This window comes from Dipteris shenzhenensis, chromosome 22, assembly GCF_047967505.1.
Source record: "Dipteris shenzhenensis isolate YYH24624 ecotype China chromosome 22, Dip_SZ_1.0, whole genome shotgun sequence".
In the NCBI taxonomy this organism is placed as follows: Eukaryota; Viridiplantae; Streptophyta; class Polypodiopsida; order Gleicheniales; family Dipteridaceae; genus Dipteris; species Dipteris shenzhenensis.
The window spans coordinates 45,575,710-45,719,888 of NC_141617.1; the positions used below are offsets into that span (position 1 = coordinate 45,575,710).

The 144,179-nt window shown below is 42.1% G+C and overlaps 1 protein-coding gene across 1 annotated transcript; it reads right to left on the reverse strand.

Annotated features, from left to right (window-relative positions):
• Positions 1-39,924: 39,924 nt before the first annotated feature.
• On the reverse strand, positions 39,925-117,802 carry LOC147888170 (MADS-box transcription factor 23-like). Its single transcript, XM_087393798.1, has 8 exons — positions 117,731-117,802; positions 117,123-117,319; positions 43,844-43,922; positions 42,032-42,084; positions 41,699-41,798; positions 41,465-41,506; positions 40,490-40,617; positions 39,925-40,236 (listed from the first exon to the last, which is right to left on the reverse strand). The coding sequence occupies exons 2-8, from the start codon at positions 117,302-117,304 to the stop codon at positions 40,140-40,142; spliced, it is 681 nt and encodes a 226-aa protein (XP_087249924.1). The 5' UTR covers positions 117,305-117,319; positions 117,731-117,802; the 3' UTR covers positions 39,925-40,139.
• Positions 117,803-144,179: the final 26,377 nt, after the last annotated feature.

Sequence of the window (144,179 nt, forward strand, 5' to 3'; positions counted from 1 at the left end):
GGAGCAGGGAGCACATAGGTATGGGAAGGGCTCTCATTCAACACTTTGTGGATAATAGCACAGAGCATATGCCTCACAAGAGTAGAACCATGCAGGATGGTTCTAGAGAGACACAGCAAGTGATACCTGAAGTGTATAAGAAGATAGACGTCCTACGTGAGGTCAACACTTCACTTAATCAACGTGGTTATCAGAGCCTATCCACATCCACATTTGGTAGGATTTGGAAATCAGACTTAAAAAATGTAGCCCTTGCTAAAACAAGCGAATTCTCTAAATGTAGCTTGTGCAGCCAAATCAAGGCTCAATTGGCAGCCACAAAAAGTCAAGATGAGTGCAATTCGCTGATGGAAGAGAGAAAGATGCATATGATACAGCAACAAAGTTGTAGGAACTTATACTATGCATGGCGTAGGTACTCCGAGATGGATCCAAAAAAGTATGTATGCATAATCCATGATAAGATGGACCAAAAAAAGACGGCAATTCCAAGACTTCGGGTGAGGTCCAAGGACACCGATTCTGCATGGCAATTACAGGTTTCACTCATTGGAATGATTACCCATGGGCATGGAAACGGTCATTATGACACTTCACCCTCAATGGTTTGTGGCCATCTGATCCCAACCTGACGATTGGATCGCTCTCAATTTTTTTGCGCAACCTCGAGAGGATGGATATGCATGAACTTGGAGACCTTGCTACCAATGGGATTCCTAGAAGCAATGCTCGCCTTTTGAATACTCTATGTTCAAGAAACGCTTTGGACTCCCATTACAGTTCTAAAGGTGCACATGTTTCCACAAGTGGAGCTAGCTTGTCTGAAAATGTAGATGTCATGATCACAAATGCAAGTCTAGAAACTGTATCGGAAAGTGACCCGAAGTCTGTCACGGAGGCCATGACAACTTCCATTGCAAGGGCTACAGACACATGTGTGAATTTTTTTCCATCAAATACAAGAGAAAACCCACCCTCTTTAGAGGGGAGTGTTGCTATTGAGCCACCATTCCAAAAGTTGCCAGAGAACTTGCTACTCCAACTAGATAATTGTGGGTCTGAGAACAAAAATAGATACTTGTTTGCATACCTTTCTCTTCTTGTAGCAAGGGGCATTTTCAAGACAGTTCAATTGGGCTTCTTGATGGTAGGGCACACACATGAGGACATTGATGCAATGTTCAGCAGGTTTTCTGAGAGCTTGCGAGTGGGACAAACATTCACTTTCCCGCATCTGATGGATACATTCAGAAAATGTACATCATCTTCACCGGCACCATTTGTTCTTACACGGGTTCCTAACTTCAAGGATTATGTAGATGGCTACCTATGTGATGGGCAAGAAATGCTAGTTGGACATGCAAAGCCATTACAATTTCGATTTTACATGCAAGGTGACATACCAATGATGCAGTACAAGGTGCATCCAAAATCCCCGAACTGGATGCCCATTGAAGGGGGAATTGAGCTATGGAAGAAAGATAGTGAGGGTCGATCATTGTTGCCAACAGGTTGTCCGGATATACTGCCAATGGCTGCATTTGTGAGAGATCACTTGCAAGTAATATCAGGGATAAAGGATTACATTAAGTTTTGGGAGAAATGTGCAAGTGGAAAGAATGCATCCTATGAGTCCTACATTAGGCCAGTGATAGACTATTGGAAAACCATGATTGGTGAGCTCGAACAAGAAAACATCTCAGAGATAGGAGTGTACAGAGAGTTTTGGCCAAGAACACAATCTCCTAATGAGGAGGATGATATAGATGCCTGCATTAATGATTTCCAAGGCTATGAGGAATGGAATGATCACTATTGTGGGCCTCTAAAAGGTAAGCCGAGGGAAGAGTTTAGACCAATGGTGGATGTTAAGCAAGGTGACTTCGTCTTGGTGAGGCCATCAGATCCTATATACCCCATATGGCTTGGGGTTGCCATATCAAGTGCCGAGATGGATGCTGCTTCTCCTAATTTCAAGAAATTATTAATTCAGTATTGGGCACCATCAGTTAAGAGAAAGGGGCTCAGTGATGCAGATGCCTATGTTGATTGCTGGAACAAGTATTGGGCAGAGAATAGGTTGGATCCACAGGTATGGGAGTGTATTGATGCAATTGTCTGGTCATGGACATCAAAATCCATAAATAGACCCAAGAAGATCAAGATTCCACAGAGCGTATGTATCAAAGCACAGGAGAGCTTGCTTGGTATCAGAGCATAGAAAATGGTGTCGAATTTCTCCCTCTTAATCTCCCAAACTTCCATTGTAAGGTGTGTTCTCATGTGATGTTTCTCAATTGTTGTTATCTTGTCAATGGGTATTTGCATATTATTAATATGATAATTTTCTGAAGCTGACCTTCACCAACAACTGCTTTGTTTCTAGTGGAACTCACTATGCATGGTGTTTGTTAACACCACCAACTGGTGTTTATTAACACCTCAAGTAAAATATACATGTTGTCCCTAGACGGTGTTTATTAACACCACCAAATACATGATTTTCAAACTCTGCCACAAATGCTTTGTTCCGGTTTTTATACGCAATGAACTGTTTCACAACCAATGAAGTTTTTCATAATCATTGGAATTCCAAATATTAGCTTATTCAATATTGGTAAAATTCCCACAATCAACGGAAATTTTCCCAAATTTAATGAAGCCTTTCCCAATTTTAATGAAATCCACCCAATTTTGAAATTCCCAAAATGCAACTTTCGTCCCACTTTATCTAATACTGTGTTTAAAGAAAAAAACCACAATAGAAAAATATACACTTAGGCCTGTGTTGCGGAAGATCTTTTGGATAGTCTCGCAAGACAAGTTCTTTATGCATGTACACATGCTGAATCAAATCTTCTTTCACTGATATCTTCCCTCTGGTGATTTTAAAATCTCGTACTCTTCCCTTTCATGACGCCAAGAAAATGTTTTTTGTCTTCTTCCATGCTCCTTTCGAAACACTAAACCTTTCCCAAGTTCCTTCCGTTTTGACTGTACTTGAATTCTCTACCGAAGAAATAGAAGAAGCAGGTCGACAGGGTAAGGATGTGTGGTATAATTCTGCCTTCATAGCATTATCATCCACAGAGCGTCTTCCACAAGGACGGCCATGGTTTTTATTCACCATGGAGATTTTATGAATCTGTAACAATAGCAAAGTAATGTAAATAAGATAACAAATTGAAGTTTCAAGAAAGAGAAATTGGGCAGACAAACAGTTGACAAGAAACATCTTACTCTACGCCAAACAGGATCAAGGGAGCAGTTTTGGAAAAGAAGAGGCTGTTGCACAATGAGGCAATGGTGTAGAATGGTAGACCCTTCGAAGGAAAGGCGGCACAACATTTCAAAGTTCAAAGGAAGGTGGAAGCGGGAAGGCCCTTGTCAGATAAAATGTCAGTTTAGATTCTATCTTCTTGTCCAAAGATCTTGTGAGAATAAAAAACCAATCTCCACATTAATGTAGCACGCTTGTACCTACATAACGTATTGTTTCTTTTTCTATTTTCTCTTATTTTCATGAATTTTCAACGTTACGTTGGCCCTCTATTGATTGGTTGAGAGCTTATTTTTCCAAACCGTAAAAGGCCCCAAAATGAGCTCCCTTTTTTCCTAATGAGTGGAAGCTTATCCGATGATGCGCCAATGCCCGGGAGCACAAAGTGGCTTACGGAGAGGTTATACTATCATTGCACTCATTGCAAGCGAGAAATACGACATCAAGCTCGTATTATCATGTGCCACTTGCGGATGTATGGGGAGGAGCCCGAACCAGTACCCATCATTGGTGTTGCACGTGTTGATGGACTATTGGTAAGTCAAAGCTATTTAAGTTTACAGTCTTATTGGATACCAAGAAATACAAGATCTTATATTTACACGAAATCTTAAAACATGATGAGGAGGCTAACGAGGGTACGCATATACCTTCACACTTTGAGCAAGACTATAGTCTCCCGAATGATGACGAGGGTATGGTCGACATGATGGATTCTATTTTTAGGGGCACTACATCCCATGTACATGTGATGTCAGAGTTTGAGGTCAAAATGTGAGAGTTGCAATCAACACAATTGTACGAGGGTGCTAGGATATCTAAACTATGTGCTTGTCTCTTAATCTTGAATCTGCAAGTAAAGTAAACTATGGGTGGTCGGATACAAGTGTCTCAGCCTTAATGAGGTTAGCTCTTGCATTAATTTGACTCATTATTTGGATATTGTTTGTTTTGAGAATCATCATTTGGATAGTGTATACTGAATCATCATTGTTTGAAGCCTATGTATGTTTGAATTGTCATAGGTTGCTCCAGAAGATGTTGCCTGCACCAAATACCATGCCCGCATCAAGAGATGAAGCAAAAAAGATGCTAACAACGGTGGGTATGGATTATGATACCATCCATGCTTGCCGTAATGATTGTATTCTCTTTTGTCGTGAGCATAGAGATTTGGCTAGTTGTCCAAAGTGTGGGGAACAACTATATAGAGATGACTTGTAGGGTGAGCCGATACCGGTAAAGGTCTTGAGACACTTTCCCATCATTGCAAGAATACAACACATGTTCCGATGCAAATCCATAGTAGAGTTGATGACATGGCATGCATCTCATCAGTCCAACAATGACACATTGAGGATTCCCATAGATTGTGCAGCTTGGAAGCACATAGATAATCAGTGGCCGGACTTTGCGAGGGAGCCACGCAACTTACATCTTGGGCTTGCCATGGACGGCGTGAATCCTTTCGGGTTACGCTCGACATCTTGGTCAACATGGACCATAGTCGTGGTGAATTACAATATCCCACCATGGCTAACAATAAAAAAGGGACACCTGATGCTTGCACTACTTGTGCCAGGAAAGTACAAGGCAAAAAATATGGACGTGTACATGGCACCTTTGATAGAGGAGTTATAGATATTATGGAGAGGAGTGCAGGTCTTTGATATTTCCAGAGCTCCTAGACATACCAATGATATTTTGGTCAGGGGTATCTTGATGTGGACCATGCACGATTACCCAGGATATGGAGAGTGCACAGGTACGTGGTTGTGTCTCTACATGTATAATGAGGGATTATGCTTTTATGACTCTCTTTCACATGCATGTCTTATACTAACACATTCATGCACGCATGCAAGACTTGTTACAAGTGGGTACCATGCTTGTCCTGTTTGTGGATTGGGTTTGAAATCACGTGCATGCTACTCCAACCATATGAGGAAAAATGTTTATGAAGGTCATGCTCGATACCTTCCGCTTGACCATCTCGCAGGTGGAGGTCAGCTTGATCCACCACCATCATATTTGAAGGCAAGTGACTGGATTCAAGCTTAGAGGGCGAATGGAGAGGAACCTCCTCTTGGTATGAAGAGGCTATCGATCTTTCACGAGCTTTTTTTATTGGGGTCAGTTACAAATCAATCATCTCTTGGATCCCATGCATATCTTCAAGAATGTGGGGGCTACTATTTGGGCACACTTGGTTGGTTCCAAAGACTCGAGAGGAGTGCGAGAAGACTTGCGTGCTATGAATAGGATGTCTCATTTGTGGCCCCAAGTGCATGCTTTGGGAAAAGTTGTCCTCCCAAAAGCAACGTGGATCCTCTCTACGAGGGAGGAGGCAGCGATCAAGGCAGACATTACCTCTTTTCAAACACCGATAGGGTACATGCATTGCTTGAAAGGAGCATTTTCAAAGGACAATAAGCTTAGTGGGCTCAAGTCCCATGATTAGCACAAGGTCTTACAGGTATTCTAAGTAGAATTAGTGTACCGATAATCGTGATGCATTAGCGTAATTATGATTATGTTATATTGTTGACATGACTTCTTTGTTGCTTTGATAGTTCATCCTCCCAATTACAATGAAAGGGTGCTTACAAGAAGATGTTAGAAATGCTATATTCAAGATCTGTGGTATTGTGAGGTATGCTTACTATCAAATCGCATTGATTGCATTTTCTTCAATTTAAGCTAATTAATTTGTAGACTGATTATGAAAATATCTTACATGGACATGTGAAATAGGTGGATATCTTAAAAAGAGATCTCCATATCGAGCATCAAGAAGGCTAGGGTGCAATCCATCGAAGCCGTATGCTTGCTTGAGAAGCACTTTCCCTCGAGCATTATGAAAACTCAAGTCCACTTGCTTATGCACATAGTTGATGAGGTGGCTATTGCAGGTACCGTTCATAGTCGATGGATGTTTTTTCTCGAGCGGTTTATGAAAACTTTAAAGGGATTTGTAAGACAAAGAGCAAGACCAGAAGCAAGCATGGTAGAGGGATGGCTTGTGCAAGAGTCATTAGTATATATCACAGAGTTTCTTGCATCCACGGATCCCGATATGCCGCAAGCTTGGCATAACAAAGATGATGATCGCATCATTGGCGAGGTTCCCCAAGGAAAAGGGATTGAAAGAAAGATGAGCGAAGAGCAAATGGAGAAATTCAATAAGTTTTATATCCTCAATAGCCGTGAGATGCAGAAGTGGATTGAGAGGTATGAAGTGGCCAAAGCAGAAAGAATAAATGCAAGGATGAGATTCAAAGTAATGTACAAGCGATCGCAACCATATCCACGGGATCTGGCTCTTCTCCCCACTCACATGTCACTTAATTGCACAACAAGACAAAGCACACACAGGTGCGCACACAGATGCGTTTACTAAACTAAAAAAGAAACTTACGGGCACATCTATTTGTGCGTCTATTTTTGCATCTACAGACTCGCATCTAACAGTGCATCTATATAGCAGACAGATGCGTGTACAGATGCGCATCTAGACGCGTAAATAGAGGCTCTGCTAAAAATTTTAAAAAATAGATAGACACATCGTTAAACGCGTGTATAGATGCGTTTATAGACTCACAAATAGACGCTTCTCAAACAGACAGACACGTATATAGACGCATTTATAGACACACTGATAGACGCGCTACATAATTTTTTTTAAAAAATTTACAGAATGCTGTGTATGTTGTGTATGCTATATAGTTACAAGAATCCCATTTCCACATTGTGTAATTCAATTCTTACAGCCAACCGCATTTTAATTACAATTCCAAATAAAACATTACAACTCCAAAACCCAATAAAATTGAAAGCTCAAAAAGTGCTTGTATGCACATATAGCATGAAGCTAAGCCACGTCATGTGGCTTCAAGTACAAAAAATAAGAGAAGTGTATATACAAGAGGCACGAAGCCAAGCCAGTGGCTTTAAGTACAAAAAAGAGTAGCTAGCACTACTTCTATGACTAATCCTTGCTCCCTTCCATGCTCCCTTCTATGCTCCCTTCTACGCTCCCTTCTCCGCCTCCTTCCTCGTCTTCTTGTGCAGGGACCTATAAACAAGGGACAACATATATCAATGTATGAAAAATCTTCAGTAATCAACCCGTCATGATAGAAGTGCTTCCATGTATCTCCTCTACGATGGTGGCAGTGGTAGGCTATCTCGATAGGAGTAGGGTATCTACCCACGATATCAAGCTGCAAGATGACACAATTTGCGGAGGGGTTAGTACAAAGAAACAACCTCCTAATAAACTACATAAGCAATATAATTTGAGATTGATATTTACGAATTGGGCCTCCCATGATTCAACACCCCCTGCTCCAAAATGCACGCTTCCATATTGCTCCATCTGGATCCTTCGTGCCTCCACATGCTGCAGACTGGGGTCCTCCCTCACTGACTTCATTGCTTTCTTCCACTCACACTTGTGAGCGGTGTGGGATGGGCCCCTTGGTGGTTGACCTCCCTTGAGCCTGGCAAGCTTTGCTAGTGCCTGCCTCTTAAGTGAAGATCTTTTATTGCAAAGTATCATAACAATCTTTGACTTGACCCATTTATCTGTGAACTAATGATTGGGGGGGGTAGGATACCTAGAGCGAACAGCAGCAAGGGTCTCATCAACCAACCTCTTTGGCTGGTCTTTATAGTGGATAAAGCAATCTCTGTAATTGAAGCAATTACAGAGTGCATGAAGGCCATGATGTCCTTCCCCCGTGCATCCATCAAGATGCCTCCTGTGTGAGTGATGTCATAGAATATCGTACCATCACCCGGAGGCACATCTAAATCATCTAAATCATCATCGTCCCCACCACCACCCCTCCCAAAGCAGTATGCCATGCATCCCCCACCGCTCTCCCTGCTACTATGCCTGCTACCATGTCGTGTCGAGCTAGTACATTGGCCACTCGTAGCTGGAGACTACACAGGACTATGTGGACCACTCGTAGCTGGAGAACCGAGTCTCGACTGCACAGGAGTACGCTGATGGCTATGCGAGACAGAAGGACCTCCTGATGGCATGGGGGAAGGGGCATAAGACGGCATGGTGGAAGGGGCATAAGACGGCATGGGGGAAGGGGCATAAGACTGCATGGGAGAAGGGCCTCAGTTGTGTAGCCGGCTGGGCTATGCTGACTCTGCTGGGGTAATCTCAGCTGGTGTGGGGTGGTTTGGAGTCTGTAGTACCGACTCCTGGGGGGTGTTTAGAGTACCCGTCATATACCCATATAACTCCACAGGACTAGGAGGGTGCCCTAAAAGGTTATATAAGCCCTTAAAAATAGACTCTTAGAGATCAGGTGAGCCTGAAGAGCTTCATGGCCACATGATGAACTGGAAAAAAGAAAAAAAGATGATTACTGATGAGCTGAGAAGAAAGAGGAAAGGAAGAAAAGATTACTATCGGAGCGCATCTATAGACGTGTCTAAGAAGCGCGTCTATTTTTACGTATAACAGCGTGTCTATAGATGCGGTTGTCTATGTCTACAAATAGGCTAGATGCATGTTTAGACGCGCCTGTAGATGCGGTTTTAGACGCGCTTTGAGACGTGCCTATAGATGTGCTCTGACAGACAGACTTTTCTAAAAAGTAGAAAAGCACATGCGCCTGACACAAAAACGTAACACTGATACCAAAATCATGCATTTCTTGGATACAAGAAAGTACAAATCCAAAGAAAGCAAACTTCCAAAAAAGATCAACTGTAAAAAGACTTACCTTGGATAGAGGTATGGAAGCTTCTTCTCCTTTTTCAAAGTTGCTTCTCTTTCTTGTTCACCCTCTTCTCCTTTAAGCTTGTAAGTAAGTGTGTGTGCCTTCCTCTTAAGTGTAAGCTTGGAAGTAAGTGTGGGTGTGTTCTTCTTAAGCATCGAAACTATGGATCTGCTAATAGCAAAGCAAGCAAGCTACACGAAGTATAAGTAATGTGAAGAAAAGCAAAGCGAGCACGCTTAAAGCAGATTTAAAAACCGCGTCTATAGGTGCATCTAATAGTGCGTCTATACACACGTCTAAATACACAGAGCAGACATGATTTTAGATGCACTTGTAGAAACCCACCACAGAATAGACAGATGTGGTTTTAGACGCGCTTGTAGACGCGTACCACAGAACAGACAGACGTGGTTTTAGACATGCCTTTAGATGCGCCATAGAGTTTAAAACTAAATATTCGAAGAAAAGCAAAATTTTTTGGGTTGTTTGTTTGTAGGATGTCTTCATCTTCAACAAGTAGCTCCAGTGAGGATGAATCCCTCTGTATCCACCATCGCGAAATGTGGTTGGAGCAAAAAATCAAATGTATGTGTAATCGATGTCGAGGAAACATGTATCGTGCATGCAGGATTACACTCAATCACATCTCAAAGTATGGAGAATAGGATGCGACCGTAAACATGGTAAGTGTTAAAGAGTTAAGATTGATTGAGATACCTATGGGTGTTCATATGTTTGAGCTATGATCCCGTTTTAATTTGATACAGGATGCAGTGCCACACCTGCATATGTTGCCCTATGCTCGCCGTGACGAGGCGAAGCATCGACAATATGAGGTGGGATCTTCAAGAGGGATCGTTACGGATGCATGGAGTGATGGTGATAGTAGCCCTCTGCCATTACCTCATGAAGCCATGGAGGAGGAGGTGTTTGATGATATGGTGCGGGATTTATATGTCCATCAAGGGAGGGATGATAGCATGGAGCAGGATTATCTTTTTACTATAGCATCGACTCCATTGTTTGAGGGGTGCACATTCTCTGTTCTATGTGCCTCCCTTGAGTTACTAAACTTACAAACCATCTATGGATGGAGCAATGCAAGTTTGAATGCATTACTCAAGTAAGCTTTAAAGTCTATTTTGCAAACATGGTGAATTATGCTAGTGGGTCAATTACTCGAATGCTTTTCCTCATTTATGGTCTTCATGTGCAGGCTATTGTGTAAAATGCTTCCAAGGGAGAATAAATTACCGACCTCAAGAGATATGGCAAGGCAACATGTGACCTCTCTTGGAGGATTAGATTATAAGCACATCGATGCATGTGTCAATGATTGCATTTTGTTTCGTGGACTACATAAGGATGCAAGAGAGTGCCCTACTTATGGAGAGGCAAGATATAGAGTAGATCTCAAAACTTTGGACGTGCCTCGGAAGGTTCTGCAACATTTTCCCATAATCCCTTGCATCCAACATATGTTCAAGTGCAAATCCATTGCAGAGCTCATGTCATGGCATTCCTCCCATTGATCAACCGATGGCAAGTGGAGAACTCCCGCAGACTCTCTTGCATGGAAGCATATTGAAGACGCATGGCCAAGCTTCAAGGAAGAACCTAGGAGCTTGAGACTTGGATTGGGTATGGATGATGTGAACCCATTTGGTCTCAAAAGCACCTCTTATAGTGTATGGCCAGTGATATTAGTGAATTATAAGCTTCCACCCTCTATGGCTATTAAGAAAGGACATGTTATGCTGTCCCTTCTAATTCTAGGGAAACATAAAGTCAAAAATCCTGATGTTTATTTGGACCTTTGATTGACGAGCTAGAGATACTTTGGAGAGGTATCGAGGTGCATGATGTGAGCAGGCCTCCCTCGTCATGAGACTTCAACTGCAAAGCAGTCTTGATGTGGACGATGCATGACTTCCCAGGCTATGGCAAGTGTTCAGGTAAGCATTGCACTTCTAGTTATGAATAGGCAAAGGATGTGGCACCCTAAACCCACCTTCAACTCTTAATTGCATCTATTGTTCAAGTCTCACTACATCGGGTTACCATGCATGTCCTGTTTGTGGCCCTTCGCTAGTTGCCTCACAGGCAGACACATTAAATAAGGTTATCTATGAGAATCACCATCGATTTCTCCCACTTGATCATCCTAGATATGTTGCCCTTTGGAATGAAGTCCTCCCACAATCACTCACCGTGGGAGATTGGATGAGAATTTGGGATGGTTCCACGACTCCTCCACCACTTGGCATGAGTCGATAAGGGCTTGTAACTATTGTGTGCTATATTGGCTGGAAACAAAGATTGCCTGCTAACACTTTATTTTGTTTAGATACTCCATCTTTTATCGTTTACCATATTGGTCCCACCTTAAGATCAATCACCTGCTTGATCCCATGCATATCTTCAAGAATGTGGCATCTACCATTTGGGAGCATTTGAATGGGACATGAGATTCCGTAGGCATAAGGGAGGATCTACATACCACAAGGAGGATGCATGAAGCTTGGCCACAAGGGAGACCAAATGGGCATGTTTTTTTACCTCGTGCACTGTGGAGGTTATCAAAGCTAGAGATGGCGGCAGTGAAGCGCGCTATTACTACAATTCGTACTCCCACTGGATGCATGAGGTGTTTGAAGGGAGCCTTTAGAAAGAGCAAGAAAAGAGGTGTAGAGCAATTATATGGCTTGAAATCTCATGATTGGCACAAGATGCTCCAAGTAAGTATTTTATGTGCATAATATCTTTTTCCTTTCAAATTTGTGAGTGAATAATTATAAGCAACTAATCAACCACCTCCTCGTGGGTTCAGTTCATACTACCTACTAGCATTTCACGTAGTGCATCGAAGGATGTGAAAGATTGTATTTACAAGATGGGCGAGCTTGTGAGGTACTTTACATGATACAAAATATGATGCGTATCAATGCTCCATGCAAGGTGTTCATATTGCTAATATGGTGTACTTTTTCATTTCTAGGTATGTGAGCTCAAAGGAAATAGATCCCACCACACTTGAGAATGCTCGTTATGTCAGTGGAGGTGGTTTGTTTAGTGGAGGAGACATTTCCACATTCTATTCTCACAAGCCAACTACATCTTATAGTGCATTTGGTGGATGAGATTGCTATATGTATACGTGCACGATGGTTGTTCTTCCTCGAGCGCTTCATGAAGACCTTGAAGGGCTTTGTGAGACAAAATGCAAGACCTGAAGGTAGCATGGCTGAGGGTTGGTTGGTACAAGAGTCACTTGTATATATTTCTGAGTTTCTTGTTAATGTGGATAGCTCTCTCCCACGACTATGGAGAGATGATGAAGACCTAAGGATGACCTCTATTGTGCCTCAAGGGAAAGGATGCAACAAAGTAATAGACACGGAGTTGCATAATAGTATCAACCTCTATTGCATGCTTAATAGTGATGTGATGAAAAGATGGGTGACAAGATGCAAAGGCAAGAAGACAAGAATAAAGGGCCCTCTTTTGTACACACCACGGATCTCGTGTGCCATACCCTTAGTATCTAAGAGCACTTCCAAAGGATATTCATGTGGATTGGCTACTTGATGAAATGAAGAAAGCAGAGAAAGATGAGGGGATGCATATCACAATGGAAGAATGGGAGTATGCTAGGGGATGCATGAGCAAGGTCGGTATATAGAATGTTATGCATAAGTTAGGAGCTTTCAATGATTTAGATTGCTTATTTAATTGATTTTTTCTTGGTGTAGTGCACTATGTTAATGCTATATGATGTGAGGGTAAGCATTTTCGAACACAACGGATTGATGATAAGAGAAACACACAAGATTGTAGTGTCATTGCCAGCTTTGAGGGAGCCAATGGAGCCATGGATGATTATTGTGGCATAATCCAAGATATTATTAAGCTTGACTTTCGACGCTTCTTTGTGTATGTTTTGGATGTAAAGTGGCTTAAGGATGTGGTGGAAAGAGGCCCTAATGCAACAATCAAACACCATGCAAGTGGCTTTGTGACTATTGACTCCACAAAGTTTTGGCAAAGTAGGAAGGACACACTAGTACTACCGCAACAATGTGAACAGGTACTGTGCACACATATAAAAATACTCGCTTTTAAATATTTGATGCAAGGAAAATAACATGAATGTATTTGTGTTTGAAATGGTGGATAATAATGGATGGTGGCATGTCATACCTATTATGCCACATTCCAAAGTGATGTATAGTACATTTACTAATATGGAGCGTATGGAGGATGATCATGGCCATGGACGTGATGATGACCGTGATACGAGAGAGGAGGATGATCATGAGATAGGAGATACAGATATTGAGACCATTACCCGTGAGGACGACCATTAGTGATGCTAATTTCGATGAGCACATGAGTAGCACAAGTAGTAGTGGGTTGAATGTATTTGTAGATCTAAACACTTGTTTGGATTTTGAAGTAGATAGTTTGGCAAGGGTTGATCTCATTGAGGATGAGATTGAACCGTAGCCCATCATTAATATTGGCAAAACTATTTTACATATTGTCTCATTCTCCTCACCTCACTTAATTCTTGTCTATGTAGGCTTGCAAAAAAGCATTGATGTTTTTGTTAAAATTATGTGTTTTGTTAATCATGGGCAATGTTTGGAAAGCAATGATGTATACCAAAATCTCACTTTCTGTATTCTCTGTTTTGCGTCTAAATACGCATCTAAATATGCATCTAATTCCCAGTGTAAATGTGCTAATAGACGTGCTAATACACGTGCAAATAGACGCACTGATAAATGCAATGTTAGACGGGCCCGTATTTTCTCAGTGTAGACGTGCAAATAGACGTGTTGATACACGCGCAAATAGATGAGCTATTAGACACGCTATTAAACGCGCTCGTAATTTCTCTATTCAAGCAACGCCTATAGACACACCCACTATTTTGCGCGTCTATCAAGTGCATCTATAGTTGCCTTGTGTTGTGTTGGCTACAACTGGCTCTATGTAAAGCCGAACGCGATGGAGAGACAATAAACGAGCGCGAGTGAGAGTTATCATCTGGATGTATGGTGCATGTAAGTTTCTTACCTCTCGATGTAATTAAGTAATTATTTGTGGCAATATACGCTATAAAATAGATGCATCTTCATTGTTTTAATGATGCTCTTTTACAGTACAAAAAGTATAGTGCATTATGATCATATGGACGACATTTTTGCGTGGAATGCATCGATTCAAAGAGAGTCACATATGATTGTGGAGTCATGGCTAACTTCACACAAGATAGCCGAGCAAGTGCTTCGGAGACCAATCTTCTCTCCTCACAGTTGGATTATTGTGGAACCATACGTGACATCTATGAAGTTGATTTCAGACGATTTAGTATTTTCATTCTTGATGTAAAGAGGTTTAGAACTATTTACAACGGTCCCCATGCGACAGTGAGAAAAGATAGTAGCGGTTTCTTTGCAATAGACTCCACCAAACATTGGACCGATGAAAGTGATACTTTTGTTCTTCCCGAGCACTGTGAGTAGGTGCATACTAATGATTTAATTAATCAAAGCTTTCGTTTTTAAAGATCCATTGATACATGTACTTGAGCATAATTTCATATATATAATTGACGACATTTGGCATCCATCTTCAATATAGGTGGTTTTTTATCCGGATCCTTCTGATCCAAGATGGTGGTACATGATCTAAGTTGCACCACGAAGTAAGCAAATTTTTAAAGATAGAGATGTGGATATGGAGATGCCTATACCAATGCCGGATCCAATTGATCCCGATGAATCTAGCGAAGAAGATGATCACAATATGAGCCAAGAGGAAGATGCGCATAATGACCACTACTACACACGCATCCTATTGCGACGTTTACGTACCGACGATTAGCGCCCGCTTAGCGTTAATCATTGGTATAAAAATCGAGTTTCGTAAATCGTCGCTATATAGCGACTTTTGCCATGTACCGACGATTAGCGCCCGCTTAGCGTTAATCGTTGGTATAAAAATCGGGTTTCGTAAATCGTCGCTATATAGCGACTTTTGCCAAAAGTCGCTATATAGCGACTTTCTTAAAAGTCGCTATATAGCGACACTGAGACAAAATATTATAGCGACGTTTTTACAGAGAGGTTTTTTTTTTTTTTTAAAAGGCCTTAAAAATTAGTTTTTTCCAATGACAAATTTTTTTAAATATTCATACATGTTTGAGCTCATAAAGAATAAAAAAATGAGAGCATGTACATCAAGCCTTTGAAGCTCATATATTCATGTCCAAGTTTCGATGAGAAAAATCAAATAAGAGCATTTACATCAACTGTTTCATCTTGAGCCAAGTCTAAGGCGCCAAGCAAGTCTATCTTCAACTCTATACCGAGTTGATCTCCTATATCATCATCGTACTCTAGTATCATACGTTCACCTAAAAGTATTTGATCATCTTCTTCAATAAAGCTTAAGTGTGGTGATTGATCTTGATGATTGTTGTCTTCCTCGTCAATATCGTGATCTCCATCCTCCTCCCGTGTGATGTCATTATGCGCATCTTCCTCTTGCCTCATATGGTGATCTACATCTTCTTCGCTAGATTCATCAATTGGATCCGGCATTGGTAGTGGCATCTCCATATCCACATCTCGATCTTCAAAAATTTGCTTACTTTGTGGTGCAACTTGGATCACGTACCACCATCTTGGATCAAAACGATCCGGATGAAAAACCACCTATATTGAAGATGGGTGCCAAATGTCGTCAATTATATATATATCAATGGACTTTAAAAACGAAAGCTTCGACTAATTAAATCATTAGTATGCACCTGCTCACAGTGCTCGGGAAGAACAAAAGTATCACTTTCATCGGTCCAATGTTTGGTGGAGTCTATTGCAAAGAGACCGCTACTATCTTTTCTCACTGTCGCATGGGGACCGTTGTAAGTAGTTCTAAACCATTTTACATCAAGAATGAAAATAGTAAATCATCTGAAATCAATTTCATAGATGTCGCGTATGGTTCCACAATAATCCAACTGTGAGGAGAGAAGATTGGTATCCGAAGCACTTGCTCGGCTATCTTGTGTGAAGTTAGCCATGACTCCACAATCATACGTGACTCTCTTTGAATCGATGCGTTCCACGCGAAAATGTCGTCCATATGACCATAATGCACTGTACTTTTTGTACTGTAAAAGAGCATCATTAAAACAATGACGATGCACCTATTTTATAGCATATATTGCCACAAATAATTACTTAATTACGTCAAGAGATAAGAACTTACATGCACCATACATCCAGATGATAACTCCCACTCGCGCTCGTTTATTGTCTCTCTATCACGTTCGGCTTTACGTACAGCCAGTTGTAGCCAATCAAGTGACATGTGAGTAGGGAGAAGAGCCAGATCTCGTGGATATGGTTGTGATCGCATGTACATTACTCTGAATCTCGTCCTTGCATTTATTCTTTCTGCTTTGGCCACTTCATATCTCTCAATCCACTTCTGCATCTCAGGGCTATTGAGGATACAAAACTTATTGAATTTCTCCATTTGCTCTTCGCTCATCTTTCTTTCAATCCCTTTTCCTTGGGGGACCTCACCAATGATGCGATCATCATCCTTGTTGTGCCAAGCTTGCGGCATATCAGGATCCGTGGATGCAAGAAACTCTGTGATATATACTAATGACTCTTGCACAAGCCATCCCTCTGCCATGCTTGCTTCCGGTCTTGCTCTTTGTCTTACAAACCCCTTTAAAGTTTTCATAAACCGCTTGAGAAAAAACATCCATCGATTATGAACGGTACCTGCTATAGCCACCTCATCAACTATGTGCACAAGCAAGTGGACTTGAGTTGTCATAATGCTTGAGGGAAAGTGGTTCTCAAGCAAGCATACGGCTTCGATGGATTCCACCCTAGCCTTCTCGATGCTCGATATAGAGATCTCTTTTTGAGATATCCACCTATTTCACATGTCCATGCATATGTAAGATATTTGAGATATCCACCTATTTCACATGTCCATTAAGAAAATACATAATGCGATTTGATAGTAAGCATACCTCACAATACCACAGATCTTGAATATAGCATTTCTAACATCTTCTTGTAAGCACCCTTTTATTGTAATTGGAAGGATGAACTATCAAAGCAACAATGAAATCATGTCAAAAATATAACATAATAATAATTATGCTAACGCATCACTATTATCGGTACACTAATTCTACTTAGAATACCTGTAAGACCTTGTGCCAATCATGGGACTTGAGGGCACTAAGCTTATTGTCCTTTGAAAATGCTCCTTTCAAGCAACGCATGTACCCTATCGGTGTTTGAAAAGAGGCAATGTCTGCCTTGATCGCTGCCTCCTCCCTCGTAGAGAGGATCCACGTTGCTTTCGGGAGGACAACTTTTCCTGAAGCATGCACTTGGGGCCACAAACGAGACATCCTATTCATAGCACGCAAGTCTTCTCGCACTCCTCTCGAGTCCTTGGAACCAACCAAGTGTGCCCAAATGGTAGCCCCCACATTCTTGAAGATATGCATGGGATCCAAGAGATGATTGATTTGTAACTGACCCCAATAAGGAAGCTCGTGAAAGATCGATAGCCTCTTCATACCAGGAGGAGGTTCCTCTCCATTCGCCCTCCAAGCTTGAATCCAATCACTTGCTTTCAAATATGATGGTGGTGGATCAAGCTGACCTCCACGTGCGAGATGGTCGAGCGGAAGGTATCGAGCATGACCTTCATAAACATTTTTCCTCATATGTTTGGAGTAGCATGCAAGCGATTTCAGAGCGGGTCCACAAACAGGACAAGCATGGTACCCACTTGTAACAAGTCCTACACACGTGCATGAATATGTTAGTACAAGACATGCGTGCAAAAGAGAGTAAAAAAAGCATAATCCCTCATTGTACATGTAAAGACATAACCACGTACCTGCGCACTCCTGGGTAGTCATGCATGGTCCACATCAAGATACCCCTGACCAAAATATCATTGGTATGCTTAGGAGCTCTGGAAATATCAAAGACCTGCACTCCTCTCCATAATATATGTAACTCCTCTATCAAAGGTGCCATGTACACGTCCATGTTTTTTGCCTTGTACTTTCCTGGCACAAGTAGTGCAAGCATCAGGTGTCCCTTTTTTATTGTTAGCCATGGTGGGATATTGTAATTCACCACGACTATGGGCCATGTCGACCAAGATGTCGAGCGTAACTCGAAAGGATTCACGCCGTCCATGGCTAGCCCAAGATGTAAGTTGCGTGGCTCTCTCGCAAAGTCTGGCCACTGATTATCTATGTGCTTCCAAGCTGCACAATCTGCAGGAATCCTCAATGTGTGATCAGTGGACTGATGAGATGCATGCCATGTCATCAACTTCGCTATGGATTTGCATCGAAACATGTGTTGTATTCTTGCAATGATGGGAAAGTGTCTTAAGACCTTTACCGGTATCCGCTCACCCTGCAAGTCATTTCTATATCGTTGTTCCCCACACTTTGGACAACTAGCCAAATCTCCATGCTCATGACGAAAGAGAATACAATCATTAAGGCAAGCATGGATGGTATCATAATCCATACCCACCATTGTTAGCATCTTTTTCGCTTCATCTCTTGATGCGGGCATGGTATTTGGTGCAAGCAACATCTTCTGGAGCAACCTATGACAAACACACTATCCAAATGATGATTCTCAAAACAAACAATATCCAAATAATGAGTCAAATTAATGCAAGGGCTAACCTCATTAAGGCCGAGACACTTGTATCCGACCACCCATACTGTACTTGTAGATTCAAGATTGAGAGACAAGCACGTAGTTTAGACATCCTAGCACCCTCGTACAATTGTGTTGATTGCAACTCTCGCATTTTGACTGCAGACTCTGACATCACGTGTACGTGGGATGTAGTGCCCCTAAAAATGGAATCCATCATGTCGACCATACCCTCGTCGTCATCTGGGAGACTATAGTCTTGTTGAAAGTGAGAAGGTATATGTGTACCCTCGTCACCCTCCTCATCCTATCATAAGCTCATTCGTGTAAATATAAGATCTTCTATTTCCTGGTATACAATAAGATTGCGAACTTAAATAGCTTTGACTTACCGATAATCCATCAACATGTGCAACACCAACGGGGGGGTACTAGTTTCGGCTCCTCCCCATACATCCGCAAGTGGCGCATGATAATACGACGTTGATGTCGTACTTCTCGCTTGCAATGAGTGCAATGACAGTATAACCTCTCCGTAAGCCACTTTGTGCTCCCGGGCGTTGGATGAGCTTCCACTCGTCCCTTCCATCTACACTTATAAAATCACAACATAAGCATGAAGAGGAGATATTGACAATTATAAGCATAGCATGTTTGAGCTTCTCTTGAGGCCATATAAAAAGAATGACATCGCTATATAGTAAGGATTGAAACAAAAAATCCTATATAGTAAGGCTATATAGTAAGAGGAGATATTGACAATTATAAGCATAGCATGTTTGAGCTTCACTTGAGGCCATATAAAAAAAATGAACAGTAAGCGTCGCTATATAGCGACTCTCTGTTCCGTCGCTATATAGCGACGTTTTTAATTAAAAACGTCGCTATATAGCGACGAATAAGCGTCGCTATATAGCGACGCTGTGGGTTAAAACCCGAAACACCAAAACGCGCGGCGTTTTGCTCAATCCATCCCCTAATCTCTCAAGTAAGCAACCCAAAATCTCCTCCCACCTATTTTCGACGACCTCCCATCTATTCCAAGTAACCTCCCACTCTATTTTCCACTCCTCACCCTTCTCCTACCTCTTGTACTCCCTCTCTATCCTTTTCCCTCCTTGGTTTCCTGAAAGAAAGTTCTTCAAGAGGTGAGTTTGTTTCAACAATGTAGGTTGTTTGTTTGTTAGCTTTAGTTTTGTGAGTGTTTCTTCTTGTATTGCTAAACCTGTAAACTAGTTTTCATGCTTGATTTGAAAGGATTGAAACAAAAAACGAGATTTCAAGAAAGAAAGAAAGAAATCTCACCTCTTTTTTCTGTATTTCTCTTCCTTCTCTTTCTCCTTGTCTCCTCAATCTCCTCCTTTCCTTGTCTCCTCAATCTCCTCCCTTCAAGAAGTTGCTTTTGTAATCTCCTCTTTCCACTAACATCTTATTTGAAAAAATGGGTTGTTTTCTCTCTTTTGTAGGGCCAGTCCACTACACCGAGCGGGACATACTCTCTCTTTTGTAGGGCCAGTCCACTACACCGAGCGGGACATACTTTTACAGGTAAGTGCTTCCTCTTCTTTCCATTTATTATTTTTGTTATTTGCATTGGCCTGCAGCTAGCGCCTTAAGCGCTAGCTACAGTGATGGGCATAGGAACCCTCTCTTCCCCTCTCTCTCTTTCCTTCTTCCCCCTTCTCTTTTTCTCCTTCTTCCCCCTTCTCTTTTTTCCCTCTTCTCTTATTCTCTCTTTCCCCCTTCTCTCTTTTCCCCTCATCTCTTTTCCCTTCTCTCTTTCCTTTCCCTCTTATTCTCTATTTCCTTTCCCTCTTATTCTCTTATGCTTATGCTTCTCTCATTCCCCCTTCTCTATTTCTCCCTTCTCTCATTCGCATAAGCTCTTTTTCCGCATGAGCATGAGCTTATGCTTAAGTTTCCGCATAAGCTTATGCTTATGCGTGAGCTTATGCGGAAATAGAGAATGAGAGAAGCTTATGCTTCTCTCATTCTCTATTTCCGCATAAGCTCCTTCTCTTTTTATGCATAAGCATCTCCTTCTCTTTATGCGGAAATAGAGAATGAGAGAAGGTTATGCTCATGCATGAGCATGAGCTTATGCTTAAGTTTACGCATAAGCTTATGCTTATGCGTGAGCTTATGCGAAAATAGAGAATGAGAGAAGCTTATGCTTCTCTCATTCTCTATTTCCGCATAAGCTCCTTCTCTTTTTCCGCATAAGCTCCTCCTTCTCTTTTTATGCATAAGCTCCTTCTCTTTTTCCGCATGAGTTTACGCATAAGCTTATGCTTATGCATGAGCTTATGCGGAAATAGAGAATGAGAGAAGCTTATGCTTCTCTCATTCTCTATTTCCGCATAAGCTCCTTCTCTTTTTTCGCATAAGCTCCTCCTTCTCTTTTTATGCATAAGCTCCTTCTCTTTTTCCGCATGAGCTTATGCTTAAGTTTCCGCATAAGCTTATGCTTATGCATGAGCTTATGCGGAAATAGAGAATGAGAGAAGCTTATGCTTCTCTCATTCTCTATTTCCGCATAAGCTCCATCTCTTTTTCCGCATAAGCTCATGCTTATGCTCATGCATGAGCATGAGCTTATGCTTAAGTTTCCGCATAAGCTTATGCTTATGCGTGAGCTTATGCTTCTCTCATTCTCTATTTTCGCATAAGCTCCTTCTCTTTTTATGCATTAGCTCCTTCTCTTTTTCCGCATGAGCATGAGCTTATGCTTAAGTTTACGCATGAGCTTATGCTTATGCGTGAGCTTATGCGAAAATAGAGAATGAGAGAAGCTTATGCTTCTCTCATTCTCTATTTCTGCATAAGCTCCTTCTCTTTTTCCGCATAAGCTCCTCCTTCTCTTTTTATGCATAAGCTCCTTCTCTTTTTCCGCATGAGCATAAGCATGAGCTTATGCTTATGCTTATGCTTAAAGAGAAGGAGCTTATGCATAAAAAGAGAAGGAGGAGCTTATGCGGAAAAAGAGAAGGAGCTTATGCGGAAATAGAGAATGCTTAAGCATAAGCATAAGCATAAGCTCATGCTTATGCTCATGCATGAGCACGAGCTTATGCTTAAGTTTCCGCATAAGCTATGCTTATGCATGAGCTTATGCGAAAATAGAGAATGAGAGAAGCTTATGCGGAAATAGAGCTTATGCTTCTCTCATTCTCTATTTCCGCATAAGCTCCTTCTCTTTTTATGCATAAGCTCCTTCTCTTTTTCCGCATGAGCTTATGCTTATGCTTATGCGGAAACTTAAGCATAAGCATAAGCTCATGCTTATGCTCATGCATGAGCACGAGCTTATGCTTAAGTTTCCGCATAAGCTATGCTTATGCATGAGCTTATGCGGAAATAGAGAATGAGAGAAGCTTATTCTTCTCTCATTCTCTATTTCCGCATAAGCTCCTTCTCTTTTTATGCATAAGCTCCTTCTCTTTTTTCGCATGAGCATAAGCATGAGCTTATGCTTATGCTTATGCTTATGCTTATGCATAAGCATAAGCATAAGCTCATGCTTATGCTCATGCATGAGCACGAGCTTATGCTTAAGTTTCCGCATAAGCTATGCTTATGCATGAGCTTATGCGGAAATAGAGAATGAGAGAAGCTTATGCGGAAATAGAGAATGAGAGAAGCTTATGCTTCTCTCATTCTCTATTTCCGCATAAGCTCATTCTTTTTTTTCGCATAAGCTCCTTCTCTTCTTCCGCATAAGCTCCTTCTCTTTTTCCGCATGAGCATAAGCATGAGCTTATGCTTATGCTCATACATAAGCATCCGCATAAGCTCATGCTTATGCTCATACATGAGCATGAGCTTATGCATGAGCTTATGCGGAAATAGAGAATGAGAGAAGCTTATGCGGAAACTCATTCTCTATTTCCGCATAAGCTCCTTCTCTTTTTCCGCATGAGCTTATGCTTATGCTCATGAGTGAGCATGAGCTTATGCTCATGTTTCCGCATAAGCTCATGCTTATGCTTCTCTCATTCTCTATTTCCGCATAAGCTCCTTCTCTTTTTCCGCATGAGCATAAGCATGAGCTTATGCTTATGCTCGTACATAAGCATGAGCTTATGCTTATGCTCGTACATAAGCATCCGCATAAGCTCATGCTTATGCTCATACATGAGCATGAGCTTATGCATGAGCTTATGTGGAAATAGAGAATGAGAGAAGCTTATGCGGAAACTCATTCTCTATTTCCGCATAAGCTCCTTCTCTTTTTCCGCATGAGCTTATGCTTATGCTCATGAGTGAGCATGAGCTTATGCTCATGTTTCCGCATAAGCTCATGCTTATGCGTGAGCTTATGCGGAAATAGAGAATGAGAGAAGCATAAGCTCATTCTCTATTTCCGCATAAGCTCCTTCTCTATTTCCGATGCCTATGCTTAAGCATAAGCATAAGCATAAGCTCATGCTTATGCTCATGCATAAGCATGAGCTTATGCTTAAGTTTCCGCATAAGCTATGCTTATGCATGAGCTTATGCGGAAATAGAGAATGAGAGAAGCTTATAAGCTCATGCTTATGCGTGAGCTTATGCGGAAATAGAGAATGAGAGAAGCATAAGCTCATTCTCTATTTCCGCATAAGCTCCTTCTCTATTTCCGATGCCTATGCTTAAGCATAAGCATAAGCATAAGCTCATGCTTATGCTCATGCATAAGCATGAGCTTATGCTTAAGTTTCCGCATAAGCTATGCTTATGCATGAGCTTATGCGGAAATAGAGAATGAGAGAAGCTTATGCTTCTCTCATTCTCTATTTTTGCATAAGCTCCTTCTCTATTTCCGCATAAGCTCCTTCTCTATTTCCGATGCCTATGCTTAAGCATAAGCATAAGCATAAGCTCATGCTTATGCTCATGCATGAGCATGAGCTTATGCTTAAGTTTCCGCATAAGCTCATGCTTATGCGTGAGCTTATGCGGAAATAGAGAATGAGAGAAGCATAAGCTCATTCTCTATTTCCGCATAAGCTCATTCTCTATTTCCCACTCTATTTCCCCCTTCTCTCATTTCCCCCTTCTCTCCTTCTCTATTTTCCCTCATCTCTTTCCCCTTCTCTATTTCCCCCTTCTCTCATTCTCTATTTCCTCATTCTCATTCTTTTCTTTCCTTTCCATCTTCTTTCCCTCTTTCCTTTCCCTCTTCTTTCCTTTCCCTCTTCTTTCTTCTTGCCTATGCCTATGCCTATGAGAATGCTTATGTTTATTTTTTTGTTTTCTGTTTTCGTGTTTGTGTCTATGTTAGACATGGGATCACGTCGCTCATCCGACGAGTACGGATAGCCTCGCAGGAGGAGAGCTCACGATCTATATGCTCCAGAGGACTTTGATTCCTCTCAGGCGACTACCCCGAGGACTACCCCTGGTCTGACTCCTCTCGGTCCTAGCACTGCGACTACCCCTGGTCCGACCCCTCTTCCACGTAGCACTGCGACTACCTCTCGGGAACTCCTTTGCTAGCCACGCATGGCTTTGTCGGGACTCCCGACGAGTTTGTAGCGCAGATGAGCGATGAGGAGGCAGCGAGATTCTTCTCTCTGCTCTCTCAGAGGACCTCTGCAATTCCTTCCCCTACACCGACGGGTGGACGTACTACCCAGCCATCCCCTCGCGCCCCTTCGACCGCGGGATCATCACCTGCGCATGCCTCCCGCAAGGGAAGGAAGAGTAGGATGGGCGGCTCATGTTGTGCTGACTCAGGAGATGTAGACGAGTCAGCACACTCACGCTCCTTTAGGTCTCCACTTGGTCCGGAGACACAGTATCAGTCAGGTCCCTTTCCCTCTCCTACTCCCACTGCTACTCCTCGATCCGGAAGCGGTCGTGCAGCTTCCACTCCTTCAGACTCTACTACCGTCAGTCCCCCTTACTCATCAGGGGATCTCTCCTATCAAATCACATTTGCCGGAGAGATAATAGTAGATAAAAAGGGCAAAGCAGTGATGGCCGCCATGAGGAGGTTGATGAGTCATCACTTCAAGAGCAGCATAAATACCGATTGGCGGTATCAAGATGCCCAAAAGAAGCAGGCGGTGATCGATGAGTTAAAACAAAGATACCCTAATCCGCCAAATGTGGAGTTTAATGACAATTATATGCTCAAGCGCATGGGTTTGGTCCTAAAGCATCGTAGATCAATCTTGCGTACTTCCATTACAAAGGGGTTGGCTAAACCCAGCTGGGCAGACAAAGCTGATTGGAAGTACTTCAAGAAGCAACATAGGGACCATCCCGAAATGTTCAAGGGTCAGAGGAGGGCTGCGAAGAGACGGCTGGACATCGTAGGTACTTCGCACTTTGGTGCAGGCGGACGGTATGCATTCGAGGCAACCGTGGTAAGTCTACTTCTTCCCATTTAATGTATTGTTCTATTTGTTTTACTTACATATTACATGCACTTTAGCTAACTCTAACTCTCTTAAATTGGATCCACAGCAAGCTGCGATGGGTCGTCTTTCTACGGATGTAGAGACGCGGCGCGCATTTCGGATAGGAACAAAGCCGTGGTTCATTGAGCAAGAGGCAATGGGAGCGACAATCGATTGGGCTGAGGTGGCTGCTCGCACGGTATAAGTTTACTCCTACTTGTAATCTCACTTTTTAATTTAAGTTCCAATCTAATTTTCGATTTATATGGTTCACTCTTAGGGTCAAAGCTCAAGCGTCCCATCATCGGAGGCAAGCGATCAACAGGGGCAAGGATCGGACGCAGGTGCCGAGGACGAGGGAGAAGACGCAGGTGTCGAGGACCAAGGAACAGGCCAACAAGACGAAGATGATTCGGATTCGGATGAGTAGTGGTAGTAGCATTTTGTATATCCGCTCGTTTGAGCAATTTTGTATCGCCCTTTCACAGGGTAATTTTGTTACAAACACTGTTGTATATGTATATGCATTTTTCCCTCATCATTTCACAAGAACAATTTTGTATCACCCTGCAAGCAAGGGAAATTTTGTTATAAAAAACTTTCTTTTGTATTTACAAAAAAAAAAAAGGATTAGTGAGGCTAAACAGGGCCAAAAGGAAGCCCTGTTTAGCCCCACTAAACCTTTTTTTTTACTTCTGTTAATCGTCGCTATATAGCGACGTTTACCAGTGTCGCTATATAGCGACGATTAACAGTGTCGCTATATAGCGAAGTTTGCATCGTCGCTATATATAGCGACGATTAACAACGTCGCTATATAGCGACGGTTTATAGCGACGCTCCTTTTCCGACGCTTTTAGCAACTTTTATAGCGACCTTTGCGCCCGTGAAAAAAAAAATTTTAATGTAAAAAGCATCGGTATTTCCGTCGAAAAATGGCCTATGCCTTGTAGTGGACATCACACGGGAGGAAGATGGAAATCACAATATTGAGGAAGAAGACAACGATCATCAAGAATCACCACACTTTATTGAAGAAGATGATCAAGTACTTTTAGGTGAACATACAATGCTCAAATACGATGATGATATAGGAGATCAACTCGGTATAGAGTTGGAGATAGACTTGTTTGGCGCCTTAGACTTGGCTCAAGATGAAACAGTTGATGTAAATGCTCTTAATTGATTTTTTTTCATCTCAAACTTGGACATGAATATATGAGCTTCAAAGGCTTGATGTACATGCTCTCATATTTTTATTCTCTATGAGATCAAACATGTATGAAAATTTAAAAAAATTTATCATTGGAAAAAACTAACTTTTAAGGCCTATATGAGTAACAAAAACCTCTCTGGAAAACGTCGCCATAAAATAGTATATCAGTGTTGCTATATAGCAACACTTAAAAGTCGCTATATAGCAACTTTTGTAATAGTCGCTATATAATGACGTTTACCTAACGTTGCTATATAGCGACGCTTTATGGGATGCGCTTTTCATACTGATGATTAGCGCCCCACGCGTGCTAAACATCAGTATGTAAACATCGCAATAGGATCCGTGTGTAGTAGTGAGTCCTCCTTTCTGTTTCTAAAATCCGGCTCTTACATCTCCCAAAAACACCCACAGGGGAAGGGCATCTAATGCCGACATTAGGTAGAAGTTGGAAAGAGGGTGGTTATGCATGATGCTAATATTGAAGCTCTACGCCTGCCTTTTTGCTTCCATTTTCAATGCTTTAGATGATTCAACAAGATCGGCCAAAAAAATCCACACATCTGGTGCAAACGGTGCTAATAAATTCATATCATGCAGTTCCCAAACTTTGTTATCATATGCCAACAATTCAGCTTCCAATACCCGTGGAGGAAAATAAGGGTTAGTATATGTATTTGTAGAGCTCTTTTTTGGAGTGACTGTAGTAGACATGAGGACCCTTCTGGTAAAGAAAAGCATTTCAAGCCCAAACTATCCGGGGACAAAGGTCCCGCTGGGGGAGGAAGATTGGAATACATGAAGAGGTTCCTCATTGTTTCAGGAGACTTCTCTATAAATTCCACCAAAGCAATATTGTCTTCCTCCATTAATTGGTCCAAAGACAAAGATAACTGATTGATCACCTCCCAAATTTTCTCCATATTGCCCTTTCCAATCACTAAAACTTTGCACCAATCATTGATGGTGGACAGTTGCATAACCAGTAGTTTATTTGACTCAGGGTGCTCTTTGATTTCCTGCATGTCTATGGTAATGATTCTGTCATGGGCTCTTTTATTCAGCATAGTTATAATGGCCTGACATCCAAGTGATGGGGCAGGTAGCGGATCCACATACCCAAGAGCCATCAAATCCTTGTGCCACAAAGAGGCCTGCTAATTAAAGCCAAGTCCAACCATTAGTTATGAGATTTTTCTTACCTCACAATGGTTAGGCTAGTGTGTGTTTCAACCTACATTTCTACTACTCTTTTTCATGTCTCACTCCAACATCCTTGATACATTCAGAATTGTATAACTTTAATGACTTTGAATCATTCATTTCATTAGTTCATTGAACAACTTCAACTCTATTGTTTGTAATTGTAGGAATCACATCCCCTTTTTTTCTAGAATTCTCAAAAGTCCCTTAAATCCTAAGTCCTACTGTTCCCCACATAACTAGATCAGAGAATATTATAAATCATTATATTGGCATTACTGGAAGTAAAGATTCCGTAATATTAGCAATTGAATACCAGTTGGAAGGGGACTACAAGGTGTACCAATTTATTCATTAGTAGTCCTCCTTTTTTCCAAAAATCCCATACAATCAATTCTGATGGAAGGTGGTAAGATAACAATTACTATTCTGCCCAAAAACTTGCAAAATCATAGCAGTAGCTAGAGATCACTGAGTTGACTCAAAATTCCATGTTTATGGTATACCCATATAAAGGACAATCTACTCCCAAAATTCTCTGTATTATCCAAAAGTTGTAAACAAAATATCAACTAATATCATAGGATGAATATATGTCTCCATCCATTCCGCCAGTAGTACGTAGTGTGCCAGTGTCATCTTTAGAAAACGTCATTAGCAAATTTAGTTGAGAAGTGTGCCAACTCACCTGCATCCATCCACACAAAAGGTAAGTTAGAACTAGGACCTTTTAGAATGTGGGACTGCAGGCCTCCATGCCAGCACATAGTTGTTATCCTTGTCCCCCAACTTGAAATGCAATATTTTACGTTTTGGCACTTAAACCTTCATAAATAAACAGTAAATGGTAATGTCTTCCCTTAGTAAGTGGTCATAACCACCCTTGGTAGTAAAGGCTATCATTATTACGAGTGGTACATCGGTAGTACTCCAACAAACTCAAACATACATGAACATCCTTATTTTCAAAAACTTTTGTGAGTCTTTATCACTGTTAAAGGGTCTTAATAGTGTCAAATCCATATTAGTAAAGACCATATATAGTTTGGGGGTACAGCCAGGGACATTCAGCCACCCATGAACATGCATAACTTCGGTTCCAAAGACATTATTGCTGTTGTTAGGACCCGCTGATGTGATAGACAAACTATGCCTCCAATAAGCTACGCTAAGTGTTTATTGTGGGACTCATCCTCGACTACTTCCATTGCGAACTGTTTGTATGCAGCTACCAGTCTCACTTCAAAAGAACAGCCTATACTTAGTACATTATCTTCCTTCCTCATAGTTGGTGGAGGAGGTAGTTCATGGTACCGCTGCTAATACGTTCTCTCTTGTACTGGCTATATCCCTTTCGCTCCCCTCTTATGTCTTCGCCCACCTATCTATATAACAGCGAATAGTGTTGTATAGGGCTTATGCATATAAGTGGCGCTTCAGCCATGCTTCACACACCCATCCATTTATTTGGTCGATGTCCCCCATGAGCTCCGTGCTTAACAACTGAGCCACATACATTTTTCACGTACGAGCCTTCCTACGTACTGTCTTCCTACTTCCTAGTAATGGAGTCGTTATCTGAACTTTACATTCCTAGAAAAACAAAGATGTGAGCTCCATGGCTGGCGAGCCTGTCATTGCTGCGTTTACGTGAACTTGCTCCAGTGTTTAGCATTCAGAAATGCTATTACATAAGGAGGCGCACTCCGGGGTAGTCTGACCCTTATACTGTCTTCGTGACAGTTGCGCTATAGCATTTAGCAACCCACTGCTATCAATCGAGGAGCTCACTTGCCATTGATCAGTATATCATCGCTCTCCTCGCATGGTGCAGCAACATAAGATAATGCTGGATTGATACAAAACAACATCCCGACATATAGCATGTTGCTACTGCTTTTGTCCACGAGCTTCCAAGAGGTTCACTAGTCCCTCATCGCTCTATCTTTTCTCTCAAGTGCATGCACGTAACATTCAGCACACACAATACGCAGCATAATACAGTCCCGTGTCTAAATTCTCCACTCGTAATTGGGACGACGTAAGGGTGTCCTCCTTCACTAGTATATGTAAACACAGAGTACATGAACTAGAGACTACGGAGACGGTATGAGGAACGGGTAACCCAGTCATGACTTTCGAATGTAGAAATCGAGCCTACGCTGGCTTTTCAGAGGAGGGCTGATAACCCAACAGTGTATACCGGGATTCCATCTACCATGGGACAGATCCTATACATATCACGCGATTTTGAGGGAGGAACCCGCAGATGCATTAGGTCCCTCTAGCACTCCTTTTGATGTAGAACACAGCAGATCGCAAAGGATGAACCTATGTAGCTCTCCTTAAGCCTCTGGAGGAGCTCCCTGCTGCTATGAGGCTAGCATCTCACTGCTCCTCCACCACGACAAGGCCAAAGATAATCGAGCGGAAATGAGCTTCTGCTGGTCACGTATACAATGATAACGTCTTGGGAAGGAGTGTTTACAAGTGCGCATGGAGCAGCTCGCTGTGGCGGGATATCCCTTCATCGCTCCTCATTCCAGAAATGTATCATAGCGAACCGGAGGAGTAGACGTATCTCTACCACAGTAGATGGAAAAGATCACCGTTGTAAGTCAGTACATCCATGTTCCTCCATCAATACTATGCTAATGAACACGGTGCTGTCCAACTTGAAATCGTTACGCACTCATGACCCAAGTCGTGCATGGCATCCATTACGATAAGTTGTTCTTCACCTAAAACTACTCGAAAATACTTAGGCCGAGGAGCTCACTGCCTTACCAGTTTCCAATGTAAGAAGTTTTGAAAGTATAAGCCACATGTGCATATCAAGATCGATCAAGAGAATTCAAAAAAAAATAAAAGAAAAGAAAAATAAAAACAAAACAAAACAAAAAAAGGTCCCCAAGAGCCAAACAAATTGGTTAATGATACTATGCCACCCCATACCCATCGCACATGTCAGGCTGGTTCGACACCATCAGAGGCTGATCTTCAAGAAGTGTCGGAGTACATCAAGTTCTATTTAATGTCTAATGCCACTTGGAAAATATCAATGTCACCCATAGGTAGTATTTTTAATTCCATCAAACGTGACTCGACATCTTGAGTAAATGGATCTGTGACTTACAAGTTCTTTGGTCAATGACTACTGCGAACCATTTGGTGATTTGTAGGAATGCATACACGTTTACTATCTACTTTAATGATCATCTCTTCCGAACCCTGGTCCCCAATCATGGTGTACTTTTGCACTTTTTAACCAAGGTTATCCCAATAGTATTGGATAGGCATGCTGCTCGATTGCAATCACAATAAAACTAAGTGTATAATGGATACCACCTATAGAGATGACAACATCCTTGTACATACCATTTGGGTCAGTTGGCCATTGATCTGCCATGCACACCCAAAAAGGTGATGGTTTGAAGGACTTGAACTTCAACCTTTTAGCAATTTCTGTAGAAACAATGTTGACTCCTCTACAGTTATCACTCTCGATATAGTTTGTTTCTTAACTTTGATGGTGATCACCATACTTACTCATTGGCTATTGGAGGAGTGTCAGTAATAGGTACAATGGATAAAGAATGGGGTGTCCAAAAATGTCAAAACCTTCCACGGCATGAATTTGGCCATTTGCACACCCTCCAAATGGCCAAATTCACACCTTACCAGATTTTTGCATTTTTGGACACCCCATGACATCCCAATCAACTTTGCCTTCTGTGCCGCAGTCAAATTTCTTCTAGATTTGCCAAAAATGGTCATCAAAATTACCAAACTTGGTCCATAGTATTTTAGTATTTTATTGACTTGAAATATTCATAATATTTTCCTAAATTGAATTTAAAATAATATATATAAGAGTGATAGAACTAAATTGCATGGAATATGAAGAGAATAGTAAAATAGCTATAACTTTTGCACTATAACTACGATTGCAAAGCTTTTTAGTTTAAAATCAAGAGCATGAGTAGCTCTATGATATTTGACTAGAAAAATATGGTCTATAACCTTACTTTTCACCGAATGTTAAAATTCAATGTAGAAGACCCTTAAAAATCAATCACAAGTTGGGGGGGTCATAAATTTGTAATTACTTTGGATACAAATGAAGGAAAAGGGACAAGTTTGTATATAAAATGTTCACCTCTCTACACAACAAATTTGGAGGTGGTGTATTCAATACTCTGCAATTCAAAGTGGCATTGCCTTGAAAACTTTAGACATGAAACCACACAATAGAACCATCAAAATAAGATGCATCACTATTTTTAATGTCCTCCCAGTCATGAAGAAAAGCTATGCAAATGACAAAATGCCCAACCTAGAATTTATGGACAACTTGCACTAGTCAAACACATTGTTTAATGTTGCATGAGGGATAAAATGGAAGTAGAGATGAAGGACTCTAGCATTTCATTATCCATGACTAAAAGGTATTCCTATACATAACTTAGATAGAACCCATTGTCAGTAATATCTAAACCCTCACGAAGGGAAATGGACTTACCTATCAAAGATTCCAATAATACCACTCGTATGTTAAAGTAGGCTCTTGAAACCCACACTTGTAAACAAGACATAGAAATAATTACTTACAATGTGATGGTATCCTAGAAGCAAGGCATGTGGCCCTTGTCTTGTACACATGTTGCAACTTGGCAAGAGATCCTTCCTCTCCTTGAAGTTCAAGATGTGGCAAGACATCCTTCCTCTTGCAAAGCTTATGTGTACCCTTAGCAAAACCTTCCATGACTATCTAGTTACTCAAACTATAAGTTCAAGTCATCTAATCATCTAATCAATGGAGCTCGCATTTGATAATTCTATTACTTTGTTCTTGACCATGCCTCTAGAACACACTAGAGCTCACAATATTGCTAGCTTGTGTCACTTTGTTCCTGACCATGCCTCTAGAACACACTAGAGCTCAGAACATTGCTAGCTTGTGTCATTGTTCCTCACCATGCCTATTGGGAAAATAGTAGATGTGGGAGAGGAAAGAGCAGTTGTATCCTATATCAAAGGAGAAAACAAGGGGGGAAAGCACATATAGGAGGGAAACGAGTTGTTGTAGGAGAAGGCAAAGTAAGAGGGGACAAAGCAACTATTGGAGGAAAAAGAGCACCTACAGGAGAGGGTAGAGCAAGAGAGGGCGGATCAAGAGAGGAAAGAGCAGGCAGAGGTAGAGCATGAGGGGACAAAGCAAGAGGAGGTAGAGAAATAAGGGAAGAGCAAGAGAGAGCAGACCAAGTGTAGGAGGTGTTGCAACCCAAAATTTGAAAAATGGAGGAAGAGAACAATTAGAACAAAGTAGAGGAGAAGAGAAAGAAGGGGAAGACCTATAATAGGGTATAGGACAAAATAAATTTGTCCAAAAAGGCCCACAATGGAGGGAGAGGACAGTTGGACCAAAGCAGAGGAGGTAAGAAAGATGGGGTAGACCTGCAATACACTAAAGCAGAAGAGAAATTTTCCCAAAACCCAATTAGAGGAGATGAAACTTGCTCAAATAAAGGTATATCCAAGAGTAACTCATTGCACCAGCTGCCTTTAGGACCTATCCCAAGTTTGATGCAAGATCTTGTTAACATGGGTGGATGCAAGAATACACACTTTGAAAGAGGAAGCACATGCATACCAAATCTAAAAGTGGAACCACAAGTTCAAATGCATAAACACGCATCAACACACATCTCTCCAAAAGAGACTTACTCCTCACATGAATATAAAGGCAATCCAAAAACTTTAGCAAAAATAACCTCTTGGAAATCTCATTACCTCATAGAATCTCTTTCATTGGATGGCAATTATCACTAATCTTACTTAAATAAGCTACATATCGGAGTAGTTGACCAACCATATGCAAATCATAATGCTCTTGTTTTCAAAAAAAGTCTAGACTCCAAATACATAAAAACCCATCAATACAATCTCTCTAAAATAAAATAAGCACCTTTGTCATCTCATTCGCATGAAGATAAAGACAAGTTGTGCCATTAAGAGAATTGAAAGTGTATGCATGTGTGTTGGTAACTTGAAAAGTCATAAACATTGAGACAGGCTCATACACAGTAATTTCAATGTTCTAATGTAGATCAGAGCTTGGTTCCCAATCTAGAGTATTGGAGGTGCATTAGGTTTTCTCACAAATTGTCCTATGAGATGACAAGGGAGCTTCATGTCCATCTCGTATTTTAATTCGATTGGGAAACCCAATGCCCCTACAATACTCTAGAGTGGGAAACTCTCGCTTTCATCAGCATTTTAAATATTGAAATGTTCATTCATGAGCCTCTCATGTGCACAAATAACTAAGTAAAAACAACCTCTTAGAAATCTTGATACCTCTAATAATCCCCTTTGCATTCATTGCCTTGGTGTTGTAGTTGACGCTTAAACCAATGCACTAGATATCGGAGTGGTCAACCACTTTGACACTCACAATGAGCACTCTCTCTCTCTTATTATTTGTGACTCAATTGTGGTGCACCTTACCCAACACACTAAATGTAGAGGCTATGGACTAAAATCTTATCGAACCAAGATTGCTTATGGCTCTCATAAGCTTTCTATACATAGAAAATGAGCGGGAAAGCCAATCAAAACTACCATGGGTAAAAGTTCTTATACCACCAATTCAACACCATTTACCACCATTTTACAAAAAAAACACCATTAGTATATGGACTTATACCATCGTTTCATGGTACTTACCACCAGTACATTAACTACTTACGCTAGGATATTTATTTAGTTCACTGGTGGACTCATATTATTTCATGCATTTTGGGAATGAAATTGATATTTGTGAATAAAAAGTTAACACAAACATGAAAGCATTAACAAAATTCTCAGAGGCTTCATGTGGTTTTGGAATGAGGAGTGGGACCTTCGCACCAGGTGCACTCCCCTGTGTGACACGTGGCATGTTCTGGCATGGTTGTGTAGTGATTGGTCATGGTACCTCTCTAGATATCGGAGTGGTCAACCACTTTGACACTCACAATGAGCACTCTCTCTCTCTTATTATTTGTGACTCAATTGTGGTGCACCTTACCCAACACACTAAATGTAGAGGCTATGGACTAAAATCTTATCGAACCAAGATTGCTTATGGCTCTCATAAGCTTTCTATACATAGAAAATGAGCGGGAAAGCCAATCAAAACTACCATGGGTAAAAGTTCTTATACCACCAATTCAACACCATTTACCACCATTTTACAAAAAAAACACCATTAGTATATGGACTTATACCATCGTTTCATGGTACTTACCACCAGTACATTAACTACTTACGCTAGGATATTTATTTAGTTCACTGGTGGACTCATATTATTTCATGCATTTTGGGAATGAAATTGATATTTGTGAATAAAAAGTTAACACAAACATGAAAGCATTAACAAAATTCTCAGAGGCTTCATGTGGTTTTGGAATGAGGAGTGGGACCTTCGCACCAGGTGCACTCCCCTGTGTGACACGTGGCATGTTCTGGCATGGTTGTGTAGTGATTGGTCATGGTACCTCTCTATGTAAATTGTAGTTAGTTGGAAACTAATGGCATTGGTCTACAATAGGTGTGTGAAGCATGCTTTGATTGCATGTGCATGCATCCCATGCAATGGCGAGATGTGCTGACTTGTGCGTACGTTGACTCTGACTTGGTGGCGGGGTAGCTTTATGACAAGTTAAATGCATGCGCCCGGATGTGGTAGCCTATGTATGCAATAGCTATTCTGATTTAACATCCTATTCATGGCAAAAATGATTGTCGGTGGCTCTTCATGATTGGTCGCATGTTATGAGCTGGTGTGTGAGGTGGTTAGTCTTTTGTGGTTGGTGCTATTTAGTGAAGTCACGATGTCACACAAGGGAGTGCACTACATACAAGGGTCCCACTCCCCATCCCATAACCACATAGAGCCTCCTCATTTGCCAAAAGGTCTCAAGAGGTATATGAGGAGAGTCTTCACTTATGCCTTATATTCAAGGTCACTTAGGAACATGTGCTTATAGGACTACTCCCAAACCAAATTGCCACATGTCAACAAGCGACACCATGAGACCCTTAGCCTCAATTTTCTCCATAGTACACTTAGTCCAACGTACCAAGGGGAGTTGTTCGGACCACACGAGCCCCATATTTCAACACACCTCCTTAATCCTAACACATGCCACATTCAACCACTTCCAACAAGGACATCTTCATAGCTTTGCAACACATCTCTAAAATCTTTGAGTGACCCATTAATGCACCAGCCTTTCTATCCTCCTTCTTCTTTGCCATGCTTGAGCAACCAATCCATCAAGATATCAACATCCAAAGAACAATCATAATATAATATCAACTCTTGCTTCACCATGAGACCTTTGCCTGCATCATTTGAAGATGAAGTTGAACTAGATTCCACATGTGCCTCTTGCTTCTCAAGAGCTTCATTTTTCTTGATTTTATAGATTCCTTTTTTTGTTTGTAGCCATTCATCAGGTCTATTTGTAGATGATTCACCTCAACCTTTTCTCTCATCAAATGTGCAAGCTTTGATATGATCTCTTTAGCATATCTAAGCTCATTTTCTCTTTCAATTCATACATTATTATCTTATGCCATGGGTAATGTTTTGTTGTGAGGGGGTATACAATATTTTTGATAAATTAAGAGGTATGAGCTATTTAAAAGTATCCCTTATATTCGTGGACAAAGGAATAATTTTGGAAATGATAGTTTTGGCTTTATATGATTTAATAGAATGACATTAAATACTTTGGATGGGGAAGTGTGAGCCACCCATCTAGGAGGGGAGGGGTTGTACCTAGTTAGTGTCTCCATCTTTTAACTGCCTTTGGTTCTTCTAATCATTCGAGAGTAAGTAGTTTTGAGTCTCCTTTTTAGTGAGCAAGGGTGCAAGTTGCCTTGGAGGTTGAATCTAAGAGGAGAGTGTTAGTTAAACAAGAAGGTGTATGGAGTTCCGTCTTGGGGGAGCACACTTCAAGAGTGCCTCTTAAGTTATAGGGGAGTCTAAGAACAAATGAAATCAAATGAAGATCATACATCAATTATAAACTAGGTAAGATTGGGAAGAAAGATCAAAGATAGATATACTCATAGACTTTGAATGAATCTTCATAAATTCAGGGGTTTTTGAAAACATCAATATGGAGAACCTAAACACAAACAGAAGGATGAGGGTTTGGTAGAATAGCACACTACATCCACATGGAATGGGAAAAATAGCCAAGGTCATAAAAGAAACCCACTTAAGTAATACATGTGGTTAGAAATAATGGCAAGAGAGCTGAAGTATCCTCCATCCTAGTCCTTTGCAAACACTTTCTTCTTCCATCTCTCCACCCATGGATATATACCAAATCGTAGGAGATGTAGAGTCATGAATTAATAGTCTTAAAGAGTGGATTGTTGATTAATAAGCAAAGAGAGAGGTCAGAATTCGACAAGGCTCTCCACTAACATAGATGGAGAGAGAGGAATTCGATGCACAAAGGTGCACAAAGAGGGAGGAGACTCTGAAGATAGCAGAGAGCAAAAGAATGTTATGGAATATTATAAAAGCACGACAAGATCTATTCGACTTCTTTAGTAACCTTCTTTATCGTAGCACTCGGTATGGGTAATTTGATGCAGATGCTGAAGAAACAATAAGGGCCTCACAAAGAAATTATCAAGAAACAATGTGATTGTTTGAATTTCTTTCTTCATTTTGTAATTATATTGAGGATACAGACTTGGAGTCAGTGGAAGAGTGGGTTGTTGAGCAGATAAGAGAGACTAATGATCAAATCTTCTAGTCTTCATAAGATATCGACTAGCTTGTGACATGCTACTGTATAGAAGGTGTGTGTTGCCATCTCTTGATAGGTCTTCTTGTATTAGTTGCATGTGTCGCAGGATCAAAAGATGTGTGTGATGCTAAGAGATAGAATGTTAATTATGCACACCACTTTCCCCAAGGACTTTCCCTGAAGACTCTCTTCATACAAAAGTGACATGCTCCCCCACAAGATTAATGCAATCTAAGGCATCGTTTCCCAAAGGATTCACCCTTTTAGTGTAAGTGAAATGCTAGCAGTAAACACACAAGGGTACTTTCATCCTCCCAAAGAGCTATGAAAATTGTCTTCTTAAGCTGGAAACTAACATACGAAATTTTCTTTAGAGTGAAATGATGAGACACACTTACCTCTAACTCTTTCATTCATGGAATGAGGAGTTATCTCTTACATCGAGTCCAAGTTGAGCCTTATATATCTAATACTGGAAATCTAACAACATGGAGACAAGGGGACATAGTTTGTGCCTATAAGCAACATAGTCCTACACTATTGTCTATATAAAACACAAAAACCCTAAATAACATTGCCCTACATCCATAAAACTAGCATGATGACCATTAAAGATATTCAAGATTTTTCTTAGCCTCAAGGACTCCCACAACAAAGGTAGCGTTCAACAAAGTGATATCTCTAAGGTTGATTAGGATAGGGCATCACATTTGAATGCCCTCCCAAGAGTCTCCACATACCCTACAATTTTTGACAAGGTTTGTAGGAGTCTCCAAAAATGCTAAAATTATTTGGCAAAGTTTCTGTTGTACTCCATCCCTCTCCTAAAATACTTAATGTTAGGAGAGGTAAAAATTCATTGCTCCCTCTTATTATTGGATTTAAGTAGGTGGTGTATCATCCTTGTGAGTGCTTGCTAAATCATGAATGTTGCAAAGGAGGTGGCTAAGGTTTGGCAAGCTCTAGTTAGTAGCTCAACAAAGGGTCTTATAATGAGGAAAGGAACCAAAGACCAGGGCTAGAAAGGCAAGTATTGTCTATTTTGTAGAAAGGCCATGCAAGGCAAATCAAGTTTTGAAGACACTTTAAAAAGTATGCCAACTGTCCAATACTTGTGTAATGCATGGAGATATGAAAGAGCTTTTCACAAAAGGCAATATCGAAGGTGCAACCCATGGAAAGCTTAAGCAAGATAAGGCTATGTAAGGACTTATGGAGTGACCAACTCCCCATTCATAAATAAATGATCAACAAGACTTATGGAAGTAGCGAGTGCCTTATAGGGACTTTTAAGTAAGTTGCAACTTAAGCACTAAGCCCAAGGAGATGTCTAAAGCAAAGTAGAGTGTTGAATATCTAGATATCCATCTTTATGAAGGCTCATGAACTCTCATGAATGATTGAGTGGGAGCAGTACACTCCAGAGTAGCAGTTTCATATGAGAGTACCAACAAATTCTCACAAAAAGTCTAGCAAGCTAGGTATAATTAGAAAATATTTAGTGCCATAGGAACTAGGAGTGCTCAAAGCATGCAAGCTTGGGTAGCACCTAAATCAAAGAAGATATGACACCAAAAAAGATGCCCAAAATTATCGCACATGTAAGCATAAAGTAATTTTGCATCCAAAAATATTGCAAAAGTAACTTGTAGCCAAAGTATCGTGCTAAGTAGAGAAGCTAGAACTAAGTCTTATATCTACAAGCAACACATAAGTGAATAGAGAATGCAGTTCTATAAAAAAAGTGAAACAACTTGGGGAGGTATGATAAGCCAACAAAGAAATGACATGCAACTTCACAATTAGTTGTGATTTAAGGTTAGGAATATATTACACAAACATTCACAAGAGAGGCTCCACCATTAAGCAATGCAAGTTTACTTGCTTTCATAGAAGAGACTTGAAGAAGACGAGGTGTCAAAGAGAGATCAGAGTCACAAAAGTTACCTCACCAATAACTCTAATGCCACGATTTTTTAAATCATGGGACACGTGAGACCTTCAATCGTGAACAAGTCATCTTTCTCATTTCCATATTCAAAGCATTGCAATGCCTACTTCTTGATAATATTGGTTGCATTGTCAAATTTCAAGCCTAAAAGGTAAAATTTTCAACAATATTTAAAGTTGCGACATTTGATAAGTAGAGGTTTTTTACATGGCCCTCATCATATGTACAAGGACTTCTGTAAGACTCTTCAACCACAATTTAGATATTTCAAAGCAAAGACAAAAGTCAACCAAAATAAATCTCCTCAATCATGATTCCATAGAATGTTGGCTATGTCAATAACATAGTTAACAAATTTCACTTGTCCATTAATGTCACGGATCAAGCTTTGCAAATTGATTTAATTCAAATTGTGCTCTGTTGTGAAAAAAACCCCACTTATGAATCAAGATACGACATGAATTAAATGCCTTTGTATCACCTTGAGTTGCTTAACAAATACCTTTGAACATGCTATAATATAGATAGCAAAGACCATTAATTATGGGAAATGTAGAGTGAAAAGAATAAAAGTAGTGTTGTATGAAATCTTAGCTCCATTATGATAGTGTGTGCTAATGATACTACTTTTGGAAGGTACATGACATGATTGCCAAAATATACAAATGGTAGCCTTAACTCAATCGTAAATAATTACATATCAAATATAACAAGATAGCAAGCAAACAAGGTAACCTTTGTATTTCCAATATATACATGACCAAATCTTTCCTACATAGAGTCCAACTTGATAGCAAATCAAGTTAAGGATTCACTTGGCGATTCGTTGAGATCTTGGATCATGTTATATCTTCTTTTTGCAAGACGTTGACTAATTCCCCCACATAAGTTGAGCCTGTACATTCAAATTATGAAAATTCAATTCAAATGTGCATTCCACAAAGAATGGAATTTAAGAACAGATCATTTACTCCAATTTAAGGCCACACTTAGTTGTCCTAAAATATAAGGATTTCACTTCATTAGAATTGTTGAATAATTAAAAAAGAAATAAAGTATATTTTAATCCAATTGCATTGATAATATATTCAAGGTCTACTTAAATACCTTTGATAAAGAATGGGGTGGATGTTTTAGAAATAAAGCACCTGTCTTGCATGTTTTCACTATGCAATATGTTGAATTGATGCATATCTTCCAATTGGCCTTGGCAGTCCTTGATGATATCGGAGAGGAAACATGCGTTGTCCTTTGATGTTTGCCATACTTGTTTGACCTAAGCACACAAGCACATGTCAATTGAAGTCAATCATTTTTCCATAGTATAATATAAGAGTGGATACATCAAACAAATCATAGACTACTTATATCATCCCATGTGGCATTAATAAAGACTAGGGATGGCCATCAAATTCAATATCTAGTTAAAAACATCAAAAATATTTTTATTATGATAAGCCTCCCAAGAATTTGATTTCCTTAAGTCTCAATCTATGTCTTTAGTCTATCTAGATAAATCTAAATGTTATTATCTCTATATATATATATATATATATATATATATTACCTGTAACAATCACTGGCAAGGTTTTAAAGTTTAGCGCCATCATTCATAGTAAGGACTAACCAATATGATATCCCCAACAAGGATGTCAATACATCACTAGGTGCAAACCACTTTATAAGCATACTTATTATACCATACACAAATCAACAAATTTTAACACCAATGATCCATCCTATACATAGGTCTTTATATTCAAATTCTGTTAAAACATAACATTGAATGACTAAGATTAGCCTCGTACAAGAGGAGGAGGATAATTAATACTAAATATATTCAAATTTTGTTAAAACATAACATTGAATGACTAAGATTAGCCTCGTACAAGGAGGATAATTAATACTAAATATATTCAAATTTTGTTAAAACATAACATTGAATGACTAAGATTAGCCTCGTACAAGAGGAGGATAATTAATACTAAATATTTCATCATCTAAAATGATATACTTTTCTCAAAATCAAAATTCTAAGCAAAATAATATTTCAAACAAAAGCATAAGTTTTAAGAAATGTATGTGAAAGGTGTCAATGCCAGTGTGTTATATAAAGAGATTACCTTGTCATTCAAGCAATCAAGTTGATGAGATAGCCGTCCATGCTATTCAACCAACAACATAAGAGGCACACAATCAGGCACTTTTTCATTGATCATATGGAGATTCAGACTTCTTTTGTGTAGTACACAAATTCTCATCGCCTAACTTGCATTGTTACATGAACACATCTAAGAGCATGACAAATGAAGTAAATCTTGTTTATACATGCACAAGGTCTTAAGTATGAAGCTTACAAGATTTTCACATACGTTAGTCAATCCCACTTGTAATTCTTCTTCTAATGTCGCTAGCTCATGCAATGATAGACCATCAAGAGCCTCACCACAAAGATGCCTAAAAAAGAAGATTGTTAAGAATTGCAACTTGATAAGAGAATTCTTTGCAAGGAATATATATCCATGCAAACCCTACAATGGCACCAACAAGGTAAAAATGAATCTTGAGACACGAGTGCAATTTAATGCACATAAATAAGTCAATTAGAAAAACAAGAAATTCAACTTTCAAGACATTATTTTGAAAACCACCAAAATGCAAACTAAAGTTTTCCTAAGTTTGAGACGTACCTTTGCCTTAGTTGTAGCTCATGGATGCTCTTCTTTGTGTTAAGAACCTCATCCTAGAGTGAAAATAAGATAGAGCATCAATTTTCTTACAAACTAGCATCCTTGGGGTTTTCACACATTTGCAAGCTATGCCACTTAATACATACACCCCTCCTAGAACCACAACACAAGCAAATACATGTGCACACGAATACACATCTACGTGTGGATATATAAACCCAAAAACGCTTATATAAAACCATAGTACTCATGCAACGACACATACATTTACAAAATACCCAACTCCCTCCCCCACAACAAACAAGTGCATGCAATATGATGAGTGCAAAAGAATAATGTTTACGTAATATTTGTGTGTCTTTATCTAGACTCATATACCCTCATCTTTTATCATGGCATGTACTTGTTACATTTAAAGCTGTAATTAAAGTTGATCTTACACCTGATATGTTCTTGTACCACAAGTGGCGTGCTTGCCTTCAAGCCTCCTTGTGTATATATGTAGCTCACTCCTTATTGATTGGCTCATTTATACTCATGCCTATAACTTCAATCTCGTATTAGCTAAATCAACACCACACAAAGATCTCTCATGTAGATTTGGGCATACCTACAAAGATCTATGTTGTCATGTTTCAATATCTCTCACTAGAATGAAAAGTTTATTCAACCATGACAACAACACATCTCACTACTACTCACTATGGATTTGAGCATATAGACCTTCAAATATGCCATTATTTAGGAGCAAAGAAATATAAATTTTGCATGCACAATAGGGAAAAGAGATATACGAATGTGCGTATGTATGTATGCATGTTTATATATGTACGTATGTATGGGAGTATGTGTGTGTGTGTGTGAGCGTGCGCGCATGCATACTTATAGAACTCGGCTAGTTACCTCCACAATACACAAGAAACCTTTACATCAATAATCAGTTACCTTGTTGCCGATACTATGGCTCTATAAATGTCTAGATGGTGGCTTTTCTATTAAAGAAATGGCTAGGTAAAGTGAAGACCAATTTTCCTATACGACTCTATCAAAGAATCCATTGTGTGAACTTTCTACTTCTAAAAACGAACAAAAATAGTACAGTAAGTCTAACCTACATAAAGCATGCTACTATTATGAATATCGTAGAAAACATAGATTACTTGGGTGGTAGGACTGGGAGGTCGAGGATTGTGAAGAGGAAATAAGATGGGAATGGGAAAACTTGGTCCAATCCATATTCAAATGTATATCTATCCTATCCCCTACACGTGGCATCATTTGATGTGTGTAGGAGGTGGGGACAAGGACAAATGTCATCATTCCATGCTTTTCCAATCCTGAAAGGGGGATCCGATTCTGGCTCCCAAGCGAGGGTTGAGGATGGGAGAAAAAGTGGGTATTCTAGACCACTTGGTTAAAAGATGGGAGTACGCACACTAGGTTTCATTTGCAAAGGTCATATACCAGCTTTCAAGGCGCCTTCTCTAGCTATTATGTTCTCTTTCCTTCTCTGCCTCGACATAGAAGTTTCTTGATGTCCCAGAGACATGCAGACACACGAAGATCCAGCTGGGAACGCACATTACTGCTCATTTTCGGACAGAGCCTCCTGTTCTAAAAGCCCCGAAAAGGTCTTTCCGTATAAAATTCTTGTCCACTTCGGTCTGTCCCTTGATTGTCTATCTATGTATTGTGCAGGCAACAGGTCTAACTATGTGGACGCAAAAATGGTTACCAGGGCGGAACTAATTTCCATACTTCATAATTGAATGTTTCTGCGTATAGTACACTTTTGGATCGAACGCCACTAACCTCATTTTCATCGCTCGCTGCACTTGATGATATGGATTCCTTCTGACAATGATAGTACCTCTCCACGATCTCTGGCATGCTGCTCGCCCAAAAATGAAAATATGAAAACCAACAAATCTACCTGCCAGAACTAACAGGACATGAATTTAATAGCTTTTTGTTTGCAATAACTAACACAGGAAAATGATGAACTCGCCTGTCACTAAGGAATCTATGATATAAAGAGGCTTGTTGATCAACCATTCTTTCAAGTCAAGCAATGAGCTCTCTAAAAATGATCCCTTCCGAACCTTGCCTTTATTAGATTCTTATTTTGGGTCCGGGGGGTACGGACAATTTGTTTAAGGCAAATACTTTTTCAAGTAAAGCAATGAGCTATTTCAAAAGTCCAAAATTCATGAGGGATAGACACTAATGTCATTTCCAACACTCTTGATTGAGTTTCAGGCTACATCGGCTGGCAAACGCATCATCTCTCCTCATCCTATAGGTCTACCAAAGCCTGTTTGGCTCTACTGCAATTTGTTTTGTAGTGCCAGGTATGTGCGGCACACTTAACACTCCTAAGCAAAACAGCTAAGGAATAAAAGAACAAACCTCGCAGAAACAAAGTAGAACAAACAACTACTGGAATCGCAATATCCCAGACCTCTGGTGTTTTACGCAAGGCCAAGCACCTAGATTGGTACTGCCTCTTCCTCCAATTCCCCTCCCTTCCCCATCCTCTCTTTGCCCTTGGAAGGAAAAAAACAATAGAGGTTTAAAATGTTGTACTGCAGCATTTCTTTTACTGACGACCTGAAATTATTTCTTGTGTGAGCTTGAGCGAGTGAATGAGCTTGCGTGTGCCAAGTGGGAATAGTGTACCAGCATTTCATCGTCTGTCTAGTTCGGCTTTCTGTATGCCAATGCAAGACAAATCTATTTTTTCAGGCTGATTGAGTAACTAAATTGGATTTTTTTTTAAAACCAGTAACGCATACCCATATTCTTCATAATAGATAGCAGAATGGTGTCTCAGTTCCCATGATTATGGGAATGAAGTGCTCATAAGGTGACTGATGTCTTTTTTGCAAACCATACTAATAATGGTTTGTCAGTAGCATTAACAGAGAGTCACTTTTTTGGTACATGGAGAGAAGTGCAGACTGACCAGTAAAATCATTGATGAAGGATGCTAAATGATATGATTAATGAAAGTCTTGTCTCAACGAGCTTCTATAGATGCCTGATAAGTAGCATATATCCAGTTTGGGTGGTGGATGGGTTTAAGGAGATTTTGTCTTCCACATTTCAGCTGCCACTGCAACTAGAGATTACCTGTTATTTGCTATGCCCTGCCCTGATAACGTCAGTATAGCCTTGAACAATAGCATCCTGCACAGCATAGACGAAGGCATGCTCTAGGCTGCCTTGAACGATGCTCATTCTGCAGCCATAAAGCACTAACCGCTGCCTCCTCAAAGCCGAAGTTTATGTATGGAGAAACTATGAAGAAGATCGCAATACTAGGGTAGAATCAGACTTTTGGCTCAAGAGCAGTAATCAATCCTCGAAAGGGATATCGATGATGCTCCTGTTAGGTACCTTAGACATTGAAAAGCTTCCCTTTCTATGATTTAAACTTAATATTCTTGACTGCACCCAAAAGAAATTATTGTAGAAGAGAATTTTCAATATTTCGATTTATGTGTGTGTAGGGCTTGTTGGATGGAGGCAGATTTGGCTTCGAGAGATGAAATGTGGTGGACATCACTTTAATATGAAAATCAAGACCTTGTAAGAAAAAGAACAAAACCACGAATGTCGTAGATGTTGAAGGAATCCTTTGCACAATCACAATGCAACATTTCACTAAACTGGTTTCAGGGTTTCAGAGCCCTGAAATATGTACATATATACATACATATAGACACATTGTACATGAAACGATAAAATATTATATACATATATTGATATATAGTCCATGTCTTGGGCGTTGCAAGTCTAAAAAGTTTCCACATTCCAGCTCCCCTGAAACTCACTGTTATGTGGCTATGATCCTTTGTGGGTTGAACTTTCTCCTAGATAATTTGTTCATAACTCTAGTGTTAGAAATGACCCAACAGAGGGTATGCACAGCAGAAAGACTGATAGAATTGCCCAAGAGCTCACACAATGTGGTGTGGGGTGTGGAATCACAAACTTCTTAAACTTATGTGCATAGCATAGGTGTGCAAACTCATCAATAGACAATGAACCAGCCAGATAGAGGAACCACCAAAATAATATATTTCTGTCCAAAGCTATGGACACAATACAAAAGAGATAGAACCAAAGTCCCACCTATGGTGTGGTCCTCTGATCTTACCACAAGGTACTCCTCCTATCTACTGGCGATCTCTAGACTCGAGCCCACATGCTCCACCTCGAGCATTAAGTAGAATTTCCGTCCAGATCCCTTCCACCTTGCTGTCTTTGCACCAGCCTAGGTGGGCAGCACCCTCAGCTAAGTCTGCAGCTACTATATGCTCTCTTCTCCTTTAGTGATGAGGCCCAAGACAAGCTCCCTGGTGCTCCTTTCTGATGGGGCTTTTCTGCTGCTCCAAGTGATGAGTAATGGAGGCCCAAGTGCCCTTGTTATAAGCCCAAAGGGCCCTGAGAAATGGCCAACCCAGCAGGGGGATGAACCGACCCCCTCTGGCCGACTTGGTTAGCTGGCCCAACCCTAACCAGCTGACCTGTTGGTCGGCCTGGTTGGCTGGCTCAACCATCCCTATATAAGGCTTGCCAGGCCCTTTTGGGCTGCTGCTAGGCTGCCCTTTGCTGCCGCTGGAGACCCTATTGCAGGCTGTACACCTGCCCACAAACCCCCGACATGCTAGGCCATGTGCTCCTTCTTGATCTGCCCTCTGCAGGCTCTCTCCAGCCACGTGTGCATCTTCGTACTGGTCCGTACTGCTGCTGAGGTCAGCCGCCATGTGTCGCCATCATACAGCCACTCCTCGCCTCTGCTGTCTGGAGCTCCAAATCGCCACTGATCTGCTCCTGGACCTGCTTCTGCCAGTCATCTCTTCCATGGTGCTGATTCATACTCCCAGATGGCTCCAAGTACTTCTCTAGATGTGCTGCCCACATGACAGCCAATGATGCTGTCCATGTGGCAGCCCCTTTCTTTCTTTTCCTGTGAGGTACTGCCCACGTGGCAGCACCCTCTCCAAGTTCTCTCCTTTGGACATGTGCTGCCCTAGGTCTCCTTCCCCCCCACTCTCCTCATATGGGGGCTTACAGATGGGGAGGTGACCTTTCCAACATCTAGAGGCCTCTTTATTTCAACAAAACATTGGTATTCCATGGGCACTAACCATGTTGCATTGTTAGCAAACGCATACCTTGTCACTTCTCAAATTGAATTTATGTATTGGTCATTTTTAGGCATGTTCAATTGTTTCTCAGACTTGTTTAGGCTAGGAGGTCCATAGATGACTTATTTGGCTGAACATTCTAAACTTTAAAGATTTTATGTACAAGAATGAAAACCTATTGGTGTAGAAATTTTAACCTTGTGAATTTGTCAAACTTAAGTGTACAGCAGGTGGAAGCTTTTGCAATTTCTTATATCTCAAGATTACTCGATGTTCTTTTATTTTAGAAGTTGATAAGCACAAAAATGGCAATCACTCGAGCATGCTTTGTTCAGTATCATAAGAAAGCCCACATTAACTCAACAGGTTTGATATGGCTACATATGAGTGGTTACGTCCCAATTCTTAAGGTTCTCTTGTGCTTTTATTTCTCAAATTTGTAAGCTGATCATATTGCTATTCCAAAAGGGCCATAGTACATAGAAAGTAACCCCTCCCCCCAAAAAAAAAGAAAAAGAAGAAAAAAAAAAGAGCAACCTTCCAGGCTATTACCTTGGCTTTAGGTATGGTTATTGTTCTCAAATGTAAAATACAAAATCCAAAGTCGGGAGCTTCAAAGAGGATTTGTTAGTCAGTAGGTTTGTACTATCTTTTGATATCATATGGTCCTAGATACTCTTTGCTTTGATATATCTCCCCTTCTGTTTCGTAGTGTTCGTGTCGGTGTCATAATCTCTCTCTCTCTCTCTCTCTCTCTCTCTCTCTCTCTCTCTTTCTTGCAGGTTGCTACATACCTCACCATGAGTCACCCTTTTACAGTAGACACGGAGTGGACCCTAGTGCTGCGTTTGAAGCACTATATCTTGATGTGGCTGAACTCAGAGAAAAGGGCCAAGTCATAGTGATGGGAGACCTTAACGCAAGAATTGGTCAACTACAGTTTCAGCCCATTACGCATGATGAAATGGATAAAGAAGCAGTCACAGAAGCGGACATCATGTGGCAGAGAGGATCCGAGGACGACACCATCAACACACAAGGCAGAGCACTCCGATACATGATTAATGGGCTGCACATGCCAGTCTTGATGCAACTATTCCCTAACACCCACAAGATGACGTGTCTCTCAGCCAGTGGAGGACAGAGTGTGCTAGATTATGCCTTGGTACATGTGGATACTATACCCATTATCAAAAGCTTCAACATAGGGATGAAATATCGGGAATCGGACCATCTCCCAATATGGATGGATCTTGACATACACCTTGAACATAGGGAGCAGAAATTTTCAGCACATGCAGGAGGTTTCAAAGTAGACCCAGACAAACACCAAGTTTATGCAGAGACTTTGGATGCAAAGCTGAGAGCAATAACCAACCCCACATGGACAGCCTTGCAGGAAGCAATACTTGCCTCAGCCACGCAAACATTAGCAACTACAAGAAAAAAGAAACAGGTCAAAGGCCTACACACAAGAAATGGTATGACGAGGAATGCAAACAACTACGCCAAGAGCTGAAATACATACTGGATGCAGATAGGCATTAACAACTGGAGAAGACATACAATGCCCTCACAAGGAAAAAGAAAAGAAAATATATTTTGGAAAGAGAGAAATCTGATTTGGTCACTTTCATCAAAAATCCAAGAAAGGGCTGGAAACAAGTGAAAGGCAGACGGAAACAGGTCATAGGGGATATATCAGATGCAACCATGCTTAATTATGTTACCAAGTTGTACAATCATGCACTTGCTACTGAAATGGGGAAGGAGGATCTATCGGTCACATGCACTAGTCCTTTCACCTTCGAAGACATTGAAGTTGGACTAAAGAAGATGGCTAATGGCAAAGCATCAGATCACATGAAGATACAAGCGGAATTTGTGAAATGGACAGGAGACCGAGCAAGAACATGGCTCTCACACATCCTAACACATGCTCTACACCATGGTTTCCCTCAGGAACGGGAAGAAAATTGGGTCCAGCCTTTACACAAAGGTGGAGACAAAAATTCAGTCACAAATTACGGAACTATAATGGTCAGCTCTACATTGGCCAAGCTCTTCAGTACAGTGCTTGAAATGAAAATCAGCTCATGGGCAGAAGAGGCACAGAAAAGAGCCATCGGACAGGCAGGCTTTCGCAAGGAGCACAGGACAGCCGATCCCCTTATTACCTTAAGGGTCCTCATGGATGAATGCAGACTGAGAGGATGCACTCTATTTTGTTGTTTTGTGGATTTCAAGAAAGCATTTGACACAGTTCCAAGAGGAGGATTATGGAAGAGAATGCAAGAAATAGGAGTCCCTTTGGCCTTAAGGGTAGGCATCTCTCGCATCTATGAAAAGGTATTATGCCAACTCAAACAAACACAAGGTATGTCTGATGTATTTGAGAGCAATATGGGAGTGAAGCAAGGCTGCCCTCTATCGCCTACCTTGTTCGGAATATGCATTGACCAACTGGAAGAACTCATCAATGAATTTGCAGTAGAGAAAGGGTTGCAAGGACCGCAATTGGGGCTTTGGACAGTGCTATTGTTGTTATACGCAGATGATGTCGTTCTTTTTGCATACGATCTGGAATCTATGCACAAACTTTTACAAGTGCTTAAGACTTTTTGTAGGGAAAGCGGGCTGCAAGTAAATGTCGGAAAAACAAAGATGATGGCAGTCTGTACCAATCAGCCAGAACACTTGATGGACAGATCATTGAGTATGTCAGCACCTTCAAATACTTAGGGGTTGATATCCCGGCAGATCACAGATGGTGGCAATGTATACATAGAAGGATGGACACTGGTTGGGGGAAGTACTATCAGCTTGAGAATGATTGCAGGCACACCGACACTAGGAACTGGAAAATTCGAAATATATTGTTTGATGCATATGTAGTGCAAACAGTATTATATGGAGTGGAAGTAAGGGGAGGCAGCATTTCAGCCTCTACATGGAATGATATTGAGAAAATGCAAAAAGCTTTCCTAAGGAGACACCTTGGTGTCAAACCCACTACTCCATACTCCATACTTTTGTTGGAAACGGGAAGGAGACCGATTGAATTTCATGCATTGATCAGAGTTATGCAATACCTAATAGAGGTGCATCAAATGCAACCTGATAGGCTGCCTCATAAAGCATGGAATGCCAACACAAAGCTTCAAAAGGACTACAAAAGTAAGGTCATCTGCACAGGATGGGCAACCGACATAAGAAAATGGTTCAGCAAATGGAAAGTGGAAGCATATTTGATCATGCCGCCTGAAAAGGTCAACATGCAAGAGTTTCAACTCTCTTTACTGAGCACTTTGCGGAATCACTGGTTGACAAGTGAAAAGAGGGTAAAGCTGGAATATTACCAAGACAACATAAATCCCACATGTTGGTCTACATACATGTCCATACAGACTCATGCTCAGTCTTATATTAGCACACCTATCCCCCTTCTATATCGCAGAAACATCGCCAGGTTCCGTACCAGATCTCATACATTTGCCATTGAGCAGGGAGCTTGGATACACCAGCCTAGACATGCTAGAGTCTATACCCTTTGTGACATGCAGACAGTTGAGACGGAGGCACATGTAGCTCTACAGTGCCCCCGATATGCACATATCAGGGAGGACTACCAGCAGATACTGGGGGACTCCACTCAGTTGACATCAGTTCTCTCCACTGCCTCTCCGGCAGCATTGGGATCTTTTGTCACTCGTCTTTTTACCTGTCATCAGGAACTCATAGACTCCTGACCCCTCTCCTTTAGGAGACTCTTTTTACATTGTATCGAGACGGGTCCCATGGGTCATTTTTGGCCCCCCGAGGACGCTAATAAATTCTACTTCTACTTCTCTCTCTCTCTCTCTCTCTCTCTCTCTCACGCGCACACACACACACACACAGAGGAAGAAAGGACCTGCAAAATCCGCCCCACAGGGGAGGTACAAATATAGCAGCATGTACTAAGATGTAGAGCCTACGCACACATCAAAGAAGGTTATGGGGACAGCAGAGACAATTCGAAAAATTTGCTGGAGCAGCCAGCCAAAAAGCTGGGAATCTACTTAAAAGAGGTTTTGGAATATCACAACAAGGTGCTAGGACTAGCACACAAGCTAGCCCAACAAATATTTACTACATAGCAAGTGTATAATATTTTCTTTCACTGGATGTAAGGGTTCTCTAGTCTTTCTTTCTTTCTTTCTTTCTTTCTTTCTCTCTCTCTCTCTCTCTCTCCCCCCCCCTCCTCTTTTCGAATTTTATGCAATTTACTCGATTCTCGGTCAAGGGTGGCTATTATAAGCATTAGCCGGGCACTTTGCAAGGGTTCTCCTATTTTAATGATAGACAATTCAACCGTCAAGCAACAAGAGGAACACAGAAAGCGCATTGGAGCATAAGAGAAGGCCACCCTAGCCAACACAGGACTCTTACCACGAGGTGGAGTCTGACAGCATGACATGGGATTTGCAGCCTATGGGACCATGGGACAGTTAGCTGCCTTGAAAATATTGTCGTGGTTGGAGAGTGGGGCATGCCTTGGTTTGGTTGTACGAGATGCAAATGTAAATTTTTAATTTGAAACGTGGAAAACTAAGGCATGTGCCATACCTTTGAATAATATATGAGGTAAACTCAGTTTGGATGCCAAAGAAAAGCATGGGGAAAATTTGCAGTTGGGTGCTTGTTCACAAGACTTTGTATGGCAATGGGCACCAACTCAAGCAAGATGCACACAAGAGATATATAAATAATATCCATGGGTTGATACCATCCCTTGTTTTTACGAGACAAATGGTTTGATGGAAGTGTAGAGAAGCAAGACAGAAGGTGAAAAATCAGGATAACATCCACACAAGGGAGCCTTCCCATGCAACAAATGGTTGGACAGGGAGTGTAGAGAAGCAAGACAAAAGGTGCAAGATGCCGTGGACTTGGCTGAACTTGAATTGGATAGGCGAGAGATGAGAACCCCATGTGGAGGAAGAGATGGAATTACAAGGCAAAAATAGGAGTGATGAAGGCCAACCGAGTTGCCAGTGACCCGGCATCATTCTAAAGAGATACACAAATATGAACACAAGAAGACAAGGAGGCCATTAGTGTCGATGAGACGTTTATGCATGTAAAGCCAAATATTAATGATAAAGCTGCAAGTGTGCCTTTCTTCTCTGCAGATGATATCAGCCAAGGGCTTCATAAGCTAGCAAATCATACACATATAGGACCTAATTAATACCTAGCAAGCTTCTACTGAGATCATTTGCTGAAAGATATTAGACGAGGGTATCATGTACGACACAGAGACCAGATGCTCAAGACACTTACGAGATCAGGAGGCTTAGCCAAACTTTGCAAAGAGGGTGATCACTGATTTTTTCTAGTTGCATAGAATGGACCAGCTATCCCAAGGAGACAACACAATCATGACCAAAGCGATAGAGCCGCTAGTGTGTTGATGCACAGATGAGGATTGGAGGATCTTCCCTCCATGTTCGCTAGACTAGGGATACAATCAATGGGGGCACTGGCACTTGTATGACGGAGAGCTACAATGAGAAGGTTGACCAATGGCAGCGCAAGGAGAATAAGCTTGTAAGAAATGTTTTATATGCTCATAATTGTGGTGGCAATGCAAATGCCAACTATGGTGCTCATGGTTCAGCTCATACAGTGGAACCAAGACTAGGAAAGTTAGGCATCATGAGAACAAAGGAAGAAGGTAGATCAAGCTCGAAGATAGCAACGTAATGTACCCCAAGACAACTCTAGAAATACAAATCAATCTATCAGCGTTGAACATAACAATTACCTGTCATACTGGTGATTATTCAGCATGACATGTCTTTGGATGCAGAGCCAGTCCTATGTGATGAGCAGCCAACTCATGAAAAAGATGCACCTTATTTATTGTCGCCACAAATTGTGGCAAATGCTTTTTTAATAACAAGTTTTCTATACGATTCAATGGGCCAGCCCTATGTGAGGAGCAGCCAACTTATAATAAACATGCAACTCAGGATGGTGATATTTGTTCGCAGCCACGAGCCATGACGATTGATGATTCAGATGAGTATTTTATGTTGTCATTTAACGAACAGCCATGTTATGCCCATGATGCCCTTTTGGGATAGCCATCTGATGCTCTTTGAACGTGAAGAGCAGTCCACTACTGAGCAGCCACAACATTTGCAGGTGTATGATGATCATGGTGATGAAATCCTCAAAGCTTTTGATGAGGGTGAGCTTGCTTCTCAGGAACAATGTATGCATGAGCACCTCAGCAGATGAGAGTTGTTTACTCTTAGACACCACTACTTCATATCTATGATTTTCGGACAGCTAGCAAGCACATGACAGGTCATGGTTATTGGTTAATATCCCTAATCTATCTAGAAGTGGCGCATTGAAGTTTAATAATGCTGTAATCAAGGAGAATGTCACAATTCCATTGTAAGCTCATAGGAAAAAAATGTGAACTATTTGGAAAATGTAAAATATTTGCTAGGTCTTCAGCCTCATGTGATAATATGAGTGATGTAAACTTCACATAGCATAGATGTAGTATACATGGAGGGCTTTAGGCATTTGATGGAAAAGTGATGAAGAACGTACATGCATATTCCACATCCCAACAACAAACTAGGAACATTTGGCATAAAAGGATGGCTCACATCAATGCTAATAGCTTTTGCATAGTTAAAAAACTTAATATGATGGATGCCTCGGATCCAATGCAGCTACATATCTCTTTTTGTAAAATGTGTTTATGGGAGGATGCACGCCTCACCTTTCTAGAAGGATGAGCCAAAAAAGGTACAAAGCTTTCTGAATTTTGTGCACTTAGACTTGGTTGGGCCTATGAACACCTAAACATTTGTTAGCAAGAATATATCTTGAGTTTATAGATATTTCTCTAGAAAGGTTTGGCTGAGCAAGATCAAAGATCTTCTCTCAGTTCTTGAATTGAAGGCTCTTGTTGGGTGAAAAAGTGGCAGGAGGATCAAATTATCACGAAATGAAAAAAGGCGTGAGCACAAAAGTGTTCAATTCTAAAGGTTACAACAAACAAGACATCAAGCAACAATTCATTTCCACCTAACAATTCTTAACAAAATGTAGTAGTAGAAGGAAAGAAATGCCAAACATAATTTGGGCAGAGGCATTAAAAGCAGCACAAAACAGTACACCACAAGAAGCTTGGACAAAGGAGAGGCCAAGTGTAATTGTATTGCATTTGAGAGTCTTTTGTTGTATCTGTTATGCTTATGCTCCAAAACAGCTGAGAGAGATTGGACAACACGGCAAACAAATGCCTGTTTATTGTTGATACACTTAGCCAAGTAAAGGATAGAGGCTGTAACACCTTGAGTCCTACTAGACGGAGCCCCTTGGAGATTTGGCGAGGGGATATATATGGAACAACCACAAGGATTTGTGGAAGAGAGCAAAGAGGAAAGGATTTGCAAGCTTCAAAGTCACTTTATGAATTTAAGCAAGCAAGCAAATCATGGTTCATCAAGATAGATGCCTTCTTTCAAACATTTGACATCTAAAGTTTAAATCAATTCCAAATCTCTTTGTTTCACAAAAAGATGACAGCTTCATTTTTGTCGTTCTCTATGTGAATGATTTTATTATCTTTGCAGGCAATGAGTAGGCTCCCATAGGGCAATTCAAGATAGCATATGGAAAGAGTTTGAGATGACAACTTTGGGACAGCTGAATTTTTTCTCGGGCATGGAAATATGGCAGCACACTAATTGTATTTTTGTCAGACAGACAAAGAATGCGAAGGGCTTTTGGAAAGATGCAAGGCAGCAAAATCAAGTTCTACTCCTACGAAAATAAGATTGAAATTGAAACCTCTCAGTGCTCTCTCAAAGGGGAAGGGGAAGATTGCATTGCATATGATTGCGGAAAATTGCTTTATCTCATATATTTGCAAGACAGAATTGAAATGTACAATGTTGCTTGAGAAGAGATGAACACATGATTAAGGGCCAAGATGCCGCCCCCCCCCCCCCTCCCCCTTCCGATCTTTATTACAATGAGATACAAGACCAAGGTGTTGAAGTAAATCTCATCAACACCTTCCAAACTTCAGAACAAAGTGAAAGGACTTAGACTAAAGCAGAGCTATGTACAAGACATGGAAATGAAGCTCAAGGCTGAGCAGTGAGTCTATATACACAACATTGTCTCAATAGATGGCCTGCAATCCTGAGGGAAGATGCTTGCACAATTTACCACTGCTTCCACACATCAGTAACCTACCATTGGTAGAGTTTGCTTACAATAATACAGTACACAGCTCTATAGGGAAAGCCCCCTTTGAGGTCATCTATGGGAAGGTGATTCTGCCACCTATCCTGAGGACCAAAGACGAAATATTTGCAGCTGACTAGTTTGTGAGAGACCTCCAGACAGCTTACAGCCAAGTCCGGACAGCAATTGAAAGGTCTCAAGAGAAGCATAAAAGAGCTGCACATAAGCATAGGAGACAGTTAGATCTCAAGGAAGGGGATTGGGTACTTTTAAAGCTCGAGAAAGCTAGGCTCTGCAAATTCAAAGGCAAACAGAAAGTGTATGCAAAGTTATCTCCCGGGTATTATGGCCCTTTCAGGGTTAAAGAAAGAATAAATGAGGTTGCATACAGGTTAGCATTGCCAGAGCATTGGAGGATTCACAATGCATTCCACATGAGTCTTCTAAAGAAATTTCAGGGGCCAGAGCCTACAGAAGCAATATCAGAGGATCCACTAGAAGTGGATGAGCTGGAGGAGGTTCTTCAGCCAGAGCAGATCGTGTACCATACCGTACACAAAGGCCCTCAAGGCAAAGAATTTTACAGGTACCTTGTAAAATTTCAGAATTATACGGCATTGGATGCCAAGTGGATGGATGAAGACATGTTGTCCAATCATCCACAGCTTTTGGATGTTTACAAGAAAGCTTTTCAATTGAGGTCAACTGAATAGAAGCCGAGGGGATGTCACCACAATGTAAATATCCCAAGTCAAAGTACAGTTGACCATTTATTTGATCATAATTAAAGAGTTTTTCCATTTGGGTTAATTATGGTCAAAAGAGTTTTTCTATTGGTCAAAGAATTGACTACAGTCACAGATACTTGACTTCGGTCAAGTAAGCCTGATTTTGGTCAGGAAGACTTGGTTTATACCAAGAAGGTTAACTGCGGTTAACCAATATGTGCCAACTTCAATTGGAGAGACTTGACTATAATTAAGGCACCTTGACCCTTGGTCAAAGTCCCTTAATTATGATCAAGAGCGTTGACTTCGATCAACCAGAGAATAAATATATATTTTTATATTTGTTATGTGTGCACATGTGTTCAGTGGGGAGGCCCACCGTGACTAGAATTAGTCCACAGTGTGTTATTTGCATGCAAAGCGCTAACAATTAATGGATACCATGGTGGTGCGATTTAATTAATTGTTTCAGGTTAGTAGGAAGAGTTATTTTCCTAAGTGCAATGGAGTCTAACAAGAGCCTAGGAGGCGGTTCGCGTGACCAAGTGCTTCGAAGACTCTAGAGTTGCCCTTAGTGGCATGTAATTAGGAAAGTAATGTAGAAATTGACAAGTGGCTTGTTGCCAAGAAAGAGAGCCTAAGAGCTCCTGTAGTATGGATTCACGTTTTGGAAAAAATTATGTATGAGCAGCTCTATGCTGAACTGTGTATCCACTTTCTCTCAAGAAATAAAATACCTTCGAGGGGTTCCAGCCTGACATGTTGTCCTGGGCCCTAGCTGTCTGGGGAGAGAGAGAGAGAGAGAGAGAGAGAGAGAGAGCGCTTATGAGAGTGTTTTTGCAGTAGTTTATAAGTGAGAGGTTACATTGGTATCAGAATGCAGTCCCAAGGTTCAGACTGGGAAAAGTACCTACCATTGGTAGAGTTTGCTTACAATAATACAGTACACAGCTCTACAGGGAAAGCCCCCTTTGAGGTCATCTATGCGAAGGTGATTCTGCCACCTATCCTGAGGACCAAAGACAAAATATTTGCAGCTGACTAGTTTGTGAGAGACCTCCAGACAGCTTAGCGCCAAGTATGAACAGCAATTGAAAGGTCTCAACAGAAGCATAAAAGAGCTGCAGATAAGCATAGAAGACAGTTAGATCTCAAGGAAGGGGATTGGGTACTTTTAAAGTTCAAGAAAGCTAGGCTCCACAAATTCAAAGGCAAACATAAATTGTATGCAAAGTTATCTCCCAAGTATTATGGCCCTTTTAGGGTTACAGAAAGAATAAATGAGATTGCATATAGGTTAGCATTGGAGGATTCACAATGCATTCCATGTGAGTCTTCTAAAGAAATTTCAGGAGCCAGAGCCTTTAGAAGCACTATCAGAGGATCCACCAGAACTGGATGAGTTGGAGGAGGCTCTTCAGCCAGAGCAGATTGTGTACCATACCGTACGCAAAGGCCCTCAGGGCAAAGAATTTTACAGGTACCTTGTAAAATTTCAGAATTATACGGCATTGGATGCCAAGTGGATGGATGAAGACATGTTGTCCGATCATCCACAGCTTTTGGATGTTTACAAGGAAGCTTTTCAGTTGAGGTCAACTGAATAGAAGCCGAGGGGATGTCACCACAATTTAAATATCCTAAGTCAAAGTACAGTTGACCATTTATTTGATCATAATTAAAGAGTTTTTCCATCTGGGTTAATTATGGTGAAAAGAGTTTTTCTATTGGTCAAAGAATTGACTACGGTCACAGATACTTGACTTTGGTCAAGTAAGCCTGATTTCGGTCAGGAAGACTTGGTTTATACCAAGAAGGTTAACTGCGGTTAACCAAGATGTGCCAATTTCGGTTGAAGAGTTGTGCCAACTTCGGTTGGAGAGACTTGACTATAATTAAGGCGCCTCAACCCTTGGTCAAAGCCTTTTAATTATGATCAAGAGCCTTGACTTCGGTCAACCTGAGAATAAATATATATTTTTATATCTATTATGTGTGCACATGTGTTCAATGGGGACGCCCACTGTGACTAGAATTAGTCCACAGTGTGTTATTTACATGCAAAGCGCTAACAATTAATGGGTACCATGGTAGTGCGCTTTAATTAATTGTTGCAGGTACTAGGAAGAGTTATTTTCCTAAGCGCAATGGAGCCTAACAAGAGTCTAGGAGGCGGCGGTTCGCATGACCAAGTGCTTCGAAGACTCCAGAGTTGCCCTTAGTGGCATGTAATTAGAAAAGTAATGTAGAATTTGACAAGTGGCTTGTTGCCAAGAAAGAGAACCTAAGAGCTCATGTAGTATGGATTCACGTTTTGGAAAAAATTATGTATGAGCAGCTCTACGCTGAACTGTTTTTCCACTTTCTCTCAAGAAATAAAATACCTTCGGGGGGGTCCAGCCCGACATGTTGTCCTGGGCCCTAGCTGTCTATATATATATATATATATATATATATAGAGAGAGAGAGAGAGAGAGAGAGAGAGAGCTTATGAGAGTGTTTTTGCAGTAGTTTATAAGCGAGAGGTTACAGTTTGCAGGGGCTGCTGCTGCTGCAAAGGAAAGTTTGTTGCAGAGGGCTGGTGCTGCGGCAGAGGACTGTTGTTGCAGGGGCTGCTGCAGAGGTGCAGAAAGAGCCGCTTGTAGAGGTTGCAGGAGGAGCAGTTGCAGCAGGGATGCTGCAGAAGGAGCTGTAGGAGGAGATGCTGCTGGGACTGTGTGAGAAAGGAGCTGCAGAAGTAGGAAGAGCTGATGTGGGCTGCTGCAGAAGGAGAGGCTGCAGGAGAGTATGCACCAGTAAGAGGGGGAGAGAAATGTGTGCAAATGAGGGTGGAGTGTTTCTTTTATAGATTTAGGAGGAGGCAGCTTTAAAAACGTGGGAATCTGTGCCCAATTTGGCATGGCGGCTTGCTGCCTTGAAAATTGGTGGGAGTTCTTGTAGTGTCAAGTAGCCTCCACATGTCCCCACAGGCTGCCATGTGTCTCATGGGCTGCCGTGTGTCCATGCCACATTGTCAAGGCTGCCACCTCAGCCTGCCACCTCAGCATGCCACGTCAACATGTTACGCCAACATGACATGTAAGCATGCTACATGTCATTCTAAAATTGTGGACTAAGGTTATTTTAACCACTCTTTATTTGCCTATGTTACAATAGAGACACCCCACATGTCGACATGCGTTGACCACATGTTGACCATGTGTCCACTGTCAACACAGGTCAGCCACACGACACGAGAGGTTGACCACACCGGTTCATCTAGAAGTGCTATCCAAGGCGACCATGCGTCGACACATGTCGACATATGTCAACCACAGGTCAACCAGGAGTACCATGCCCAAGGTGATCTCATCGAGAGCTCCGCACATGGAGAGTGAGCTTAGCACATGGAGCAGTCAGGAGTATTTACAGTTACACAGTGGATCAGTGGTTGAGTTGGAGTATTTACACCACCCTGACTAGAAGAGGCTGGCTGGCGAGTCAAGGAGTCAAGCAGTCGCCGGAGCCATCAAGAGAGCCAGCGGCACAACGGCTATCCTCAACAACTAAGGAGATAGGAGGATGACCAATCGGGAGAAAGGGGAGAGATTCTTAGCGAGGAGGGGACCCTCCAAGGTAGGGGGATGAGGATGAAGGAGAAGGTGGAGAGCGGGGGGAGAGATTCGGCATTGAGCATTCGACGTTCGGCATTGGAGCGGGAGAAAGGAGAGTGTGAGAGATAGAGGTTGGAGCTACGAGCTCGCCAAGGAGAGAGTGTGGAGAAACCTTTGTGTATCCCTTTGTCTACTACGGGGATAGACCTATGTGTTCTTGTGACTTGTGACCTGTAGGTGCTGGTCCAGTGATATGTACTTTGGCCATCTTGGTCACTTTATCATTCTTCATGTCTCTTTCCGATATGGGGATTCTTCACTAGTGTATGACGATGTTTCTTCTTATGCTTATGTTGTGGAGTTCTCATGTGATTATCATTTAGCATAGTGCACTCGTACATCGTTGTTGACTGTAGTACAGCCTACGACACCCGCACACCACTCCACAGTGCACTCCGTGCGATCCACTGCATTAGAGCATTGCAACACTCATGCTTCTCATGCCAGCGGCATTTAGCCTCCGGTAACACCTCCGGAAGGATAGGAACCTCTCCCCTCAGACAGTTTATGGCGATCACAGTGGGACACTATTGGTGTTGAGAAGCAAGATGGAAGTGGAGTTCTAGGGTCCTAGAGGAGAGAGTTCTTATGCTGAGTAGTTCTGATACCCTTGAAGGAGCGAGTGAGAGAACTAGGAGGTACTTAAGAAGAGTGGAGAGGAGACTTCCGGCCGACCAAACTAGATACAAAAAGCATTACGTGAGACGGAAGTTCGCAAAGTCCTCAGGAAGAGCACAAAGTGAACCTATTGGAGTTGTAGCCAGAGCAATAACTTCATCGAGACTCTCATCGACTTTGGACCAACAAGATTGGTGGTGGTCAAATCCCAACTCCGGAAAAGAAGTACAAAGCGGGGAACGGGTGAAAGAAGAAAGTACTACGGACCAGGGCTCCTCAGACACGCATCAAGGTTAAGACAGCCCCTTAGCTCCTGTTGCAGCAATGTCTTCATCAGCAGCCACTTCAACGGGAGTAGTACCCACTTCAGCGCCGAACTTGATATCCAGTGGTCAAGGTGCCATTTCGTCTCCCATGCATAACCTTGGTCCTTCGAGTCTAGTTTGTCCATCCGTGACACCCGTGGGTTCACCTTTTGCTCGTGTCCTGTCCCTGCTGTTGCCATTATCTCTACCTAGAAGTTCAAAGGTCACCTACATGAGGATGCGGAAGCTCATGTGAGGAAGTTTCTCACAGCATGCAAAGCCAAGGGTGTGGAAAATGAGCATGCCTTTCTACACATCTTTCTTTCGTCATTGGAGGATGCAGCCGATGTATGGTATAGCCAATTTTTGGCTGACCATTTTCAAACTTGGACAGCTCTAAGGGAGGAGTTTCTATGGGCTTTCAAATTGGAGAAGTTTGAACATTTGATTGTCTGGGAGTTGTCCACTGGCACCATGAAGCCTGGAGAAAGCATCTCTCATATGTACACAAGGATGAGGATCTTAGCGGCGGCGAAGATGTCTGTGCCACCTAATGATGCTGTCATGAAGGGGTGGTTTTGAAAGCATTACCCCCTACCATTGCTATAAGGTTGTTTGATAAACTCCCTGAACATGCCTCACTTCAAGACTTCCTAAAGGAAGCTGTCAAGATGGAGCAGTCACAATTAAGTTTTGCCCCATCAACGACTACCACCCAACTCCCAAGAGAGGAGGAATCATCCGCATGGCAAGAACTCAAGAAAGAGTTAGAAGAAATCAAAGAAGGCCTGAAGGATAGAATAAAGATGGATGGCTAGTCGTCCTTTGAGACCCAGATTCAAAGTTGTCTTTGGTGCACACAATGCAAGGGTTCTAACCATGGTCACTGGGAGTGTCCCTCCAAGTGTAAGGTACCTACTTTCACCTCATATTGTACATTTTGTGAGATCCATGGACATGATGCCTCTAAGTGTAGGTACCTCAAAGGATTAAGGAAGCTTCTCCCAGAGTATACTTCAGGGGAACCTCTAGTTGCTACAATCAACAGAACAGTACCCATAACTTCTAGCCCAGCACCAGTACCTCATGCTCCCCCTCTTGCACAAGCATTTGAGCCACCTCCTCCTCCTGTCATGCCGCCTCCATTGCTTCCGACTCCCTCTTTGCTCCAAGCTCCTACGCCCAATTTAATTGGTGCCCCTTATTTCTATCATCAACCTTACTATGCACCGTACCAACCACCTATGTCAAGAGGTGGCTATGGACCCCCTTTTCAATGTGGTCGAAGGGGTGGTTTCCGAGGTGGACGTGGAGGTGCAGGCAGAGGTACCAACTTTAGAAGACCCATCATGTGTTACAGATGTGGCGAGTATGGCCACTGATTGTACACAACCGTTCGGGGGACCCTCTTGTACACAGTGCAACACAAACGACCACTACACCAGAGATTGTCCCAATGGAAGAGCGGAACCCGCATTCCAAGTGAATATGGTTGATGTAGTAGTGACGAGAGGGAAACAATTCCCATTTGATCGACGCAGTGTTGGGTGTTGTGACATGGTCACAAATAAAAGGTGACAAATGTAAGAGCGACTCAGAGTCAGCACCGGAGACCTCAACACCAATCAGTTCGACAAGTGTTCCCCCACCAAGGTCATTCTTTCCCTCCAAGATACACAGTACGCCCAGGAATAGACCACCCTTGCTTGCTCCTGATATTGATTCAGAAAAAAACTTGAAGGGCACACAACCATCAAGGTCAACCACTAACTCCGGAAGTGCCTCATCCTCGGGTGATCACTCTATGCCTTTGAGGTATCAGGAGGTGGTAAAGAGTGTCACGAGAGATCTTCAATTCACTTCTGCAGATGAAGGTAGCACACCGTAGTTTCCGTCCCGCAAGTCCAGAACTGTGAAGTTTGCAACAGAAGTGACAACCCTCGGACAACACAAGGAGAATGAAGCACAAGTAGGTCCTTCCACTTTTTCCCCAACCGCACTCAACAAAGAAAGGGAGATGGGGGTAAGACCTAGTCTTGCTCAAGCAAAGGGGAAAGGGGTGATGGAAGAGACACCAGAGGAGACAATGACTCACAGTTCATACATACATCTGCATCCTCGCGTAAGCTTCGACCCTCGGCTAGAGGCTAGGAGGATGAGGTCGCAAAAGGCTAATACTAGTGTCCACCATTACTCCGTGTTTGAAGATCTTATGAGTTTCAAACCCAACATCACTCTACGACAACTTTGTCTGTTTGCCCCCCAAATCAAGAATCAGACCATTACATTTATCAACCGCCTCCCAGGAGGTTGACATTAGGGATCTACTCCGATTGAGCCAACACCAGAGACATTACCGGCTCAGCATGGGTCACCAGACCACTGCTCCGCCTATGTTGCCCTCACTTGTGAACAGAGTCCCAAGCTCACCATGGAGATTCATGGAGTAGAGCTGAAGGACGTCTTCCTTGATGGTGCGTGAACATTATGCCAAAAGGTACACTCCAAAAACTGGGGTTGAAGTTGACAAGTGATGTTCACTTTCAAGTACGCATGGCTGATAACGCAAAGTAAAACCAATGGGCGCAGTCAAAGGTGTTCACATGAAGATTGGCAGAGTAACTTTTCTCTCCAATTTTGTTGTCATGGATATGACCGCAAATGAACAAACTTATGCTTTACTTCTTGGTAGGCCATGGTTGCGGTCCGCAAAGGCCATTCAAGATTGTTGAACTAATGAAGTTCGGTTGCCCCTGGGATCCACATCCCTCGAAATAGATATGGTCACAGGACAAGCAAGACACATACCAATAGAGCTGGGAGAGGAGGATTTTGAAGAACAAGCAGGAGCCAAAGAGGAGCATTGGGCTTGTGGGGACTGGCCCATGGGTGGTTGTCACGATCTGTGACGTATTCCTTTCTCTATATCTAGACTTATGGATGGTTTGATGAATGGACACTTGTGGAAGGGTATGCCCTTTCGACGGGACACTTCCTATGAGGCACAACCCTTCACAAGAGACATTCTATGGAAGAGACACTCCTATTGCAATGCACCCTCTCATCAAGGGTCACACCCTTCACAAGGGGTACACACCTCTTCATGCACATACACTTTGGAGTACACACCTTTTCATGTGTGACTCTTCACTCTATATATAAGAGAGGCCCAACTATATGGATGACACTACAGACACTCAAGCAATACAAATATTCCTTATTCTCTGCTATTTCAGTCTCCTTTCTGTTCCTTAGCACATTTCTAAATATAGTAAATCTAGGATTTCTTACAGTGGTATTAGAGCAAATTTCACTCCCGCCTATAGGAAATGCCCCCCACCTTCTAGCGCCTATCTGATACATCTCTTTCCGCTAGAAGGATTCCGTGCACATTGTGCATGGAAGAGATGGAGAGAATGAGCGTAAAAATATTTAGCGCCAACCCCACCTAAAGTCATAAATGGCCTCTCCATCTCCCCCACATCACGAGTTGATGTGAATGGACACGACAAAAATCGTGTCTTTTGATGTGCTTGGGCTGTCCCAAAACCAAGGGACGCACCTTTTCCACCATCGGACACACCTTTTGATGAAGAGTTTTGACTCCTCACCCAAGGGACACACCCCATCGTGGAAAAAAGGACACACCTTTTCGTGTGGGGACACCCCTTTTTAAAATAGGGTCACACCCCTTCATGAAAAGGTACACCTATTCCAAGGGTCACACCCCTTTGAATAGGCACACCTTTTGGCACCAAGCACCCTACAAAAGGGTACCTAAAAGGGCTAAAAAGGAAAACCAGCCCCATACCTTAGGCCTAACCCTAGACTACCCAAGGGTTAATTAAACCCATGTTTTAATTTTCTGGTAACCACCACCCAGCACTAGGCGCCCAAATCAAAAAACGTGAAATCCAAAATTCTGTTTCGCCATATTCTGCCGTACGTGATTGCGCCATCTTCTTCCAGCCAACACGTGCCCTTCGTCAGGCCTCAATCTTGCATCGTTCAATGGCCTGCACCAGCCGGCTCTATTGCATACCTGCCTGCAAGATCTGGTGATCGAACAGACCCCCTTTGCAGCCTCTATCGTCAACTTGCTGCCTCGTTTTCTGCAAACAGCGCCAAGGTGCCAGAAATTCGCCATGATTACCTGCGATCAACAGCCTTTGCTGCCCGCCAATCAAACAAGAAGCAAGAACAGCGCCAGATGCAACGATTTGTTTCAAGCCTCTGCCAATGAATTTCTTCTAAGCCTCTCTGCTTGTGACTGGCCACTCAAGTACTTTGTGTTCAAGGATCAATTCGTGGAACAATGGTCACTATCCTCATCGACAGTGGCAGCTCTCATAACTTCCTAGCTAGTTCTATGGTCCACAAACTTCAGTTGACCACCAGTCCTAGTCCCATGGACTATCAGATTGAACTCGCAAATGGAACTACCTTCTTATGCAACACCAGGATCAAAAACTTGTCTTTTCGCATCCAACATTATACGGACAAGTTGAACTTCGACATTATGCCTCTTTCTCGGTACGATGTCATACTTGGACAACAGTGACTCTACGACTATGATCCATCAATCAGTTTTCGCAGCCATACTATCGAGTTTGTCCACCAGGGAAAACTTATTGAGCTAACTGGTTCTAGGGACTCTCCTTCAACCCCAGTTGCCTCTACCCTACAAGTAAAGAAGTGGGTTCGTAAACATCAAGTAAATACTGCACTTCTGTTGGTTACGGCAGTAGAGGAGACACCATCAAAGAATCCTCCTGAATACCTCAACCAACCTTTTTTCCAGCCCTACCTGGATATTTTTCCCCAGGAATTGCCAAAGCAATTACCACCTCGACGACCAGTGGATCACTGAATCGAACTTATTTCCGGCAGTAATCCACCGTCGAAACCTCCTTCTCGGGTTTCTTACACTCAAAATGAAGAAATCCAAAGACAGGTGACCGAACTACTCGACAAAGGTCACATTCGGCCCAGTCGCAGCCCTTTCGGATCTCCTGTACTACTTGTGGAAAAAAAGAATAAGTCAATGCGCCTCTGCATCCACTACCGAGCCCTCAACAAGCTCACTATCAAAAACAAGTATCCATTGCCTTGCATCGATGACCTCTTCGATCAACTTCTACATGCAACACAATTCTCAAAGATTGATCTTCGTTCAGGTTGTCATTAAATTCGCATACGAGAAGGCTATGAGTACAAGACAGCATCTTATACGGACGACCTTCTGTATTATCAAGATCGCGTCTGTGTACCACATGACAAGGATGTTCGACGTCTTTTGTTAAAAGAGCATCATGTAGTTCCTTATGCTGCCCATACAGGCATCAACAAGACTTATAGGTTACTCAGTGCAACATACTACTGGCCTCAGATGGAAAGCGACGTCATCAAATTGGTTACATCTTGCTTATCTTATCAACAAATGAAAGCAAGCCAACGACTTCCAGCAGGACTTCTTCAGCCTCTTCCAGTTCCAACTGAAAGGTGGGAAAGTATTTCCATGGATTTCATTACCACACTACCACGATCCTCCCGAGGTAACACTCAGATTATGGTCATTGTTGATCGATTGTCCAAAATGGCACACTTTGTTGCTTGCAAAAGAAGTGCACAGGCTCTGGACATCGCCAAACTCTTCATACAACACATCTTCTAACACCATGGATTGCCGAAGAATATCGTATCCGATAGAGATCCTAAGTTTACCAGTCACTTTTGGATTTCACTATTCGAATCTTTGGGTACAACTCTATTGTTCAGTTCAGCCTACCACCTAGAATCAGATGGCCAGACTGAAAGAGTCAACCAAGTTCTGGAAGAAATGCTTCGACATTATGTTCAATCATGCCTAGCAGCTTGGGAAGAGTATCTACCACTCCTTGAGTTTGCTTATAATAACTCTTTCATAGTGCCATCAGCATGACTCCATTCCAAGCAGCTTATGGACACACTCCGATTGTACCAACGAATTTTGTACTAGAACATCGAGTGGCCCTAGCTGATCAACTGGTTCAAGAAATGCAAGACATTCTAGTCCAAGTCAGGGATCATATGCGAAAAGCGCAAGAGCGGTATCAACGGTCTACCAACAAACTTTGACACCGGTGACATGGTGCTATTATTTGTAGCCCCACATCGCTATAAGACGGTTAAGTCTGTGTTTCGTAAGTTGCGACCAAGATACTATGGACCTTTCCGGATCATCAAGAAAAATTCACCTTTAAGTTACAGATTGGAATTACCACCATCATGGGGTAAAATCCATCCGACATTTCATATTTCTTGGCTAAAGACGTACATTCCAGGCGATGAAGCAGTTCCTCCCGCAAGTGATTATGTTCGAGAAATCAAAGACGATTATGTTCTCCTTATTCCTGAGCGTATTCTGGACCATCGACAGCGAGAGACTTGACATCGACTTATCACAGAATTCCTTGTTCTTTGGCGAGATTTGGACGACTCCGACGCTACTTGGCAATCTGATGAAGACTTACAGCAGTTCCTTGACATTTACAGCAGTATTTTCAGAACTTACCGTGATATTTTCTACATCAGTTCATTATCTCCACCAGGGTCTTATTTTGAGTGGGAGGGGATGTCACGATCTGTGACGTATTCCTTTCTCTATATCTAGACTTATGGATGGTTTGATGAATGGACACTTGTGGAAGGGTATGCCCTTTCGATGGGACACTTCCTATGAGGCACAACCCTTCACAAGAGACATTCTATGGAAGAGACACTCCTATTGTAATGTACCCTCTCATCAAGGGTCACACCCTTCACAAGGGGTACACACCTCTTCATGCACATACACTTTGGAGTACGCACCTTTTCATGTGTGACTCTTCACTCTCTATATAAGACAGGCCCAACTGTATGGATGACACTACAGACACTCAAGCAATACAAATATTCCTTGTTCTCTGCTATTTCAGTCTCCTTTCTGTTCCTTACCACATTTCTAAATATAGTAAATCTAGGATTTCTTACAGTGGTGACCAAGATAACAATGAGAAGTCAACCCTGGAAGGATCCGAAAGTTTGACCTACTTGTTGGATCGAGCTGATCAAGAAGACGAGGAAGCTGTCATTTTGGATTGGATGGGAGCCTTGGGCTTCTTAGCCGTCAACATGGTGGAACTCTGCCAACAAGAAGATCCCAAAGAACACCTACTTGCAATATCAGAGGTCCACCAAGAACCATATGCACAGAGTCTAGCTGAACTAGTTTACAAAAGGATGCCCTTTGGTCTTTGCAATAGTCCACATATGTATAAGAGAATGGTCACTAGGGGTACTACAGTGGACACCACTGATCGTACCAAGGACAATGATGGTACTGCAGTGAACACTAATGGTCGTCCAGTGGCCGACATGGAAGACATTGGTCAAAATGATGTTGATGGTACTATAGCACACAATGATGGATCTAGTGTATACGATGCCAGTATTGCACAACCCACCAATGGTACTTCAGTGTACAATGATGGTACTATGGAGTACAACCATGGTACTGCTGATGAGTACAATGATGGTCATACAGAAGACAGTAACACTAGTGAAGAAGAAACTGATGGTGATGGTGATTTAGAAGAAAGTGACACAAACATTGCTGAACTTGAGGAGAATCACCACCAAGAGCTTGAGATCTTGGGGGGACCCAGGGTGCATACTCAGGGAACATGACTATCTTCTAGCTGCAGTGACAGATCTTTTCAAAGAATTTGTGGATGTCTTTGCCTGGTCCTACAAGGATCATGGAGCATTGCATCAACTTATATCCGGATGCAGACCCTGTGATTAAAGAAAGATCCATACCGCATGAATCCCAACTATGGCAAGGCAGGACATGCTTTATACTCATTCATGGATGGATATAGCAGGTACAACCAAGTCCACGTGAAAGAACATGATCAGCCCAAGACTACCTTTGTCACTCAATGGGAAACATACGCCCACTGAATGATGCCCTTTGGATTATGTAATGCCCCCACAACATTTCAACGACTTGTAACCAAACTCTTTCAGAAGAATATCAGCAAGTTTCTTGAGGTATTTCTAGATGACTTCCCTGTTTTTAATGGTAAAACCACCTCCCATCTTGATCCGGCCATACAAAATGATCATCTACATAAGTTGAGATGGGTCTTTGATAAGTGCAGAGAAGTGCACTTGTGTTTGAACCCTGACAAATGCTTCTTTTTGCACTCCGAGGTGTTCTCCTTGGTCATATTGTTTCTGCTGAGGGCATGACTACTGACCCCGCCAAGGTAGAGGTGATCATCTCATTGCCTATCCCTCGCACAGCGAAAGAGGTGAAATCTTTCTTATGGCATGTAGGCTATCACTGAAGGTTCATATGTTTCTATGCCGACATTGCCGTTGCACTGACAGAACTCCTACATCAAGACCGATCTTTTGTTTGGGCCACCCCACAACAACTAGCTTTTGATGATCTAAAGCATCGCCTCGTGAAGGCCCCCATCCTCAGGCAGCCAGATTGGGATGTCATTTTCCATGTCCATGTGGATGCTAGTGGGTGGGCAGTAGGTGCTATACTGGCTCAACCGAACCAGGATATCAAGATTGATTTTCCCATTTACTTCGCCAGCCGACAACTCAATGGAGCAGAACGCAATTACAGTACCACAGAAAGGGAGGATCTCGGCATGGTTTATGCCATGACCAAGTATCGTCACTACCTCTTGGGCAACAAGTTTGTGATCATCCAGCTCTTAAGTATTTATTGAATAAGCCTACTCTTGGTGGCCGGTTAAGCAGATGGATTCTTTTTCAAGAATTTGAATTCGACATTGTGGTGAGGGCTGGTAGACTGCATCAACCTGCAAACCACTTGTCCAAGTTACATTCCAGGGAACCAGCCAATGGTATCACAGATGAGTTACCCGATGCGGGCCTTTTCGGGGTGACGACACTACCTGATGAATGCATGTTTGCGGTGGACTGCTTTCCACCATGGTATGCCAACATAGTACACCTCTTGTCTACAAGTGGCTTTCCTCCAGGTCTGACTCCAACAGAGAAACGCAAGAGGATCCTTCAAGCTGCTCTTCTTAAGTTGATTGCAGGTCAATTAAACTCGGGAAGGACCAGATCTTGAGACGGTGTGTGCTTCCCCACGAGACACGATCCCTTCTTGAAGACGCACACGTTGGCATAGGTGAAGGGCATATGGCCTCCAATGCTACTGCTCGGAAGATCATGCGTGCGGGGATCTAGTGGCCCAAGCTCTTCCGCGACTGCCATGCTCATGTGACCCGATGTGATTCATGTCAACGAGCAGGCCCCAAGCCTACAAGGCGCGAGTACCTTCCTCTCAAACCATTTACTCTGATGCCCCCCTTCTCTCGTTGGGGATTGGATTTTATTGGGCCCATCTCTCCTACCACACGCCGAGGGAACAAGTATGCTCTGCTTGTCACCGACTATGGAACCAATGAATCAAAGCCAAGGCAGTCAAAACTTGTACAACCCAGGTGGTAGCCACATTTCTATATGACCAGATCATCTCTCGGTTTGGCTGTCCTGTTGAGTTGATGAGTGATAGAGGATCTCACTTCCTCAATGACACCATTGCTGCCCTGGTTCACATGTTACAAGAACATCTCCCTATTACCCACGTGCCAATGGTCTAGCTGAGAGCTCAAATCGAACAATGTGCAGGATCATGCATCGTCTTTGCCTCAGTTGTTTAGCAGATTAGGTTGACATACTTCGCTGCTTTATTCACCTACCGAACGGCTTACAAGGCGAGTACTAAGTATTCACCCTTCAAGCTCGTCTATGGGCTAGAGACTGTCATGCTTTATGAATTTCATCTTGATACCCACAAGGTGCTTCCGGACAAAAATGACAACTTTGAAGCCTGCACAATGGAATGCTTGTGGGATTTGGAGGCACTAGCAGAGCATCAACGTGAAGCAGTCTTCGCTCAAGAAGTGTGCCAGAAATGACAGAAAGCATGGCATGACCGGAACCTTTGGAAGAGGGATTTCAAAGTTGGTGATTTAGTACTATTGTATTCCAGTTAGTTTCTCAAACACAAACCTCAGTTTGTAAGTGGTTGGACATGCCCATTTTTCATTGCCAAGCTTATCTCCAGTGGAGGAGTCTACTTGGCCACTTTGGAAGGCAGACTCCTACGTGCACCAGTGAATGGGTCACGAGTCAAGAGGTACCATGTTCAATGAGAAAACACCCTCCTAGTCCTTGTATATACACTCTTGCCCTCTCCCTCCCCGGTGACACCTCTTTCTATCCGGTGCCACTTTCTCTCTCTAATAAAATTCTTCACTTCCTGGTGCCTTTTTCTCTCTCTACATGGGTCCTCTTTCCACCCCGGTGCCATTTTCTCTCTCTACATGGGTCCTCTTTCCATCGGTGCCACTTTCTCTCTCTAATTGGATTCTTGTCTTTCATCTCGTGTCACTTTCTCTCTCTAAGTGAGGCCTCTTTTCATCTCGTATCAATTTCTCTCTCTAAGTGAGGCCTCCCCTTTTCATCCCGTGTCACTTTCTCTCTCTAAGTGAGACCTCTCCTTTTCATCCCGTGTCACTTTCTCTCCCTAAGTGAGGCCTCTCCTTTTCATCCCGTGTCACTTTCTCTCTCTAAGATGATATTCGACGATGCCTCTTCTTTGTGGCACGTTGATTTTGTGCTATCTTGTATGCAGAGTTCTTGATGTCCCATGGGCCCATTTTGGCCTTTAGTGGACAATAATACACTTTCTTTCTTTCTTTCTTTCTAAGTGAGGCCTCTTCTTTTCATCCCGTGTCACTTTCTCTCTCTAAGTGAGGCCTCTTTTCATCCCGTGTCACTTCCTCTCTCTAATTGAGGCCTCCCCTTTCCATTCCCGTGTCAAATATCTCTCTTGAGTTTTCACCTCACCCCATGTCACCTTCTCTCTCTAACTAGCAACTCCCCTTTTCACCTTGGTGTCACTTTCTCTCTATGACAGAGTACTCACTTTCCACACAAGCATCACCTTTCTCTTTCGAGAGGGGATTACCTTTTGAGTGTCACCTTTTCCCTCTTCATGGGAGCTCTCTCTTACAACCACCTTCCCTTCCCACCCTCTGTCCACCCCCCACCTCTCTCTTGCAAACGCCTTCTCTTTCCAGCCTGTGTCCACCCCTGACCTCTCTTATAAACTCCTCCTCTTTCCACCCTATGTCCACCCCCTACCTCTGTCTTACAAACTCCGTCCCTTTCCACCCTATATCCACTCCCCACCTCTCTCTCAGAAACTCCTCTCTCCACCCTCCACCCTATGTCCACCTCCCTACCTCTCTCTTACAAACTCCTTCCCTTTCCACCCAATGTCCACCCCCCACCTCTCTCTTACAAACTCCTTCTCTTTCCACCCCCTACCTCTCCTTTACAAACTCCTTCTCTTTCCACCCTATGTCCACCCCCTACCTCTCTCTTACAAACTCCTTCTCTTTCCCCCTTATGTCCACCTCCTACCTCTCTCTTACAAACTCCTTCCCTTTCCACCCTATGTCCACCTCCACCTCTCTCTTACAAACTCCTTCTCTTTCCACCCTATGTCCACCTCTACCTCTCTCTTACAAACCCCTTCCCTTTCCACCCTCTGTCCACCCCCTACCTCCCCCCCCCCTTGGCTGCATACAAGCCTCACTCCCTCCTAGGCCCTTCCTTCCATCGCCTCCCCCTTGGCTACACCTTTTCCTCGCCAGCCCCTCTCCCTCACAAGCTCTCTCTTGGCGGCCAGCTCTCCTCTCTATCGTCAACTCCCTCTCTGGCAGCCCCCTCTCCCTCCTCCCTCATCGCACAGCCTCCACCTCCCTCTCCTCCCTCCCTACAGCTTCTACACAGCCTACACCTCGCTCCTCGCTCCCTACACCCTCTACGTCACCCCCTCTCCTTTGTCCTTGTACCCGTCCCCTCCCTCTACGTCTACTCCCCTTGCCCCCCTCCCGACTACCTACGCCCCCCCTCTCACTACACCTTCTATGTCACCCCCTCTCCTCTCTCCTTGTACCCGCCCCCTCCCTCTACGTCTACTCCCCTCACCCCCATCTGGGCGGCTACCTACGCCCCCTCTCCCGACTCCCTCTACGTCACCACCTCTCCCCTCTCCTTGTACCCACCCCCTCCATCTACGTCTACATCCCCCGCCTCCCTCCCGGCTACCTACGTCCCCTCTCCCGATTACCTACGCCCCCCCCTCTCAGGTCCCTCTACATCACCCCGTCTCCCCTCTCCTTGTACCCCCCCCCCCCCTCTTCCCCCCTCTCGTCACCCCTCCCCTCCCTATGCCTCTACCTCCTCAAGCATCCTGTCAACCCCCTCTCCCGGGTTTTATCATGCTCTTTCGACAACTAGGCCTACATTGGTGGCTCTTCTCGTAGCGGATTCTCGCCTTTGACATCAACACCCCCTCCTCACTCTTTGCCTCTCCATTCGGCGCCATCGTTCATGCTTGCCTATGTCCCTCGCCACAAGTTCAAACCTAAATTACCTTGCGACACTCTTTGTAGACTTTCATTTGGCTCGAGCAGCTGGAGGAACATGACCACCCTCAATGGCATCCCCTGGCAAATGTGCCACCGATGACCAGGGTGCTGGGTCTACCCCACAAAGCACTTCCAAACGCCCTCGAGCAGCTACAGATTCACCTCCCTCCATCAGGATCACTATCATATCAGATGAGGAGCTATCCCCTTTTTCGAGTTCCTTTGATTCAGATCATGGAGGCTGTGACCATCTGCCCCCCAAAGGTACTATCAAGACAACATACAAGGAATCCAATGGGCACAATACCGGCGGTGGTGATTTGGCCCAACAAAGTACCCCTAACTTCATCCTTGATGCTTCGAGTTATTTTCAAACCTTTCCTTGATCCCATGCTCAAGCTGTCTAGCATTTTGTCTCTTGATGAGATAGCCTACATACCCCTCACGAAGTTTGATGGTGTGACACTTCCCCTGATGGACATCCAAAGGTGTACTGCATTTATTTAGTCTTATGACTTTGCAACAGACACATTTGGATTCTTACTTCCTGTCATATGTTCAATCCTAGTCTCATATCCACATACCTCCGTCTTCCCACCCTCCCTTTTTTGCCACCTCACACTGAGTCACTCACATTCATGTCCTTGTCGAAGTATAAACCTCATTGCCGGCGGACATGAGTGCAAGAAGGTTCTCGAAGGAAACAACAGAGAGGCGATTTTAGCGCAGTATTTGTTTACTCACTTCTACTCTACCTCGAGACACTTCTTCATCACTAAGGTGATCTATTCTGCACTGGACTCCATTCTCTCCATTACTCCATATGATTTCGTCTCTCTTCTACTCCGCCTTCGGCAACACGGTCTGCAAGCGTCAGGGGACATATACCTGTACCTGTGGGCCACACCTCACCTTCTTACTTTACGAGTGGAAGGCCAACCCCCCTTCCATTGTCACAAGTCGACTTCCTTCGTCATCCCTCTCCCCTCCTGTCACCACCCCTGCCACCTCTCTTGCTGTCACAGTTCCTACCTCCTCTCCTCTTTCGACAAGGAGGGCATCTCGACGAGCGCGCCCTGATCCAACCTGTCCCGGAGCTGTCCAGCACATCTCATCACTACATTCTGTTATAGGTTCCCCAGTAGTGCTGGCCTCTGGTTCCGTATCTTCCGCATCAATGACATGTATTGCATCTCCATCAATGACTTCGCCAATGACCGGACTTGCATCTCCATCAGTCACAGTTGTCCAGGCTTCACCAGGGACCTCCAGAGTTTCAACGGGTATGGTTGCATCAGGTATACCCCATGTTGAACCAGTGTCGACGTGTGTTGTACCAGTGCCTTCCTCGAAAAGTATATTTTTGCAACCATCGCGACGGACTGCAGATGTTCCATCTTCCCTCGCCACCACTTTCGCCGATGCAATCATCACCACAGTTCAGGTGGCCTTTGACCATGTGTTGGATCTGAATCTTACTCTGGGACCTGACTCCCATGGGCTTTCTTAGGGGCTTGCGCAGACCTCTCTGGGAGTACTTCACATTTCGGCCTCCCCACGACCTCCACAGGGCAGAGACAAGATTGGGAGAGAGCCCCTCCCTAGGAGATCCTCCAGCAACACCAACAGAGGAGGTATTTGAGAGAGGGAAGTTGCCCAAGTCCAAGGATTGCCCACCCCTCCATCAGAATGATATGTTGACAGCTTACATAGCTACTTCATCAGGCCAATCGCTTTCAAATGTTTCTCTTGTGGCCCAGCAGAATGAAGATTATAGAAAACTACTCTCTGTTCTTCACAGGAAACGCTCACCAGTATGTGGGGAAGAGGAGGATGTGGATCAAATTTTCATCATTCCTTTGCAGGTATGCCTCGCACAGAACATGAAGACCTCCAAAGCCCCGACATGTTTTGTGGGCTTAGATCAATTGGCACCTCCAGGCAGCCTATCAACAGAGGAAGAGGGCGCTCTCCCTGACATGTTCGAGGAGTTGGGGGACATGATCAATTTGGCTGACAAGTTGAATTACAGCAATTGGTACGCCTGGATGAAGAGGTCCCTGCATCTCGCTCAGCGTATCATGGATGACACTTTCACGCAACTGGGGACAACCGTCTTCAATTCCACAAGTTATGCTTATAAGCTCCTCTCCCAGCAACAACATTTGAAGTTAGAGTTTGAGAGAGCTCAAGCAGCCCAATAGCGCGCCACCGAGTGACACTTCGCCAGCATGAAGAGAGCTGGAAAAAAGAGAAGGAATCAGCTATTCATGAGCGTGACATCGCTTGGAACATTCAACGGGCTGCCCTTGAAGATCGCCACCTCATCCACAAGCAGGAATGGGAAGCAGAAATGGCAACTGTACGCAGCCAGCATGCAACAGATCTGGCAACTTTGCGAAGCCAGCATCTCACAAAGGTAACCAGATTTCAATAGGAGATCACATAGTCAAAGGCCTCGTTGTCGTCATCACAGCTTGCCAAAGAAAAATCAGATTCTCGAGTGGCAGAATTGGAAGGGAAGCGTTTATCCATGGAGGAAGAGTTCACAGTCCTTCGGACACAGTTGACCAACCTTCAGACTTCCCATTCCACCTTGCAAGCGCAAAAGGATCATTACTACAGGCGATACCACCGGTATCGCCTAGGAATGAAGATTTGAGAAACGTGATGGACACAATTGAGGTTGAGGAAACACACAATCCAAAGAGCTACCTATGACTGGGGCAGAGCAGATGGCTGAGGAAAAGGCTACAGAGCTACATACGACTACGGCAGAGCAAAGGGCTGGGGCGAAGGCGACAGAGTAGGAGGCTCCTCATGACCTCCCTTAGTAATTTAATACATGGGTTTTTTGGTTTTTTTTTTGCACTATGAGATTTTTGACAAGCCGATTGGCTCTCATTGTAAATATCATAGTGTCCTATTCTCACGATGTACTCAGTTTTGTGCAGTTTTCCATGTTATACCTCATCAAGCGGCATTTTATTTTCACAGTTTCATTTTAATACAAATTTTGGTATTACTTGCATGGCCAGCCACATGGTTTGTAACATTTTTTTTCCTACTGCATCACCATATCAATGGTTTGTCATTTCTTTTTTCTTTTCACGGTTCTATTCACCGGGATGGTGAATGATAGTGGCGGGGAAAACTATTACAATAGAGACACCCCACGTAGTTGCTATCTTCAGACGTTGACCACATGTCGACAGGCGTTGACCACATGTCGACAGGCGTTGACCACATGTTGACCATGTGTCAACACAGGTCAGCCACACGACATGAGAGGTTGACCACACAGGTTCATCCAAGAGTACTATCCAAGGCGACCATGCGTCGACACATGTCAACCACAGGTCGACACATGTCGACATATGTCAACCACAGATCAACCAGGAGTACCATGCCCAAGGTGATCTCATTGAGAGCTGCGCACATGGAGAGTGAACTTAGCACATGGAGCAGTCAGGAGTATTTACAGTTACACAGTGGTTCAGTGGTTCAGTGGTGCGGTAATCCAGCTCACTTGCACATGGAGTATTTACACCACCCTGACTAGAAGAGGCCAGCTGGTGAGTGAGGGAGTCAGGAAGTCGCCGAAGCCATCAAGAGAGCCAACGGCGCAATGGCTATCCTCAAAAGCTAAGGAGATAGGAGGATGACCAATCGGGAGAAAGGGGTTAGCAAGGAGGGGACCCTCCAAGAAAGGGGGATGAGGATGAAGGAGAAGGTGGAGAGGAGGGGGAGAGATTCGGCATTGAGCATTTGGCGTTCGGCATTGGAGCGAGAGAAAGGAGAGTGTGAGAGATAGAGGTTGGAGCTACGAGCTCGCCCAGGAGAGAGTTTGGAGAGACTTGTGTGTACCCCTCTATGGGGATAGACCTGTGTGTTCTTGTGACTTGTCACTTGTGACCTGTAGGTGCTGGTCCATTGATATGTACTTTGACCATCTTGGTCACTTTCTCATTCTTACTCTCTTTCCGATATGGGGATTGTTCACTAGTGTATGACGATGTTTCTTCTTATGCTTATGTTGTGGAGCTCTCATGTGATTATCATTTAGCATAGTACACTCGTACGTTGCTATTCACTGCAGTGTAGCCTACGACACCCGCACACCACTGCACGGTTCACTCTGTGCGATCCACTACCTTAGAGCATTGCAACACTCATGCTTCTCACGCCAGTGGCATTTAGCCTCCGGTAATACCTCCGGAAGGATAGGAACCTCTCCCACTCACCAAGCCCTGAAAACTCAAACCAAGTCCTCAATCGCCAAGAGGACATAGTAGCCAATGCCCAATTGTATTCTCAGCCAAAGAGGAGTGCAAAGGCATGAAGAAAGAGCATTTACAAGAGCCGACCGGCAAGAATTCCACTGAAAAATGCGAAAAGAAGCACTTCTGTCGTGAAGAAATGGGAGTTCTTGGGATCAAAAGAGCGTGCTTCAGAGAGGAATGCATTGAGAAGGTTTTGGAGAAGTTTCATCGCCGGAAAGTCCTCCAAAACTGAGAAAAACCAATCAACCAGCGCGTGGGACCACTCGAAATTCAACAGAACGGTGTAGCTTTGCAAGAGGAGAGGCCTAGGAGGCGATAAAAGCAAAAAGGTCCAGAAAAAGCCACTTTTGCAAATTCGACCAGCAAAAGAAGTGCTCAGCTCTGCCCGTTCTACCAAACGCACGGAGGGAAAAACATATCACTGCGAAGGGGAGGCAGAGGGGAAGCCATCGGGCCAAATGGAAGTCGAGGAATCCAAACGGGTGAGGAGTTATGAAGAAAAACGGAATTCAGCTGAAGGAGGCTGAAAAACCAGTCCAAAATCTCAACAAAGGGAGAAGATGAGAGAGAAAACCACACATGTGAAGTTTAGAAGGCCCAAGAAGGTCCAGGAATGGCAAAGGAGCATGTAGAAGGCACTAGAGCCACCTGGAACTCTAGGGGGACCACTAAAGGTACATGGCCCTCTAGGGGGGCCCATTAAAAATGCCACATCATCATTTCCCAACAACCACTCTTTTAATTCATTGGAATACCTTTGGGCCTAGGGATTAATTACGCTTATGTGCTAGGCACCATTGCCGCGTTTAATTACACATTATTAAGCCCATGCTTGGACTTTTAAAACCAAAGTTGTCACGGTCTTGTAGTACATTAAAGTACTTAGAATTTCACGCCCCCGTGACATATCCCTCTCTTGAAACAGCAAACCACAGTTTGCAGCCCCAAAACACAGGAGTGAGCATGAAATATAGCATAAAAGAGTATATAAGAAAGCCGCAACTATAGTATACAGAGACAGTGAAAATATGGCTAGGAGAGGCATGCATCCATCCATATACACTGCTCAAAATCTATGTGATCCTCGACGATCAATAGTCAAGATGCATCAATATCATGAAGTCTCACAGCAGAAATACTGTCAGCTCAGTATCTCGGATGAAACATACAGTGTCATCAAGCGACCTCATGAAATCACGGTGAGCCCGTCTGTACTGAGGGAGTGGAGATGCTACCCCCCTCTCGAACACCAGGTAATGCTCCAAATGCTCGCTCTGCTGAACTACCTGTAGGAGCCCGGACCGCAGTCGGCTCTAACTGGAAAGCATCAAGGTAAGGCTGCAATATCCCAGGTGAATTTGCCAGTTCACCTTCCTCCATCCATTTCGCATCAAGTGATGTGTAATTTTGAAATTTTACCAAGTAGCGACAGATAACTTTACCCTTGAGCTTTCTATTTGTGTATACCAGAATCTGCTCTGGGACCATAAGTTCATCCTGTTCTTCCACTTCAGGTTGCACCTCATCAGGTAAATCCTCGGGAATATCTCCATGATATTGCTTTAATAAGCTCACATGAAAGGCATTATGTATCTTCCAATGCGGAGGCAACTTCAGCCTGCAAGCTACCTCGTTTATCTTTTCAGAAACCTGGAAAGGACCATAGTAACGCATGTTCAGCTTTATGTACAACCTTTCCTTGCCTTTCTTATTTTTCATCCTTGCCTTCCAAAAACGCAGCAAAATCCAATCACCTTCTGTGAATACCAATTCCCTGCGGTGCTTCTCTGTTGCTCTTTTCTACTTGTCCTTACTTCTTTGCAAGGCATATTTGATCTTCTTGTAAGCCTCTTCAAGGCTTTCCACAAAATGATCAGCTTCGAAGATTTTCTCTTTTGTATGCAAAATGGGAGGTATCTTCCTGGCACCTTCCACTATTTCAAAAGGTGCTTTACCTGTGGATGTGTGCACCGTATTATTGTGAGCATATTCCAGCAAAGGCAAATAATGCTCCCATTTGCTTTTGTGGTCTGAGACAGAGCATTTAAACATATCCAAGATGGTAGAGTTTTCCTGCTCATTGTCCATCAGACTGAGGGTGAAAAGATGACGAAAAATTCAACGTAGTGCCCATATTTTCAAACAGCCCTCTCCAAAAGAAGCTGGTCATCCTCGGATCTCTATCACTGATTATGGATTCAGGCATCCCATGATACTTGAAGACATGCTGCAGAAACAATTTGGCCATTTGATCTGCTGTAATTTTCTTTTTTACTGGCACAGTGGGCTTGTTTGCTAAACCTGCAAATTATTGTCCACAATCCATCATGTCCAATAGGAGTACGTGGAAGATCAAACACAAAATCCATAGCTATGCTTTGCCGTGGTCTATCCGGAATTGGCAAAGGGTGTAACAACCCAGGTGCCTTCTGCCTATCAAACTTTACTTTCCGACAAACCATGCAGGTTCTCACATATTCTTCCACATCTTTCCTCAAAGATGGCCAATAAAAGTATTGCTCCACTGCTGTAATTGTTGCTGTAATTCCCCAGTGTCCTACATATGGAGGAGCATGACTTTCCATTATGACTTTCTGTCGCATCTGATCAGTGACACAGAGTCGTCCATGCATCAAAATGAAACCCTCTTTCAACATATAGTAATCATGCTTTTGACCATCAGAAAGCTGATCATAAATAGTTGAAAAATCAGCATCATTAACATATTGATCTTTCATCACATCTAACACATTGTTGTAAGTAATGCTCACTGCTGAAACATTGGGTTTCTTGGAGATTGCTTCAGGCTGTGGTTTCCTGAAAAGTGCATCAGCCACGACATTTTTGTTACCCGGCACATGTACAATTTGAAAATGAAACATTGAGAGGAAGTTAGCCCATCTCATGTGCTTTTCAGATAATTTTCTCTGCGTGAAAATATCTAAGTGACTGATGATCTATTTGCACATAAAAATCAGCTCCAAGAAGGTAATGTTTCCATGTGGTCACAGCATGTATCACTGCTAACATTTCCTTCTCGTATGTCTGCAAGTACAATTCAGCATCTTTAAGAACTCTACTCTCATATGCAACCACTCTGCCATCCTGCATCAAAGTGCCTCCTATGCTGTTCCCACATGCATCACAAGTTACAGCAAAGGGTTTTGCAAGATTTGGCAAGATAATAACGGGTTCAGAACACAACTTTTGCTTCAGGTCTTCAAAAGCTGCATTTTCCTTTGGTACAGCTTTCTTTTGTAAAGCATGCAAGGGAGAAGTAATTTCTGCAAAGTACTTTATAAACCTCCGATAGTATGAACACAACCCAAGAAAGCTTCTGACTTCATGCAGATTTTTCAAAATTGGCCAACTCCTTATGGCCTCAACTTTTACAGGATCCATCTCGACTCCATCCTTTGACACTATATGACCGAGAAAATGAATCTCATGCATAAAGAACTCACTTTTCTTGGTGTTTATTAATAGCTTGTGTCTTTTCAACTCTTGAAACACAATAGTGAGGTGTTTCATGTGCTCCTGCTCATTTTTAGAGAACACAATGATGTCATCGAAGAAAGTGCTCACAAACTTTCTGTGTGCTCTAAAAATTATGTCCATCATTCTATTGAAAGTGGCAGGTGCATTAGTCAAACCAAAAGGCATCACAAGGAACTCATATAAGCCAAATGAAGTGCGGAAGGCAGTCTTGTAGACATCTTCAGGCCATATCCTTATCTGATGGTATCCACTTTTAAGGTCAATACGACTGAACATTGAGGAACCTTCCAACCGATCCAATATATCATCAATGCGTGGAATTGGAAAATGGCTCTGAATTGTGACTTTATTCAAAGCCCTATAATCAATACACATTCTCCAACTGACATCCTTCTTTTGCACAAGCAACACAGGGGAACAGTAAGGAGAATTACTTGGCTGTATTAATTCCTTTTCCAAGAGTTCCTTCACTTGTGACATTATCTCTTCCTGTTGTGCCTTACTGACACGATAGGGAGGTATATTAGGCGGTGAGCTTCCTGGAATTATATCAATTTGATGATCCTCGGGCCTCTAGGGAGGTAATTCTTGAGAAAGTGCATCTGAGAAACAATCCTGAAAATCTGAAATAAAAGCAGCCCTTTCTCTATCTAAAGCAGAAAGAGTAGAGCCTTCCTGAACTGGTTGGCTGTCCTCTTTGACAAAAATCAAGTACACTGAAATATGACGCTTTATTACATTGGAAATACAAGAAGCTGAAACTACAGGGATGGACTCCCCTTTCAACTTTACATCAAGTACATGATTTTTGCCTCTATGAGTTAAAGAAATCTTCTTGTTTCTCATCTACAAATCAGCCCCCACCCTGTACATCCAAGGCATCCCAAGCAAAGCATCACACTCTGGCAAAGGCATAATGTAAAAGTCCTCTGCATCCTGATATCCCTGGATATGCATCCTCAACTTGCCAATGATAGGAGTGACAGGTGTGTTGAGTTCAGGGTTGGCCATATCACACATGCTGGATGGCCCCATTTCCTCAAGCTTGATGCCAAGCCTTCCTGCCATATCAGGAGTTATGAAATTCGCCTTTGCCCCAGAATTAAAGAAAAACAAACAATTCTGATTTCTGATTTTTCCCCATGCTCTGCACATCTCAGTCTTTTTCGTTTCCTCTTCATCATGTGCATGTGGCAAACTCCCAATCACATCTGGAAGAAGTCCTGCGGAAGGTTTAGGCCTTTTGCCCTTCCGATCAGCCTGTTTATCACCATTCTTATCATCATCTGACATGTCTCTTTTCTTGGATGGGCAATCATAAGAGCGGTGTCTCTCTCCTTTGCATATAAAACATTTGTTTTGCTCCATGAGTGACTTTGTTTTGGTACGGGGCGGTTTATTAGGCTGTCCACGCCTTTGACCAGCTTTGAATTGGGCTTTTCCTCCCTTTTGAAATGTCCTTATGCTGGTGTTTGGCAGCCCGTATGTTGTCTTCTTTCTTGCTGTCCATAAAGCCCAAATTCTTCTCCTGCATCCATGCATATGCTATCCTTGCATTCTCAATTAATTGAGTCATAGAACCCACCTTGGTTTTGATGCAATAATCACGTAGCTCACTAGGCAATCCACAACAGTACCTCTCTATTTGCTCTTTCAAAGAAACATGCCTGTAAGAGCTCAATGGCAGCAAAACATCCTAAAACCTCTTGGTGTAATCATCAAGATTCTTGCAAAGTTTGTATGACAAGTCATGCCAGTGTGAAAGCTTCAAAGTTGGAGTAAGCCAAGTAGAAGAGAATACTTGCTTAAATTCCAGCCAAGTAGCAGGTGCATCTCCATGAAGCATAAGGTTGGTGTACCACTTAAGTGCATTGCCTTTCAAAAATGTGGCGACCTTCCTCATCTTGGATGCTTCTGTAAACAAATCCCCAAGAAATGCAGCATCAAACTATTGAAGGAATGTGAGGGCTTTGTACCTGTCCTGTACTCCATTATATGTATCAAACTTGACATGAGAACCAGAGAGCCATGCTTGGCTGAACATTAGGCATGGGAGCATATGCTGTGGCTTGCATGCCTAGCTGCATTCCCACATTGTCATACATGGCTTGCTTTCTATGCCCAATTGGTGGTGAAATCAACATAGCATCAAAGATAGAATCTGTACCAAAATATTCAGGTTGCTGCCTCAAATATGGCTGAGGTGGTTGAGCCACATTTATGAACTGCACATTATTATTTTAAGGAGTAGAAGTACCCAAACCAAGGCCTTGTGCTGGCTGCTCATACTGTTGCACTGGCTGTACTTTTTGTACCTCTTTCTCAAGTGCTCTTTTAGGTGATTCCTCTCTCTTGGAAGTCACTTTCTGAGTCATTTTTGATGGCTGTCCCTCATGGGAAACTGATGCATGAGTGTGCGGTCCGCCATGAGAAGCTGATGCATGTGTGTACTCACTCTTTCCGTGCTTGTGCTTTCTTGATTTCTTCTTTTTCTTGGCATTTGTTTGCACAATCTAAGCCAAATTTTGAGCCAGCTGAGTGAAAGCAGTCACTGCACTTGCAAGCTGTGCATTCAACATAGTAGCATCATCTGACTCACTGCTAGAACTAGTATCACCGTTGAGCTCAGTTGTAGCTTCATGTGTGGCCTGCTCAAAAGGCATTTGTTGTACTCCCTGCAACTGTACACTAGCTGGATCATTAAGGCTTTCCTGCCTTCTCTTTGAGGAGTTGTGGAGCTCTCTTGCTGCCACCGTTTAGTTTTGCGTGTCATAGAAGTGTGTTGTCATCCCAATCCAAAGCCGAACAAATTGGGACTCTTGGATATGACGTATCTTGATTTCACATTGATCTAGACTTGAAGAATCAGCCTATCCAAGAGTTTTGATGCAGCTGAGATAGATCAAAGATCAGACAGTTCAAGGCACTGGGCGAGTCGATCAAAGGTCGTACGCTTCATCACAAAGCGATGGCAACAAAGGAACGGAGCGTAGGCAAAGCGAATAGCTTGGAAACGTAGCGCAATAATTGGCAGCAGCAAGAATGAAGATATTCAAGAACAAATTGCAAGTTCTTGTGATTCAGTTACATATGTTTTTGATCCATGGAGGACTATAGTTTGTGTCTAGAGTGACGGTGATGAAATCTTGGAGTTGCGGTTGATACGCTACCCAGAGGAAAGTAGTTGCAATTCTTTCAACATAAAGGGTTTCTTGTTTCTGCTTCATATCTTGTTTGAAAAGGTCTTACTCTGCAATCCGTTTCAAAGAAAGCGATTCCTGATATCCGATTCAACAAAACAGAATTTGTCAGGGTAGAGTGAAATTCCAATTTTGGTTGGCAATTACTGAACCAATGCAACATCGTCACAAAAGGCAGCACATAGCTATTAGAAGCCAATTTTGGTTGGCAAGGAGCCCCAACAAGAAGGTGACATCGGAGCCCATCAATCGCTCAAGATCAAAGTTCAAATGCAACAGTAAGCCACCTTCATGTTCAATTTCGGAGACATTCAGCAAAGTCAGGTAGATCCAAACCCAAAATCCAATTCCGGCACATTCTAAGACAATCTTTCTATTCCAATAAGTAGCCAGCCATAGAAGAATGCAGCCCATATGATGAAGCCATGGTTATGCTTTGCAGCCCGTGCTGAGGAAAAGCAACCTATTAATCCGGTCACACAAAAAGAGCATTAATATTGAAATGAAGGAAGGCATCGACACACTAGTGTAAAAGGGAGGTGCCCTGGCATTAGTCCAAAGGTTGCTTGGTTTCTAGAGGGAATCCTGCAAGCAGCAGGATTGAAGAGCGGTGACAATGCTTTTGCAACCCCTTGTGGAAGAAAGGTGGTCAAATGAAGGTTACGTACTGCACCTTGATGTATGTGTTCTTTTACGATCTGAAAGCAGGGTTCAACGTGAGAAACCTCGATCAACAGAAGAGTATAACAATAGCAATTCATCATGAAAATGAAGAAAGGTGTCTTGAGCAAGAAAGAAGGAATTGGCATGAAAGCATTCTGCCAAGAGGAAATTCGGCTTGTGTATGACAAAGCGTTAGCCCTCTCCAACCATGCTCTGGGGGATTCTCGATTTCATAAAGAATGGCATGAGTTCGGGAATGGAGAGGAGACTCCCAAATTTCCTCTCCAGTTAGTTTCTCCATTTGCAATCAGTTTCTCATCTTCTAATCATCATGGTAAAGTTCAAGAAGAAGAATTCAGCAAAGCAATGTTCATCATGCGGAAGTGCTGATCATAGTCCGAAAGATTGCTATATGTATTTGTTCAAGCATTGCAAGCAATATGGGTATCAAAGGAAGTATTGCACTGATCTTTTAAAGAAGAAGTTCTATAAAATATTTCCAGCTTTATGTGAAGAAAAAGCATTCCGCAAAGTCACAAAGCTCTTGGATAAGCTTTCAGATTATTCGGTTTTGCTTGATGATGCAAAAACTTGGCATATCAAATTCCATAGAGGTGATTGGAGATCTCGTCAGCATGTTGGTGATATCATGGAACTTCAACAAAGGGTTCAAATTTTGCAGTCCGAATATTCTCATGAGGAAGATGATGATTCCGATTCCAATTCAGATTCTGAAGATGATTACAAAGATGAGCAAGGTATTTGCTGTGTTTATTCAGATAATTCAGTTTCTAATCAAATTACAAATGTTTTATATCAGATCAGATCCAAAAGTCATTCCGAACAGTCTGAAAACAATTTTAGACATTCTGAAAGTAAGTATGGACAGCCAAGAAAGGAAGATATGTGTGAAGACTATCCAATGCCAATTAGTTTCATAGATACATGGAGCAGTCAGAAAGTGATTTATGAAATGATGACACGGATCCAAATAAGGATTGTTATACGGAGGAAAATCAAAGTTCAGATTCATATGATACATGTTCATGCTATGGATATGCACCAGCTTTTGCTATTACTGTGATGTGGAATCAAGAGAAGACAAATCCGAATGCATTCTTTGAGGAGCCTGAGTACAGAAGCCCTTACAACAAAGAAGGTTTGGGATATGTTTCTAATTCTGAAGCAAGTCAAAGCAATGAATTTGATATTATTTCCGATAGTTATACAAGATTGCCATTCATGTGTGATGATGGTGAAGTTCTTAGGGAGCATGTCAAAGATGCAAGTGTGAGCATTTTTCCTATCTTGGATAAACAAACGGATCAACAATCACAGCAAGAAATGAATCAAAGGTTTGATGTCAATGATGAAGATAAGATTTCAGCTCATGATGTTTCTAATGATGATGTTCAAGTTGATAAGCATGTGTGTGAAGAAGATACAGTTATTCAGCAATTTCTATTGTCCATTGAGAATGAGGATGGCATGTCAAACAACCAATTTGTTCCAAAGACTATAAAAACGGTCCAGAATGAAAAAGAACTCAGTTGCAAAGAAGGCGGAAGAATTTCAGCGAGTTTCAACAGCTAGAGTCATTCGGGTCCCCTGCTCAAAAGGGGATTTTTCAGGACAGCAATGTTTAGAGCAACAAATTATTGGCTTACAACAATTTTCATATGGGCAAAAGTTGGTTGAAATGCAGCAACTCAAGAGAGGTCAATCAATTGGTATTTCTTTTCCTTAAGAAGTATGTCCTATTATTCAATCTTCAAGTGAAGTAATCCATAAGCTTTCATTAGAGCTTGAAAAGGAGAGGGATGCAACCCAAGTTGCAGCAATTGAAGCTATATCAATGATTAATCGGCTTCGAGCAAAGAAGGCATGTTTGCAAAGAGAAATTTCTAAAGAACAACAAATGGCTAAGTTATAAGTTTCTCACTATTATGATGTCATTGATGCTCTTAAATAAGTTGTTTTGCAGCAAAACAGAAAAATTGCAGCTTTATATAATCAGTTGGTATTTTCTCATATGCCTAGTCAAGGTGCTATTCTTGAGGACTTGTGTATGTTGCATGATCCAATTGTTGATTTATTAGTTCAGGGGGATATTTTTTAAGTTTTTGAGCAAGATGATCATCCTATGAAGGAAGTTGTAGCAAATGGGATTGTGCCAGTGCCAGAAGATGAATGGTGGCTACCATCAATGATTGGACATCATGCTATTCATCAAAGTGTTGCTCAAATAAGAATTGTTGAAGCACTAACCAACCAAAGGGAGTTGATGGAGTGATGATGGACAAAGGAGGAATGTATAAGGAGCAACCCGAGAGCCAAAGAAGCCAAGAGAAGCCCCCACTTCCTCTAATCCACACACCGAAGCAACCCATAGGTTTGAAAGATGCTGACATATGCTACCTTACAAGAGATGATATTATTGAGCAATTGCTATGTTCTATTGATGATGGGAAGCTAAGTGGTTCCATTCATGAAGTACAATCAATAGCATGATGCTTCAAATATACTATGCACAAAGTTGCAGCCTGTACCTATGTCAAGAGGCTGATTTAGATGTTGATTTGGATGCCAATATGATAGAGTTTCTTCAAGTGGGATGGGTTATTCCAAGACAAAGGTATAGACATCAATCTCATCAACCTGGATCTCATTTTGAATATGATTTGGGTGTGTTTTAGTCTATGCCAAAATGCAGGCCTGGTTGGAAACTGCACTGCAAATTACCGGTTGGTAGTTTTGAGGAGCTTCAAAAGCAGGTCAAATGGACTGATATGGATGAGCTGAAATGGCAGAAATGTAGTCCTATATGTGGTTATTACTCACAGAAAATAGTTTGTGATTTGGATATGGCTAACCGACTCCTTGGAGGGTATTTTTCCAGCAAAAAAGCTGATTTTCTGCAGTCCACAATTGACAATGCATGGCAACGTGATGATCGGATTGAGGGTGAGGTAAACAAACAAAAGAAGTCAGATGAAGATAAAGCTGAATACTCTTTGAAGATTGCAAAATGCAAATAAGTTCAATTCAATCATTGGGTATAGAGAATGGTAAGGACTGCTCTAGAGGAATCGCTCATTGAGGTGGTTTTCCAAACAGAAAATTCAGATTTGAAGGATGATATATCCAAAGTGTTTTATGATGCTTTTACTGAGTTTGAGGATGAATTCTATGATGCAAAAGATCATGTTATGAAATCATATTTTTGTTTACAATCAGATCAAGGGTTTGGCATCATTCCAAACCTTTGGCAAGATGCAAGCGTAAAAGCACAATTAGAAAAATCAAGTACCAATACTGTTACGCTCTAGCCGAGGTAGCATGACCTCGGAAGAATCAGTCGACATTTCCCTTAGGGATCTACGTTTGTAATATATTTGTTTGCGCTTCATGTAAATGATCGGGAGGGAATTAATGTCAAGGTCCTAGGTGAGGGCTGATAGCACCAGACTAGGTGGATCTAAGGCCAAGGGCCTAGGATAATTCCATCCATATTGGCATTGATCTTTTGTGCTCCCAAAAAACAGCAGGAATACTTTTGACCAAACAAGCCTTAGATGGAAAGCAAGTCCATTCTAGCTTGTGAGAGGCTTTGCTCAGCTCCTTCCTCTGTAAGTTGATCGTTGGAGGACTCTTTCCTAGTAGTGAGCCTTTGAATATTTTTTTCTCTGAAAGAGGCCTCCACCGGTGACAATGACTTGCACTACAAACACATTAGTCCTTCCCTCTTCTTGACTACACCCTTTGCAGGTACTAGTGGTGGTAGGGGAGAGAGAACTAGACCGACACAGATCTACATCAGCCCAATGACTCCATTGTAGTCGCTCAACCTCACCCGGTCAGCTGGATTCTTAGTATTCTTCTTTCCCCGGCGACTCTTCTATCCATTCGGGACATAATATATGCCATGGAGGCTTCTTCCTTGGCATGTTGCTACCGACTTCAGGTCTTTTCAAGAGGTAGCTTTGGTAGGCTCCACTGACTACGCTCCTAGAGTCTTCCCCTTTGGGAAAGGATGCTATCGCATTCAGTTCGATAGACCACAACATTTAGAGAAGGTTTTTACACGGAGCCTAATGACCGGCGCACGACAATTGGATTTTTCACCAAAGTGGATATAGGGACACCACTTCTCAGCTTTGGGGGGCAGCCTGGTGGCCAACATATCTATTCTTGGTTCTTGGCTTCATACAGAGTATGTACCGCACATCCTTGAGATAGCAGAGCTTCGGTCATGGTGGTCGAGAGGGACAGATGGCACCCTCTGCTCCAATCTCTGAAGAGCCACCCAGCTTGCACGTGAGGCCCTCTCTGTGTCCATAAGTGCCCCTCTCTTGATCTCAGCCTCATGGCAGAGGAGTGCACCGATCTCCCGCAAGCAGTGGTGTAGATTCTGAGATGTTGATCCCTTCTGAAAGGTTCTCGATCTCTAGATCTCTGCGATGGGCTCTCCGAGAGAAACCTCCTGGCATAAGGAGTCAAAAATCCTGATAGCTGAAGGCTCTCCTCTTTGTTGCTCCAAAAGAATTATATGTGAAAAGTAGTACCCGCACAATGCTGGTCATCCCTCCTCTGTTGCATGCCCACTCATTAACATAGAATCTGCCTAGCGTCAGGAACCTCCTGCCATCCACCTATCTATCCTATCTCCTGTCTAGAGAAGAGGAGAGATCTTAGTGAGCGGTCAAACTAAGCTAGATGCCATGATATGACCCTCTTACATAGAAAATGAGCTCCTTTTAGGCGGCCTGCTCGGGACTGTGGACAGGATGGGCTTTTTAAGACAGTGGATAGCAAGGGTGTCAACACTCTACTCCTCAGCACATAGCCAAGTTTTAGTTAAGGGAGCCCAAGGGGACAAATTTCATATAGCCAGATCAATGAGACTTGGGTGCTCTTCTTTTTCTATTTATTGTCGAGGCCATGAGCAGTTTTTTGAGAGAGAAGAGGGCATGGCTTTCATGGCATCAGGATGACCATTGCAGGTTTGGAGGAGCTTCTTGATGCAGAGTTTGCAGATGATACTGCAGTATATCTTGATGGAGGGGTAAATAACTTCAAGGCATTTGTATGTAAATAACCTCTAACTAGGTCTTTTCTAGATCTTGCATTGGCCAAGTGAAGCAACTCAAAGGAACTTCATCTGGTTGTGAGGGGATGGCCACTCGGCTAGGGCAAAGGTGGGACATCATTATTCAGCCAAAGTCCACAGGAGGGCTAGGCATTGTAGACTCAAAATGCTAGAGCAGCCTTGTGAAGTTCATTGTCAAAGGCATGTTTCTTGACTGTGAGCTGTGGAAGGAGCTACTCCTTTATAGACTGCATGAGATCAACCATAGTTTGGATGCCCTTGGGAACCCAGTATTAGGTGGATTTTTTCTAGGATGAGCACTACTTTCTTAGATAGGAGCTCAGAGGCGAGATTTACAAGCACTACTTGCTTGGATAGGAGCTCAGAGGTGAGATTTCCAACAGCAATTCTTAGGACTTGGGATGGAGTGCGAGAGACCCTTTATTAGAGACATCCCACGTCGTTTGCTTTTCAACAACCTTATCAGTTTGGAGACTTGGACACACCATCAGGTTGCCTACATTTGACCTTACGTACTTTCCCGTCCAGCCCATACGGTACGTACATCCCGTTCGATGCAAAACAATCTGACCATTTGGGCGCGAAAATTAGCCGTTGCATATCCGATTTCTACCAATTGGGGAGCCGTTCTCTGCCCGTTCTGTTCTTTTGCACATATGTAGCATCTTTGTGTTTCAAGAATCAAGTCTCAACAAGTTTTAAAAGCTTGTACAAGTACCCACTCTAGAACTCTAAAATCTGTCCCTTTTTTGGGGGGTATCAAACATACACTCAATTTTTTTTTGTACTTGTAGTACCACACTGATATCGAATGGTACGCATCGTACACAATCGGATGTGTCAACCATGATCGGGTAGAGACCCAACCTCTCATGGGGATGCTCGGACTATAGCCAGCACACAGGGTTTTCTTTCACGAAGTTGCCCCCATTTGCTCAAAGCTGGAGAGCTCAGGACTTGGATCCCAGATGCAGTCTCTATGGACTAGAGAGCAGATCAAGAGCCACATGTTGCACATGCTCATTCATGGCTTGGGTATGTTACGAGACATGAGATCTTGCTTTGGTGGTGGGCACCTCAGGTCAGTCGCGTCATTCACATTTACGGTGCAGGACGATGGCTTCAGTGGGACCCAAGCGAGTGGCTTTGGAGCCCCCCTTTCATTCAGGATGCCCTCGATATTCCTCTTTTCAGCTACTCAGTGAAATTGGGCAAGAGGATCCACCTGGGGAGGGTTGATGGCATGCCAGCCGCGATCCTGGAGACGATGAATCCAACATTTAGTTCTGTGTGATGCATTTGAGTCATACTGGCTGAGCGGCTCTTCTTTGTGCGATATTGTGCTTCTTCCTATTCGAGGACTTTTCTCCTAATCGCTCCTAGCCCGAAAATCTATTCATTTCTGTCTCTCGCTCCCCCCATTACGCGAATTAATGTACTCATTCCCCCCTTACACGATTACTCCAGCTCCCTCCTCCCCGTCACGCTGACTCTCCTGCCTCTCCGCTGCCTCTGCTTCCTCCCCTCCTCCCGCTCACTCCTTCCTCCCCTCCTTCACTCCCTCCTTCCTCCGCTCCCTCCTTCCTGCCTACTCCTTCCTCCCTTCCTCCTTGCTCCTTCCGACATCTACGAGAAAGGATCTCGAATCAAGAGATGTCCCCTCCGAGCCATGAGCTAAATTGCTCATCCATCTAGTCACCACCAACCTGGCGTCCCATACCACCAGGTGGCACTCTGAGGGGCCTCAGACTCAAATGAACCTAGGGCAATGTTAGATAGCAAGTGCACGTCCGCACTCAATCAAGGATCAAACCCGCAAGAGAGAACTGCCTAGCTCCCACTCACGATACTGACAATTGAGCGATAAAAATATCAAAAACCCTAATCTGTCAGTGCCCCTGTAACTCAGCTCAAGAATCGCATGCATCTAGCCCTAAGCCTCCCAAGCCTCGTAAGCTAGTCTCGTGTGACTGACACATGTCAGATATGATCCATGCACATGACATACTCCCTCACCTCTAAGAACTCACTCGTAAGTTCAAAAGAAAGTCTAGAAACTCTCTTTAAAGGGTAGTCAATGTCTCCCACATAGCATCCTCCTCGACACGATCCTTCCACTTGATTTTATATGCCGTCAACGCTCTATTTCTAATTTGACGTTCACGTTAACCAAGGATTCTTTCAGGTTCATGAGGTATGAAGGTTAAATCTCCAACCTCCATAATCTCTTGAGGAGTAACAAGCTGATCATCAACACCCAATACTTCTTTTAGTCTACTGACATGAAAAACAGGGTGTACTTTCACGTGAGGAGGCGATTCTAGTTCATATGCAACTAGTCCAATCCATCGCTTAACCCTAAATGGACCACAATATCTGGGGGATAATTTTGGAACCTTAGTGTCTTGGATTCCTTAGGAATGCCCAAATATACAAACCCCACAGAAAATTCTCGAGGAGAACGATGTCTATTAGCATAAAATATATCCCGATCTTGTGGCACTTCTAATAGACTCTTTTACAAACTGTAACATCTCCTGCATGTCTTGCAAGAATGTCTTTACAGCATCATTCTTAATCCCTTGGTATTCGCAGCAGATGGCAGGATCCATGTCGCAGCAGATGGCAGGTTCTCATCCAGCCTAGCAGCTTTGGGAGGAGCAGAAAGGAGCAGCATATCCACCATCCTTGGGCCTCTACACAGGAAGTGAAGGAGAGAGGTGTTGCTGCAAACTTAGCTCCAGGGAGAGACTGAACCTAGACTGTCTTCTAGGGCAGAAGGTTGCTGAGATCACTCTGAACGGAAAGTCTACAGAAGCTCGAGGTGCAGCACGCGGGCTTGAGTCTAGAGATAGCCGGCAGATAGGAGAGGACCTTGTGGTAAGATCAGAGGACCACACCATTGGTGGGACTATGGATCTATCTCTCTTTTGTATTGTGTCCATAGCTTTAGACGAAAATATATTATTTTGGTGGTTTCTCTATCTGGCTGGTTCATTGTCTATTGATGAGTCTGCACATCTATTTTATGCAAATAAGTTAAGAAGTTTGTGATTCCACACCCCACACCACATTGTGTGAGCTCCTGGGCAATTCTATCAGTCTTCCATTGTGCGTACCCTCTGTTGGGTCATTTCTAACATGGTATCAGAGCCTAAGTAGGAGGTTCACAGGTGTGGGAGCCTGAAGGCAGGGACCTTGCTGAAGCTCGACCCTAATTCAGAAGCTCTTGGGAATCGAATTCCAGACTGGAGGACTATGACCTTGCGAGAAGGAGGGTGACTCTCGTTCAGTCAGGTGTGTTTAGAGTTCTGGTCTACTGAAGATTGAGTTTGATCAACTTTGCTGTGTGGTTTAGCAGCAGAAATGTTGATCTCTTCAGCCTCTTTAGCCGCTGCTCTCGCTTCCTCCTCCTTTCTTTCACCATCCCTAACTTGAGAGAGTCTGGGAAACTGGATGGGACAAACTACCCGATCTAGAAGGTGAAGATCCGGAGTCATTTAGTGGCTCGGAAGCCGTAGAAATGGACAACGGGAGTGGAGGCAAAACTGGAGGACATGGTGGACAAACATGGGAATATACTCATGGCAGTAGACGGAGAGGAGCTCGAAGCTTGGGAAGACAGAGATGCCCATGCCTTGGCATTAATCATAGGGACAAGGGGGACTCTGTGCTTCCTCACATCCAGATGGCCGAGACGTCAAGAGAGACGTGGGTCACTCTGAAGGATTTGTACGAGACAGACAACACATCCCGGATCTTGCTTCTTTAGCATCAACTCTACATTCTTGATATGGATGAGGGAGATTCGGTAGATAGCCACTTGATGAAAGTCAAGGTGGTGAGGGATCAACTGGCATCAGTTGGTCAGAAGGTGGACTCATGCCATTTGACCTTGATGCTACTGAGGAGGCTACCTCAGAGTTTCAAAAGCGTTGTTACAATCGTGACAGCAGGACAGAGGACCAAACCTCTGACTTTTGAGGAGTTGGGTCCATTACTACTACAGGAAGAAGCTAGGGAGAAGCTCTGCAACAACGACAAAAATGACAAGGCGTTGCTAGCGAAGGATTACGCTGGCAAAGGAAAGGGCAAGCCTAACGGTGGCAAGTCCATGAAAGACCACTCTAATGACGAGGACACTTCCAAGACGAAGTAGAAGAAGAAGTACTTCTATTGTGACACGGCATGACATTTTGCAAAGGATTGCAGAAAGAAGAAGGCGGATTAGGAAAACAAAAGGAAGGAGTCCGACTCAGATTCAGAGGGCGATACAAAGGCTAAAGAAAATGTGGTAATCGAAGAGTTGTTCCTAGTGACATCTCCGTGTGTTACTGAGCTCAAATATGCTAACCTAGAAACCACAGTGATGATGTCTGACATTGAGATGTGGGTCGACAAGGAGGCAGAGATCTTTGTAAAGGTGACGGACAGCATGGAGTGCTTGGTATCTCCCAGGTGTGTGGCTGTTGACACTGACATGAGGGTGGATTCCATGGAGTGCCCTGGGGTCTCATGTTCAGATGGATGCTGTTCTTCAGAAGGGGACACGACAGGATTACTTAGGCTATTGGTGGGTGCCTCGATGAGGTACATGGTTTGCTTTCAGAGCAAGCACACAAGCAGTATGACGATCTGATATGTACTTGATGTTCTTCATTTGAGCCTTTATAGCATGCTGTGGAGAGACTCTACTCTTTATTTGTCTCAAGTAATGCAAGATTGGAAGGAATTGGCCTTCTTCGAAGGCAGAAGGGGAAGTGTGGGTGCTTCTTCAAATCTCGGACACAAATTGCCGCGCAGAGCCCTCTCAAGGATTGAAATAGGTGAGAAGATATCTGGGTAAATGATAAAGCATTTACCATCTTAATGCGACTCAAGGCATCAGCCACATTATTCAATGAACCCTTCCGATACCTAATCTCAAAATCAAAATCCTGCATCAGCTCTGCCCATCTTGCTTTCCGGCCCCTCCAATCATTTCCATCACATACATACTTGATTGATTGATGATCAATCAAGATGTGAAAGCGAGAACCATACAAGTAGTGTCTCCAAACCTTTAGTGCATACAACACTGCATAAAGTTCTTTTTCTATTGTCGGCCAACAACCTTGAGTGTCATCGAACTTTTTACTCTCAAACGCAACCGGTCTTTCTTCTTGGAATAATGCTGCTACGATCGTAAAATCACCAGCATTTAACTCTAAGATATAAGGTTTGCTAGGATCGGGCAACGCAAGAACAGGTGCATCCTTGATACAGAATTTCAAAGTATCAAAGGCCTTGTTCAAATCTTCATTCCAAGAGATAGGTTTGTTTGACTTAGGTCCACAACCTTTCAACACGTTGGTTAAGGGAATCGTGATGCTAGAATAATCACGTACTGATTTCCTTAAGAAGACAGTAAAGCCTAAGAAAGAACGATGTTGCTTGACTATTTGGGAAATTGGCCATTCTAAAACCTTTTGAATACGGTCTAGGTCAATGCTAATTCCTTCCCGTGAGATCATGTGTCCTGAATAAATGATTTCCTTCATAAAGAAGTCACATTTACTTTTCTTGGCGTACAGTAGATTCTGTCTGAGTAAATCCAAGACAATCGCTAGATGAGATATATGATCCTCTAAGGTGTTGCTGTAAACCAAGATATCATCAAGGAACACAACAACAAACTTGCCCAAGTAATCTCGGAACAAGTCATTCATCATCTGTTGGAATGTTGCTGGAGCATTGGTCAATCCAAAAGGTAAAACGAGAAATTTATAATGACCATATCTCGTCCTAAAAGCTGTCCTCTCAACATGTTTTACAAAGATGCAGATTTGATGATAACCAGTTTGCAAATCAATCTCAAAGAAATACTTCACTCCTGCAAGTCTGTCTATCAGGTCATCAGATCTAGGCAAAGGGTACCTATTCTTAATTGTTACTTTATTTAGACGCTTATAGTCCACATGCATTCGCCAAGTATTATCTTTCTTTTTTCGGAGCAAAACTGGTGCACCCCAAGGTGATTTACTGGGACGAATATAACCTAAGTTTAGATAGTCCTGGAGTTGTTTTGCTAACTCATTCCAGCTCAGCCTGTAAGGTGGAATACTTTGAGCACTAGGGAGACCAAATCTATTCGATGATCTACAGACCTTTTACGGGGTAATCGTGAAGGCAGCTGAGCCGGAAAAACATCGTCAAATTCATCCAACAACTTCTGTAATTCACCTTGTTCAAACACACTTAATTCATTTTTGTCTTCGACGGAGGCAACAAATGAAGAAAATCGGCTCAAGAAACAAGAATAAACATCATAAGAAGTTGTATTAACCATATGGCTCAACTGAACTGCATTTACAAGAGGGTTCTGTGAGGGGGGTATCTTATCACACCGTATACAAAAAGGTGTACCATTATGCCAAAAAGAAAGAGTATGATCCTTCCATCCGATCTGGATATTGTGGCTTTTAAACCACTCAATGCCAAGTAACAAGTCTACGTAATCTAAGTGCAAAATATAGCACTGCAAAATGGTTTCGTAGTCTTGAATCCAGAGAGGAAGATTATCAATCTTTCGATCCCAAAATTGTTTTCCCCTGGAAGACGGACCTCATAAGTGTGATCACTCGGTGTCGTGTCCAGTTCTGCACAAGTTTGTGATGAACAAAATTGCAAGAGCTTCCGAGATCAAAAAGAATGTGAACTCGTTGCTCCTTTACTTCGCCATAAGCGTGGAACATATCATTAGGACCAAAGAGCTTATGACTAAAAGTACAATTGCAAAAAATAGGACAAGTAAGAACGTTAACAGAAATACCTGTAGCGTTGGTAGCTTTAGACTTGGGACCTTGTTCGTGCTTCGATTTTGAGACTGAGGGTTGCTAGTTACCACTCAGCTTGGGGCAATTGGCTTTAATGTCCCCGTTCCTCGCAATGGAAACACCGTCCTTCCTTCTTGAGTCGCAAAGAACGAAGGAACCGATCTCAGCCGCTGCCCTTAGTTGGATTGGATCGTTTCTTTGAGGGATTGTCCTGGGACTTTCCCTCATTGGTGCCAGAAGACTAATTAGTAAACTTACATTTATTCTTCACATTATTGTCGTGCGCAGTGCCACTCTTTGCAGGTATCATCGTATCATCATAAATGCGCGCAAATGAGATAGCTTCCTGCAAAGTTGTAGCTTTATTGTTCTTGACTTGGAGTTTGTAGGAATCTGGTAACCAGCCACAAAAAAATCCAAGAAAAGTGGTGGAATCCATCTTTGATGACCGTGTTTGCATATCTCTAAACTTCTTTAGATAGGTCTCGAACAATAGATTGTTCCTAACCATGTCGGGGTCTCTGAATTTGCTCACAATATCGTAGTCCTCCTCCTTCAAAAATTTATTCTTGAAAGTATCTTCGAAATCAGTCCATGTCGTGGGTTGCGGTCGCAATTCCTTCCACCATAGGAGGGCTTTCCCTGAAAGATAGCCAATCGCCAAATGAATCTTCTTGTCGTCAGAGTAGTGGTGAAATTTGAAGTGGACTTGCCACTTGTGAAGCCATGTGTCCACCACTTCTTTAGTCCGAGCCTTCTATTCCCCCGAATATGGATCCGGAGTGATATTCACGCCTAGAACAGAGGCCATAGCATCCACGTGTGTAAGGGCTTGTATCGTGGTAGTCATCATCATAACAGAAGTTTCAAGCATCTTAAACTGACAAGCCAAATTGGTGAGGTCAGTAGTAGATTCTTGGAAACATTGGTACAGGCCTTTAAGGAAATCCTGGAAGTCTCGTTTGGTGACAAGATCATCGTAAAGCCCTTGATCGTCCCCGCCTGGTGGATCCATCATATGCTCCTCCTCGGGAACAACAGGCGTACTCGCATCAGCCATGGGAGGAAATCAGAAAAGAAAAGAAGCAGGTTGGAATTGTGGTCGAAAAACAGGCTGTAAGCGAGAGGGATGCAGAGGAGAAAGAAGGCGGCCCTACCAGCGAATCATGGGCTGCTAGAGAGGCATGGAAAATAACGATTCAATAGGACTGAGAGGTGAGGGTGATGAGCAAAGGCTGTTTGCCACAGGGTTTGGCTGAGGAAGGCGATGGAGAGAATGGCGATCCCAAGGCTATGTTGCGCTGAAGTATGATGAAGCAGGGTAGCTTAAGCATTTTATAGCTTCAGGTGTAGCCCAAAAGCTACCTGCTTTTTCAAAAAACAGCGAGGCTGATTTTACAGGTCTGATGCGTTTGGAAAGCAGGGCTTCCCAAAAGCGGCCCAAATCGAGGGACCATCTCTTGCTGCACATCTTCTCTTGCAGTAACCCAGCCTGTGCATCTTCTCTTGCAGCGCCTCAACCTAAAACACCACCCTGCAGTTTTGCTGCCTTCCCTTGGCTGCTCCTATCACTCGCATCAGCCCTTAGACTGCTTCAAGAATTCGCAACAGCCCCCTACCCTCATCATGCCAAGAATCTTCTACAATCCTAACGCTCATCCAAACCCGTTCAGTAACCCTTAGTCTCCAATCTGTCGCTTCCCTGCCCTTCCACCGATTCATGCAACCTCTACTAAGTTTCAAACCACTCCTAAATCTGATGATCTCTTTGGACTGATTGGTGTATTCATAAACACTTTCAAGATAACAAGCGAGTTTCGAATTTTCATCATACCTGGGGAAGAACTCATCCAAACCTTCTATCTAGAACGATTCATACCTCAAGAGTTGGCTCTGGTACAAATGACACGTCTGGGAATCCGGACCTGCAAACAGACACAAATAGCCATAGAACGATGAGGAACTAGCAGGCTGCTCGCCACCCAACCACGACATCTACGAGAAAGGATCTCGGATCAAGAGATGTCCCCTCCAAGCCACTGCTGGCACATCACCCATCTAGTCACAACCAGAATGGCCTCCCATACCACCAGGTGGCGCCCTCAGGGACCTCAAACTCAAATGAACCTAGGGCAACGTTAGATAGCAGGTGCGCGTCTGCACTTAATCCAAGATTAGACCCGCAAGAGAGAACTGCCTAGCTCCCAACTGAGGCCATGAACCCCTTATATAGGCTCAGGCCCAAAGCAACGCTAAAAATAGCAAAAACCCTAATATGTGCCCCTGCACCTCAGCTCGAGAATCGCCTGCATCTAGCCCTAAGCCTCCCCAGAGTTCCTAAGCTAGTCTCATGTGACTGACACACGTCAGATATGATCCATGCACATGACAAGTTAGATGTACTATTTGGTGCTAGCTCTCATAACTCTAAATTGACTTTGAAGATTAAGTTCTTTGAACTAAAGATGGATGGAGACTCTGTTGCAACTCATGTCGACACTATGAGTCGTCTTTTTACACAATTGGCCTCAGTCAACTCTCCAGTCACTGAAGATGATGCAATGGCTATGCTCTTGAAGAGTATGCCTCAGGACTTTAACTATATTGTGACTACTTTGAAGAATCTTCCCCAACCAACACTAGAGAGCATCATCAGTGCTCTATAAGAAGAAGAGAGAGAGAAGACTTCAAGGTAGAAGATCAAACTCAAGCACTTACAGTGAAGTTATCAAAAAGCAAGTACAAAGCATGTACGCCCTGTGGCAAGACGAATCATCTTGAAAAAGATTGCTAAAGGATCAATCCTTGCACTTATTGTGGCAAAAACAATCACTCTGAGAAGTTTTACAATGAGAAGAAAAAAGGCAAGGCAAATATGTTTGAAGTAAGAACTCCATCAACAAATGAAGAAACAAATTTTGTGATAGATAAAGATAAAGATTGAGCCTTCTAAAGTGCAACATCTTTGAACTTTTGTCATTACTTGGTCATGTAGTCAATTTTGAGGTTGTCTGCCTGGAGTAGTACTCCAAAAATAATGTTATGGTTGTGTTGTGTTTGCCCCCTTGGTACCTCTTGCAGACATGAGAAACTAGGTCCACACAAAGGCCTATGATTAATCCCAAAGATCTAGCAGTGGTTGCCATAGGCCCATATACTCATCGTGTGTATACACTTGATGCTGAACCCATTTCAGCTCAAGTTATAGCAGCTAGTGTTACAGATCTGACATCTCTTTGGCATGCACGGTTTGGGCACATAAACAATTGCAGCTTGCAATACTTGCAGAAGCAGCACATGGTGCACGGTATGCTTAACAGCAAGAAATCTGAATTTTATGAGGATTGTGTTATGGGCATAGACAGCCCTTCTCTTTGGATGGAGCAGTGGGGGCTACAAAGAAACTTGCACTTCTACATTCCAATGTTTGTGGACCATTCAATGTGGCCCCACATGCAAGCAAGATATATTTTGCGACTTTGATGACTCATCGTGCTTTGCATGTGTATTCTTGATGCAAAGGAAGTCTGAAGCTCGTCTTATTTCTTTCAAGAATATAAAGAGTTGATGGAAAACAAATTGGATGCCAAGATCAAAACATTGCTTTCACATAATGGAGGAGAATGTGTTAGATGCCTTCAATGACTATTTGAGATAGCATGGCGTCAATCATCAGTTTAAAACTCCATACACTCCTCAACAAAATGCTGTGGCGGAGGGAAAAAATAGGTCTCTCTTGGAGATGACCCGCTACATGCTTTCTCAGAGGAATTTGTCCAAATCTTTTTGGGGATAAGCTGTGATTACCGTTGCATATATTCAGAATAGATGTCCCACCAAGGCTTTGGTAGACATCACACCCTTTCAGGCTGTATGGCAAACCTCCCAAGGTTGGACACTTCCGTATCTTTGGTTTAGTGGCATATGCTTTAGTTTGGACAAAAACAGGTCTAAGTTGGATAACAAAGGGACTAAATGCATTTTTGTTGGATACAACCATGCAAGCAAGGGCACAGGTTGTGGAATCCAGTCACATGTTAGTGAAGCTGAGGGCTACACTAACATGACAGATATTTCAGATTTGGATCCAACTCCTTTAATTGTTCTCTACAGCAATCTTTCTTTGATTGCTTGCAGACCTGCTGCATAGATCATGAGGTCTTCTTGGCATATACTGAAATTTTCAGTTGATGTAATTGTAGCACCTTTTTTTGAGGTTGCTACTCATATAATATAATCAATCAAAGATTTCACCCCAAAAAAAAAAGTGTGTGTGTGTGTGAGAGAGAGAGAGAGATGAGATAATATGATATGATTGTATTAAAGTCCGCATAACACCCTTAGGATCTATGGGACTGGCGATCACTATCAACTAATAGTGTTCCCTTACATACTGTGAGAGAAAATATTACAAACTTGTTATGTGTAAGTACTTGTTGGGCTAACTTGTGTGCTAGTTCTAGTAATTGGGTGCGTTGTTCCATATCTCTTTCAGGTAGCTTCCTAGCTTCTTTGGCTGGCTGCCCCAGCATATTTTTCAGATTATCTCTGCTGGTCCAACAACCTTCTCTGATCTATGTGTAGGCTCTACATCTTGGGAGTACATGCTGCTCATTTTCTACCTCCCTGTGGGGCATATTTTGCATGTTCTTTCCTCTCTGGGGATCTTGAGTCTTGTCCATCAGACATCTACCCCCCTCTACCTCGAGATCATGTGAACTAGTTCTGATTTTGCAGATTAGACGCCTTTTAAATGTTGATATATCTTTCCTAAGGTATTTTTGTATTCCATAGCTGTCCATAGAGTTCTATAGGACTGCAGTTTTGTCCCTGGGTTTTGCCATAGGTTTTGTAGCATTCTCTTTGTCACAATCTCCCTTACTTCACATGCATCTTCCGGCATATCAATGGGTATTATACCCCATGATTCCATCCACTTCATTCCCTCTCTGTGCCAACCTATGGTTTGTGTAGCTTCCACTTCCTTGTGTGGTATCCAACTGGTGTTCTCAACTTTGTTGAGGTAAATCATGAATAGACATGATGTTTCCCCTTCTAGAGGTGTCATACCTGTTTCAGCCAGTAGGATGGGGTAGGGTGTCTATGCCTTAACCCCTAACTCCCCTATCAGGAAATGCTTTTGTGAAGTATATATACCTTTGTAAGACTAGAATATATCCAATCATACAAATTCAGATTTTGGTTGTTCTAAAGACCAAAATTCTACAATGAAAATAAACGAGAAAATGAAAGAGAAGAAAAATGAGCTAACAATTTTTTTTTGGGAAAAATAAAAGGTAAAACCAATGGTGGATAATAATAGGTGGTGGCATGTCATACCTATTACGCCACATTCCAAAGTGATGTATAGTACATTTACTAATACGGAGCATATGGAGGATGATCATGGCCATGGAGGTGATGACCATGATATGAGAGAGGAGGATGATCATGAGATAGGAGATACAGATATGGAGGCCATTACCCACCATGAGGACGAGCCTACCATTGGTGGCGATTCTCCCAAGCATAAGCTGCTTTAATGGGTTCCCAAAGACCTGCGGAGTCTCTTGGGCAACCCCAGTGCTTACTCTCCTTTATTTCTTGATTGTTCCTTTAGTTGTTGCTATCTTCCCCTTTTTTTTAATTGACATATTTTAGGAATAAAATCTCTCCCTCTCTCTCTCTCTCTCTCTCTTCTTTCCCATATATCCTAGAGAGCCCGGGTGCCCAAGCGAGGCATCCGTAAAGGATTATAAGGGAGATGCTAGGTGCTTCTAGTCCACCAAGTCTAAGCCCATAACTTGTGTGAAGCTTCTTCCCCCCTCCCCGCCCCCAACCCACAAAAAAATAAAAAATAAATTTAATAAATAAATGATAAAGGGCACCCTATTTGACTCTAATGTTATTGGAAACTAGCTGAATGGACTTAGCGAACGGGGAGCCAAGTGGAAAGTACAAAGCAATGACATAGAAACCACGCAGCAAGGACAATTGAGAGGGAGAAATATTTCAAGTCTTTATTATTTTTAACGAGCATGACCATTTTTTGGTACTGACAATTATAAAAGCTATGTTACTCCCTTTGGCCTTATTTCCAGCATCATAAATCTTGTTCTTTGATGGTTTGCTTCTGAGACTCAGAGCCGTGGGACACCCTAGCTCACATACTCACACTTAGAGGTGTCATTCAGTATGCTAGGGCACGGAAACAGAGGGTGTATTGTTGCTTTGTGGATTTCTGCAAAGCTTTTGACACAATGCCAAGAGCTTGACTCATCATGTCTACAAGACTTCGGGTAGTCATGCCACTTTATGAGAGAGTCAAGGAAAGGGTTCAGCTGTGGGTAGACAAGATTATGAGTACTATTGGGTCTTGTTTGGCCATTATCAGCAACCATGCTTTGTCTCTGTATAAACAACCTTGAGACTTTCATTAGGACTTTAGGGGGGGTTGGTTGCTGTCTAGATGCTCTACATTCTCCTATCCGCAGATGACGTGGTCCTACTCTCATCCTCATATAGGGCCTCTAGTGATACTTGGATGCACTTCATACTTTCTGCGAGACACATGACTTGAAGTTCCAACCTTGCTAAAACCAAGGTCAGGATCTTCAATATATCCCAGGCAACCATGCACAAAGAGCACTTCACACTAGATGGGTTACCAGTGGAGGTGATTGCATCCTATACATACTTGGGGGTTCTTTTCTCTAGCCCGATCTTCACGATGTGACTAGTGTTGTAGGTCCGATTGAGCATGTAATACGCCATGCATGCTTGACTCGAGCGACGGTGCTTTCACTCTCATCTCCAGGATCCCTAGGCCGAGTCTCTTCTCTTTGACTCTTTCGTCGCCCAACGGGTATGTATCGCCGTCCTTGCTAGGGGCCTAGGGGCTAGACCTATCAGAGATAGGGTGGGCTCGAGTCGAGAGGCTTCAAGTTCTATTGCTTTCACGGATGATCCGCAATGAGCCTTCAATCTCACATCAGATATTCCTGGCTGAGTTCTGAGCATCCCCACTACAACTGGATGCAACATTCTAGGTTATCACGTACCTCTACCACGTTGGGGAGTATGGCTCTTTACACTACGGGGTGATGCACGCTAAGATGGTTTGCCCTATCTTTATCCATGGCTTTGACAACTAAGAGTGACCAGAGGTGCTGATATGCTCCACATAGACAAACGACCCCCTTCCAGTACAACATCGAGGCCCCCGTCCCACTCATACATCACGAGGTGAACTAGGGTATTCGAGAGGATCTCTTACAGCTACACACATTTAGGACCTGGTTGGCACCTCACAAGCTTCCTGTGAAGCTCAACTTCTACAAAGACCACTACTTGAAGATTGTAGTAGAGGGCTTCATTGATCCATCCGTATCCACCTAACCCACTTCTTGAGGATATCGGTTGGGCAATTTTGGGTTTCATTACATTGACTTCGCATTGAGATAGACGAGCTAAGGGCATACACATGGAAGGTCACATCTGCACTTTATGTCATCAACAAGAGATCAAGTCGAAGGAGCACTTCGCTTTCAGATGCCCCATATACTATGAGATCTGAGTTCGCTATCATTGTCTCTTCAAGGACAGTTTGAGACCTCTATGTAGTTTCTTGTCCTACCTAGATCAAAGATGTCTGGCAACTTTCATCAATGAGGCAGTTCGACACAGGGAGCATTTACTCAAGGGACATATGGAGATCAGGGTGTACAACCAAAACTCCACTCAAAGAATGATCAATGAGTTTTTCCATCCGGACAACACTCACCAACAAGGCTCAAGGAGATGACGGATCTGAGGATCAGAGTGAGAGACACGACAGACTCTTCAACCGGTTGAGGCACATATTAGACTAAGGGGACCTTCCCTCCATGCTTACCAAATCAGAGGCACAGCCAACAGGAGTGACACTGCACTTGTTTGTCGCAAGGCCATAGCATGGCTAGGAGAACACATCGGAGCACACATACTGACAGTCGTCACGCGCTATCACAAGCTTTATGTGATTCATCACGGACCCCCTCTTAGGCTTGACCTCTCCGCCAGCTTCCAAATGATCATCACAGTGCTGCCAGCCCTCATCTTCTCCATGAGCTCAAAGATCTCGCTTTGTATATTATTGGTATCTTTATGGTTATGGCTTTTTTTTGTATTTGTCATGGGTATTGATGCCCGCTTAGAGGCTCCACCCTTTTAGCTCATCGTGCGGTTCTTTCAGTCTCATAGACCCTTCGTCCTTTTGAAGACTTTTAATAGACTCTGTGTGTGTGTGTGTGTGTAGCCAACTAACCTTCTTTTTATAAACATGGGCATCATGTCAAACTTGATGACTTAATAATAATAACTCCTTTTCTCAACAAAAGAACCGTGCTGATGAGAGAACTGATCAAAACTCCATGCATATTTTGTTTTCTACTTTCCATTCTAAGGAGGCAGTGGGTGGACAGAACCAACTTCTACCTTGACCAATGAAGCACATGCCGTAACTTCCATTGGCTGTGGAGGAATCGTACACATACTCTCACATGATTGCCCCCCCCATGCATACCTTTGACCTGAGCACTTTTCTATTCTTGGGGGAACTGCTCTGGTTATGGGTTGGATGGATGATTTTCTGCTGTAATTTCTCTCTCAGGGCTGTGCTGTACCTATTGCCATCTCATGTCTGCTCCGAACTATCAGCTTGGGCTCTTGGCCCATGCCCTTGAGAGGCTCCTATGTGCTGGACTTGCATGCTGAAGAACTGATGCCTACTAAACAGTTATAGTGGTTGGTGTTATGCAGGCCTGGCTCGCTGCCCAACCAGGCCAATCAGAAACAGGCCTGTAATATGCTGCCTCCCATCACCAAACTGAAGTAGTAATGCTGGACACCATCTCCCAAACACTATCCTCGAGTGAGGGTACAGGCTGCTGATGGGATGAGGGATTGTATCTCGCACCTCGATCCAGAAGACCCTCTATGGTGAGCATGGTAGATCACTAGGAGTGTCACATTATATGCAGTGGTCTAGATGGGAGAGGGGACCTGCTTCCACAGTAGTGCCTAGGAGGCTTTCAAGAAGCTTCCAGAGGATCAGAGACTCTTATCCGTTGACCACCTCAAAGGGAGTACAGTCAGGATGCAATAGATAGATGCAGCCATACCACCAGAGTTGATAGATACAGATGACATGCCTATCACAAAATCCACTTGGTTGGGAGCTTTTATGGGGACGGGTATTCCTTTACAAGTTATTGCCTTGCGGGATGCACTTGAGGAGACCCTTGTCTTTGATGTTCAGTCGGGAGGTAGAAATCTTAGATCTTCAAATGATATTCTTTTGTAGGTTGCCTTCCAGCCTGTTAGGATTGCAGGTTACATGGAGTGGGGCAAGGACTCTCAGTGGTATGTTGATCCTAACCCTGTTCTCCTAGCACTTGGGTCTTGGAGACTATGGTTATATGGTGGCTCCCGCATTAGGTTCTTGCAGTGGGACCCAAGGGAGTGGGAGTGGGTTGATGAAGGGCACCAAGAGAAGAGCATCCCCTTCAGTCAAAAATGCCAAGAGATTTCAGCTTAGCAGCAGAGGTTGGAGGCCCTCCAGAGATCCTCATTGGGATAGTTTTCGGATTTCTGCAGAGGTGCAAAAAAACTTTTGGAGGAGGCTCTGGAAACCCCTCAAGAATAGAAAGGTCACTTTCTTCTTTTGGCTTTCTATGCATGGAGGGATTGTAGTGAACCTGTGGAGATCCAGGTTCGAGACTGACCCTACTTGTCCTCAATGCCACGTAGCAGTTGAGTCAGTTCAGCATTGCCTCTGGGAGTGCAGACAGGCATGCCAAAAACGAGCCTCCACTACCTGTTCCAGAGCTACGGACTCCATAAACGATCTGGAAGGATGTTGCTAGGATTTTTAGCATAATTCATAGAGCACCCTTCTTCATGACTTGGGGATCAGTGGCATGGTTATCTGTTACTGGCCCTCAGGTGTTTTTCGAGGGACATGACTCAAACTCAAACTTCATTATACAACGATACTATGTGGAGTCTTGTTCTCTCCAGGATGTTCCCTTCACTCCTTTCAGAGCTGCTCATGCCTCGGTGGTCACATCATGGGAGATTCTGGCTAGCATTGCAGCTTGGCATATTTGGAGAGCCAGATGTACGGAGGCGATGGAGGGTTCCCAAGTTCACCCCTCCCAACCTATGGCTAGTATATGGACGGATACTATACACACATTGGTGGCCATCAAGGAGAGCATGCAGGGATCCTCTAGATCAGCTACTGCCAGAGGAGGTACTTTTTTCAGAGTTTAGAGAGGATCTATTTTCTTCTCTGAGTCTCCTTCAGGGTTGATGTGGCACTTTCAGCCTCCACCTTGGATTTTGTTAGCTCGTTTTGAGCTGGTTTTTTTTCTCATGCATGGCATGATGTACTCCCGCATTTGAGCTTGCTCTTGCAGTTTTCAGTCATACCTAATGAAGTAATCTTTTCGGGGAAAAAAAAAAGACCCTCTGTCCAACAATGTTGTAGGCTGGCGAGCCCATCTCAATTGAATAGGCATGCCATCCCTCTGTCAACCAAGTTGCCATGCCCCAAGTGCAGTCCCACTGCATCCTCAGTGTTTGAGCCACAAACTAGAGGGTCCCCTTGTTGGAATAGTCACCTCTCCATCTGTAAGCCCCCATATGAGGAGAGCATGGGGGAGGTAGACCAGGGGATACTGGGGCTGCCACATGGGCAGCACACAGAAAGGGCAGAGGCTGCCACATGGGCAGCACACAGTCTGCCATGTGGGCAGCTGTCAAAACAGGATGCCTTGGATCTGCCCTGGCAGAAAGGATCTGATGAGGAGCATGATGTGCGGTGATCCAGAAGAAGAGGCGCTTGCAACAGGTGTCGGCAGCAACAAGGCCAGCACATGGCACATTAATGGCGGGGGGAACCAGCAGGAAGGTCGGCCATAGAACTGGCTGGTTAGGGCTGGTTGGAGCCAGCCAACCAGGCCAGCTATTGGGCAGAACTAAGGGCTGGACCCGGCCTTGAAGTGTGGGCCAAAGGCCCTAGAAAAGAGAGCCCCTTAGGGGCATTTATAGGCAGACCAGGTCAGGGCCTGGTCGGCCTGTTTGGGTCGGCCATAGGCAGCCTGACTGATCGATTCTTTGCCAGCCCCTTGGGGCCTATAAAAGCAGAGGCTCTTGGCCTCATTCTAGATCATCTGGAGCAGCAGAGCCTCAGCAGACTAGAGCAGCAGATCAGCGCCTATAGGGCCTAAATCCAGGAGGTGTATAGGAGGCTGAAGAGCTGCAGACAAGCTGAGTTAGGGCTGCACACCTAGGCTGACATCTAGGGCAGCAAGGTGTAGAGATCAAGTCACGGTGACCAAGTCTACAGAAGCTCCACAAGGAGCACGCGGGCTCGAGTCTAGAGATAGCCAGCAGATAGGAGAAGTACCTTGTGGTAAGATCAGAGGACCACACCATTGGTGGGACTCTGGATCTATCTCTTTTGTATTGTGTCCATAGCTTTGGACGGAAATATATTATTTTGGTGGTTTCTCTATTTGGCTGGTTCATTGTCTATTGATGAGTCTGCACATCTATTTTATGCACATAAGTTCAGAAGTTTGTGATTCCACACCCCACACCACACTGTGTGAGCTCCTGGGCTATTCTATCAGTCTTCCGCTGTGCGTACCCTCTGTTGGGTCATTTCTAATACCCCTGCCAAATCCGATACGCGACATATCCACAGACAAGTCTCTCTTTGGTGGCATCTCCCATCCACTCACATTTGCTCCGACGACGGGCCAGTGGGCAGTCTCCATGGGCGACCATCCAAGAAAATATGTAATCTTCTGCGGAAGAAGGCTAGTTCACAAGCCGGACCAGAATTTGATAATGATCGGTTGCTCTACCAATGTTGCTCTCTCCAAGGGGTCCAAGCGAGCGACGTGCGTGTCTAGCTATAGATGCCAGCTGACGCATGCATTGTATGAGAAGAAGGGCACTTCTATAATCTTTCCGAGTGCCTTGCCCTAGACGACAAAAACCACTCACTCAGGTCCTCCAAAATGTCTTTCTAGAGTCTAAGATAGCTTTGGCTACTCATTCTGCAACCTCATTAAGGTGCAATGGACTCAAAAGTCCCAAGACCGTTGCTGCAATTCTCAGAACCTCGAATGTTGTGCATTACTTAGCGTCCGGAGCGAGCGCCTATCCTTCTCATGTCCTTGACCAAACTAATCAAATCTTGAACACCTCGTCCTGCAAACACACCTTCAAAACAATCAGCTTGCGTTGCTCTCCTAGAGCTTATGTGGGCTTCTATGAACAATCCTACGTAAGTCAGTGATTTCTCCTTTGATTCTTGCTGCTGTGTATGGAGCCAATGGTGAGGTACAAGTCTCCTGTTAATCTTGTCCTCCTTACTGCTGTGTAGGGAGCCAATTGTGAGGAACTTCCGCTGGTGTTCTAAACCTCCCTGCTGCAGTGTTGGCAGCTCAAACCGAGGCACCAGAAACCCTGCACAATGGAATAGTGAATGCCCCCTCTTTGGAGGCCTTTTATAGGTCTCGAATCCTCCAGCCAACCACCCGACCCAGCCTGTAATCCTACCAAATGTCCGACTTGCAGATTTTGACCAAAAGTCCTCCAAATCATCTTGCCTAGTGCCATGTGGTAGTGTGCCTGTTTTCTGGTGTTCCAACACTTCTCCGACTTCTAGATCAGCACCTAACTGCTGCACCTGTTGCTGGTGTCTGCTGCACAGGTATTTGTCTGTATACTGCTTGCAGACCTGCTCCAAACTGTCCCTGGTGTTAGAAATCAATAGGGAATGAATCACTCAAACCACCACCCAAGATCTCTCCAACTCTTACACACACTCAACTCAGATAGATGATCACAGATGCAATAAACACTCTCTCAGAAATAAATATGGACGGAGAGAGAAAGAGAGTATATTCATTCACCAGATGGTGGGCAGAAAAATAGCACCAAGGGAGCAGTACAAAACACAGCAAAGTGCTGGAGAATATTGATGGACACTCTCTCTCAGCAACTGCTCCAGATCTGAGTGCTGAACACAGCCTTGGAGAGTTCAGTCTTGCACTGGATAGCTGGAATGAATGGAGGAGTAGGCCTTTTATAGGCACTGCCCAGGCCCCTTGAGTTGACCGACCAGCAGGGTTGGTACCCTGTCTGGTGGCCGACCACATGGGCCCTAGAAAACTGACCAGGGTTGGCCCTGTTCGGGGGCCCTGGTTGGGCCGACTTGGCCTGCCACAGGCCCCTATATAAGGGTGCCCTGTGCAGCCAGTCTGCGCTGCTGCAGGAGCCTCCATGTGAGGCCTAAAGCCCCGTTTTACCTGCTGTTGCAGGCTGCAACCAGCCCGTGTGCTGGTTGCCTATGATGCCGGCCTGAGTCTCTCTCTCTCCCACACCTGGAACAGTCACACTGCTGTCCAGCTCCAGACTCCTTTGTTCCACATAATTCCAACCAGTGGTTCTGATCCAAACAACTCCAGCCTGGTCCTGGATTCTGCGCAGCCCTACAGGAATGCTTGCTGCCCTCCAACCTCTCCTGGCAGCTTCATCTGGCTGTCCTTGGAGAGTTTCTTTTGCTCCAATAGCAGCCATCCGATCGTCTTTTCTGCAATCTCGCTGCGCATTGGCAGCTAGCATGCTTCCCATATGGCAGCCCTGCATTCTTTCTCAGTTTGCCCGTGGCATCTCTAAGTCCCTCTTGGTGAATCTCGCCCATGCTCTCCTCATTTGGAGGCTCACATGTGGGGAGGTGACCTACCAAACTCCAACATGAAGCACAGAACTCCTTCCAGGCCTGGAGGGATTTTCTTTCGCCACTGGCTTATGGCCCTCTCCTCACAGATACATCTCAACAAGAGTAGCATGGATGTTGTCAAGATGGTTGGTGCTGGGAAAATGCCCCTCCCACCTATCAACCAAGAGCGCATATACTCTAGCACACACTCCTCCTTTCTTCTAAATACATTGGAAGAGAAAAGTTCGCTTCAAATTGTGTAAATGCTATGACTCCTGACTCTACTGCAGCATGAGAACATGTTGCTCTGTAGTCTGCATCTGCTGGAACAAATTCTGCAGCACCTGAGCATCGATCACAGAAGGTCCAGGAGCATCGAAGGGCAGTGCTCTTCCTCTAGGATTTTTATAAGATGTTGCATGAAAAAGAGATCAAATAAACAATCAGTACTTAATGACAATTTTACGAAAACGTACATGCGAGTATACACAATCCACAAAAGACAAAATCCAAGTTGCACAGAACTTGCGTGAATTCCAAGAAGAGAGCACGAATCAGAAATAGGCAAATCTGATTGCGTGTGCACAACAGATGTCTCATGCAAAGCAATGGCTAGAGAAAGCATGAAAAAGAGGAAAGCACAATTATAGTTCTCCTTGTACAAACAAGTAGAATATGTGTGCTTTAGAAGGGGAACAGGCTGCTGAAAATCAGATCTCCTCGAATAAGGGAAAGCAATGGACGGACAAGAGCAGAAAGGAGAGGTCAAAAGCTTTTCGAAAAGCTGTGCAGATCAAGCTCACTTGGTCGAAGTTGAAGAGAGGCACAGGGGCTGGAAAACTGAACGAAATAGCTGAAAGATTGAAGTAGGGAAAGTGCAAAGTAGAAAGAGGTGTCCAACAGTTCTCGAAAGCACATGCAGGGGCGCAAGTGCATGTAAGAAAGGGCGGCATTCAAGCCGCCTGGTTCACTGAAGTGAAGGGATGGTCTTTATGATTGAAAGTTCTCAAAAAGTACTACTAAAAATACTTTTAGAACTTACTGTAGGTGTTAGAAAAGGAAGGTAAAACGTAGTAGGACTTATGCATGGATGCGACTGCATGCAACCTTGCATGCATTCATGAACACTACAGCTCTTGTGCACTCATGCATGTAGCCACAACCCGCATGCAAGTCGTCCCAGTCTAGTTCACACAGCCACTGTTTAGATTAACATAAATTAAAGGCTACATATGTACTTACTCAAAAAGTAAGTACATGCACCTTCCTTTCTAGGAGCACAGTCTGAAAAGTAAGTACATGCAGCCATAACTTTTCCTGTGCATGCAGCCAGTGCTTTCCAGTGCCATGAACTAAAGAGAGCCCTCTTACCAATCACACCTTCTACTTCTAATCAGCCTCCACAAAGCACTTTGACAGCCCTTGTGCACCTGCTTGCAGAGGACCTCTTAAAACTTCAATTCGCTGCCAATTGCTGTCAGATTAATCAAAAACTGACACTTGTTTCTATCAGAATCGGCCAGAATATGGTGCTGCTCCACCAGAACAGTTCACTGTCAGAGCTGTACGGCCGGCAGAACTGTACAGCCTAAGCTGCGGCCATACCAACCAGAATCATTTTGTCAGCCTGCAAATCAGCCCTACAACCTCAAAATTCAGGACCTGAAAGACAAAACGAAAATTTCACATCTGTCTACCCTGAATCAGAAAATTTCTACCCTAATAATACAAAACGAAATTCACAGCCGGACAGTCCTCAGAAGCCACACATGATTTCACAAACCAGAAGGAGCACATACGAGCTGTACTGCTGTGAATTCGCAGCACAATCAAAATTTCACATCCTTAGTCTGCAAAAACCAAAATCCGAAATTGCAAACCTCAAGTGCGTACAGGAAGCAAGCAAGCAAGCAGATAGAGTATAGCTTTGATACCAAACACCCCTTACAGTTTTGCTACAGCCAATTTAATGGTTCTTTGCAATCCTCTATCCCCGAGGTACCTGCAAATACCACCAGAGGTTAGAAGACAAAGATAGGGACTGCGAGGATCACCCTCCACCTAGAGTTCAGGCAAACACTGAACCAGTGATCTCATGGGCAAGACGACATGTCCAATACCACACAGCTCCATCCGCGCACAAATGTCATAGGCTTGGATGGGCTCCATCCTCGCTGGGTATTCTCGGGAGGCCCCACTCCCAAGCCCAAATGAGCTAAGGCTCACAATTATATAGGCATAGGGTGTCTTAGGCCTTAATTGTACCAACTAATTGTAGAATTAGCTTACAAGACCTAGGTTAATCTAACATCCATAATACTAGCCATGGTCATATGGACATAGCATATAGTTCTCAAATGATGTACATAGCTTGACCTTACTTGCATGTTGACTACGTCGTGGTTCTAGTCCGGAGGGGCAAAATCCGCTTCCTTAGACTCTTGACAATTGAGGTCTATTTGTCATAGTATTGTTCTAACCTCCACTTGTGCACCAAGTCGCTGCTCCATCATCGTGGTGCATCAATGATTATACCATTTCTTGAGGATGCATAACGGTAGGACAGGCTTGAGCAAGCACTTTTCGCTTTACTTGTTGGGGAGCTGACGAAAGTTTCTTGCTTTTGCTCTTACCATCTGCTTTCTCTATTTTCATGTGCTCAAGCCGGGCAATCTCGTTCATGTTTTTCTTGTTAGGTTACATGGTCCCACACTTTCCTTGCTTCTTGAGCCCGGTTGGGCTCCAGTTCTTTGTTGTATGATTTCTCTCAATGTTTTAAACTTTGGTAGGCGGCTCACTGGCACAAGCTCCCCGTGCTTGAGGTTGCTACATCTATTGGTTATGTTGCATTATCAATCGGTGTGAAGGCAAAGTTAACCAAGACATTGGAAGATTTGTGAGAAGTTTCTCACAAATCAAAGGCCTCCTAATGTTAAATAGAGCTACCTAGATAGTATATCTTGGTGGTGGGATTTGTGCTAGTACAAATATATTCTCTCTCTCTCTCTCTCTCTCTCTCTCTCTCTCTCTATATATATATATATATATTTTATTTTTTTTTATTTTTTTTTTTTTCATAAGACATATACAAGAAATGATTAATAAATTGAGAGTGAACGATTTTAAAAACCTAGATAACCATTAGGAAAAAAGTGATATATATATATATATATATATATATTTGCATAAGACATATACAAGAAATGATTAATAAATTGAGAGTGAACGATTTTAAAAACCTAGATAACCAATAGGAAAAAAGTGAGCTCATTTTGGGGCCTTAAGAGAAATTTCTTCATTTTTCTTTCCTATAAAACAATAAAATGCGACATAATCCCACTGACATACGGTGTAGAATTTGGTATTTTTGACATCAGCAGCGTGTCTCGCTTCGGATGCACTGGCGATGTCAAAAATACCAAATTTGCACGTATATTAGATATAATAAAGTAGCTCAAGTATCCTTATTGAATGCAAACTTGGTGGTATTGCTTTTTTTTCTCTTTTACTAATTTTTTCAACATTATGTTGGCCCTCCTTTGATTGGTGGAGGGCTATTTTCCTTCTGGGCTAAAAGGCCCCAAAATGAGCTCTGAGTTTTCCTAATGAAGCATGGGTTGGCTTGTATATCCTCAAAGAATGACTCTGTGGGACGTTTTGCAAACACACACACACACACACATATAACCGATAGTTACCTCTTTTTAAAGTTATAGAACATGAGATACTAGGAGAAGTGTGGTACTATAAGACAATCTATAAAACATGTAGCATGAAGAGTAAGAAAGCACATTGTTGGTAGCTTGACACTCAAAAAAGGCCATAGCACTGACATCGACATTGGGTTTTCCTATTTGAATACTTCAAAAACTCTTACAGTCTCATAAAGCATCTTTCCCATTCCTATATTATGTCCATAGTATCTTAAATCCCCAAATAATGCAACCTCGGATTTTCCAATGCTTGTTATTGATGTTCTTATCTTGTAAGTACACACCATTGTTAATAGGATTGATGTGTGTAATTAATTGCACATTAATATACCCTTTAGTAGGTTCTCCAGGTTTATAACTTCAATAAAATACAACACCACAAACCATTCAAAGCAATGCCATATGTACCCTAATTTAGTTTAATGGTTATTGCTTGTTGATTACAACATTTACTCTAGCCCCCAAATAGTTATTTCATGCCATAAGATGATTTGTTCCTTACAATCGTTTATCGATCATGCTTACATCTATTGAGAAATAGTTATGGCCATAACATCATGCATAATTCTATACCAGCTTGATAAATACTCACTAATCTTTTCTTGTATTTAGTTAGAACATCACCACTAGATGTAACTTCAATTGTCTAATAAATTGACACATTTTAATTGATGCTATCTATTTACTAGTACATTCCGCAGACACAAGGTTTGATTTGTGAGTCCACACTACACGCCCTAGATCTCGTGAGTTCAGTCGATAGGAAAAAGAGAGATTGGAAAAGTAACTTCTAGTGGTCATACCTTTCAAAGTGACAACTTGTTAAAATCCCTACACGTAATTTCAAACTATGCTACCCTCTTAATTAACATCAATAAAAGGAAAAAATTAATCACTTTGTTAATTGAAGCTTGATCTCACCAAATCACACTTTATGACATTTATATGTTATTATAGGACAAAGTTGATGAGACCCATAGTTTGTCACTTTACAAGACAGTTTTTTTGACTATGGATGTCTTACTTCAAACTGCATGAGAAGCCCACGTAGAGCATGAACGTATTTTTCACATAACTTCTCATTGAGTTTATCGTTTGTGTAATTGAGTAAATATAATGGCAGAGGCCACTTCACAACTAACACATTTGGCCGTATACGACTAACACATTTGGCCATATGGCCTCACTTGACCTTAGCCCAAATTGTAACAACATTGAGATAAGCTCCCATATAGAAGAAAAAGTCACTTTTGAGCTTCCACTATAGTGGTATATGTATCCAGACACACTTGCATGAAGAAACTCATTCAAGTGGTCTAGAATTAAGGAATCGTATAAAAGTGCAATTCCTAGTATTTACTATTGTATGTTGTCTTCACAGTGCATAATCATAAAAACTGAAAATGGGCAATCGATTGACCATATGGCCAACAATCCTTTGAATTGTCTTGGATATAAACAAACAAAAGTATCCTTTGGGAATACATATTTGTGTATGCTTGTACAACTCTTAGATGTTCTTTATACAAGTCAGCTTCAAAGGTGGTAATTACATTCTAATTGCATTGGTCTTAGTTGGTGATTGCATCATGATTACTTTTGTGATCATAGTGCACATTCTATGTCTTGGGAATATAACTCTACATAAAACCAACGACCTGAAACTTGTAGTGCTTCAACTACAAAGTGAAAGCTCATTACAATATATTGTATGATTGAATTCCATGATACCCTATACTAATAATAAAACTTCAAATTTTAATCATTTGTTAATAAATGCCTAATTCCATCATTTAATATTTTATAAGATTAATATACTATGAATAACCTCAAAATAATATTGATCATGTCCCATATTTAATAATTAAAATTTGATCCGCTAATGCCTTACTTTAGGCTATTAGAAAAGTATCTAAGACCTAGGGAGTAGATATGTTCTCCTTACAAAACTATGACTACCTATTGGATAAGAAATCATACACTAGAATAATTGGAAGATGAAGAAATCCACGAGAGAGAGATATATGTACATAGAGAGAGAGAGAGAGAGAGAGAGAGAGAGAGAGAGAGATTTTGAAAAGGTTTTAGTTAGAGAGGAAGCATTGAAGAGAAAGGAGGATAACAACATTTAAACTAGAGTGCCAAGTTCTCCCTCCTAGTATAGTAGGTAAAGAGAAAAGCTATGATTTTTTAGTATTATTTAAACTAGAGTTCTCCCTCCTACTATAGTAGGCAAAGAGAAAAGCAATTATTTTTTATTACGTCGGGCTATTTATCGCTAATTTACGTATTCACGAATTGAAGCATAAATTGTTGGTGGTATTGGCCGTGTTGAGGAGATCCTATGCCTAAAGTACCGTGGCGCTTACGTTAGAAATAGAGTCAGTCGCAACTAGTGAGTAATGTGATGGGAAAAGTACTGTGGGCAGAAACTTGGTAATGCGCTTCCCATGCCATTGAAAATTTTAGGCCAGCACTCTGTTGTTGCAACCAGTGAGTTAAGCTAATGGAAAATCTCGCTAAATCCTCCCCTTCCAATTTTGGGAGCTGCATGGGGTTGGTCTCCTTGCAGCTCTACGGCAAGCATAATTTGTAACGTCGCTAAACTTGAACGCGACTACCCTTTGTGGACGTTAGGGAATTAGTCCCATTTGTGTCCCATGAGATGAGAAACATGAACCTTGTCAAAAGCAATCCAATCCATGTAAGCGCACGTCTTATCTGCATAGGGTTCATCTCATATACCCTTTTTACCGCTAGACTAAGAGAGTGAACACTATTACCTGGAGCTTGCAAATTGGTGGGGTTTCCCTTCGTTGGAGAATACAAGAACGCCAACGTTCGCATCACACAGAACCGATAAGTCGTGGGCTTTCTTAAACAAACCACGACGCCGTTTGTTGAAAGTCGCCTTCCTGCCCCTGGTGTTTTCTATCCGCTTGATTTTGATCTTGCGTCGTACCATCCTCGCGGCCTGGGCCTGAAAGAACAAGTTAGTGGTTAGGGTGATCCCGAACATGCCATGCGATTGGACTCCTTGCACTGTGCTATCGGTGACACTCATCTTGTCACACAATGAGGCGATCAAAGTACCGGTTACGAAGGGAAAGAAGACCTTGCGGCTGCCAGCGAAAGAAAAGACGAGCTTGAATGATAGTGGTGCCAGGTTTTGAGCTGGGGTGTCTCCATCATGCAAGCTCTCCTAGATTTTAAGCTTAGGAACGAGGATACAGGCCAGAGTGAGCTGAGTGAGAGTATGGATAGTGAGGTTCTAGTTCAGTCCCCCAAGCAACTGGAAGCTCACTATCCAGAGGCAAAGAGCTGAAAGGCACGAGCGACAGTAAAGAAAAGAGACGAGGAGGGGTGTGGGAGTGTAGTGAGTGTTACAAACCTGAAGCTTGGAGCTGAGGAGGTGAGTGAGTAAGAGCAAGAGCAAGAGCAAGAGCAGCAGCACCCAATTCAAGGCAGGCTTCACATAAATTGACGATGACTACACTAATAAAACCTAAATTCTCTTACACTCACATCAAGCTAAAGCTAGGCATGCATTTTACATATACACGTTCTAGGCGTAGCTGAGCTTAGTTTAGTGGTTCCACGCTTCTCATACTTGCTTTCAAACAAGTTGGATTATGTGTAAATGTGTTTGTGAACGGTTAGTCAAATACTGGTTCTTAGTGTGGTAGGCCTGACTAGTAGATGAAGTTTGTTCCTGTTTTGTTTGTTATTTGTGGGTGGCACATTTGGTCGAGGGTTGACCCATGAATTGTTGTAGCCATGTTAATTAGTTGTTCCATGTTTATAGTTGACATAAATTGGTAGAGGAATGCCTTCTTAGGGTTAACTTTGATGTATTGTAGTCTATGTTGAAATCCCCCAAGTCATATGTTGGAGTTGAAGCTGGGATCTCATGAAGGAGTTTTTCGAGTGTTCGGAGTAAAACCTTGAGTTAGTTGCAACAATGCAATAGTAACGTACATTAGATATCCAGAAGGATGACATCATTGCCGGAAAATCCAATCATCTTTCATGGTGGGAACAGAAACTGAACAAAGAATAGAGAGTACACAGCAAACTGGAGATGAATAAAATTTTCCTTCAATACTGATGTAGTACATACGATGGCTCTGTCCACCTGTGCGCTCCCACAATGGAGCTTAGATGGCGATCTAGACAGATACTAGGTGAAGAGCCACTAGCTAGGAAGATCTCTACTGGAAGATCTGATCTGGTACAATGGACTAGGGAGGTTGCCTCTTTATAGCTATAATGGCGGTAGTCAAATCAACGTAGTCGGTGGAACCGACCAGTCAACCTAGTTGGTGAAGCCGACTGGTCGACCTAGTTGGTGGAACCAACTAGTCGTCCATGGAACATTTTGTGAGAAGTTCTTGCACTATGCAGAGGGGGACGACAAATTGTGTGAGACACTCTCGGACTGTGCAGAGATGGAGGAGCCAAATAACACATGTGGGAGCTCAATGTGCCCAAGGGGATCCATTGTGAGAGGTGATAGAAGTTGTAGGAAGAATGCAATATAGAAAGGTCAAGAGGTAAGGGCAAAGGTCTCCACACAGTAGGACATCTATGTGATCGAATGGTTGCAAATGATTATGCTTTATCTCGCACACGTGCATACACATGTCTATAGAAATGAAGGTGTTCCACCATTGTGACCTCATCGACGACAATGATTAGCTCAACGTTCTTGTATTATGCACAAAGAGATTGTAGCTTCTTTTGCCGAAAGGCTTGTGTAGTTTAAAGTTGATAGTGGCAGATGGAGTGTAGAATGAATTGTTGTTCCTCCAATATTGTAGGCTGCTTTTCTAATTTATGCTAGCATGAGCGCTCTGGGCAAGTTGATATCTAAAGTTTCTTAGTGTGAATAGAAACGTAGTAGAGCTTGGACAAGTAGCAACAATGTAAAAGTTTTCCCTGTGCCTACATTTTCAGACAATAACAAATGCAGGCCGAAGTCTGTACATGTGTGCTTCTTGAGCAGGATGTCCTCGACGATGATGATATGTTGCTTAAGGTTCAATCTGTGCATCATGGAGTAGTATGAAAGACGTGATTGATTTTATTTTTTGTGCAATCCAATTTCTCGGCCCAAGTTGAAAGCGCCATTGCTATCTGCATGTTGGATGTCACTAGAAGACATGGATGCATTTGGTGCACTTCTTGAATTTGTTGAAGTCTTAACGATTGTTCTTAATAACATCTTTGTTGTGATTATACATGTAGTGACACGTTGGAAATTCATTATTATTGAGTGCTCTATTGAGTGGGAAGGAAGCTATAGTAAGGATAGCTCCTTGTAATGATTTATTGGATTTTTGTTCTTGTTGTAGTTGTTGTCTTGAACCAACCTTTGCTCGCTTTCCTATGCGGTCTTGTGTTCTTGAAGTTGTAACCAAGCTTGCAAATGATGCAAGGCACATTTGCTGAAATTGCGGTTTGCGTTTTTTATACTTTATTACCATGTTGTCAAAGAAAATGTTAGTGCTTGTGAGGTCCCTTTTCTCTACCTGAGCACAATGTCTAAGGACGAGAGTCAATGCTGAAAAACTCCTTTTCAGACATGGAAGAGGATGCCATGATGCAAATGAAGCAAAATCCCAAATGCTAGTGCCTACAAGACAGAATCACACCAAATACCAGGTACACCCAAATGTGTATGCCACAATAGAGTGAAATATCACCAAAACTCAAAGCTCAAAGCATCAAAAGATACAGCTGACTGGTGTGCATGTACTATGCATCCATATGAGCAAATCTGGCCCAAAAGAAAATGCCAACTGCAATGGCAATCCAAAATGCCAATAAGTGCCAAATGGCCCAAGCATAAACACCGTCCATGGGCATATGCATTACCAATAATATCTCATCCAAGAGAGCATAACACTATTAATGCAGCACCTGCACTGTGTCAAAGCTATCCCTCAAGGCTTTGCCTAAGGGCTTCTTTTACTGCCTCTATTGTGGCTTTATCAATCTTAGTGATTTATGATGTGCAATACAAAGTAGTCCCCTGTGGGTTCATGACAAACTGAATGTCTTTGTTTGCTCCCCATAGTGTTGATGCTCTTGGATTGAAGTTTTCTATGAACACGCTCTTTGGTTCTCTCCTCAAGAATAGTGTCACTTGTGAGATGCTGTAGCAAAGAGCGAGAACATATTCATGTTTTAATAGACCCATCTTAGTGAAGAATTGGTCAAAAATCAAGTAGCAGGGTGTGATGTTGTTGTAAGAATGTTGATATACGTTTTAAATTGTCTTTGAAATGAGTAGAACTCGTGGATGTTTTTAGGGAAGTAAGATTTGTGTTCTGCACATGGTGGACTCATGAAACTGAACCTGTTGTGGTGGCCCCTTCTCTTGCATGTTTTCTTGTGCTTGTGAGTTTGTAACTCCTTGAATGAGAGCTCTATCTTTGAGACGTCGGTTGTGATGTATTTAACGATGAACTGTTTCACGTCCTTGTTAGTTGACTTCCCAAATGTTGGTGCATTGTCCACCCACAGCAAGCCATGTTAATCTTGACTTCCTCGATTCTGGAACTTCATGACAAAGAAGAAGAATAATGTTCTCTCACTTCAAGGATGTCTTTATGGCTTTGAACCTACAGAGTAGTAGTGAGCAGTTGTCATTGGATCTGAGTGAATGAGGATGCGCATTGGGTTTGGAGATGGTGGCGAAATGGCCCAAGTTCACTGATTGCCGCAATTGACACAAGCATTCGACAAGAGGTTCCCACAATCTTTCAATAGTAGCAGAGAATGTCATGAAGAATTTTGGCGGCCTGAATTGCCTAATCATGGCAAAGCGGTTCTTCTTAAGGCGTTGCTTATCATCAGCAAAGGTTCGCAAGCATGTGAAGTCTCGATATCTTATTTGTGATTGCAAGTTTTTTTAAATATTTGTGTCTAGCAATGGGTCTTTGGCTTGGATTGCCCCACGTTTCAATTAGCCCTTCCTCATGCACAACGAAGTGGACGAGAGTACTTGTCGAACTAAGATTTTTATTATCTTGAAGAACAAGTTCTCGATGGATAGCGTGAAGCGTTTCTTTGTTTGTCAACTCCCAATCAGCTTTTTCTTGGCAACTAGTTCTTGGAGGCACATTATGCCTTCATGGTATAGTGTTATAGATGACAAGTCCTCACAAAACTGGTCCTTGAAAATACTTAGAGGAGAGAACCCTTATAAGGGTGTGACTTGGAATGTCCTGTCCTCAAAGTTGACCGTTTGTTGGTTGGTGTATATACCATGTACTAAGGTGTCTATCTCCAATTGATCCTATATTCGATCATCATTATGTTGCATGGCATGTTCACTCCGTTGCTTTGATGCTTGCAAAGAGATAACGCGCTCCCAAAGACATTATATGGACATTGTTTTCTTTGTATAAAGGATTGTCAAGCGACTCATTTAGTGCACGCTAGGTTAAAGCGGGGCAAACAAAGCCTCTCATATAATTATGTGTGTACGTGAGTCTTCTCTTGATTGTGACCATGATGTGGTGTCACCAGAAAGGAAGCATGGCAATATGCGTTGCGCTCTTTCAACGTATGCGCACATTAAGTACATTGCCTCGCAGACCAAATTGGCCCTTGTAGCTAAGCTTGCCTATTTGTGCAAATGCCATCCCTCCACAATATTAAAAGCGGATGTGTACTTCGTCTTGGTTGATAGAATCATGTTCTTCATGCAAAGCTTAGGCAAGTTGTTCTTTCATATGTCTCGCATGCAAAGTGAACACACAACTAGTTGTTGCAAAGGCGTGCCCTCAACCAATTGCCACTACAACGAATTGGCCACCTTTTGACACAATTTTCAATGAAAAATACACTAATTTTTTTTTGTTGCTAAGGGGGGAAGTGCCGGTATCTCCGGGTCATAACAATACCAGTGTCGGTATATTCATCAGCGTCCAAAAGAAAAACCGACACTGTGGACTTTTGAAAAAAAAAAAGTGAGATAGAATGGCGCTTGTTACAGCCCCATTATGTCCCACTACATATATTTTATTACGAGGTAGTACAATTGAATACATGCCATCCGAGCTACAAAATTGCCTAAAACTCTCTTATCATGAATTATTACATATACCAAAGTTTGCCCTTCCAAAAAGGGCAGTACAAATATGGATGAGAGGTACAAAATGGCAAAATGGCACAATGTTTTCTGTCTTTCCAACATGGCATTCAAGCCTACCATAATTGTCTAATTCCTCATCAAATCATCATGCTCAGCATCAAATTGAATATCCAACTCATTCTTGTCATCATCACCATCACCCCTTGCAAAGTTTATGTTTATGTCTGCCAACTGTCGTTCACGCATGTAAAGGTTGGCCTCAGCTATCTACACATTAAAGACACAAAAGGTACATACTTAGAAGCTCTCCTCTAACATGCATGCTTATATAAATTAATGTTTGAGTTTTAAAGTTAAAGGATTTCTTACATGGAAGAATTTATTTTTGAAATCTTAAGATTAATCCTCCTAGAAGTATCAGGTATTAAGCCCATCCTCCTTCCGTTTGGACAATGTGAAAATTGAGCAAAGTGCATATTTATACAACTTTGGTTGGCAGTTGATACATCATGCTCTTGAATGCATTACTCTAATTGACATTCATTCTCAATGCTTGGAATGCTTGTCTAGATAGTTTCAATCCTAGCTCTTTCAGCATGTCAAAATTCATCATATTAATAGAATACTTGGCATAGACAACCACATCTTTGATCATGTATCTTTTAGTAATGAGGATGTTGAGTTTTTCCCTGTAATATTATGAAGGTGATTTCCGTAGTCTTCTTTCCTATTCTGTCTTTTCTTGAGAGAGGGATAGACATAGTGAGTGATTGTGAGTTCTCTTTCTTAGTGAGAGCTTTAAGTTCGATCCTATCCTTACATATAGTGAGTCCTAGCTCTATAGTGACCACAAACGACTAATGCTACAATGGCTCAAAATGGAGTACCTGAACAAGCTCCAATAGCAGCGACAAAAGGGGCAATAAAGCCACCATGCAGGTTACGTTCGAGCTAAACTAAGGCATGATTTCATCACAAAACTAAGGCACATATACATGGACCCGACAACCAACAAAGGATGAAGTAGCAGGCAAGCTCAAAGGCATACATGATGACAAGAAAAGCAATACGTTCATAAAGTAATCAACCAACACACGACTTTAATGCAGGCAAACACTAAGCATTAACCAGATGCAAGCAATGGAGTCAGACACAACACAACAGCCACACTACAAATAGGCTTGTAAAATAACATCGAGGCAAGCAACAAAGCGTAGTATCACGACTCTAGCAAATGACCATTGTAGCAAGCATTATGCAAACATCTTCGATGCAATACAACCACCTAACGGTAGACTTAGCAAAGGCCTAAAGCAACCAAAAATGTGAGATGCTCAAAAGATGCACCAACAAGAGATAAGCCACAAAAATCCTATCCACAAGGCAAACTAGCTTGCACAATTAGTTATTCATTGAAATGAAACAACAAACACCAATGTGGACAATAAAGCACAGCCAAGACACAGTGAACCAACAATTTCCTATGTTAATAATGCCACAAATAGAAACAGAAGATGAAACAAGAAACAAACATCAAGCGAAACAAAGAGAGTGCAGGCACGTACTTGGACGGTTGGTAATGGAAGAACATATTGCTGGATCTTTCCATCCCTCACAAAATGATGATTGGACCTAGCATGGATTTGTCTATCTCAAAGGAGATCAAATTCCATAAAGATGATTGGGCCTTTTCTTGAACTCACCTGACTAGTCCCTATTGGAGAATTCCTTCTCTCACATGTGGTTGCACACTCATTACATATCTTGGAATCCGAGCATCTATAAGATAATGAGAAAAGTCACGTTATACATAGATATTAACAGTATATAAGCAGGCAAATTGCCCCTTCTTTATCTTGCATTTTAATTTCTTCATTTTAAAAGTCTTATCTAGTATTTGTGCACACTTTTTAGCCTTATAAAGCCTTCTAGGCTATTCTTGGCATCTTTTGCCATGTCAAGCCTTGTAACAAAGTGGATTACTTTGCAATTTCTATCCTCACCAATAGAGCAGATCGCAATCTACATAGGCAATATTTTAACATGCACTTTGAGTACAGTTGCATCATATCTACATCTGGCAACCTCAATGTAGAGGCATTTTCTAAGCTAGACAGCTCCAACTATTGTATTGGAAGTATCGGTTGGAGACCATACTTGTTCTATAGGACAACTGGGGGCATTTAGATCGGTCTACATGTATACCATCTAGCGAGTGCACAATAAAATCCTACCATTGCTCGAGCATAGGAAAAATGGGATAAGAAAGAAATGCTTATCACGTAATCAGGTCGATAAATCCAAGTTAGTATGGGATACGTTCTCAACTATTTATGAGACCCATAACACGTCTAGGATTTGGACACTCATTCAAAATTTCCGCAGCAGTAATGAATCTAATCGTGCATATGGACTCAAAAGGTAGGACATCAACAATTAGCTTGCAAACCAACAAATGTGGTTCAAGTCATCCTCAATAAAATAGGTGAATAATATGAGAACCTAGCTCAAAATATTTCTATATAAAAGCAAGTTTACTTACTTGAAGAAATACAATCAATTTTACATAGTAAGGAACTCAAGAAACAATCCATACAAGTAGGAAAGGACAATCTAATGACCAAGCTTTTCTAGCCTCAAATGGGGGTAGAGATAGAAGTAGATAATCATCTCAAAGAAGCGGATGTCAACACCAAGATTAGCATAAAAAATTGGTAGCATAATCATGGCAATCATCAGCATCAACATCCAAGAGAAACTCATTCAAATATAGAAAAAATTCAAGGAACAGAAAATGCATCTAGTAACATGTTTAATATATACGCACCTATCATTCATAAGTTTGGACAATGAAAGAGATTGCTACAAGAAGCAATATGACCAAGGATTCAATCTAGTAGTAGTAATAGAGGAATTTTTGTGGAAGAGGAAATCATCATGAAGGATGTCAAAGTCATAGTCATTATGCCAATCAATATGACACAATGTATCTTGTGATTGAGGGTATGCAAAAGATTGGCAGTGGCTCCAATGCCAAATGCATTTTTCATATTGACCATGTAGATGGAGATCCATGGTGCATTGATAGTGGTGCATAATCTCATATGAAAGGACATCAAGAATTGTTTATGCTGATCAAAAGATTACAAATATATAAGAATGTTACTATGGACAACACACCAAATCTTATTCAAGGGAGAGGCTTAGTCCCTATGAATAAATTTTACTGGAAAGAAAGGATCACTCTATGTTCCTAAACTCAACAAGAATATCTTGTTAGGTGGACAAAGGATGGATCATCTTTGACGTAGGTGAATGTACAATCCAAGACAAAGTTATAAAAATCAAGTAAGTATTGAAAGAAGAATGCTTATTCAAAATGGTAGCTTTAGTATTGGACTTGCATGCCATGTCAGTTGAATATCAACCGATGCCACTTTCCACAATATGGCACAAAAGATATGGACATGTCAACTTCAAGATTTTGATGCAATTGAGAAAGCATAATATGAAAATGGTTGTTTAGAAACTCCAATTTCTTAAAAAAGTTTGTAAAACATGTTGCTTCTGTAAACAATCAAGAGCCAGCAATGGAATAAGCACCCCTAGAGCACGAGGTTGATTTGATTCATACTTATATTTGGGTCATGAACCCTAAATGGTTCATTGTACAACTTGATAGATATTGTTGGATCTATTTTCTCAACATAAATTTTATTTTTTGCTAAGTTTCAAGAGTGTAGAGAATGACAGGGAGAAAGATCAAAGTTATCAAATCAAATAGAGGATGTGAATATTTTAGCATTCATGAACTTTTGCAAGAGTAATGGAATACAATATATAGTTCACATGTCCTCAATAGAATGCAATAGGTGTTCAAACCCAAGAATAAGACTTTCGTAGATAATGCTAAAGCAATGCTCAGTGATGAGAGAAGCACCCAAGAAGCATCTTCCAAATCAATATTGGTGGTGGATAAAACCAATCCATTTTGCCAATACTTAACCAACTTCTAAGCTGGTTCAAATTATGACACCTTGAGGCATTTGATGGATACAAGCATGAATTGGAAATCTGTGCATATTCTGATGCGTAGTTTATGCCACATACATGACAATCATATGATAAAAATTTGGATAAAACTTCACCATAAATTTGACAAAATATGAAGAGGGGAGAGGGTCGGTGTTTCTCGAAAAGCTCTTTACCGAGTGGTTTGGTAAAGATGTCTAAGAAAGATGAATATCTATGTTCACTTGATGAAGTATTAGGAAATCTTAGGTCTTTGTTGTCCTTGAGGGGTTGCTTACAATAAGAACCTTGATGATCCATTAAAATTGGTGTTCATCAAACAAAATCATAGTATTTGCCTAATTTTAGGCCTATTTTCAGAAAGTATCCAATATCAAATCATGTTCATTTTGTAGAAGAGAACCCAAAAATTGGTGTTATCATATGAGAACATCCATCTTTAAAAGCTATAATGATGTTTTTGCATACAAAAGGAGTACACAAAACCTAATCTTTAGTAAGTCTTACTTTAAGCCACCATCCATTTATCATTATAAACCATTTGAGTTGCCATCTATGGCTAACCATCTTTGCTTTGTTTTATTGACCACTACTTCTTGAATAAATGGAAAATAACTAGCCAAAGATAGCTAATTTTATAAATAGCATTTACGGCCAAATGTTAATCTCATGCATGTTACACTACGTGATTTTCTTACTTGAATCATGAAATAGTGGCTTTGTGGACACCAACTCATCGAGGGGGTTATTTAAAAAAAGCAACTTTACCATCTGTCTTTAATAAGAGGCCTATTTAAAATGCCATTATTCACAAGACGTTTACATGCATAAGGGGTGATAGAGATACAAATATTGATATATATATAGATATAGACATAGATATAAATGTAAATAGATTCTCTCTCTCTCTCTCTCTCTCTCTCTCTCTCACACACACACACACACACTTGCTATCCTTTCCCCCTTTTTTCCTTGTGACCCTTCTTTCTCCACCTTCCGTTCTCAAACACACACCCCCCCCCGTATCTTCCCCCTTTTCCCCCTATTTTCCTCTACTTTTCTCTAATTTTCCCCTACCTTTCCACTAATTTAGACCTATTTTCCCCTATTTTTCCTATTTTTTCTCTATTTTTCTCCTGCTTTTCCATATTTCTCCCCTATTTTTTTCTAAAATTTTCCTATTTTTCTCTAGCCCTTTTTCACCGGTGTCCCCCTATTTTTTCTCTAGTTTTTCCCTATTTCGTCTAATTTTTCCCTATTTTCCTCTAGCCTCCCCTCTAATTTCCCTCTCACTACTTACCCCTCTCTTCATTCTCTCTCTCTAGCCTTACCCTCTCTCTCTAACCTCACTCTCCTTCTCTATGCCCTCCATTTTTCTCTCTATATATACACCCCCCTCTCTCTCTATCAACTCTCTCCTTTCTCTCTCTATGTAACCCCATCTCTATTTTCCTCGCTCTCTACCTCCCCCTCTCTCTCTACCATCCTCTATCTACATTTAGTGTCTCTTACCAAACTACACTACCTAAACTAACTACACTCTTAACCTCACCCCCTAACCTAACCACTCTCCCTAATGTAACTACTCTATGTAACATGCCCCCCCAGTGATTCTGTTGTTCCCTCGACTCCCCCGACTATCGAGCTCTTAGCCATGTCACCCTTGTGTCTACTTTGATACAATGCAGCTTGACGAACTATCTCAGTCTTTCTTAAGTCTTCAAGAGCTCAAAAAAAGCCTCCACAGTTTTAATAATTGACATCATCCAATAGAGGATCATCTTTTTTAGCTCTCCAAAACATTATAGGATGTAAAGTGATGTTGCTTGTGGATTGTGCTTTGATTTTCCTTGCATCTTCATCTTATGCCTAAAACCTTGGGACAACCTTTCAGATTCAAGAATGTAGTTGCAATCATCTTGCAATAGGCACACATCAGCAATCACTCTTGAAAAATTTGCCATGAATTCACCACCTGGCAAGTTTCCCATTTGCACTTCATCCAAGTCAATTCTGCATGCTTCACAAAAATGTTGCTCATTAATGGGCTCAAATTTGTATCTCTCCAAGAGCCTATTCTTTGAGATCATGTATTTCTTTGCCAAGTCACCCTTGCATCTGCTTTGATACAGTGTAGCTCGATGACCTATGTCACTCTTTTTGAAGACTTCAAGAGCTTGGAAAAAGTATCCACACCTTCAATATCTGACATCAGCTCTCCAAAGTGATGTTGCTTGTAGATTGTGTTTTGATTTTCCTTGCATCTTCATAAATCTTTGTGCAAACCATTCATCTAGATTTTGCTGATTAGTGAATAAGGAAGCTCAATCGAATTGCACTATCATTATGCTAAATTGGAATGATTCCCAAATATACCCCTCATCTTTAAGAGGATGTAAGTCTTGTGTTCTTATAAAAAACTTTGATTGAAGAGAATTTGCAAGTGCATCTTCTTTAGCTACTTCATGTACACCCTCTTCACTATCCAACTCCTCACTTGCTCTTAATTGAGTTGCACTTGAAAGGTATGCTCGTCTTTTTCTCTAAATAGGCATGGCAGTCAAACCTATTTCAAAATGTCTCCTTTGCACTCCCCTATCTTCTATAGCTACATCTTGAGATGTTGCAAATACTACAATACTAGTTGGAGCTTGCTTTTGGAGGGGTGTATCCTAAGATGCGGTGGGTATAACAATTGGTGGAGCTTCTATTTGGATGGGTGCAACCTGAGACGCTTGCATGTACAACACTTGTGGAGCTTGTGCTTGGATGGGTGTGACTTGAAATGCTATAGGTACAACATTATCCTAAGATGCGGTGGGTACAACAATTGGTGGAGCTTCTATTTGGATGGGTGCAGCCTGAGACACTTGCATGTATAACACATGGAGCTTGTGCTTGACTTGAGATGCTATAGGTACAACATTACCCTCAAACTTGGTAATGCATCCCATATATACCTCAAAGACTCCAAGGCATGAAGTACTTATGGAGATCCAACTGAATCTAGTACTAGCTTCAAGAAATATTTCCTATCACTAGTATGTAGCTTATACCATACACCTCATCATTCTTATTTCCACAAAGTGCATTTATGGAAGCATTCAATTCAAGATCTATCTCCATTAGTATGCTGGCACTTTTCACTATTTTTGCACTATACTTTGAGATTAAGACTTTCTCCAAGCATACGTTGATTGCTACTTTGAGAAATGACAAGCACCTTTTTTTTTCCCCCAATATACATCATCATGATCAATAAATTTTCCATTGACCTTAACAATTTGCAAAGCTTGGGATTGTGCAAAGACCTTAACAATTTGCAAAGCTTGGGATTGTGCAACTTTATATAACGAAAATTACTTACATTAGCACCATGTTCCTCCAAAACCTTTGTTTGATGAAATTAAAAAATTCATTAATTTTATTTTATTCCAATTTAAATGAATTTAAAATTTTATTAATCTAATTATATTTCAATTTATATTAATAAAAATATAGATTAATGTAATATATATTAAATTATATCTTATTATATTTTATTAAAATAAAAGTATTTTATTTTATTAGTACTTTTTGGGACAAGGCAACTCGGGAAGTGAGAGAGGAGGACATCAAGGGAGGAAATAAGAGAGGAGAGGAGGGACAGAGGGGGAGGAGAGGAGGGTGGAGAGAGAGGAGGAAGAGGTGGAGAGGGGATCAAAGGGGGAGGGTGAAGATAGGGCTCACATAGAAAAGGCGAAGAGAGGGATCGAAGGCTCCAACTTGAGGGGGAGGGGGTGCAACCCCCAATCTATTCCTCATCTCCTAACATGTTGCATGTGCAACAGGGGGCATCACCCCCTATTGCACATGCAATGGTTCCGAGGGGACAGTGGTGGGTAGGGTGTATAGATGGGGGGACAACCATCCCTCTATTCCCCCCCTCCTAACATATTAGACGTGCAATTGGTCTTATAGGAGGGGGAGACAACCCCTCTCCATTCCCTCCCCTTCTCGTTTACTACACCTGCAACAAGGGGTTTGATGCCCCCCTCTTGTGCAAGCAATAGGCCTCAAGGATAGGGGGGAATAGAGGGGGGTTTCCCCCCTCCCCCTCCCCCTATTGCATGTGCAATTGGAGGCATTGATGCCCCTCTACCACCCCCCTCACCTGTTGCATGTGCAATTGGAGGCAATAACGCCCCCTTGTTGCACATGTAACAAGTCATAGGAGGGAAGGGAGGGTGATTCCACTTCCCTCTCCTAGAATGGCAGTGAGGGATTAGAGGGAGAGTGAGAGGGAGCAGAGGAGAGCAATGGAGTGGAGGGAGAGGAGATGGAGCAGAACAAAGCATAGGGAGAGGGAGAGGAGAAAAGTGAAGGGAGGGCAGGAGAAGCAAAGCAGAGGGAGAGGGAGAGGGAGAGGAGCAAAGTGGAAGGAGAAGGAGACAAGTGAAGCAAAGGGAGCCAAGTAGAGGGGAGGAGGAGGGACAGAGAGGAGCAAGAGGAAGTGAGGCATGGCAGCAAGTGGAGAAGAGAGAGGGAAGGGGAGGAGGAGGGAAGTGACACAGTGGGGACATGAGGGGAGGAGAGGGAGTGAGAAGGAGAGAGAAGGAGGAGGAGGATTCCCTAAGTGAGTGTTAGAGTGATTTAGAGAGTGTGAGTGATTTTTGTGAGAATGAGGAGATAGTTTGTGAGAATGAGGAGAATAAGTGGAAGTGAAGATTATATAAGGGGTATGGGGATAAGTTTAGCTTCATGATTTTAAGGACATCTTTTTAGATAAGGATTATCAACAACAGAACCTTTCACTCCACACTTCATTTTGTCATCATGCTAGTTCACTTTGCATCTCAACATGTTGCTTGTGGTTATTTATCCAATCCGTTGTAGTTGTTTCTTTATCAAGAAATCCCCTTAGTTTCAACAATTGTGAATCTTATCTCAAGTCATCTTTTCAAGACCATAGCTTACTTATAAACATTTTATGTGACTAATGGTCTATATATTGGGGACTTTGTTGCATGAGGTGAGCATTGGAAGATTCAATTGTGGACAATGAGATTTTAGGCTTTTTGGGCTCTCTTTTTTTGTGTGGTGTAGACAAAGAGACCTAGAAGGCAGTGCATTTTTTCTTGATTGCTCCCTTTCCCTACCAACTTTGGTCAACACTTGCAAGGCCTTGAGATACATACTCTATCTCTACATATTTGTTGCCCCCCTTGTACACTTCCAATCATCATTTGCAAGTGCCCCAATCTCCTCTAAATCAAACTTCACCTACCTTGCTTCTTTATCCAACCTCATCATCATCTACACTCACCTTCTTTCTAGCCTAATTTACTCAAGCTATTGTAGCACAAATGTGAGGAACATAATGGCCTCATGAAGAAATAATATTTTCTAAAACGTTCATGTAAACATCATTAAGAATATTTTCCATTGTCAAAACTCGTAGTTTCTTTCAAGCTTAATCATATATAGTCCCCCTGACTAGGCTACTCTTATTTTAGAAAATTAAAGCTCTTGCATTTACCCAAATTTGGGGCTTTTAGCTAATAAATTGGGTTTTTTGGATAAATTAGGAAAAATTGGTCATATGTAAAACCTCTACTCTAATATTGGTTACTTTAAGCCTACATTTTTGCGGATCGTGGATTGGTTTCTCTACACATATATTCCCATGGGCTACTTTAACATCAGATTTTGAGGGACATTCATGCCGTAAAGCTTCCACCAGCACATCATCAATAGAGCATGAATGTGCACAATTGTGTGCAACAGCTATAAAAGGAACATCTCCCACTCTGAGAGATTTATTTTCCTACATATTAATTCTTTCTTTGTGCTAAGGTAATAAGGGTCCTTTGCCCTAGGTAGTCCTAAAAAATGAATGTATTTTAGTTTTTTGTCTGAGAATATTAGTTGTTGTTTTCTAAACTATATCTTGTACCTACTAGGAGCTAGGGGTAAAATGATCATGGTCTCAACTATCAATCATGATTATCTAATTGAGGGGATAAATATGGCACAGAAGGTGTGCATAATGAGGCCATCTCTTTGTAGTATTTCAATGGAGTTGGATATTGTTTATCTCTTTGCATACTAGGTCTCACCATCTTTGCTGCGAAGGGTGGCTTATTGTAGTATTTCAAAGCCAAGTCTAAGAACTAGGCCTCTCTTTTACATGTGAGTGTGAAGGGGGTTTTGGATTTATGGCTTGTGTGCATTTGAAATGTCACTTGCATTTTGGTAGTAGATTAGATTAGATTTGGTTGTGTGACCTCACTTGTGATGTGTAGTGTGTGGATGAGAAGGGTACCTTGGTTGATAAAAGAGGCACCCATTTTGGATTGTAGGATCAATCTACATCGGTATTTGCATCAAGCTTTGTGCTTATTTTGTAATTCTTTGAACCCCATCTAACTCTCAATGAAAAATAGTAGTCATACAAATGCATATGAGTACTCAAGAGCTCAAAGAATCCCATGGCTCTAGTAGATTCATAGTACAAAGCCTTAGTCAACACAATAGCCTTATTTTACTATCTTCTTGATATTTTTCTTTTGATCCTAAGCTTGTTCCTATCTCATGATTCACAAGAAGAGGCCATTATGCTAAAAGGCCTCTTGATATGTTAAACCAAGGCACCTCATAATCATCAACACTAGTGCCAAAAAAAGATTATATGGTACACTTTGAGGTCAAGGATATAAACCCTAACACACCACACTAAATCATGGACTTGGTTGTAGGAAATGTATTCTATAAAAGTTCCTTGTGACAATCATTCATTGTTATAGTATATAGATGTGTCAAGTACTACTACCTTACATAAAGTTCATCAAAGCATCAAAACTAACTTAGCATTCCAAAGTCTATTCAATTTTTTGTTCTCTCAAATTTGCTAAAGGTCTCATCAACATATGGACGTTCAAAAAAAACATTTTATAATAGCTTACTCTCCTAATAAATAGAATCAAATCATTAAAGGAATGTAGAATAGTGAATAATAACTAGTCATGTTTACCCATGCAACAAAAGAAATGCTTATGCATATACTACCCTCTCTTGTTTCCTATCAAAATGATATCACTTCTCAAATCTCCAAATGACCCTTACAATAACTTTCAAAAAAAAAAAAAGATGATGCATGCAAGAAGAACAAGAACTTCCAAACACTTTTCATCTTTGGACTATTCCTAGCTAATTTATGGGTATATAGTTATGATTTATCGAATGCAAGCTCTAACTTAAAGGTTGAAAACCCTTTTTTCTATGACCATGAACAAATGCACTTAAATCCTTGCAATTTGATATGAACTTTTTGCTTTCCTCAAGAAATCAAATAGAGCACATAAATAGAAAGAGCATAAGTTTTTGAATATTTTACTTTTTTGGATAAACTAATTCTAAGTTATGGCTTAAAAGTTAATGAGATTTTGAAGTTAAGCATTGGTTAAGTTTATCCAAATGTGTAAACCAAGTGACGTCAAGGCTTGTAGGTTACTTGGATGGCTAGAGCTGTGAAGTTTTATGAAGTTAGTCTTCGGTTCAAATCCTACACCTAGATGACTTGGGGGCCACCTTTTCCCCACATGGCACCTTGCCATTTCTCATAGTAGTGGATTAATTATCATAACCTAACTTGACTTTGATCTAACTATGTGTTCCATCCAAATTTCCACATCATTCAATACTTCATACTACCATGATACCCATATCTATTTGATCAAACTCTAATTGAATGGACTCCAACTAAAATACCTAACTAGACTTCAACGGGAAATACGAACTTGCCAAGCTTGATTGCGACTTTGACTATCACCACTCTGATGGATCCCTTTGCACTATCATCGAGGGCCACCTCAATGCTCCCACATTGCCCCACTTCTTCCAATAGGTGGTTGAGTTTTTGATGGTAGATGCCTCCCTGCCAATTCTTTGGTGGTGGACTTGGCATGCACACACCCATCTCCTCAGATCGTCTGGGTGAAGCTCCAAAATAACTAAACTAGCTAGACCCTATCTAAATGGACTGTGGCCTAACTATCTGATATAATCAAACTAGCTTGGTTTGACCCATTCCCATTACCTTTTATTTTCAAGCTCCTAAACTAACTTATTACATCATTTCAATTTTGAAATTTTCACTAACAGATCACTTTGTAATTCATGTGTTATAATAGGACTATAGATAAGTAATAAGTAAATGTATCTCTATTCTGTGCTACTTCTCTACATTTATCCATCCACTTGACAACCATTAAAAAACCCAACTTAAATTATTCAAACCCAATGTAAACAAAATTAAAAGAGATGCATCCAAAATGAATGTACTTAAAAGCAATAAATTGATTTTAAATAGTATTTCATTTGACAATCAAGCCTTCTATGGAAACAAAATCAAAATTGATGGAAAAACCAACTCTTTGTAGAAAATACTCATAATTGAAAATATGTGTACTCACTGACACCAAGCATCAAAATTACTTGGACTTGTCATCACATGACTCAATGGACTACCTTTAGCTGCAACCCACACTTGATCCAACATATGCCTTTCCTAAGCCTTCAAAACTCTCAATGATCTTTTACTAGCATCTACTCAATCTCACCGCTCAGTGAATTCTCACAAACTCTCAAGCCAATAAGGAAGTGACAATAACTAACAGGCACAGTGCATCTCTAAGCTCACACAAAGCACTCACATGAACGTGCCTGATGCACAACTCCCTACTCTAACGCCTTGAGGATGCCTCTTAGCTCATTACAAAGTTCAATGGCTGGCACCTGCCTTATGCAAAGATGAGAATGTAACATTGTAGCACACAAACACTTAATCGAGAGAGAGAGACAGAGAGAGAGAGAGAGAGAGACAGAGAGAGAGTACATAGAGCAACTCTGCACATTCATAGACACTAATCCCAATATTGAGACATGCTCAGCTACCACTTCTATATGAGAGGTCAATCCATGTGAAGGTGTAGATGTCTGAGGGCACGCAACCCTTCCTATAATCCAAGAGACTTCCATCATAGATAGTTTGTCAGACTTGCTCATTGGCAAGGTACCACCGGTACATTGCCACATAAGATCAGACAATTGAAGGCTTCAATTGGAACACTAAGGGTTGCATCACAACAACTAATGTGGGAGAAAACCACATGGCACCTAACCCAAGTCCCATTGATTAACTTAAGGTGAATTGGTTGACCCAAGGTAACGCACAAACATAACATAGAGCTAGAAAAGAGCTCCTAACTTCCTATCAAGAGGTCAGATCAAAGAGTTGTATAGAGAAAAAGTGCTTTCTTGATGCGATCAAGGACTTGCATGACTATCTTGTGCAAAACCTTGCATGCTTCCAACACTAATCCATAAAAATATTGAGGAGACCATGTAATCAAGAGGCATATCTCCTCACTACCTACTTTGACCAGAGTGATCCAAAAACTAAGACTACTCAGCTTGGTGACTTCTACAACACTATAGCATCCAATCCACAAATCAACTACTAGTACTCCAAGTAGTAATCCGAAAGCCCAAAATGTCAATGTGAGCACCAAGCCACTAAATCAACTAGCTCATAAATATCGGCTCATTTAGGTGAGTTGTGACCTCTTCACACATAATCACGTGATCATTAAAATACCTTATCAATGCCACATCACCTCAATAGGTAGAAAACCATCAACAATACATAACTGTAAGAGGAGCATAGAGGCATCAACACCTCAAAACTTAGTACATGGCCTCCTCATGTTCATGCAAGTGCATTAAGTTTGGTGCATGGCTCCATCTCATGAGTGTCAATGACTTAGAAAATTTGCACAACTTCTCTCAAGGGTGTGCATTAACATTGGTAAGTGGACTAGGAGCCTCAAAAGGATAAATCCACATGGAAACATCCAAACCATAGCAAATCATCATTGAAACATGCTCACATCTCTCACAAAAATCCCTCATTCACTCATAATCATGGTATCCACACAAACCAAGACCCTTGTTGCACTCCCTAGCAACCCTATGCATAGGCACTTCATAATTAAACCTGCTAAAAATGTGCCCAAGTACCCAATTCAAGATAAACACATGCATACCACAGGTGCTAGCACTAATGCAAGAGCAAATGGATTAGGCAAAGTGCACATTGAGTCTAGGTGTACCTAACCATGTTACATCCCATTCCTATTGGTGCATAAATTCCTAATTCCTTATAGGGGTAGAATTGAGGGTGATTTAAGGACAACTCTAAACAATGCCATCTACACCTGCCATAAAAAATCCCAACCCACTCGAAAATTCCCTATCTCATTGGTAGAAATACTCCTCTCAATGGGTGTTTACCTTTACTCTAGCAAAATCCTAACACACTCTCATCACTCAATTGCAAATTAATGCTAATTAAAATATGATAAACATAAACCTAATGAAATAGGCACCTTAGTGCCCAAAAATAATCAAGTGCACCCCATATGTGTGGGCACGAATAACCTTTAGATGGATAAACACAATCCAAATATAGAGTAACAAAGACAAGTGTGGTACATGTGCTTAATGCAATGAGCAACGCTTCCTTAGTGCTTAATGCTTAGTACACATCTTAGTGCCCAAAAATAATGAAGTATACCACATATGCGTGGGCACTAGTAACCATTAGATGGATAAGCGCAATCCAAAGATAGACTAATAAAGACAAGTGTGGTACATGTGCTTAATGCAATCATCAACTCTTGCAATTATGGTAGCCCCTTATTGTTGGAACTGGGAACCACATGACCTATGTATTCCATGGAATAGCTAACATGCAAATATCCTGACCCTTTCATCTGATCATTAAACCTCATTTGCAATTGAGAACTTTAATCAAATGCAAATCTTAACAAACACTTAGGACATTCATCACTCTCTTACAATCTCAATTGAGATAATCATGGGGGAAATCCCATAAGAAAACCCAAACATAGACAAGCATCTATGCTTAAACATATAGGAAACTCCTTTAAGCAATCATATATCCTATCTCTATTAATGTCCAATTGAGAGATAGGATGATGTATTAGTACCATCTCTCCAATCACATAATCCATATTTAATTATGACAAATAAGGGCTACAATGATGGCAATAAACTTTAAGCATCTACTAGTCATCACTCTCATCCCTATACATAACATATTTCTTATCCCAGGCAACCATATTTCCATGTTTAGCATACTTTCTATGCTCCCACTTTAAATCTAGCATAGAAATAAGTCTACCTATAACAAAAGATAAAATCAATATCCCAACAAAATCATAGCTACCTCCTTATCTTGTAGGATACCAAAGATGACCAAATACACCTCCAACTTCCAAGCACTTTGTGCCTACATGGTTATGAGGGGGGAGGCTAACTTACTAAGCCTTTTCCTCTCTTACATGGTTATGAGGTAGGAGGCTAACTTACTAACTCTGAGAGAGAGAGAGAGAGAGAGAGGGAGGGGGGGTGTTCCATGTGTGCATGTGCGTGTGTGTGTGTGCGCGCGTGCGTGTGCATGTGTGCATGCATGCGTGTGTGTGCACGCATACGTGTGCACATGCACATTTGCAATTGTCCTGTTATACTATATACTATAGTATTAGACATGAGCATCAATGCTTTTGTATCATATTATAAAATGGACGGTATAAACTATAAGCTACCATTTTGTCCTTCAAGACTATCACTTTTCCAGTGAAGTTTTCCATAGGGACTATGCCTTTCCCTTGAATAGTATTCATGTTGTTGTCTACCAGAATATAGATAACATTCTTACATCCTAATCTCTATAAACCATTCTTGATGACTCATCATATGAGACTATTAAGGATGACGTAAATTTCCCTATACCATAAGGGAATAGGGTGAAAACCTAATCCTAACCCTAAGGGTTCATGATATATATTCACCTTTATGTTCAATAGAACATAGTGTAAAATTAGCTATCTTGTGCACTCCACTTTCTCCCCTTGATCCTCCAACATGGAATTAAAGACACACATACTCTATCCATTGTGAGAGAGTGCAAGCCCTTGCCCTTTTAAGGTCCAAGCCCGCCTCCTTGAGACATATTCATATCTTGAAGAACTCGACTTGGAGAGCTTTTTCCCTTCTTTGTTTCAATTTAGAAAATTATTCATTCTAAAGTGTAAAGCTTCAGGTATGCTCTATTGAGTGTTTGAGTGTCGTAAGGTTCTTTATTTCATGAGTAGTCTAAGGTTTTGTGAGGTTTTAGTATTTATTTTTTAGTAAGGTTCATTTTCTAACGTGTTGTAAGGTTTGAATTATTTTTAGGAGAGAGGCCCTCTTTCCACTTCTTTCTGCTGTAAGTTGCTCCTCTTCCCATAATTTCTTTGCAAGTTCCTACTCTTTTAAGACAAGTGCTAACTTCAACTACTCTACTCAACAAATGTGCACCCATCAAATTAGGTTCAAAGGAAATGAAACAAGTAGCAAAGAAGATACCATAAGAAAGACTTTAGTGATTAGCCAACTCTATGACTACTTCAGCAAAAAGATAAAACTTACAACCAAACACATAGTGCCTACGATTTGGAGTAGTGACAAGACAAAATAGACAAAACAATGATGACTATTTACTTCAAACAAAAATCACTATCTACTTGAAGTAAAGACGAACAAGAAAATGATAGACCAATGTGACACAAATATATATAATAGAAGTAGATGACTTACTATAGTTAGGCAACAAGCATACAAGTAGCAAATATAGCAAGAAATACAAGCAAGTAGATACTGGAAGGCAAGCACAATTATGTCTACTACAGGTTGTCAACACTCCAATGAGCTACTTAAGCCTACCAATGTAGCAATTCACGACCAGCCTACAACAACTATGATGCACAAAATGCAACTTCTAGTCAAGCTCAACGCCAACAAGGCCATGACACAAGTGCAATTGAGAAATTGAGCCTATAGTAGAAGATGAGAATAACCAAAGAAGCATATTGCGACACAAACATTGATTTTTTCTCCGGTCTATTTCCCCTTCTATATCTTACTCAGTCATCCACCTCTTGACATGTGGTAGCCTTATCATAGCATTGTTAATCAACCATTGTTAGTTGGTCAAATCTAACCTGAGGCCTATCATCGACCACATGGCATAGGCCACATCACTTGTATTCAACTACCACATCATCATTACATGTCATCACTTGTATTCAGCTACCACATCATCATTACATGTGGCAGTGCCATATCAACATAGGCCACCTCAAATGCCATGTTATCAAATGATAGGTAATGCCACATCATCATATACTATGTCATAACCACATCATCATGCATGTCATTAGTGCCATGTCAAGGAATTCAAATGGCCATAACTCTTGATCCTTGAAGAATGTGGTAGAGCTATAAAAAGAAAAAGTGATCGACAGATCATGCTCTACACATTAGTCATAATAGATCTAAATTGTGAGTTTTTCATAGCCTCTTCATTGGAATTGCATCCTAATCCATTGTAGCCTCTTGAACCCATGATTACATAAAATGAACAAAGATCAAAATTTGAGGAAACCGACGTGTAGATAGCTATAGAATAGCAACATCCTTAGAGGAGACCAACTCCACCAATATAAGTGAGCCATTGCCTAAATCAGGTATTGGTTCTTGCTGGAGTCAACTTGTTTTTTTTTCACAAAAGCAGTCGACTTGTATTAATAGGGTGGTCAATCCCGAAAAAAATGACCAAATACAAAATTTGGCCATCACAGAGGGCAAAGGACCTGTGACCTACCCTACATACACAGTAAAGAAGAAAAACTAGATCCGAAAATAGACACTATGAGCAAAACTCCTGACCACGGGATATGTCTTGGCAACTAACATCCCCAGATCCCGCATATTTTCCTTAAGCTCATTTACCAGCAAGAGTTTTGAGTGAGTCAACCATTGATGTACATGTTTGTAAATTTGGCACTAGCTTAGTACTCTTGGTAGTTGGTAGTTCATTACACCAATGAGTGATACACTTGGTAGAGTGATCTCTCTCTTGGATTTAACAATTTCATAGATTTTTACACACATGCCACCCATGTAAAGTCATATTGTAGAGTATTTTTGGCATTGGTCCTTGCACACATACATCAACCTTGTATAACCACTCTACTATTCCTACAGATTGTTATCATCATACTACTATAGGCTTGATTGTTGGGAAACAATTATTCCATAAGGATTTGTTTTGCATGTTTCTTGAGTGCTTCTCTTACATCCATGTAGGTTGGATCATGCTTTACAAAACACTTTTTTTCAAAGGGAGTAAGCTACACCTTTCATTTAATATTAGATCAACCTAGATCTAATAGGCCTTGATTGATGTCCAACGTGGATGCTCTACTAATTGAAGGGAGTTCACAAACAATGAGGGTCAAACTAGACCTTCCACTACCAATGATTGTTTGATTCCATGATATCTTCATTAGTCCTACCCCTTTCACTTCAAGAGCCTCCCTCAATCTTGACTAGCTCCATACTAGCTACAAAGCTTGTCAAGAAAAGATGAATGACTCATGCTTTTGCTACCTAGTTCTTCAAACAATGAAGTCAAGAGATACCTCATAGAAATCCATACCAAGAAGAAAGTAGAGGGAAGTGGCCAAGGGGAGTTTCACATCGAAGCATTATATGACAAATTGAGGGAACCAAAACGCCAATCACATGATGGGTTACCACCTTCTATATAAATCATACATCATCTTAGAGGAGAAAGGAAAACTTTTCACAGGTGAATTCATTCCACACCATGTTTATACCTTCATCATGCGCTTTCATTGACTAGGTTTGCTACTATGTTTATATAAGGATTTATTTGAGAGTCTATGCTTCTTGTGCTTTGATCTGTTTGGCTGCCATGTGTCTAGACACATGTCAATGATGGTTCACCATTGTTGAATTTGATTTGATTAGATCCACATAATTTTTTAACACTTATTTGATTTGCCATTCAATTTGAATCACTTGTTTATCAATTCAACTAGTCATATGTCAATTCATTGTTCATGTTCTCTTGTATCCTTTTCCTTTGATCAAAGGTGTCTCAATTTGTTCAACCTACATACTCCCTATTGATAATTCTTTGTCCACACTTAATGGTGTTTTGTTGGTTGGACATCTAAAGTGCTTGTGAGGAGTCCGCCCATCTATGCTTCGTCAATGCCATCTTGATTACATAGGTTGCCTTAACACAACAACCCAGACTTCCTCCATTAATTGTTAATGAAGGCTTAGAATGCAAATATCTCCTTCGATTCTTCTCTCAAGTCTCAATTTGAGGGTTTGGTTCTCCTTCAAGTAACTTGGTGATCTAGTTTAGAGTTTTAGGCCATTCAAGAGAGCTAACCTACTTGCTAAAATGCTTGGCCAGTAGGCCTTACTTACATTAAGATGAAAATTTTAAAAAATCAATGGAACACACCTAGAGTTTGCTTTCATAGTACTCTATGTCCATGCCAATTCCTTTTTCAAGAGCTATGAATTGCTAGGAATTAAAGGCCTTCTGCATCTTATTTTTTGAAATACATTGGAGGGTCAACTTTCTACTTAGGAAAAAAGACTTTTGGTGGACTTTGATGCCTAGGCCACATGTAACACACTGGTCTCTATGATCATGGTTTTAGGAAGCCAAGGCAAGAGTGAGGCAAAAACATCTACGAAAAAGAGTGAAATCAAGAGCCACCCCTCAAACTTCCAAGAAAATGGATAAGAGGAAAATGCTTTGAGTAGGGATGTGATGGTTCTCGTAGTTTGTTGATTTTGCCTACATTTGTGCCTTCTCCCATCTCAAAGACATCACTACATTTAGAGTTATCATGGTGAGATCTCAAACCTTCATTATAGTATTGCCAATAGTAGTGATGCTTACTCTCCCAAGGGATTTAATTTTCCCATTCCTATAATTTTGTGGAGTCAATGGCAAAGACACCATGAACTCTATGTGAGGGGGTTCGTACACCTACGCATAGTCTCGGGTAGAAGAGGTGCACAAAATGTGTACCTGATCAAAGTCTTAAGAACCAAGCTCAGACTTGGTATGGGCATTTGATTCCTAGACCGAATTGGGGAAACTTCCAAACCTAGTTCATCACCTAGTCAAGTCTGTTGAAGGCTACTCATATAAACTGATAGAGCTAGATACACTAGAGCATAGCAAAGGCATTACAAAATTATAATGGACTTGGAGGAGAAGCCCATTAGAGTTCAAGCACTTCCTCCACTCCTCACTCTATCCCCGCTAACTATTGTAAACTTCTAAAGTCCGCATCGTCAACGATCATACTAGTGGTTCCATTTGAGAATTCGTTGGAAGGAGTTAAGTACATGATCAAAAAATTGTGGACAATAGGTTTAGGTCACTAGTAATGAGCATGTATGTGCTGAAGACGGTGCATAATCAGATTGGGTTTAAGAGGTGAAAATTCTATATTGAGCCTATAGGCCATAATCCCTCAGGTCATTGCAAAAACAAATGCTCAAAGAACTTTTGTGACTACTGTGGGAGGCAAGGTCACTAGAATGACACTTGTAGGAAGAAGTTGTACATGCTACCATGTTGAAATAGACCAATCAATCACTGGGTGTCAGCCTTGCAAGGAGAAGGTTGAGAATGTCCCATCAATATCAAATGCACCCATACTATAGTTCATGGCCTATGAACCCATCATGCTCGATTGTTGTTGCAAATCAGAGAGGCACATGTTTTAAACCACTCTCAGATTGAGAAGAAAAAGGGTCCACAAGTCTCATTTGAACCTATATCTAAGGTTATAGCACCCTCGACCTAGAATGTTTAATATGGGGACTTCCCTCCAAGAGTAGAACCTAATGAGCAGAACTAATAAAATAGTTTTGAAGGCTAGATTAGAGTGCTACAATGGAAGTTAAATCCAACCACTGCACCTCTAGATTAAGACCTAATAGGGGTGCTTTGAAATCTAGACCCCTAATGAACAAATTCACCAATCATGAAGCAAAGGAAGACTCTATGAAGCATAAATCCAGAGAACAAATAAGAAAATAGTCAAGGGTAAGCCCCCTTTAATTCAAAATTAAGGCCCCCCTACTCATAGTGTATGAGAGGTAGCCTCTCGCCGGCCCTTTGACTTTAAATCAAGGCCCCTATTCATAGGGTATGAGAGGAAGCCTCTCATGAACTTCCAGCCCTACAACATCATTAAGGACCTAGCATAAGTACCCATGTCCATGACCATGTTGCAAGTTATACACTATCTCCAAACATTTATAGATCATGTTGAAACTTTGTTTTAAGGTACGGAGCAAAAAATTGGGACTCCTGCCTCACCACATTGATATTGCCTTAATGAACGGCTGAGCAAAGCCGTCCTTGAATTATGTCCTCATGGAAGGACAAATGATCAAGAATGTGATCATGGATGCTTGCTCATCCGGGAACCTTGACCTATTCAAGGATGGCTCACAACCAAAGTGTTTCAAGTCCTAAGGATGGCTCACCACCAAAGTGTTACACCCAAAGGCATGCTCTATAGTTGTCTTTTGAGATTGTAGAATCCATACTTTGGTCGATTTCCACGTGCTCTACACCGAAAGAGGATGGGTTCAACATCGAGTTCTTCTTGGGAGTCATGGACCACATCCCCACTAAAGACCTCATCTTTGGAAGAGGATTGTCCTTATGCATATCCAAATATGCAAG

What these genes read in the sequence shown, in the direction of transcription:
- LOC147888170 (XM_087393798.1), bottom strand. Translation starts at nt 117,304, where the DNA reads ATGGTACGACGCAAGATCAAAATCAAGCGGATAGAAAACACCAGGGGC. An exon ending in CAGCGAGCGATGAAAATGAG is followed by an intron (nt 42,085 to 43,843) that starts GTTAGTGGCGTT and finishes TTTTCACTCTAG; the next exon opens with GATGAGGTTCTTAACACAAA. An exon ending in GAGCTACAACTAAGGCAAAG is followed by an intron (nt 41,799 to 42,031) that starts GTACGTCTCAAA and finishes CTTCTTTTTTAG; the next exon opens with GCATCTTTGTGGTGAGGCTC.